This window comes from Bufo bufo, chromosome 2 (assembly GCF_905171765.1).
Source record: "Bufo bufo chromosome 2, aBufBuf1.1, whole genome shotgun sequence".
NCBI lineage: Eukaryota > Metazoa > Chordata > Amphibia > Anura > Bufonidae > Bufo > Bufo bufo.
In genome coordinates this window covers 676167430-676311608 of record NC_053390.1, presented here as the reverse complement: position 1 = coordinate 676311608, position 144179 = coordinate 676167430, and the positions used below count along the sequence as shown (strand labels likewise).

At 44.4% G+C, this 144179-nt stretch overlaps 1 protein-coding gene across 1 annotated transcript; it reads right to left on the bottom strand.

The window, feature by feature from the left end:
* Positions 1-38541: 38541 nt before the first annotated feature.
* On the bottom strand, positions 38542-129862 carry CPE (carboxypeptidase E). The gene is made up of 9 exons (XM_040418633.1): positions 129472-129862; positions 67329-67525; positions 62167-62334; positions 61142-61259; positions 52697-52879; positions 51012-51151; positions 43054-43153; positions 41715-41833; positions 38542-39398 (listed from the first exon to the last, which is right to left on the bottom strand). Exons 1-9 carry the CDS (start codon positions 129800-129802, stop codon positions 39300-39302), a joined length of 1455 nt encoding a protein of 484 aa, XP_040274567.1. The 5' UTR covers positions 129803-129862; the 3' UTR covers positions 38542-39299.
* Positions 129863-144179: the final 14317 nt, after the last annotated feature.

The window sequence follows — 144179 nt, the reverse complement described above, 5'->3', positions numbered from 1 at the left end:
AGGTTTGATCCGCAAACTAATGGAGGAACCCCTGGAGTCTCTCCCAGTTCCATTACGCAGGCTGTGTCAGGTTTTTTCTTTTTGTAAACAAAGGGGTTTCGGGTTCATCAGATACTTGGAGACAGGTCGGGATTACTACGTGAACCGCAGGTCTTTAAAAAGAAAGGATCTCCCCAGCTGGCTCCATAGCTTCTATGCAAATGAGATGGTGGAGTTCAACCCTGCAGAGGGCACTCATGGACCCTATGCCAGGGGAGTCATACGGCCAATTCTGAAAGCAGAGTCCTGGGAGCCCGCAAAAGAATCAAAAACTGAAGAGGAGGAAGAGTCTGTAACGCCCTGTCCCTCCTTGAGGCCGACCGCCAAAAATGTTTCACCCTCCGTTCCAAGTAGAGATGGCCTTGCGGTTCGCCCGGCTGTCGTCTCACGGCAAACTTTGCTCGTTCGTGATTCGCTGAACATGCGAACATATGGCAATGTCCCCCGGCGCCATATTCTTTTGCATTGCGCCGAACTTTGACCCGTGACTAGAGTTGAGCGGACACCTGGATGTCCGGGTTCAACGGGTTCGACCGAACTTCGCAAAAAAATTCGAGTTCGGGATCCGAACTTGACCCGAACTTGACCCCGAACACGAACCCCATTGAAGTCAATAGGGACCCGAACTTTTGAGCACTAAAATGGCTGTAAAAATGTCATGGAAAGGGCTAGAGGGCTGAAAATGTCATCAAAATGTGGTTAAGAGCATGGCAAGTGCTCTGCAAACAAATGTGGATAGGGAAATGACTTTAAATAACATAAAATACGTAAAAATAATCTTGATCTGGGAGGACCAGGTCCATATGGAGTAGGAGGTTGAGGAGGCGGTGGATGTGGCGGTGTAGGTGGAAGTGGCGGTGGAGGAGGAGGAGGTGGCCTACACTGCTTTTTGTTTTAAAATTTATTTTTTTAAATTAGGGCACACCCCAGAACATTGGGAAATATAACCCTCCAGTCGTGCTAAACACACGTTCAGACAATACACCGGCTGCAGGGCAGGCCAGCACCTCCAAGGCGTAAAGGGCAAGCTCAGGCCATGTGCCCAATTTGGAGACCCAGAAGACCCTGTCAGTTAGTTCGTGTAGGCGTGTGCATACTTACTGCCCCACCATGTCGCACGTCCCCGTGATGTTCACGATCCAATTTGATATCTGCTCTATCAACTTTCGATGTTCTTTTATGCGCCTACCATGGTGATTACGGGTGGCGGGGAATCAGGGTTCCAGGCCGGAGAGGCAGCGTGAGAAAAAGAGACCAAATTTAAGGGAGATAAATTTATAAAAAGTTTTTGGGATCGAGAAGAAATGTGGGAAAAGCTATTGAGGCGCAAATGTGGGACAAATTACAGAAGCCCAAATGTGGGCCAAAAGAGTCAATAGGAATTGTGGGAAAAGCTATTGAGGCGCAAATGTTGGCCAAAAGAGTATAGCGGAAATGTGGGGCAAAGTATTGAAGCTTAAATGTGGTACAACTTGTTTAAGCATTGAATCAAAGGAGGTGGCGCGCATCAATTAAGGAAGCATTTCAGAAATTTTATTCCCTGTCACCTATGCAGAGCAGGGGTTTATTCACGTCTAAAATTGTATAATGTCAACCCAAGAATGTAAAATAAAAATTATTGAAATTTATTAAGCTGTCAACTAGGTAGAGGAGGGGTACATTACACCCAAAAATTGGTGAATTTGACCATAAAATGTAAGTGACAAATGTTTTTTTTTTTTACCGGTCTAAAAGGTATAGCAGTGGTACATCACACCAAAAAATTGCTGAATTTCACCAGAAAATGTAACTGCCAATTTTTTTTTTTGTTAACCGGCCTACTAGGTATAGCAGTGGTATATCACACCCAAAAATTGGTGAATTTCACCATAAAATGTAACAGACAAATTGTTTTATTGTTTAACCTGTCTACTAGGTATAGCAGTGGTACTTCACACCCAAAAATTGTTGAATTTCAACTGAAAAAGTAACTGACAAATTTTTATTTTTTTGTTAACGTGCCTACTAGGTATAGCAGTGGTACCATACACCCAAAAATTGGTGAATTTCACCTAAAAATGTTTATGACAATTTTATTTTATTTTTTAAAATGCCTACTAGGTATAGCAGTGGTACTATACACCCAAAAATTGGTTAAATTCACCAGAAAATGTAACTGACAATTTATTTATTTTTAAACGGCCTACTAGGTATAGCAGTGGTACATCACACCCAAAAATTGGTTAATTCCACCAGAAAATGTCAATGACAATTTTTATTTTATTTTTAACCGGCCTACTAGGTATAGCAGAGGTACTATACACCCAAAAATTGGTTAATTTCACCAGAAAATGTTAATGAAATATTATTTTTTTTAACCGGAATACTAGGTATAGCAGTGGTACTATACACCCAAAAATTGGTGAATTTCACCAGAAAATGTTAATGACAATTATTTTTTTTTAACCGGCTTACTAGGTATAGCAGTGGTACGATACACCCAAAAATTGGTTAATTTCACCAGAAAATGTTAATGACCATTTTTATTTTATTTTTAACCGGCCTACTAGGTATAGCAGAGGTACTATACACCCAAAAATTGGTTAATTTCACCAGAAAATGTAAATGACAAAGTAGTAAATTGCTATAAAATAAAACACGTACAATTTTTTTTTATTGATTTATGAGGTGGAGTTCCATATGGAGTAGGAGTTTGAGGAGGCGGTGGACGTAGCGGAGTAGGTGGAAGCGGCGGTGGAGGAGGAAGAGATAGCCAACACAGGTTTTTGGTTTTAATTTAATTTTGTAAAATTAAGGTATACTCCAAGTGTGTGAAATATCCAAAATACAAACATGAGCATTTGCGCTGCAGTATAACAATGGCTGCTTAGTGCCGGTATACATGTGTATTCTGCACAAGGTACGGACAAGTCCTGAGGGATCCATGCCTGGTTCAATTTAATGAACGTGAGCTTGTCTACATTGGCTGTGGACAGGCGACTGCGCTTGTCTGTGATGACGCCCCCTGCTGTGCTAAACACATGTTCAGATAATACACTGGCTGCAGGGCAGGCCAGCACCTCCAAGGCGTAAAGGGCAAGCTCAGGCCATGTGCCCAATTTGGAGACCCATAAGTTGAAGGGGGCAGACCCGTCATTCAGTATGTGTAGGCGTATGCACACAGACTGCTCCACCATGTTGGTGAAATGCTGCCTCCTGCTGAGTTGTTGTGGCGTGCTGACAAATCTTTTTCACATTTCGGCCATGCTAACCCTGCCTTCTGAGGTGCTGGCAATGCCCCAGCTGCGTTGGCGATCTCTTCCTCGTCCTCTGCCTTCGCCTTGTGCTTCCACTGTGCCCCCGCTGTCAGGTGGGAATGCCACCAGCAGCGCGTCTACCAGCGTGCGCTTGTACTCGCGCATCTTACGATCACGCTCCAGTGAGGGAATTAAGGACGGTACGTTGTCCTTGTAACTGGGATCCAGCAGCGTGGCCACCCAGTAATCAGCACAAGTTAGAATTTGGACAACTCGGCGGTCGTTGCGGAAACACTGCAGCATGTAATCGCTCATGTGTGCCAGGCTGCCCAGAGGCAACGAAAAGCTGTCCTCTGTGGGAGGTGTATCGTCTGTGTCCTCTGTATCCCCCCCATCCGCCAGACAAGGGATGTGCGTCAAACCGGCTAGTCCCAGAGCTGCTACGAGATTTCACCCATTATCGCACTCCACCAGGCCGGGCTTGAGGCTGACTGGCACAAACCACTCATCGGTCTGTTGTTCAAGGCCCGTCCACAGCTCCTGCGCGGTGTGGGGTTTGTCCCCCAAACAGATACGTTTTAAAACTGCCTGCTGTCGTTTACACCTGGCCGTGCTGAAGTTTGTGGTAAAGGTGTTACGCTGATCGGATGAGGAGCTGGTAGAGGATGAGGAAGCAGAGTAGGAGGAGGAAGCAACAGGAAGCGCCCTGCAATCCTCAGTGGTGGAAGGACATGCGCCAAACTGCTATCCGCCTCAGGCCCAGCCGCCACTGCATTTACCCAGTGTGCCGTTATGGAGCTATAACGGCCCTGACCGTGCTTACTGGTCCACGTATCCGTAGTCAGGTGCACCTTGCCACAGATGGCGTTGCGCAGTGCACACCTGATTTTGTCCCCTACTTGGTTGTGAAGGGAAGGCATAGCTCGACTTGAAAAGTAGTGGCGGCTGGGCACGACGTACTGTGGGACAGCCACCGCCATAAGACCTTTAAAACTATCTGTCTCCACCAGACGGAATGACAGCATTTCAAAAGCCAGTAATTTAGAAATGCTGCCATTCAGGGCTAGGGATCGCAGGTGGGTAGGGGGGTACTTCCTCTTCCTCTCCAGCGTTTGGGATATGGAGAGCTGAACGCTTCCGTGGGACATTGTGGAGATGCTTGGTGACCCAGGTGTTGGTGTTGCTGGCAGATCCTGTCACTCCAGAGGTGGATGAAGAGGCTGCGACTGCAGCAGAAGAGGAAGCAGGAGGAGCCAGAGACCTTTCTTGGTTTTTGAGAAGTCTACGCCACTGCAGCTCGTGCTTTGCACTTAAATGCCTAGTCATGCAGTTTGTGCTCAGGTTGAGAACGTTTATGCCTCCCTTCAGGCTCTGATTGCACAGCGTGCAAACCACTCGTGTCTTGTCGTCAGCACATTGTCTGAAGAACTGCCACGCCAGGGAACTCCTTGGAGCTGGCTTTGGTGTGCTCGGTCCCTTGCTGCGGTGGGCAGTAGGAGGCGTACTGTCTAGAGGACGGCCGCTCCGCTTTTGCACCCTGCTCCCTCTTCTGCTGTGCTGGTGGCTCTGTGCGACCACCGCCTCTTCCTCCGAACTACATAGGTCACTCGCATGACCTTGATTCCATGTGGGGTCGAGGACCTCATCGTCCTCCACATCATCTTCCACCAAGTCTTCACCGCTGCCTTCCTTGTCGGTCTGCACACTTTCGAAAGCCCCAGCAGTTGGCACCTGTGTTTCGTCATCATCCGAGACATGCTGCGATGGTCCTCCCATGTACTCATCTTGAAAGATAAGTGGTTGGGCATCGGTGCACTCAATCTCTTCCACTTCTGGGGCAGGGCTAGGTGGATGGCCCTGGGAAACCCTGCTAACAGAGTCATCAAAAAGCAGAAGAGACTGCTGCATGACTTGGGGCTCAGACTGCTTGGCTGATTTGCAAGGGGGTGAGGTGAAAGACTGATGGACATCTGCTGCAGGTGCCAACTGTGGTCTTTCAGCAGGAGACTGGGTGGGAGACAATGTGAAGGAACTGGATCCACTGCCAGCAACCCAATCTACTATCGCCTGTACTTGTTCAGGCCTCACCATTCGTAGAGCAGCATTAGGCCCGACCAAATACCGCTGCAGGTTTTGTCGCCTACTCGCACCTGAGGAAGGGGTTTAACTTGTGCGTGTAGTTGGCACAGATCGACCACGTCCTCTCCCTGCAACAGGAGCTCCACCAGCAGCACCACGCCCTGGGTCACGTCCCTTATTTGACGCTCTCCTTGTATTTTTCAAATTTAGGATCTTGCCCTAAACGGGTGTTTAATTAATAATACAATAGAACGACAGCATGTAAAGGGTGTATCTCACACAGCCTTAACCAGACTAGGCCTCAATAAAAGATTTTTTTGCCCAAAATGGCTGTATTTCAAATGGCTGTATTTCAATTGCCTGATTCAAACCCCTGTATGTAGAGGGGGTATCTCACACGGTCTGAACCAGTGTAGGCCTGAAGTAAATATTTCTTTGCCCAAAATGGCTGTATTTCAAATGGCTGTTTTTCAAATGCGTGATTTAAACCCCTATATGTAGAGGAGGTATCTCACACGGTCTGAACCAGTGTAGGCCTGAAGTAAATATTTCTTTGCCCAAAATGGCTGTATTTCAAATGGCTGTATTTCAAGTCCCTGAATCAAACCCCTGTATGTAGAGGGGGTATCTCACACGGTCTGAACTAGTGTAGGCCTGAAGTAAATATTTATTTCCCCAAAATGGCTGTATTTCAAATCCCTGATTTAACCCCTGTATGTAGAGGGGGTATCTCACAGGGCCTGAACCATTGTAGGCCAAAAATTAAATATTTATTTGCATAAAATGGCTGTATTTTTAAATGGCTGTATTTCAAATGCCTGCATCAAACCCCTGTATGTAGAGGGAGTATCTCACAGGGCCTGAACCAGTGTAGGCCTAAATTAAATATTTCTTTGCACAAAATGGCTGTATTTCAAATGGCTGTATTTCAAATGCCTGCATCAAACTCCTGTATGTAGAGGGGGTATCTCACACGGTCTGAACCAGTGTAGGCCTGAAGTAAATATTTAGTGTCCCACTCTGTAAATGTGGGCACTACTCAAGGGTCAATTGGGTCACGTTGTTCTCCACCTCCTGTGGAACATGGTCATTGTATTTTATATTGCATTGTAATGTATATTGTCATGTTATTTATGTTATTTACTGTGTACCAGGCCTGTTAGGGGTGTAGTTCCTTCTCCTAGGCAGTAGAGGGAGCTAGGGAACCCCCTAGTATATATAGTCAGGTCCTGTTCAGGGAGGGGGAGTTGAGTGTTCAGAAGCCAATTGTGCACCTTAGCCAGAGAGTAGCTGAGGAGCAGCTTCTGACATGCAGCTAGATAGCCCAGGCTTCTAGCTTGCCACCAGGAGAAGAGTCTGCCTCCTGAGAAACTAAGTTCCTATAAAAGTACAGTGCAGAGCCAAGTTGATTCCAGCTAAACAAAGAGAGCTGAAGGGCAGAAGGATATATTTACAGCAAGGAGACATATACCAGAGGAAGTTTTCCCTACCCAAGGATAAAGCCAGAAATAGGGCATACGGGCTTTGGAGAAAGCCAGACAGGATTCTGAGAAAGTGCAGCCTGATCTGTAAGTGTTTAACCCTCTGAGTATCTTGCAAGAACATTGCCTGCCGTGTAATATAAAGCCTGCCTGTCACAGCATTTTACATGTGGAACTGACTAAAGACTTTAAATAGTTGAACTGTTCAGTAAAAGGAAGTTTTGGTTCACTGCAACGTGTGTTCCTCAATTATTATTACAAGAAATCGGTGTGCCACCGTTACCGGCACTGGCGTCACGAATAGTGTTGAGCGAACTTCTATTTTAAGTTCGGCTTCCGGTTAGCGGAGAATCCCGATATGGATTCCGAATTTCGTTGTGGTCCGTGGTAGCGGAATCAATAATGGCCGATTATTGATTCCGCTACCACGGACCACAACGGAATTCGGAATCCATATCGGGATTCTCCGCTAACCGGAAGCCGAACTTTAGACGCCGAACTTAAAACAGAAGATCGCTACAACACTAGTCACAAACTTAAAGGGATCTTGCCACCGGCACATTAAACCTGCAACACCCAGGGCACCTCACCTACCACCTGGCCTGGTCCCTATACCCATGTGCCAGCCTCTCCATCACTGCTGTACGCCTGCCCAGGGTATATAAAAACTGTGAGTACCAAGAACAACCCTCAGTTTGTTAACTACCCCTGTGACCTCACATTCGCTCACCCTGCAGGGCTGCGTACTGCAAATCAAACCCCTGTATGTAGAGGGAGTATCTCACAGGGCCTGAACCAGTGTAGGCCTGAATTAAATATTTATTTGCCCAAAATGGCTGTATTTCAAATGGCTGTATTTCAAATGCCTGATTCAAACCCCTGTATGTAGAGGGGTTATCTCACACGGTCTGAACCAATGTAGGCCTGAAGTAAATATTTCTTTGCCCAAAATGGATGTATTTCAAATGGCTGTATTTCAAATCCCTGAGCAAACCCCTGTATGTAGAGGGGGTATCTCACACGGTCTGAACCAGTGTAGGCCTGAAGCAAATATTTATTTGCCCAAAATGGCTGTATTTCGAATGGCTGTATTTCAAATCCCTGAATCAAACCCCTGTATGTAGAGGGAGTATCTCACAGGGCCTGAACCAGTGTAGGCCTGAATTAAATATTTCTTTGCCCAAAATGGCTGTATTTCAAATGGCTGTATTTCAAATGCCTGAATCCAACCCATGTATGTAGAGGGTGTATCTCACACGGCCTGAACCCGTGTAGGCCTGAATTCAATATTGGTGCACCAAATGGCGGTATTTAAAATCTCTGAATGTAACCCAAATGTATTAAGGGTGCATCTCACAATGACATCTGCATCAAAGGCTGCCTACTAAATTCTTTGTGCCCAAACGAGTGTTTGTTTAACAACTGAATTTGACAGCAGTATATAAGCCTGTAATTTTACACGTGCTGATGCTGCAAGGCCTGAAAATAGTGTTTTTTGTCAAAAAAGTGTGTTTTTCAAACCCCATAAAATTATGGGTGTATTTCTAGCTTAAATTGCACACTGACTAATCAAGATGTTGAAAGTAGAAAGGTTCACAGCAGCATATCCGGTGTGACTGTTTATTGGGAACCAAGAGTGCACACAAAAAAAGGATACAACGTTTCGGCTACGCAGTAGCCTTTATCAAGTATACAGATACAAGAAAGTGAGCAATCATATATACACCAGAGTGGCCACTCATGTGACATAGTGAAGCCAATCAGCTAAAAGCTCAATCTCATCAACACATGTGTAATAATTAAAATGGCCTGAGCTCCAATCAGACTAATAATAAATAAAAGCTATGTGTACCTGATCCTCATTGAAAATTATCAAAATGCCTCAGCCATGTCACTTTCACAAGTCGGCGTCTCAACAGACCTGTTGTGCATGTCAGTGACGTCATCGTGTTTTTAATATGGGCGGGCCGCCGTCACGAACATCAGCGACGCGGCCACACCTCTCTCTGTGACTACGGCACATACAACCAATTAGCGCTCATACAGCAAATCACGTGCAGAGTGCATCATCAGCCCACATGATCGTCACCTGACCGGCAAAAGGTCCTAGATCCACCTGGACATAAAGAGAGTAAATCGGTCTTATGAATATCTATTGTATAATACCCCTAACGTATATATGAGCACCAAAATAGTGTCTCACTCATATCCAATCATATGATGGAAGATTGGATAGAATATCTAATAAATTTCAGATATGAGTTATTGCTATATTGCTAACTTATATCTGAAATTTATTAGATATTCTATCCAATCTTCCATCATATGATTGGATATGAGTGAGACACTATTTTGGTACCCATAAATACATTAGTGGTATTATACAATAGATATTCATAAGGCCGATTTACTCTCTTTATGTCCGGGTGGATCTAGGACCTTTTGCCGGTCAGGTGACGATCACGTGGGCTGGTGATGCGCTCTGCACGTGATTTGCTGTATGAGCGCTAATTGGTTGTATGTGCCGTAGTCACAGAGAGAGGTGTGGCCGCGTCGCTGATGTTCGTGACGGCGGTCCGCCCATATTGAAACGCGATGACGTCACTGACATCCGCAACAGGTCTGTTGAGACGCCGACTTGTGAAAGTGACATGGCTGAGGCATTTGGATAATTTTCAATGAGGATCAGGTACACATAGCTTTTATTTATTATTAGTCTGATTGGAGCTCAGGCCATTTTAATTATTACACATGTGTTGATGAGATTGAGCTTTTAGCTGATTGGCTTCACTATGTCACATGAGTGGCCACTCTGGTGTATATATGATTGCTCACTTTCTTGTATCTGTATACTTGATAATGGCTACTGCGTAGCCGAAACGTCGTATCCTTTTTTGTGTGCACTCTTGGTTCCCAATAAACAGTCACACCGGACATGCTGCTGTGAACCTTTCTACTTTCTACTATTGTTCATGGGACTGCTGTGGATCGGTGGTCCTATCGCGGCTGGTGCATTCCGGATTGGTCAGGAGGTCCATTTGTGCTGCTCTGCAACTGTCTTTTATCGTTAATCAAGATGTTGTAGATTTTTGGAAAAAAAAATTGTGTTTTTCAAAGCCCAGAAAATGATGGGTGTATTTCTAGCCTAAATTGCACACTGGCTAATCCAGATGTTGTAGATTGCCAAAAAAGTGTTTTTTTGGTAACAGAATATGAAAGCTGTATATATTAAACTTGAATTTAACACTTGCAGATCTGGAAAATACAGTTTTTTGAAGAAAAAAAAGTGTGTTTTTCAAACCCCAGAAAATGATGGGTGTATTTCTAGCTTAAATTGCACACTGACTAATCAAGATGTTGTAGTTTGCCCAAAAAAATGGGGATTTGCAATGTCCCAAAAGCTCAGATGCACTGGTGCACTGAGCTTGCATAAAATGGCCGCCGCCGCCGACACCTAACTAACAGAAGTTAAGTTGTTCTTTTTTTGGTCAATGGCCTTAGGGCAGGGTAAAACGATTGTGTCCTGCACCCACACAACTATTTCTCTGTAGATCACTGAGTTAGAATCTCTCCTATTCTCTCCCTGAAATCACAAGTCCAACAGCATCCTCTCCCTACACTTGTAACATCAGAGTGACGTGCAGCGCTACGTGACTCAAGCTTATATAGAGCCTGGGTCACATGCTGCTCTGGCCAATCACAGCCATGCTATTAGCAGGCATGGCTGTGATGGCTTCTAAGGTCAGATAGTTAACCGCTTGTTGATTGGCTGCTCTGCAGCCTTTTAAAAAGCGCCAAGAAAGCGGCGAACACCGAACCCGAACCCGAATTTTTACGGAAATGTTCGGGTCCGGGGTTTAAAAATCCTAAAGTTCGGTATGAACCCGAACTTTACAGTTCGGGTTCGCTCAACACTACCCATGACACATCCATCAGGTGGGACAGGACAGCCAATTGAGACGTTTCAGCACATGGACACACCCCCACCTATCACAGAACCCGAGCTGGCAGCTATTTTACATTCTGTGTTTTGCCAGTGTAGGGAGAGGTTGCTTTGTGGAGCAGGGACAGGCTGTTAGGGACACCAAACGCTAGCTAATAGGGTTACAAAAGTCCTTTTAAGGACTGGTATAGGTGTGCCATCGATAGGTGTGATATACTGAGGGATGTGATATACTTATAATATACTTTCTAACATAGAAAGTATATTATAGTGCATTTGTGTTGTGCAGCAGTTGTGTGTGGTTCTGCTGCAATACCGCAGCTATATAGAGGGACAAGCGCTATTGGAACTACTATTTGCAACGGGTGTTATATACCTGTTGCCCTCAAAAAAACTGATTGAGAGGTGTGATATACCTGCTTCCACAAAATACTGATTGACTGCTGCAATATACATGTTGCCCCAAATAAACAGGGTGGTGTGATATAACTGTTGTGGCAAAAAAAATAATTGAGGTGTGTGATATACCTGCTTTCACAAAATACTGATTAAGGGATTCAATATACCTGCTTGCACAAAATACTGATTAAGGGGTTTGATATACCTGCATCCACCAAATATTGATTGAGGCCTGCGATATACCTGCTTCCACAAAATACTGATTAAGGGGATTGATATATCTGCTTCCACAAAATATTGATTGAGGCCTGCGAGATACCTGCTTCCACAAAATACTGATTAAGGAGTTTGATATACCTGCTTCCACCAAATATTGATTGAGGCATACGATATACCTGCTTCCACAAAATACTGATTAAGAGGTTTCATATACCTGTTTATACCCAATATTGATTGAGGCCTGCGATATACCTGCTTCCACAAATACTGCTCTTCTCTAGGGACTTAGGCACACGGTCATTTTGAAAATGACAGGCAGAGGAAGAGGCAGGCCGTTCCGCAGGGGTTATAGGGGTTGGGCAGGTGCACCAGGCTGAAGCCTAAGTGGGAAGTTGAAGAAGGTGCGTGCGATTACTTCAAAGGACGCACCAGAGTTGGTTGAGTGGCTCATTCGGCCTTCCGCTTCTGTACCCTTCTCATCCTCTGTGTCTGCACCCTCCTCACTCTCCGCTGTGTGCACCTCCAAAGACACCACCACCACCTCCATAGACCCTCCACTCAAGTCAGAGGAACTATTTTCCATCCATTCCCAGACCTTACTGATGCGTAGCCATTCTTGACATCGGATGAGGAAGAGGAGGTAGCAACGGCCGCCACCCAGCGGTCTGACGACAGTGCCCAGATCAGCCCAAAGATGGAGGTCCCCGCTGTTGCTGCCTACTCCGAGATCTCAAATGTCAGTGGTGGTGAAGGTGACGATAATGACGTGTCGATGGCCGTCACGTGGGTGCCCACAAGAGAGGAAGAGGAGGGGAGTTCAGAGGGAAAGACGGAGCTGAAGAGAGGGAGGAGAAGGAGGAGAAGCAGGCAGAGCTCGCAGGGCACAGGAGGCAAAAAGCAGACTGCAAATGTATCTGGAGCAAGACATCCACCATGCACGGTCACTTTTAGAGCTCCCAGGATACCAGCACATGGCTCCACAGTGTGGGCTTTTTTTTAACATGTCAGTTGCTGACAATAGTGTTGCCATCTGCAGCCTGTGCTGTCAATGCATAAGTCACGGTAAGCCCAACACTCACCTATGGACGACCGCCTTAAGAAGGCACCTGGCCTCCCATCACCGATCCCAGTAGAAGCCATGCCGTCAGAACCCACAAAGCCACACATTTCAGGGTCTCCACATCCTGCCTCTTCTCCTTCTCCTCTCTCCTCCCATTTGTCCTCCACTCCACCTTCCACCATGTTGTCGTCGCGTTCATCTGGCAGAAGGCAAGCTTCCGTGGCCCAAATGTTCAAGTGTAAAAAGTTGATGATGCCGGATAACCCTCTTGCCCAACGGTTGACCACTGGCTTGTCGGAACTGCTAGCTCGCCAACTACTGCCATATAAACTAGTGGACTCGGAGGCCTTTGGAAAATTTGTGTCCATTGGCACACCGCAATTGAAGGTCCCCGGAATGAAATATTTCTCCCAGAAGGGCATCCCAGAGCTATATGGCCACATTCAGCGGCAAGTGAATATATCTCTGGCACACAGTGTCGGTGCCAAGATACATCTGACCACAGACACATGGTCTAGCAAACACGGGCAGGGAAGGTACATAACTTTTATTATCCACTGGGTGAACCTTATGACAGCTGTCAAGCATGTAACCCGTGGCTTCCGTGTGGATTTGGTGCTACCGCCATGGATTACATGCAGGCCTGCCTCTTCTCCTCCTCCTACTCCATCCTCCGTCTCCTCCTCGGCTGACTCCTCCTTTTCCACTGCTACCGCCTCTTCCGCTGCGCCCCCCAAGCTCCCTAGAACTTATTCGAGGGGCCAGGTGAGACGTTGCCATGGTGTGCTGCAGCTGTTGTGTCTGGAAGCCAAGATCCACACCGGTCCTGCACTGCTTTCAGCTCTGCGATCACAGGCCGATCAGTGGCTAACCCCGCTCAATTTGACAGTTGGTGTGCGACAACGGTGCTAATCTGTTGAGCGTGCTGAAACAGTGCAAAATGACACACGTGCTGTGTATGGCACACGTCCTGAACTTAGTCATGCAGCGATTCATTGCCAAATACTCTGGGGTCCAGGACATCTTGCGGCAGGCCAGGGAAATTTCTGGCCATTTTAGAAGATCTTACACGGCCATGGCTCGCCTTGCTGACACCACCGGCCCGTCAGACGTCTGATTTGTTACGGCCTGACACGCTGGAACTCCACCTTGTATATGCTTGATAGGCTGCTCCAACAGAAACATGCCGTTAATGACTACCTGTACGAAGTCTGCAGAAGGACAGATTCTGGGGAGCTTGGTTTCTTTTCACCGTGCCAGTGGCTGCTCATGCGTGACGCATGCAGACTTCTGCGGCCATTTGATGAGATCACCAAACTGTTCAGTCGCAGCCAGGGCGCCATCAGTGACATCGTACCTTACGCCTTCTTTCTGGAGCGTGCATTGCGTTGTGTCATTGATCAAGCCCTCGAGGAGCAGGAGCTGGAAGATGAGGAAGTCGCAATGCTGAATGAATTCCCAGGGGGGGCTACTCCAGCTGAGACAAGTCAGCAGACGTCTGAAGAGGAGTCAGAGGAGGATGGTGGCTGGGGGAGGAATAGGAGGAGGAGCAAGAAGAGCAGGCTTTGAGGGGGACTTTAAACTTTTTGGGGATCTCTGGGGTTAGGAGACCGAGGACAATATGCTCCTGGGCAATGAGCAGGAGCCAGGGCGCTCCACCGCTTCCAATTTAGTGCAAATGGGGGCCTTCATGCTCCAGTGTTTGAAGAGGAACCCCATATAAAAAGCATAAAGGGAAAGGACCAGTACTGGGTGGCAACGTACTTAGACCTCCGGTAAAAAAAAAAAATGGCGGACATGTTACTAGCATCACAGAGGTCTGGAAGAATGCAGCATTTCCAGGCCTTGCTGCGAGAGATGCTGCATTCTTCTGTTGCGGGGCGCTGGCAGAGGAATTTCTATTCACAGTGAAACAGGTGCGGGTACCAATCCTAACGCGCCAGCAAGAAGAGGGCGGTTTAAAGATGTGTTGGTCACTTCGGATATGAAATCATTCTTTCAGCCAACCCATCGACAGCTGCCCTCCAAATCTTGACTCAGGGAACGCCTAGACCGACAGGTGTCCGACTACATCGGGTTAACGGCCGATGTGGACGCTCTGAGAAGCGAGGAACCCCTGGACTACTAGGTGTGCAGGCTTGACCTGTGGCCAGAGCAAGCACAATTTGCCATGGAACTCTTGGCTTGCAACTCGTCGATTGTCTTGTCTGAAAGGACGTGCAGCGCAGCAGGGGGAATCGATAAGTGCACTCGCCTAGCTCACGACATTGTGGACTACCTCACATTTCTAAAAATGAATGAGGCATGGATCTCTGAGGAATTTAACACCTGTGACGACCACGTGTAATTGAATTTCATCATGCCAGCCCACACATGTCCGCCATCACCCAGAACAAAGAATGGTCCTTGTCTTATGCATATACAGCGGCATAAACGACCTTTTCTGTCAGGTGAATGCCTAATTGTTGGGGTCTGTACTGGCCTACAGTAAAATTTTTAGCCAGTGACCGCCTAATGTACCTCCAGTCACATCATCACAAGTTCTTTTCTGTCTGGTGAATACCTAATTTTTGGGGCCTTTACTGGCCTACAGTAAAATTTGTAGCCAGTGACTGCCTAATGTACCTCCAGCCACATCATCACAAGTTCTTTTCTGTCAGGTGAATGCCTAATTTTTGAGGCCTGTACTCCAGTGGCCTACAGTAAAAACTGTATCCAGTGACCGCCTAATGTACCTCCAGCCACATCATCACAAGTCCTTTTCTGTCAGGTGAATGCCAAATTTTTGGGGCCTGAACTCCAGTGGCCTAAAATAAAAAAAATTCTAGGCTCCAGCAGGGCACATTTTTGAGAGTTTCCCTTTAAGACGTATAAAAATGGCCCCTGAATAAAAAAACATATTTTTTGTGGGACTTTTTGCCAATGATCCCCCTCTGGTATGTCACTGTCCATGTTGTAGGACTATTTGTGCACTTCTAGTAAGTATTTTCAGGTTCACCTGCATCACTAGTTCCAAGTCAGTTTCAATACGCTACTGGAGTCGCAGGCACTAATATCTTGTGGCAACCAGCCATTGCCAACAGGGACCCTAGAGACCGTCCCAAACCCAGGTCCAAGCCAAAACGTCCTTAAGAACCGGCAGAACCTGTTGGTACCAATGAGGCAAGTCAAGAATGTTTGCGGCGCCTACTTCACTTGTCGATTCAGCGCTGTCAGGAGACCCTTGTCAATCCTCCGGCATCAGTACCATCAGGAGCAATGCTTACTGAAAGCTCTCTTCCGGACGTGCCAAAGTCTACTACCATCCCCGTGTCGCAGCAACAGAATTTTTTTTTCCCATTCTCAAACAACCCATAGTTGGGCTTGAGCCTGTTGATTTTAAGATAACATAACATGCCCTTCCAGAATGGTTCCCGGATGAATGGGATTCAGGGAGCCCCCTGGATACGGATGTTCAGTCCTCACTGGATCCATGTCCCTAAATAGGCCGGTTGGCCATTTGATCTAAACCCTCAGAAATAACTATTTATGTGGAGCCACAGTTGCTGTTTTAAGGAGGAGGAACTCTCATCTACCTGTTGTTAAAGTGGCAGTTCCCCAAGTCACGTGAAGAGTCTTTTACCTTTGCTGATAATACAGGGCTTCCTGCTGGACTTACATATTTCTTCTAAAACCTAAGTTGTGCCAAAGTATCCGCCATGTTACCCCTCTTTTTACCGCCTTCTCACGTTGTCTGGGACTTTAACTCAGGTTTCTGCAACGTTCAAGTCAAGTGCCCAGAGGGACATTCTTCTGTGTCTTATATTATCCAACACACTTGTTTTTACAGACCAAAGACTTTTGCACTTTAACCAAATTCCGTGGATTACAAATAGTTATGGACTTTGTCTCAGGACTATGTCATGGACTATATTTCCCCTATCTGAGATCAACTCCCATTTTTGTAACTGTCAAGCACAGAAGTTGCAATGCCCAATGTCACCCTTGCGCCATGAGAACCAAGAAAATGTGTCTAAAGTGTTATTTTAATAATGTGTATTTTCAGGCAAACTCTTTTACGTACTGAAATAACTTAATAATATTATGCAGATGTTGAATTTGGTAGAAGTATATGTGTATCTGGCGCATGTTGGTGTTTTTCAGATGACAGTGTAAAGATCCACAGCCTCCATCAAGACAAACACAGAGGACGGCTTTCAAAGCAGTGGAGAATGCAGTGTCCCACTCAGTGATGGTCGTGGGCACTAAACTTTTGCATTTGTTGATCCAATGTATTTCTGTATATACCTGTAATTCCTATTAACAGGCTGTTGAGAGTCATTACATCTATTCACCCCTAGGTGGTGCTGGCATCACTTACTATTAGCTGGGGTATGCTAATAGGAAATGTGGATTCAGTAAAGAAGTTGAGGAAGTTGAGTTGAGCTGGTTAATGAAGGAGCAGTACAAGGCTAGTCCACCGTGTAGCCGCCAGATTAGCCCCTTGGCTCTGGCCAGGCTAAGGGAGCATACAGATCAAGAACAATATTACAGCAGCACAGCACGGACCAGTAAGTCTACATCTGGGTGTAGAGAAAGTCTAGTAGAGGTTAGAGCTAAGTTAGCCAATGGACTCCATAAGCAACAGTGACCAGGAGGAACCTAAAAGTACCTGGACACAGCCGGATAATTAATGCTCAAAATTATCCTTTACCACATGCCTCTATGGACATATTGGACCACAATTCTTCAGTGAGCATCCTTTCCAAAGAATGGAGCAGAAGACTGATGCCTGCCATTAGGGAGACCGCCCTGTGTATTGCTACTGACAAGTAAGAGTTATTATATCTAGTACCTGAGTGCTAGAGTTTGTACAAAGTATAGGCAAAGATATATAGAAGAAAGGAAAACTCCTCAAGTTACAATTACTAAGCCTGTTATAAGGATTACAACTAAACCAGTCATATCTTTATGCCATGTAAATGAACTGTACTGACTGCCTGAAGACAAACGATTCAAGTAAAATTTCACTGTTTCACTACAACCGACTCCTCATCTTTTCCACCACCAACCTTTGCACCTAACGGTGCTAACCGTGAGTAAAAATACTACCGTAGCTCGATCATTGCCCCTGCAGACCCGGTCGCTGAATATGGAAGATACTCAAGAAAGTCTCCCTGTTGATGACTTGTGTGAGAACAGTCAGCCTTTGGACTGCCATGAAAATGAGTTTCAGAGGAAGGTGGAGGACCCCATGCATAGCTGTGGTGGTGGTAGTGACACCTGTAGACACTGTGGTGGCCATAGCGACAGTGGCAATCAGAGCAAATACAGAGCAGGGAATCGGGAGGGAGGCCAAGGAGCCCACCATGACATATTATATGACATATTACAGTCTGATAAAAATGGCGGGGAGAGTGAGGACTCTGACGATGATTGCGTGTTGGACAGTACCTGGGAGCTGGATGGGAGTGCTGAGTTGGAGCTGACTTTAGAGGAAGAGGGTGTTTGTGGCATTAAAGAGCAGAGGGAACGCACAGCCAAAACCTCCCAGTGCCATGTGCTTGTCATCATCAGTTAATGCTTCTGCTCAGACTCCTCCTCCTCCTACCCTGCTGTGTCATCAGCCATTGATAATGGAGTGTGTGGCCAGGAAAATTCTACTACCTGCCCAGAAATCTGATGGTGTGCAAGCCTAAAGGTGTTCTGAAGCTTTTTTTTTTTTTTACTGCTGATCTATCCTGTGGATAGATCATCAGCATCTGATCAGCAGGAGTCTGACACCCATGACCCCGATCAGCTGTTTGAGAAGGCCACGGCCTTCTCCCTGTTTCCAGCAGGCCCAGTCACATCACTATTAGTATCACTGTCCTGTACACTTGAATAGGGCTTAGCCGGGCCCAGGCCATTGATACTAGTCGTGACGTCACTGGGCCTGAGGTAAAAAGCGAGGCCCCGGCGCTACTGTTCTCAAACAGCTGATCGGCAGGGGTCCCAGGTGTCAGACCCCACGATCAGCTGATGATCTATCCAGAGGATAGATGATCAGTAAAAAAAAAAGCTGCAGAACCCCTTTAACTCCCTGGCCAAGTTACCATGCTGTGTTAAAGTTGATCAGCTTGGGTAAGAGTACCCACACAGCCGATCAACTGCTAAAGTGCATCAAGCAGCAAACTTTCCCTTGGCTGTCTCCCCGCCAACTCCAACTGGGCACGGTGGTCAGCGACAGTGGCAGGAATATCGTGGCTGTGCTGCATTTAGGTGAAATAACACATGCTTTCTGCATGGTGCACGTGATAAATTTAGTGGTGCAATGCTTTTTGAAAAAGTACTGTGGCTTGCAGAGAGTGCTGGCCATATCCCTCTGGCTTGCAGTGACAGAACGGTCTGCCATTGCACTGCTTGATCTGCAATGTTTCAACTCACTGGAATTTCACCTTGCATATGCTGGAGCGTCTGGACGAGTAGCGGTGAATGATTTTCTAATGAACCAGACCGCCTAATGTGTGGTTTTGAGATCAGGCAGTGGTAGCTCATCAAAGCTCAGCTTGCATATCACATACTCAGGACCTTTGAAGAGACCACCAGGTTTGTCAGTAGGGACAACTGCAGCATGAACTACATGATCCCCCTGGTATTTATCTTAGTGAAGATGCTCACACTGATGCAACAAGGGATGGCAGAAGAACAGCTTGTGAATCATGCTGGTTTCCCAGTAGCTGTGGAGATCCACACAAAGTCACATGGAGGAGGATGAGGAGCTGATACTGGAGGAGTCAGAGGTGGAGGAGAGGGAGGCTGATGATGATGATGATGATGACACCAGCTATGACAACCAATCATTGCAGTGGAGGGCGAAGCTAGAAAGAACTGGGTCCTTGGGCACGTTGGTGATCATGGCAAGTTGTGTGCTTGCTTGCTTACCATGTTCCCTGATCCCATGGAATTCTGGACAGCCAGATGAGTACAGGGGCCAGAACTGGCCTAGTTTGCTGTCTCTATGCTGTCATGTTCAACATCCAGTGTTATCTCAGAGGGTTTTCAGTGAGGCAGAGGGTGTCATCACACCCAAACTGATAATTCTCTGCCAGTGTACAAAGCATCACTTTTGTCCAAATGAATGAGGCATAGATCCATGAGGATTTTCACACACCTCCGGCTGAGGCGGATGAATAGATCTGCCAATGCTGATAGTGAGTATGTATTGCTGGCCCCATCATGCCACTGCTGCTGGCTGCCCATCTACCACCATATGGCTGCTGCCACCACCGCTGCTAATCCCCCCACTGCCACTTCTATTATCCCTACTGCCACTACCATTACTCATACACAGCTGACACTACTACCCCAATACAGATGCACACACATCTATTGGCTTGTCTGTTCCATGCTGTGCAGCAACTGCTGCTCCTACTATTGCTGCCACTATCTATTACACCTACACACCTTACCCTTTCCACATCAGCACTGTACTGATGCTGCTCCCAAATAAGGCCAGTTTCACACTAGTGTTAAAGAGCTCTGGCTTTCCGGATCTGGGATTGCTGGACGATACCCGCTGCCCGCAACCTCGATCTCGCCGCAACCTGGATCTCTGCTGGTCCACATTATAGTTAATGGGGCCGAGGGGCATTCAGGCAATGTCTGGCAATGACAGATCCAGTGAGCTCTGGCAGGCAGTTCCCTGCTGGAACAGCCTGCGGATATCTTAAACACTAATGTGAAACCAGCCTTAAAGGCAGCATTTTTCCACCAGGCTTGTTCAACTTCAGAACTAGCCACTGTTTCTTCTGACAATTGTGTGCATAAATACTAGTGCATCTCAATAAATTAGAATATCATTGAAAAGTTTATTTATTTTTGTAATTCAATTCAAAAAGTAAAACTCAGATTTTATATAGATTCATTAAACACAGAGTGATCTATTTAAATTCTTTATTTCTTTTAATGCTGATGATTTTAGCTTACAGCTAAGGAAAGCTTAAAAGTCAATATCTCACAAAATTAGAATATTGTGAAAAAGTCGCCACTCTAATCAGCTAATCAACACAAAACACCTGCAAAAGGTTTCCTGAGCCTTTAAATGGTCCCTCAGTCTGGTTCAGTAGGCTACACAATCATGGGAAACACTGCTGATCATTGACACCCTCCACAAGTCCTGTATCCAAGCATATTAATGGAAAGTTCAGTGGATGGAAAACGTATGGCAGAAAAGGCTACACAAGCAACAGGGAAGCCGCAGCCTTGAAAGGATTGATTCAAGGAGCGATTCGCAAGGAGTGTACTGCAGCTGGTCACTGCTTCAGGAACCATCACACAGAGACATATCCAGGACATGGGCTACAACTGTCACATTCTTGGTGTCATAAGTTCCAGATTTTACCAATTAATCGACTCCAGACACAATAGTGTGAATTAATTTATTTATTTATGGAATAGTATAGGCTGCAATGTTTGCTATTTACTAAAATAACCATTTACCAATTAATCATAACTTACTGTATAATCACACAAATATTTGAGCAACTTACCCCATAGGCCATGTAATTTACATGGCATCCCCCAAACATTGCAGGCCTGATTCTATGATGTTTTAAAATCCTACATTCACAATGTCGTTGCCAATGTCGGACAAATTTAGCAAATTATCTGAGCAGAGGCCTTTTACAAATCCTTCCATTTCGGAATGTCTGTATGTATTTACTCTAAAGTTTTTTCCATAAAACGCAGATCCTTGTGCGACCAGAAAAGCCTGGGAATAATTTCTGAAAAGGTAATCAATGTTTTTGATTTAAATTGATTTAAATTCAAAAATTAAATCTAAAGAATTAATACGTCCTATGTCATTTTCGCCTATATGTATTAACAATAAATCAGGGTAAGGTAAGTTATTGGACATAAGTTTACATTCATACAGTAAATCTTTCAACCTCAAGTCCAATTTTCCATTCCAGTGAATGTTAATCCTGCCATCCAGACCTAATGTAGATGTATATTTACGTTCTGCTGCACGCTTTTTTGTTCCGATAACAATGGCGTTTCCAACGATCCATATTGTAAACGTTATTCCTAAAAAATAAAAAGTACTAAGCTAAACTTAAATGAGGTCTCACGCATAATTTGAATCTATTAGATTTCCATCTACCAATGTTCTTTATTATATTGGAATCAAGGTTGATTTGGGCCGCTAAAGTGGTCGCTCCAATTCGAAATGAATGGGAAGAAAATTTCAGGTTACCATAACCTAAATGGTTAATGCATTTTTTAAGAATATAATTGAACTGGAATTTTGTGACCGGAGAATGATCCAAATGAATAAATAATAAAACATGTATTTTAGGTCTGAGAGTTATCAATTTTTGCATAGTAGAAACTGGGCAAATTAACAAATCTTTGCAAGAATTTAGAACTATCCAGTGACTTTTGTTAAATTTTAATGAAAATTTTTAACTGAGATGAAAGTAGAATTATGTCTGAAATTAGAATAGGCGATGTTTCTTTTTTATTTACAGCAGCTAACTCACTAATACGGAGAGCAGCAAAGAAAGCTGTTATGAAAACCGTTCGGAATCGCTGAGCCTTGAAATTAGAAGAACAAATTAATGGTAAACAGTTGAAAATTTTAAATAATATATCTAAGGAAATTGGTCTAGTTCTTTCTTTACAATAGACATTTTTTTTTAGATCTTTAAAACTTGGTTAAAAAGGAATTCTGTTTCATATCCGTTTATTTTGAGAAAGAAAGAAATACCTGCTAGTATTTTATAAATAGAGTTGATGGAAGAATTATTTTTCATCATCTCTATTATAAATTGAAACATGTCCAGCATGTTGTAATTGAACTTATCTATGTAATAGAGTTCACAAAATTCTGTCCACTTCTTCCAAGCTGTTGAGTATGCTGTCCAGGTGTTAGCAGCTAATGAACTTCTTATAAGATCTTCCAACATTTTTAAATTATGTCCCAAAGATGAGGTGGACATGGCGAATTCTGTGCAGCAGTGTCTGGAACTAATTTTCTGAAGTATTCCATGTTCTGGCGGAATAAAGAATCGGCTATTAAATTAGTCTTACCTTGTAAATATTTGGCTTTGATCCAAATGTTGTTGACCAGGCAAAATAAAACTAACTCTCTAAGTAATGTAATAACCATTTCAGATTTTGAAGCCAAACTATTTAATGCGAATACAACCCCTTTATTGTCGGATGAGAGGAGTATTCTTTTGTTTTTGAAATGAGTTTTCCAAATATGTAAAGAAACCAGAAAAGGGAATAATTCTATAAAAACAATCCATTTGTTAGGCCATAATTCGGCAGACCACATTGAAAGAAATGTAGCTCCGTAACCTACTGAACCGGCTGCGTCAGTAGCTAATTTTAAGGCGTCTGTGTCAATACATTCCTGTTGCCAAATACTATGGCCATTGAAGTCGTTTAGAAATTTTAACCATATTCTAATGTCATCTTTTAGTTGTTTGCCCCTTAGTGACCAAGCACATTTTTTTAAAATTGCATTCCAAGAGCTAGAACTTTTTTTTTTTTTTTTTTTTTAAATGTTCTTGCATGAGGTCTTATTTTTTGCAGGACAAGTTATAGTTTTTAATGCACCATTTTAAGTACATGTAATGATTGATTAAAGCCAGCCGTTTAGCTAAAACCCCCTTTGTTTACATCAGTAAAAACACGTATGGTGGTCACTAAGTTAAACGTATGTGAGAAAATGGGGATGTTTTTCCTTGAGTAGCTCTGTATAAACGCTTTGAATACACTCTACCCATCGGTATCACTCTGGAAATAAAATTTTATGATCCCAGTAATGATTGAAGATCTTTTAGAGTTGTCTTTTTTCTCTTTAAAAGATTGGAAATAGCAATTACTGACTTGTTGATCTTTCGGGGGAATGCGAAATTCCATATTCTTAGTGTCTATATCAATACCTAAAAAAGTGTGTAAGGAAAAATGTATTTTCCTCTGCGAGTGGAATATTAAATTATTTTGATAATGTTATAAATTTATTTAATAGGACAAGACGATCTTCAGTGATTGCTTTTTCCAATGAATAGAAAATCATCTAGATAATGAACATGGAGGTTGTTTTAAAACCACTGTAAAAATGAAAAAAAAAAACGCTTCGAAATATAAGTACGACAGAGTGAAGCCCATGGGTAATGCTTTCTCAAAGAAAAAAGCGCCTTGGAATTGGAATCCTAAAGAATTCAAGCTATTTGGATGAATAGGCAATAATCTGAAAGCAGACTTTATGTCTGTTTTTTGCAAGGAGGGCATTGGACCAATTTTGTTTAAAATTTTCAGAGCAGTCAAATGAGGCATATGACACAGAGGCAGTGTTTTTGTCAATCTCATCGTTTAATGATTTTTTTTTTCAGATAGGAAAGATTGTGAATTAATCGGAAAGAGTTATTTTCTTTCTTTGGAACTATAACCAATTGGGGACAGACGGAAATTAATAAAAGGAGGGGGCCGAAAAAGGGCCAGATACCCTGCCTAGTTCAATTTCTTTATACATTTTTTCTTCTCTTACCATGTTTGGATATAACTTAACAGTTTAAAATTTTCAACCCGTTGACAACAAATTTCTTTGTGTTCTGGCACGAAAAAACCTTTTGAGAATTCAGAATAGAGGAGTTCAGCTATCTGTCTGTCTGGATAGCAGCTTAGCTATGGGATTAATTTTGGTAAACTCACTGGAGTCGTGACTTTTTCTGTGAGAATCCTTTGTAGTGGCATTTCCAGCAAGAGCCATCTTTTTGTAACATTTAAAAATTGGGTGGGAATCATTGCAGAAAGTGCATTCATGTCGATATTTGCAATTGTTTACCCATTTGCATTGGTTCTCATTAAAGGCAAAGCAGATGTCTCTTTTTGTAGATTGTGTGTTGTCCCACGTCCTTAGTATGCCACTGAATGTGCGGGTAAACAGACAATTTTTGTCTGAACATCTCATCATAAGTATTCCATGCGTTACTGCCAAAATTGCAATAATCCTCTAGAATAGAATCCATATGATAGAAAAGGTTACTACATAGTTTGGGTTGATTTTCCCCAGAACTTCTGAATATGTAGCAAAAGCCTGAATTCAGTTAAAAATTTATGTTTTTTGTCTCATCATCAGCTTTTGACTCTTTTTTATAGTTCTTAGAAGTATCTTTTGAAGAAGGAAGTAAAGAATAGATGTCAATAAATCCCCTTTTCCATATTTTAAGGGAAGGTGGTAACCCAAGGGAGAAATAGGACAGATCATGGCTTCTTTCCAGCAAGAATCAGATATACCATATACATTTTGGGGTACTTGTTTTATGGTTGAGTCATCTGACATAACTGTAAAAGGGGGTGAAATGGTATAAACTTTAGAAACAGAAAGTTTTTTTGATTTATCCGAATCTTTAGATTCGTTATTTAAATCCCATATGTTGGATAAAGAAACATCTATTTTATCTTTTGTTTACTTCTTTTATAGGTCTGCCCCGCCTTATCCGTTAAGCTGCCATCCAGTGGTAGTGAAGATGAGGATACTAGCTTCAATTCTGCCGTTAGACTTCGTGGATGACACCTATCACCAGGTAAGATAACTTTATTGATACATATCCAATACAATCAACAGAACCATGACACCATGCGTTCCCTTCATTGTATTACTCAATGAGTTAGGGACCTTTCATTATTTTAGGCCACTCATGACCCAGAAACGTCCTACCTGGGCTAAGGAGAAAAAGGACTGAACGGTTGCTCAGTGGTCCAAAGTCCTGTTTTCAGATGAAAGTAAATTTTGCTTTCATTTGAAAATCAAGGTCCCAGATCCTGGAGGAAGAGTGAAATTTCCACAGTCAGTTATGGTTTGAGGAGCCATGTCGTCTGTTGGTGTTGGTCCACTGTGTTATATCAAGTCCAAATTCATCCCATCCGTCTACCAGGAAATTTTAGAGTACTTCATGTTTACCTCTGCTCACAAGCTTTATAGAGATGCTGATTTCATTTTCCAGCAGGACTTAGTACCTGCCCACACTGCCAAAAGTACCAATACTTGGTTTAATAACCACGGTATCACTGTGCTTGATTGGCCAGCAAACTCTCCTGATCTAAACCCCATAGGGAATCTATGGGGCATTGTCAAGAGGAAGATGAGAGACACTAGACACAACAATGCAGACGAGCTGAAGGCTGCTATCAAAGCAACATGGGATTCCATAACACCTCAGCAGTGCCATAGGGTGATCACTTCCATGTCACGCTGCATTGATGCAGTAATTCAGGCAAAAGGAGCCCCAACCAAGTATTGAGTGCATATACTGTAAGTAATTTTCAGTATTTAAAATATTTTTTTTAATTGGTCTTGTTTAATATTCAAATTTTCTGAGATACTGACTTTTGGGTTTTCATTAGCTGTAAGCCATAATCATAAACATTAAAAGAAATAAAGACTTGAAACATATCACTCTGTGTGTAATGATTCTATATAACATGAGTTTCACTTTTTGAATTGAATTACTGAAATAAATTAAAGGGGTTATCCAATATCTAAACTATCCCCCCCTTCCCCCCCAATGCCCGGGCCCCTTGTATGGATTATACTTACCTGCTCCCTGGCACCTGCGTCGCTCTGGATCCCTGCACGGCCACCACTGCATCTCCCCGTCGCTCGGATCAAAACATCTGAGTGACAGGGGGGAGCAGCCAATAGCAGGCCGCGACGAGGACAGGCCCCCTTAAGGCTAGTCCCCATCCCCAGATGTTTTGACCAGAGTCACAGGGAGATACAGCGGCAACCATGCAGGGATCTGTAGTGACTGGGGAGCAGGTAAGTGCAGGGTGGGCCATTTATATGGATACACCTTAATAAAATGGAAATGGTTGGTGATATTAACTTCCTGTTTGTGGCACATTAGTATATGTGAGGGGGGGAAACTTTTCAAGATGGGTGGTGACCATGGCGGCCATTTGAAGTCGGCCATTTTGAATCCAACTTTTGTTTTTTCAATAGGAAGATGGTCATGTGACACATCAAACTTATTGGGAATTCTACAAGAAAAACAATGGTGTGCTTGGTTTTAAAGTAACTTTATTCTTTCATGAGTTATTTACAAGTTTCTGACCACTTATAAAATGTGTTCAATGTGCTGCCCATTGTGTTGGATTGTCAATGCAACCCTCTTCTCCCACTCTTCACACACTGATAGCAACACCGCAGGAGAAATGCTAGCACAGGCTTCCAGTATCCGTAGTTTCAGGTGCTGCACATCTTGTATCTTCACAGCATAGACAATTGCCTTCAGATGACCCCAAAGATAAAAGTCTAAGGGGGTCAGATCAGGAGACCTTGGGGGACATTCAACTGGCCCACGACGACCAATCCACTTTCCAGGAAACTGTTCATCTAGGAATGCTCGGACCTGACACCCATAATGTGGTGGTGCACCATCTTGCTGGAAAAACTCAGGGAACGTGCCAGCTTCAGTGCATAAAGAGGGAAACACATCATCATGTAGCAATTTCGCATATCAGTGGCCTTGAGGTTTCCATTGATGAAGAATGGCCCCACTATCTTTGTACCCCATATACCACACCATACCATCAATTTTTTTGTTCCAACAGTCTTGGAGGGATCTATCCAATGTGGGTTAGTGTCAGACCAATAGCGGTGGTTTTGTTTGTTAACTTCACCATTCACATAAAAGTTTGCCTCATCATTGAACAAAATCTTCTGCGTAAACTGAGGGTCCTGTTCCAATTTTTGTTTTGCCCATTCTGCAAATTCAGTGCGCCGATCTGGGTCATCCTCGTTGAGATGCTGCAGTAGCTGGAGTTTGTAAGGGTGCCATTTGTGAGTAGCTAATATCCGCCGAAGGGATGTTCGACTAATGCCACTCTCCAGTGACATGCGGCGAGTGCTACGCTGTGGGCTCTTGCTGAATGAAGTTAGGACAGGCACTGATGTTTCTTCATTAGAGACAGATTTCATGCGTCCACATTTTGGCAAATCCAGCACTGAACCAGTTTCACGAAACTTAGCAAGCAGTTTGCTAACTGTAGCATGGGAGATGGGTGGTCTCGTAGGGTGTCTTGCATTGAAATCTGCTGCAATGACCCGGTTACTGCGTACACCAGACATAAACACAATTTCTATCCGCTCCTCACGTATTAACCTCGGCGACATGTCAATGGCTGTAAACAAAGAGAAACTTTTAAATAACTCATGAAAGAATAAAGTTACATTAAAACCAAGCACACCATTGTTTTTCGTGTGAAATTCCCAATGAGTTTGATGTGTCACATGACCCTCTTCCTATTGAGAAAATAAAAGTTGGATTCAAAATGAGTAAATCCCGAGCGCCGTAGCGGTATGACGTAGGCTACCGCGCTCCTCCTCCGGCGGCTCTCTCCTCTCCCTTTGCACCTCGCCTGCCTCGCTTACTGATGTGCTCTCCAAGGAACGCCGTCCCCTGGCCAGGCCTGGCTAATCAAGCTCAGATGGTGCTCTGATTCACTCTGCCCGGCTGCCTGCTGCTAGCTGCATGCTGCGAACCTGTGGACGCTGACCGCTCTGGCCCACTGCCTATTGCCGGCTTCTGAGGTGACCAGCTGAAGGGTGTCCCGCTGCCTCGGAGGGGTTGGGTGAGCTACATGCTATATGCTACACTGGCTCCTGTGAGCTATATGCTTCAAGGGCTCCTGTATTAACTTTCCCTTTGCCGCCTGTTGCCTACGGTTACTACTGATACCGATCTACAGCCAATCTTTGTTCTGTTACCTGAAGCCTGTTTTCTGGCGTGATCCGGTGTGACCTGTGGCTCACTGGGTGCCGGAGCTGGTGGAACATTATGTGAAACGGGCTGGTCCCTCTACGGCTGAGGTGGTCCCAGTTGGCTGGCGGGCGTTCTTTGGGCCAAGTGTCCTGGTCCCTGGGGCAGTTGGGAGGCAGCAGCGGGGTGGTGCCCTTGACCGGCTGTTTCATCTTCGGCCCCGTTTGGAGAGCTAGGCAGTTTGCGGCTTTGGGGCTACAGGATCTGTATGTTTAGTGGAGACTGAGGTTGCAAATGCAGATGAACCCTTTCTCTCTGTATAAAGTACAGGCAAGCAGCTAACCCCATAAAGGCTACTTCTCTGCTCCAGCACCCTGGACCCTGCCTCCTTCTTCTTTGGATGGACTGGCCCTCTGATATTTTCTGTCTCTGTGGGGCATTCCGTTATTGCATCGGTGTGGCTGGGAATCTATATTTTTGGTGTCTGCAGACTGATCCTAAGAATTTGTGCCCTCTGGATATTTTGGATATTTTGCTCCGGCTCTTTTTTGTTTGATCTCATACCACAGTATATTTATTAATCTAATTGAGACTGATTCATCTATGTCCATATGGCCGATATATATATGTCTTTATAGCCAATATTTAACTGCTGGTATATACCCTATTATTGGGGGGGGGGCAATTAGTTAGTTCGCATTAATCCTGTTTTTTTTTGGTCTTTACACTGACTGTGTTTTTTCTCCTCTTTGGGGCATATATTTAACCGGTATTTGTATTTCAACCCTATGTGTATCCATTATTAATGTTTGGTGGTGCTTTCTGCATATATATATATATATATATATATATATATAAGATATTGCTGTGTGGGAACTGTGTATATAGACACAATATATTGACCCACACATAAAAAAATGCCGCCAAAATATCGTAAATCAGGTGGTGTGACCTCTCCAAAAGGTGGATCAGGGGGGAGCCCACAGGCTCGATTAGATAAGTTTTTGAAGTCACCCCCGCACAAGACTAGAGGTGGAGTACAGAGATCTATGCCCCAGGTTGAGACAGGCTTAGATAATACGGACCGGTTAGAACAGGGCACATCAAAGTCTAGCTCTTCCCATAGTGAAGGCTTCGAGAGCATTAACATTAAATTGCAGGATATTCTGGGAGTTGTTAACGCTACTAGTACCTCAGTTACAGAGTTGGCTTCGTCCCTCTCAGCAGTACAAGGGGATGTTAGTATAATAAGGGACGAAATGACGAAGCTAAGATCAAAGGTGAGGGAATTGGAAACTGTAGTTAACTTAGTTAATATAGAGAATGGCGCATTAAAGAACAGATTAGAAGAAGTAGATGAAGATCGGAATTGGTTAAGAAGGAAGGTGGTAGAGTTGGAGGATAGATCACGTCGACAAAATCTGCGGTTAGTGGGATTTATCCAGAAATGGTTGCTAGAAAGTTTGGGTCCAGACTGCGGCGCTTCTTCCTTTTGTGTGGAAAGGGCCCACAGAATCCCTTTTAAAAAACCTCCACCAGGTGCCCCTCCCAGGGCCATATTAGCAAGATTTATTTGCTCAAGGGATCGGGATTGGGTCCTTAGACGCAAAAGAGAAGTATCAGAAATATACTTTGACAGCAATCTGATAGCAATATTCCCTGATTTTTCCCGAGAGACTCAAATTAAAAGAAGATCTTTTTTTGAGGTGAAGAAAAGACTGATTGCCGCTAAGATTAAATATGCAATGTTATATCCGGCTAAACTAAGAGTGGTATACAATGACTCTGTCTGCTTCTTCTCCACACAGGTGGAGGTGACGCAATGGCTGGATTCTAGGGGTTTATGACATTACATAATGAGGTGGTGAGGAGGGAGGTTAATGAGGGGAGGTGCCGGGGGGGAGGTTAGGTGGAAGGAAAGAGGTTGATGGGTATTGTGGAATGCCTTATCAACCAGGTAGGGGGGGGGTTTGGGGGTGGGGCTAAGGGAGGGATTGGCTGCCGTTCTTTATGTCGTGGCTGTGCGTGCTTCTCCGATGAGATTGGGGATACCTTTACTTATAAGACATGCCGTGTAACATTTTATGTTGGAATGTAAGAGGTTTGGGAGACAGAGTGAAAAGGGCGGTTGTATTTGATCTTCCTGCGATTGTGGCACTATTAGAGACCCACGCAACAGTAGATAGGATCTATACATTGAAAAGGAAATGGGCCGCTCTGGAATACCATTCTTGTTTCTCCTCTTATGCAAGAGGTGTTAGTGTTTATATCCACAAAGGGATGGAGTTCCAACCGTTAGATAGCGTTATTGATAAAGAAGGGAGATATGTATTCCTGCATGGGTATTGGAAAGGTCAGGAGACGATATTGGCCTTTATTTATATTCCTCCTCCATTTAAACCAACTGTTATTTCCCATTTAGCCCAGTACATAGCTTCTAAAAATCAATGTCCTTTATTAGTGGCAGGTGATTTTAATGCGGTACTTGACCCTGAACTGGATCGGTTCTCGTCGTCTTCTGGACGCGGGCACAGTGGGTCCCCCTTGATTGCTGTGTGTGAGGAGATGGCGCTGGTGGATATCTGGCGCCACCTCTACGGGGGAAAAAAAATCTTTTCATGCTTTAGCCAGTCATTCGGGTCTATGTCCCGTATTGATCTGGCCTTTGCAAGTCGGGATCTGTGTGGCCGCGTCCTGAGAATGAGGTATGAGCCCCATGGAATATCGGATCATTCCCCAGTTCTGATTACGTTTGCGGAGGCTCCAATTACAGGAAGAAGCTTTAAGTTGAACTCGCATTGGTTTGAGGTGATAGGGGAGCAATCCCGTGTAGATCAGGACATACAGGAATTTTGGGGCCTCAATGTAGGCTCGACTCATATTCATTATGTGTGGGATGCGCTGAAGGCCCATATTAGAGGACTCTACTTTACTAAAATCCATAGATTTAGAATGGAATCACGACATAAGGAAAAACAACTGGCAGATTCAATTAGGAGTTTGCGTGCCGCATTGATTGACTGTCATGAGGAACAACTCATTGGTCAATTAAAGGAGGCTAATTTGCAACTTAAGACACTGTTGTATAAAAAAGCACAACATAAGCTTCTATTTCAAGGCCAGAATCGCTTCTGCGAATCCGGTAAAACGGGCAGGTTTTTAGCTCGTTTGGTGGCTAATCAGAGAGAGGATTCCATTATAAAAGAAATTAGGAACCCACAGGGAATTGGGGTGAGATCCGCAGAGGAGGTTAGAGAGGAGTTTGTGAAATACTATTCTACCCTTTATAAATCTGAGTCTATAATTAGTCGTACTGAGATGGATCAATATCTACAACAATTGGTGCTCCCTCAGTTATCTACTCAAGATAGAGAGATGTTGGAATCCCCCATCCTATTGGAAGAACTTCAGGCGACTCTTCCGTTCCTAAAGTATAGTTCAGCTCCTGGCCCAGATGGGTTGCCGTTTGAAATTTATAGGTATCACGCCAAATCCCTCTTGCCGATTCTTCTCCAAGTTTTTAATGAATCTTGTGCATTTGGCTCTTTACCACCATCATTTAGAGAGGCAGTAATTACCTTGGTCTTGAAAAAGGAGAAGGATCCATGCGATGTGGGGTCATATAGACCCATATCGCTATTAAACACGGACTATAAGATTCTCGCAAAAATTCTGGCTAACCGCTTGAAGAAGGTTATAGCTGACCTGGTTCATCCTGACCAAACAGGCTTTATCCCGGGCCGGCAAATACAGGCCAGTATTTATAGGGTCTATCTGAATGTCAGTTGGGGGCAGTGCGGACCACTCCATCCTGTCATTGGACACCGCAAAGGCGTTTAACAGGATGGAGTGGCCTTTTCTCTGGGCTACGATGTCATGTTTTGGCCTTGGGAACGTATTTTTGGAGATGACCCAAATGTTATACGAACAGCCAGTTGCATATATTAACTTCAATGGCATGAGATCTTCTCCAGTTACGATGCGGAGAGGGATGAGACAGGGTTGCCCCCTTTCTCCTCTCCTCTTCGCTCTTTTTATTGAACCTTTGGCTTGTCGGATTCGTTTGGAGAATCGTATAGCAGGTTTCGGGGTGGTGGGTGTTAGCGATAAAATAAGCCTGTATGCAGATGATGTGATCTTGTTTCTGGATCAGGGGTGGAAAATCCTTCCGTATGTTATACAGTTAATTGAAGATTATGGTAAATTATCAGGCTATATGATCAACTGGACAAAGTCATCGCTCCTCCCGCTGAACCGGGAAGCTGTAGATGTGGGGAATCGAGTTCGCGTCTTGGCCCCCAATGACTCTTTGGATTATTTGGGGGTTAAGATCGGGGTCCCTATAGATAGGTTCTATGAGCTTAATCTGGCCCCGGTGCTGAATAAAGTTAGGACGAAAATTGGCGCTTGGCGGAAACTGACATTGGCACAGACAGACCGAATTGCATTGATTAAGATGATTATTCTCCCTATAGTTTTGTTTCCGATTTGTGCCTGCCCCATTTGGATTGATGATATCTTTTTCCATAGATTGGAAACTTTGATCAATGACCTAATTTGGGGAAGGAAGAGGGTGCGTATTAAGCAGAGATATCTATGGCTCTCGGAGGTAGATGGTGGGTTGTCACTACCTTTTTTTCAGGGTTATTATTTCTGTGCACAGATTCAGCGATGTTGTTATTGGAAAGAGAGTTTACTTTCACGGTATTTGAACATAGTTATTGACACCCCAATAGAGAATATTTTTTCATATCTGGAATCTGGATCTATGGGAATGATGAAGTCCTTACTGGTCCCTTTCTCACTACAGAGGGTGTGGAACAGGCTGAAGGAGATTCTCAAAGTCCCCGGTCCGTTTGTTTTCACCCCTTTGTGGGGGAATGGGGCGCTGGAGGAATTCTCCAAGATTACAGATTTTGGTTATTGGTCACGAAAAGGCATCTATATGGTGTCTCACCTTTTTCATTTGGGTCGCTTTAAGACACTCCAGGAATTTGGTTTTAATGATAGTTCTCCACTAGAGATATTTATGTATGCACGTTTGAAACATGTTTTTGAGGCCGCTAAGAATAGGGGTCGTATTTTTCCACGAGAGAATATATTTTTTGACTATTGTGACGCCCAGAAGTATGAGAAGGCGAAAATATCTAGATTATATGATAAATTCCGAATGGCACTGGTATCGGTAACACCTTTTAAAAGCCCAGGTAAATGGGAGCAAGAACTGAATTGCTCCCCTTTACAGTGGCCCACTATTTATAGGAACGTGAGAAGGGCATCGGTTTCCAGTGCGCATAGATTAATTCAATTTAAGATTCTTCATAGACTGTATTACACGCCTATGGTCCAAGGGAAATTTCTGCAAAATAGGGACCGGGACTGTTGCTGCCCTAAATGTGGATATGTTAATGCGAATTATGTCCACATGTTATGGAGCTGTACTAAATTAAGAAAATATTGGGATGAGGTTTTTTCCGCCCTACAAAGGGAATCCACAATGAACTATAACCCGGGATCTTGATAGTGATTTTTGGAGACTGTGGTTTAGAAACGGAAGTCTCTCCCCGGGTTAGACAGATTTGGATGAAAGGTTTGATGGTAGCGAAAGCTATACTGGTCAAGTACTGGGGCTCTGTCTCCCAGCCCTCTTCAAGGGAGTGGGATCTATACTTTCAACAAATTAAAATCTATGAGGATATCGGAAAGAATCGGAGAGTTGCACGCAGAGCCACGTAGACATATCTTGACATTACTCATTGTTTGTTGTATTTGAATGAATTGAGGGAAACGACAGCCAATGGGTGGGGGGGGGGTGGTGGTATAAGGATGTCTATGATTGTTATATTATATAGCTATGTATTTATATTGAAGTGGTTTATATTGGTTTATGTACTAATTCTACTATTGTTATATTATATTCACTGTTGTATTGGTAATAAAAAAAAATTAAAAAAAAATGTCCGACTTCAAAATGGCCGCCATAGTCACCACCCATCTTGAAAAGTTTCCCCCCTCACATATATTAATGTGCCACAAACAGGAAGTTAATATCACCAACCATTCCCATTTTATTAAGGTGTATCCATATAAATGGCCCACCCTGTATAATCCATACAAGGGGCCCCGGCATTGGGGGGGGGGGTTATATTTTAGATATTGGATAACCCCTTTCACTTTGATTATATTCTATGATATTCTAATTTATTGAGATGCACCTGTGTATGTGTATATATATATATATATATATAAGAAAGGCTCTATGGATGAGCTCAAACATTGCGACCACATGGTTGAATAAAGTAATTTTATTTCCATCCACGCTTTGTGAGTGCTGCCATTTTTCTTTATTTTTTTGCTAATATGTAATAAAAATATTACGCAAGTGTCTCTTTAAAGCTTGTCATTTAAATTTTTTTTTACAAGTCATAGTGTCATATCACTATGGAGGCTTGTTCACACAAAGTCCATGCTGCCATACCTACAGTACTCACATTTCCAGACCGTGTCAAGATGCTGTTTCTGCTTGGACACTGAGGCTACCTGCCTGTGTTGTGGATTATGTGTTGCTTTTCCCCGTGGATTTTCAGGAGTAAAAAACAGCAGCATAATACAATGACAGCAAAGTAAATGAGATTTGACAAATCTCATGTATATTCTGCATGATTTTTCCATCTGGAAAATTACCTGTTGTGTGGATTTTGAAATCCACAGCATGTCAATTGTTTGTCCGATTCTGCACTTTATATACAGTGGTTTTCTCTAAAGACGTCCATGGGGTTGTTAACATGAACAGAAAATCCGCAACCTAATCTGAAACAGAAACTACATAGAAACGTTACCAAAACTGTGGTCCGGATTTCATGTGTATTTTCTGCTTACGAATCCATCATGTGCAGATACCCTAACAGATTACAGCAGGTTTCCGCTTGAGGATTAGCCCCACAGAAGAGGCCAAAGCCACAGGTGGTTCAGACGCATTTAAAACCATTGCAGATACTTAAAGGGGTTCTCCGGGAATTAAGAAAATGAAAACACTTAAATATTACTCTATTATAAATATATTTCCACATACCTTTCATTATTTATAATGGCTTATGTTGTCTAGGGAGCAATCATCAGGGGAAACAAAATGGCTGCCGTCCTGTTAGTACACAAAATCTGTCCTAATCCCACAGTAGGAAAAGTTACTTCACATCACTGAGCTAAAGAGCTTCTCCATCCTCCTCTCTGCTCTACCTGTCAGGGATTATGATGCTGAATACAGATGATAAGATCTTCAGCTGAATCTCTGTAGGAATGGAGTTCATAAGGAGACATGAAGTACAGAGAGGATGGACAGAACAGACTGTGGTTTGTGGTAATGGATATTGCATACAATAGCTGCTGCTCATTATCCACACCCTCCCCTCTGTACTTCATGTCTCCTCATGAACTCCATTCTTACAGAGATTAAGCTGAAGATCTTATGAGCTGTATACTGACACGCAGAGCAGAGAGGAGGATGAGGCAGCTCTTTAGCTCAGTGTTCTGAAGTAACTTGTCCTGTTGTGTGATTAGGACAGGTTTTGTGTGTACTTATAGGACAGCGGCCATTTTATTTCTCCTAATTATTGTTCCCTAGACAAATCGAGCCATTATAACTAATGAAAGGTATTTGGGAATATATTTATCATAAATTACTATTTAAGTATTTTAATTTTCCCGGAGAACCCTTTTAAGGTGGAAATATATGTTAATACCCAGTAGCCATAGGACAGATCTGATTTATACCTGGAATGTTGCAATTAAATGTGGCTAACAATGAGCAAACATTGGTTGGAAATAAAGTGATATTTTATATATATATACAATAACGAAGAAACATACACCGAGAGCAATAAACAACTACACGAACAGGACGATGTGCAGATGAGGAGCCTTAGAAGCCAATATGTCCTAATTTACTGTACACAAGAATATCTGTCAGTTTACACTTAAGACTGGGATATTTTATTCATTAATCTTTCTGGTCAGAGCATCAGTCATTTAACATATTGATGTTCAATGCTTTTTCCTTGTGCTTTGATAAAGGCAATGACGATATTAACATGTACTTTGTAGTAAAATATTACTACTATACAACTTCCATGAATAGTCATTTAATAAATTAAGGAAACATACACATTTACTTATTACACGCAACATCAACTAAAGCCACTCATGATTAATGCTAATTACTGTATTTATTAATCTTGCAGAAGAGTCTGCAATGTCTTCCAATGATACTGGTCTATGTGTTACGCTAGGGCCTCGTTCACATGTTGAGGCAGTACTGCACCGCTACTGCGTGCAAATAAAAATCTCCTTGAAACAGCACCAAACAGGTGTAAGCTCACCATTTACACAGCATTAGGGCTCATGCCAACCAACATAATGGTTCCGTGATGCGGAACGCAAATTGCGGTCCGCAATGCACAGGCAACGACCGTGGGGCAGCCGCATGCGGATCCATTCACTTGAATGGGGTCCACAATCCGTACCGCAAAAAAGTAGTGGATGCGCAACTTTTTTGCGGTGCAGAGGCACGGCCAGAAACACCACAGAAGCACTCCACAGTGCTACCGTGGGGTTCCGATCCGTGCTTCCGCACCGCATATCCGGATTTGCGGACCCATTCAAGTGAATGGGTCTGCATCCGTGATGCTGGGGTGCACACGGCCGATGCCTCGTGTATTGCGGACCTGCCGTATGCCCTTAGGGCTCATGCACATGGCCGTTGTGCCCAATGCACGGGCAACATCTGTACAGATTCCGCACACTTATCCAGAGCCATTCAACTTGAATGGGTCCGTGATCTATCCGCACCGCAAAAAATAGAACATGTTCTTTTTTTTGCGATGCGGAGGCACGGAGAGAAACCCCTCGGAAGCACTCCGTAGTGCTTTCGTGCCTCCGTTCCGCACAGCACCTGCTGGATTGTGGACCCATTTAAGTTAATGGGTTCGCATATGTGATGCGGGTGCACATGGCCGGTGCCCCCATATTGAGGACCCGCTGTTTACGGGCCGCAATACGGGAACGGCCGGGTAATGGCCGTGTGCATGACCCCTTAGGTAGATATAGAGACAGGGTTGGGCCTCCTGGGCCTAGGATTTAATACAATAACGACCATCTACACCATGACCCATGAATTTTATTTTCAGATCACTTGCTTCTGGGGTGCATTACATATTCGGGATGTTCCTGACATGCGTGCATTAACCATGTAATTCAATCTGCACATTCACATGTTATACAGGTGAAACTCGAAAAATTTGAATATCGTGCAAAGTTCATTTATATCAGTAATGCAACTTAAAAGATGAAACTAATATATGAGATGGACTCGTTACATGCAAAGCGAGATATTTCAAGCCTTTATTTGTTATAATTTGGATGATTATGACTTATAGCTTATGAAAACCCCAAAGTCACAATCTCAGGTACCCTTTGCTCAGGGGGTATATGGATTACATAGCTGACTAGAGTGTGACACTAGAATATTGAACCTTTTCACAATATTCTAATTTTAAGCTGCATTAATGCAACTCCTTTTAAATTGCATTACTGAAATAAATGAACTTTTGCCCGATATTCTAATTTTTCGAGTTTCACCTGTAGAAGCTCACTATTATTACCTCAGGTGTGTCAAATCTGCCCCAGTCCACCATTGGTTACGGAACAATTTAAAGGAAAATGTGTCTACTTACTGCCATCGTCAAGTTACTGAAATCACAGTTTCTTAGAGTAGGTAAACCCCCCTTTTAGTGCAGTGGTCTGTTCCATCATCATACAGTCAGTTAGGGAGAGATGTCTTGCTTATTATGGAACAGACCACCGCATATAGATAATAGGGGTGTTTTGAGTAGAGTAAAAAACTCTTAGTGAGTGTGTTTGATACTGGCGATATCACCTTGCCCTGTGTAAAATAATACGCAATAGATGAACTTACTATGGAGACCAGCAAAAATGGAATGACTAAGGCTACTTTCACACTGGCGTTTTTGCTTTCCGTTTGTGAGATCCGTTCATCGGACTCACAAGCGGTCCAAAACAGATCAGTTTTGCCCTAATGCATTCTGAATGGAAAAGGATCAGCACAGAATGCATCAGTTGGCCTCAGTTCCGTCTCCATTCCGCTTTGGAGGTGGACACCAAAACGCTGCTGAAACGGAGCAAAACGGATCCGTTCTGACACACAATGTAAGTCAATGGGGACGGATCCGCTTTCTAAGACACAATCTGGCACAATAGAAAACGGATCCGTCCTCCATTGACTTTCAATGGTGTTCAAAACGGATCTGTTTTGGCTATGTTACAGGTAATACAAACGGATCCGTTCTGAACGGATGCATGCGGTTGTATTATCTGAACAGATCCGTCTGTGCACATCCATGATGGATCCGCACCAAACGTGATTGTGAAAGTAGCCTAAGAGAAGCAATTAATGATATTAAGATGTGCTTGTTTTTTTAACTCGTGTGTTACCGTTGGGAAGCTAATCATCAATGTAGTCTGAAATGATTATGTTCATTTGTGGAGGCAGCGTCAATATGCAAAACACAGTTGTCTACTGAAGAAATTACCTTATAAGCTTAAGAAAATGAAATAATGCCAATATTGTATATCCTCTTCCATGAAACACACTAAGATACATACTGCCAAGATATTTTTGGCAAGAGCTGTGCTATATACTGTTGTGTAAACTAATAAGTACTCTACAACACATGGCTTGAACATAGAATATTGCATTTCAACTTCCACTGCTTCGCTCTTGACTCTTAACATTATGTAAAAAACTAAAAACTGTTGCACTTTTTGTGCCGCGTTCTACGGTTACCCTAGCTGAAAGCCTAGCAATTACAAAGAGTGCAGATCCCTATCCAGATTATCACAGAAACAAAGTAAAGAGGCTGAAAGTTCAAAATGACACACTATCCAATATCTATAGAAACGTGTGTATAGCACATGCATGCAGGGATAGGTATGCATTGTTGTACACACCCGTTCCTATGAATATATAGTCCACATTACTGCATACCAAGTCAACATATAATTTAATTTAATATGAGTGGTAAGTCTTTGTCTTCAAAAATTCAAAGTTTGGGACATCATCTTCCACCATTCCATTAGCTCTTCTTTTTCTTCCTCCTTCCTCTCTGATAATGATTCCAGATCAAAATCAATCTGTTTTAATAGGAAAATGAATGTGAGTAAATACACAGTGATGGCATGATATAAGAAAAATGCACAGAACTCGATTAAGCATTCAATCGGGACAAACAAATTATAATAAAATAGTAAATATAGAAAAGCGGGCCTGCAGAAGTGTGCATCCCATCATCCTCATTAGAGGAAGTGTGTCATCAGAAAATGACCGACGTATTGAATAAATCACAATGGTGATTTGGTAAAGCTCTTTTTAATTTTTCATGAGACGGCACTCGTCTGTTCAAGTGAATAGGATGGAGTCGTCCCATTGAAGTGAATAGAATGGAGTCGTCCCATTGAAGTGAATAGGGACGCCATAGTTGCAATTACACTGATCGCCGTTGCGACGGCGAGCAGGTAAACAGAGAAGAGAAGGCGAGCGCAGCTGATCAGCAGGGGTGTTGGGAGTCGCCCCCACCAGCCAATCTGATATTGATGACTTGAGGATAGGTTCATCAATAGAAAAGATCGGACAACTCCTTTAAGAATTTCTGCTCAAATCACGTTTCAGCAGTCATCTCATTATCATCACAGGCAGGCTTACAATGACAGAATCCACTATTGATAAGTGGTAATGGACACAGCCTGTCTGCTCCCCCTCTCTTCAAAATAACGTCTGAATGAGTCATAGAGGATGTCTAGAAAACTCCCCCATAGAAGTTAATGAGTCCCCTCCAGTCCACTGTGCCTGTGGTCCATATGAGTGCTGTAAAGCATATCTCTAAAGGTTAACAGCAGCTCAGGTGAGGTAGCTGCCCCAAAAATCATGTGGAGAAAAAAAAATTAATATAAATCTATAATCAGAAAATAACAATAGATTAGAAAAAGGCATGTTTTACTATCTGGTTTTAATAGGTAAAAAAATATAAGGAACAATTTCCCTTTACGTAATGTTTTGAAACTGAGAAAAAGACCATAATCGTACAGCTAAAACAACGGGGGAAATTAAGTAAGAGAAATGTGCCAGAATTCAGGATAGTTTTGTGCCAAAAACAGCTATACACGCTTTTCACCACTTTTATAATGTTTTATATATTTTTTGCGCTTCAACTGACAAGGGGTGTAGCTTTGCAGGGAAAAGACATGGCTTAAGTCAGGGATGGCCAACCTAAGGCTCTCCAGATGTTGCAAAACTACAACTCCCAGCATGCCTGGACTGCCAACAGCTATCAGCCTACAGCAGGGCATGGTGGGAATTGTAGTTTTACAACAGCTAGAGAGCCACAGGTTGGCCATGCCTGGCTTAAGTTGTGCCAACGTGCCCCAAAATTAAAGTAACATTTTGCTCAAAGGAAGACAACCAAAAGGTGGTGTAACAATGGACAAATGTAGCTAAAGATGCAGTTATACTCTCTATTAGACAGAATTAGTAAATCTGCCCCCAAATTTTCACAGATCTAAGGGCTTCTGGTTCTCAACACCCCTAACATCTGAATAAAGTGGCGTCTAGAACAGCCCTGCCTTCTGTATAAGTAACTGTAATCTTTTCTCGGTTTTCAGGCTCAAGCGCTTCAGTCGCCATAATGCAGATCTTGTTATATTGCATTAGTTTTGACTGGTCCATGGGAAATTTTTTACAATATATGCTTGTGGTCTTCACATTTCAGATATTACTTTGCGCTATAAGTATAATTTATTTAGTTCTTCATCTTAAAGGGGTTTTTACCATAAATAATATTTACCATATTCTAAAAACATACTGAATATCTAAGGCTGGGTTCCCACATCCCATCTATTGTAGTTTCCGTCCGATGTGATACACCAATGCAGAGGCAATCTAATGCCAGAACTGATCTGGCACATCGGATGTAGCACATAGCATTTTCTTACTGGTGCTTTTAGGCTATGGTGGAAGGACCGGTGAAGAAAGGCTGGAGACACATACAGGTGACACTCAAAGAATTTGAATATCGTGCAAAAGTTCATCTATTTTAGTAATGCAACTTAAAATTAGAATATTGTGAAAGGGTTCAATATTCTAGGCTCAGAGTGTCACACTCTAGTCAGCTAATGAATCCATACCCCCTGAGCAAAGGGTACCTCAAAATTGTGACTTTAGGGTTTCATAGGCTGAAATATCTCGCTTTGCATGTAATGAGTCTATCTCATATGTTAGTTTCACCTTGCGTTACTGAAATAAATGAACTTTGCACGATATTCACATTTTTCCAGTTTCACCTGTACAATAGTTGTGTCCTGCTCCAGCTTAAAACAAGTGGTTGGACATATCCAGCCTAAGGACAGAACTAATGTTAGTACATAATATCTGCAATGTTTCTCCAGGCTACTTACCTTAGTAGCAGGAGTATAAGCAACAGCTACTTTCTTAGTGACGGCAAGGTACCCTGAAGCTGAGGCTGTGACTTTGTAGTTCCCAGGAGAAAGGAGCCTCCAGTAATCACCATCCTTAGCTGGGGTTGAAAGAAAAAGAATGTCATCAGTGGCTATCAGTCATCAGTGGAATGTGTCATCAGAAAATGGCCTGCTGTTTAAATCACTTTTTTATGTTTAACATAAACTACTGCAGTGAACTCATTGTAATCCTGCCTGTAATGGTATCACCTCTGTGTATAGATAAGACAGGATCCACCATTCACAATAGGTGATTGTTAGAACTTGTCTATTCTGTAGAAAAAAAAAAGCACGTGTTACTATCTGATTAGAACTGGCAGAAAAAAAAATTGGCGACACATTTCCTTTCAAATACATTAATGATACCCATCAGTTTGGGCGTTTTCACAAAAAGTCCCCAAAAATCGTCATTGTTTTTTACTAACTCTTTTTTACCCTGTTTCATTTTCTAATGTATTTACTGTATTTAGGCTTAGGCAGGTTGCTGAATGTCGTTAAAGAGATGCAAAGAGGTGGCTCTCAAAAAAAGAGAACCATCTCGCCAGTGCCACCTATTGGAAGTGGCTCCCTATGAGTCAAGATCCGATTTTCCAACAAACCATGGGACATGACAAGGGAAAATAGAAAAGCCAAATATCTGTTTGGGGGTACTTGCCCCTCATCAGTATGGCTGGCTGAGTGCGGCTTAGGCAGGGTACTCGCTCTCCTTAAAGAGGCCAGTCCTGTATGGAGGCTTACTGGAAGTACTCCTGCTTTGCTGCCTCGGGGCCTGGATGCCTTACGATTACTGAGACATCCTTAAGCAGAAGAAATGCTAGGTGATTCAATAAGACAAAGAACCAAAGTAAATCAACTAAAGAATGTTTCAAAAAGAAAATGTGTGTTCTTGAATGGCCAAGTCAGAGTTCTGACCTTTACCCTAATGAGACGCTGACCTGAGAAGGGCTGTGCATGCAAGCCATCCCAGAAACACACTGCAGGGAGGAATTGTCCAAAGTTCCTCCTTAACTCTCTTATTTGCAGCTCCAGGAAGCTTTTGGTGGGAGATCTTCATGTTATTAAATTCAAGGGTTCACTTACTTTTTCTCCTTGCTCTGTGGATGTGTGCTCAATACAAGACATGCATACTACAATTGTTTGAGTGTTATTTGTTTGGTAAGATCATATGTCAGTAATTATGACTGAGATAACAATCACAGCACATTTTATTAGGGTTCACTTACTTTTTCTTGCAACTGTAGCATTGCACCTTGTAAAAAGATTATTTACTAAGACGCACCTGAAGTTATGTCATGGTTGATTCCATCTACAGATATTGTTGCGTTAGCGATTGGATTTCCCTGATGATCTCTGACAAATCCTTTCACCCCACGATGCACCTAAAAAACAAACAATAATGTTTCTTACAGATATGACAGCATCATTCTAATAATAGGCCATGCAATACATAGCTTAAATACGTGTACAAGATTCTGTGATTCCATATGAAAATATATAATTTGTGGCGGTTTTGGTGTCAGTTTTAAGTCTGTCACTGCTTTGTGAGGTTGCGCCAAATTAAAGGGGTTAACCCATCTCATACTTTGGGGGCACATCGATAGGATATGCCCCCAATGTCTGATAGGTGTGGGTTCCACCTCTGGGGAGCCTGCAAAGTGCTGGATGGTGCACCGCACATGCACAGCTGCCAAGCTATTTCCGTCAGCCCCATAGAAATGAGTGGAGTGGTAGCAGCGTTTGCGCGGCGTGCTTCGCATTATTTCAATGGAACTTCCGAAAATAGCCAAGCGAGCTGCTATTTTCAGCACTCCCATAGAAATGAATGGAGGGCGACCACACATGAGCGGGCTCCTTTCTAAAGATAGGAGCGATATGCCCCCAATGTATGAGATGGGCCAACCCCTTTAATGAAATGGTGCACAGTAATAATATCTTTGGCAAAAGTTTGTAAAAGTACATCAGGGGGTTGCCTGGCATGGAGATGCAACTTTTTAGTGACTTATTAAAAAGTTGCACATCATAATTGAGATTTAAAGGTGTTATAAACTGAAATCCTGACCTACTCCACTTATAAAAGTGGTGAGGCTGACCAAATGTCACAAAATCTGACCACGAATGTGTTACTCCACAAAATGGCATAGCAGATTTGATAAATGACCTCGTGTGTTGATTAGATCTTTAGGCTGCTTTCACCCACAGCGTTTTGACGGCAGTGTTTTCGGCCACCCAGCTTTTCTGCCGATGCCAGGCCCTACTGCACTCCACTTACTGCTTCTTTTCCGACATGAAATGGCTGTAAATGTTAACCACCCCCCATGGACTGGTAGACTGACCAAATTTTTAATGAGCCCAAGTAATAAACCAATAAAACACTTAAAACTCCCCTATAAAGGAGGGAATCACCCCCAGCCCACTGTGTTTTTTTCTGTCCTCCCGGACAGGTGGACAAGGCGGTGATCCCCCCCTTTTTTTCTCTTCTAAGGGGGATCTTTTTTTCGTTTCTGCAGGCTGTTGCTCTTTGTTTGTTTGTTAAACAACCTGGCCAGCAGCTTACCTGCTGCTGGCTCTGCTGCTGTGTATTTGGTGGCGTCCTCGGTCCGGTTTCTCGCGACCGCTGGGCGCCGCCATCTTCCGGAAGTGACGTCAGAGTGCTCTGACGTCAGTTCTGGGGATTCCTTGCAACGCGCTTTCGCATAGGATTTTTACATTGCAGTGTTTTCTTGTGGTTTGGGAAATTTTACTTAGTTTTCTGTTGTCTTTGCCTCAGGGGGTGGGGTTTTTGTTCTGGGTCTACCCCCTCCCCTATTTAAGGAAGCATTGTGAACCAGTTCGGTCACTGGCTGCACATGCTTCTCAAGCTAGCTCCCTGAGTTCCTATAAGTTGGTGTTCGTCCACTTATTGGTGCCCTATTATTCGGATCCTCATTTTCAGCCTCCGACGGTCTGCCTTTTTCTTTACCTTTCTCCTTAAACATTTATAAGTCATTTACAAATGTTTTACTTGTCTCTTTTTCCCGCAGTGATGTCTTCTCCGCGGGATTCGGATGGCAGAAAGGCGGGTTCCAAGAGGAAACATTTATCCTGCTACTGCTATTGTAGCGCTCTTTTAGAGGATAGCTGTCCCTATTCTAGGCGCGACAGCTGCCGTCCGAGGGTCCAACCTTCTAGTGAACCTACGATGCAGGATATGTATCAATGGGTGAAGACCTATGTAGATGGATCTATCAAAGGAGTCGTAAGCCTGCTGGACGAGAGGCTTCCTGCTCAGACCCCTATGGAGTCCTCGGATCTGGTAGAGAGACCTTCCGTGGTCTCCTTAGGTTCTTCCTCCTCGGATGAGGAGGAGCTTACTTTGTGTTTCTTTCCTCCAGATAAGATGCAAAAGTTACTTAAGTCCATCAGGTCGAGGGACCATGATGTTGACCCGGGGGAGCCCTCTGATCCTGCTGGTCGGGTCTTTAAAGCGGATGTGACCCTCCTCTCTGTCATGCGTACAGAGTGGAAGAAACCCGAGAAAGGTCCGGTTCTAACCAAGAGATTTAGAACAATGTTTCCGATGGCTATACCCTTGGTGGAATCGTCCGGGTCTAGTCTGCAGGATCCCCTTGACAGGAGAGCGGAGTGCACTCTCAGAAGTTATACGGCAGCTGCAGCTTCCGCTTCTACGGCCATTGCTGCTACAGAAGTCTCTATGTTCCTCCGGTCTCGCCTAAACCAGATCCAGACGGACGTGGATCAGAAGGTGTCTCGGGACGAGAATTCTGGCGGCTTTCAAGAATGTCAACGTGGCGATGGATTTCCTGTGTGATACCATGCAGCAGCAGCTGAAATTGGCTGCCAAATCAATGGCCCTGGTGTCAGCGGCCTTCCCTTTGAGCCCAACCATTTGTTCGGCTCGGAGCTAGATAAGATCATGGAAGGCCTGTCGGATAAGAAGGGGAAGAGTCTTCCCCAGCAGTCCTTTCGAGGGCGGGGCAGACAGAACCCTGGTGGTAGGTCTGTCCAGCAGTCAAGAGCCCGGAGGGACTGGGGAGGTTCGAGGTGCTCTCGCGAAGGAGCCAAGGATAAAATATCCACCTCCTAACTACAGACCTCCTCGAGGCTCTTGGATGACTCCCGTTACTTCTGCCGTCCTGCCAGAAGACTTTCCCACTCCCCTACCTCATCTTCCTGTCGGGAGTCGTCTCTCCCACTTCAAGGTCATTTGGATCCGAGAGATTTCAGATCTCTCAGTCCTGAATGTCATCTCCGAGGGGTATTTAATCAGTTTTATTTCTCTTCCTCCAGACAGGTTCATCAGGACCAAACTTTTACAGGCCGCAAAGCAGTCGGTTCCGGAGAATTACATTCAGGTCTACATCCACAAGGGGGCTCTGGAGGAGGTCTCGGCAGGGGAACGGGGCTTAGGGATCTACTCACCAGTATTTCTGGTTCCCAAGGCGTCAGGGGATCTTCGGATGATTATCGATCTGAGATATTTCAATCGATATATAAAGGAAGGTGAAGTTTCGTATGGAGACCATCAGGTCAGTGGTTCACGTTCTCAATCCTGGAGACGTGATGGCAACCCTGGACCTCATCCTGCTTCCAGGAGATATCTCAGAATTGCGGTCCAGGTTTCGGGAGTCAGACACATTCAGTTTGTTGCCCTTTCTTTTGCCATTTCTTCTGCCCCTCACACTTTCACCAAAGTGGTAGTTTCTGTGGTGGCGGCTCAAGACTTCAAGACCATCATTCCTTATCCGACGATTGGCTTTTAAAAGCCTCTTCCCTAGCGGTCCTGACCCACCATCTTCATGTAGCGATCTCCTTTCTATTCTGCCTACGGTGGATCATCAACTGGCAGAAGTCGAACGTGAGCCCGTCGACTTCAGTAAGATATCTAGGCTTCATAATCGACTCCGTCAGGATGTCTCTCCGGTTGACTCCAGAAAGAAGATCCCGAATATAGAACACGGCAGAATTTCTATCCGCGCCTCTGCGAGTCCCAGTTCGGACTCTCATGAAGATGTTGGGGCTCATGTCAGCGTCTACGGAAGCAGTCCCTTGGGCTCTATGGCACCTCTGGCCGCTGCAGTCAGAGGTCCTCTCCAAATGGAATGGCAGCCCAGCTGGGCTGAACTCTCTGTGCTTCCTTTCTTGACGAACTCAGCATTCCCTCAGATGGTGGTTCCATCTTTTAGACGGGAAGTCTATGACCCAGCCAACCTGGATCATATTGACAACAGATGTGTCTCAAGTAGGCTGGGGCGCTCACCTAGACGACTCTCCAGTTCACAGAACCTGGTCTCCTCAGGAGCGGCTTCTCTCATTCAATCTCCGCAAGATTCGAGCTATCCGGCTAGCCGTCCTTCACTTCGCCCCTTAGATCCGGGGCAAAGCTGTGAAAGTCCAGTCAGACAATATGACTGCGGTACTTTACATCAACAAGCAGTGAGGCACAAGATCACTTCCCCTCCTATCAGAGATCGGGGTGATTCTGGATTGGGCAGAGTTGAACCTTTCCCACTTATCTGCGATCCACATTCGAGGCTCACCTCAATGATAGCGGATCGGCTGAGCCGCGGTCTTCCAACAGTGGAGTGGTCTTTACATCCGGAGATATTCAAGCAGATAGTCCTCAAGTGGGGGATGCCAGAGGTGGATCTTATGACAACAAGGTTCAAGGTGGAGAGGTTTTGCTCCCTTTACAGGGAGGACAACCCCCTGGCGATAGATGCTCTGTCAATATCCTGGAGGTTCAGGCTGACTTACATCTTCCCTCCGTTTTCCATGATTCCGAGGGTATTGATGAAAATCCGTCAAGATCAGGCCTCAGTGATAGCCATCATTACGTTTTGGCCGAAGAGATCCTGGTTTACCCAGCTCACCCAAATGAGTCGAGGGCAATATTGGAGGCTCCCCCCTCAGCAGACCTTGGTGTCGTGGGACACTCACCTCTGCTCAGATCTGTACAGGTTCAGCCTGAAAGCCTGGAGGTTGATCAGTCCCTTCCCAGAATAGAAGGGTTTTCAAAGTCGGTCCTGAGAACGCTGTCTCATTCAAGAGCGGACTCTACCAAGAGAGCCTACTCACAGATTATGAGGATATTCTCATCCCGGTGTACCTCAAAGGAGGTGGCGTCTGCAGATCCGCCCCTCTCCACCATCCTTCAGTTCCTGCAAGACGGCCTTGAGGGTTCAAGATTCAGCCATTTCAGCTTGCCTCAACAAGTCTTTTTCTTAGGACCCGCTCATCAAACGGTTCCTTAAGGGAGCTGAAAGACTAAAGCCTATAGTACTGAGACCCATTCCTCAATGGGATTTAGCAGTAGTTCTCAAGGGGTTAGCATCTCCCCCCTTTAAGCCTTTGGAGGAGGTAGATTTCAAGTTCGTCACTTGGAAACTTGTTTTTCTCCTTGCAGTGACTTCGGCCAAGAGGGTCTCTGAGCTTCAGGCTCTCTCAGCGCACGAGCCCTATACTATCTTTTTGCAAGAACGGGTCCTTCTAAGATTTCTCCCGTACTTTAGGCCTAAGGTTCCTTCGTTCCAGAATATCAACCAGGTGATATCCCTCCCGGTTCTTTCTACACCTTCTACCTCCTCCGAGGAACCTGTTAGACATCCTCTGGATGTCTCGAGATGCCTCCAGATCTATGTGGATAGATCAAAGGAGTTCAGGAGAGATGAAAATCTTCTAATCCTGTTTGCCGGTAAGTTTAAAGGCCGTAAGGCATCTAAGCTATCCATCAGTCGTTGGATTAGGGAGGCTATTAGGGAATCCTTTGTTTCCCAATCTCTAGACCCTCCAGGGTTTGTAAAGGCCCATTCTACCAGGGCCGTAGCTACTTCTTTTGCCGAAAGAAGTCTTCTTCCGCTCGACATGATTTGCAAGTCTGCCTCCTGGAGCTCTGAATCAACAATCATCTCCCATTATAGACTGGATGCTGAATACTCAGCCTTTGGGGAGACTATACTTGGTTCTGCCAGGCATGATGGCCCTTCCTAGGGGTTCTTCTTGCTATCTCCCCATCTGTGCTGCTGGTGGGACGTAAGGGAATCCTTAATTTCTAACAATTTGTTTTTCCTTAGTCCTAACAGCAGCACACAAATATCCCACCCTAGTAAGTCTATTTATTTTCTTGCTATAACACAGTGGGTTGGGGGTGATTCCCTCCTTTATAGGGGAGTTTTAAGTGTTTTATTGGTTTATTACTTGGGCTCATTAAAAATTCCGCCGGTCCTACCAGTCCACGGGGGGTGGTTAACCCCATCTGTGCTGCTGTTAGGACTAAGGGAAAACAAATTATCGTTAGAAATTAACGATTGGCTGAAGTGGGGGATTAGAGAAGTTAGTATTACCTCAGTTGTTTTTTCAGCACTTGCAGCCTGTGGGAAAGATTTTCTATTACCCTAGAATACCCCTTTAAATGGTACCAGTTTTATCACAGTGGATGATGCTGGATGATAAATTTGGTGAACCTCTACACTGTCTAGTCTAAGTTTACACCACCTAATTGTTGGCTTAATGTACACCAAAATATGGGCCACATTTTAAACCATGCACCTTTCCCATGAAGCCAAGCCAGCATGCTCTGGGAATGGCATTTTCTAGGCGTTCTCTCTATACTGCTTCAAAAACAACAGAAAAAAACTGCAAGTACTAAATGTAAAAAAAAGTCGCTAACCTTCTCTACAGCAACGCCAAGAGCCATCTTTGCAGACTCAGTACCTGCCCCACCCACCACCAGAGGGCAGCAGACAGTCGTCCCCGGCAGTCCTATAGAGGTGAATAGTAGTGTGCATGTCGGACCTGCCACTCTGTTCATTTGGGGGGCCCTGCAGCGTACAGGTGATCCCCTGTGGATCCCTTGAAATAACCAGAATATCCCTTTAATGAGTGATCACTCAACTTATCTAACGTGCATGTCCAGTTTTAAAGGGTATTTTTTCAAGACATGAACAGACACTAACTTTAGTGGTCACTAGATGAGACATGTTAGAACTGGTATCATCCCATCTAATTTATTATATATTTTGGTGGCTGTGTTACCAGGGTGCTTTTTGTATTGGGGCGTTCCCCTCTTTTTTCTCTCTAGTTATATTACAATCAGTTTTTTCGATATATGTATTATGCAATAATAAAGCTGTGAATTGAACATTGGACCAGTACTTTCATTTTTTGGGTTGGTTTATATTTATGAGGGTCCTTATATGTTTATGGGCATAAGTAGGTGATACTGTCCGTGTTGCACCTACATATTTTGTGGTCTCATTGACTGTCGGGTCCATGGTTGATATTTTGCAGCCAAGTAGAGGAAATGTTCTTTTTGCGGAACATACATACAGATGCGGAATGTACATGGATCATCTGCGTGCTTCCCACATCTGTATGTCCGTTCTGCTAAAAGATAGAATATGTCTGGAAAATGCAGACCGAGGACTTAATGAAGTCAATGGGTCTGTAAAAAAAAAAAATGCAGACGGCACACAGAAAGAATCTGTATTTTGGGGGTACGGGATTTGCAGACCGCAAAATGGATACGGTTGTGTGAATGGGGCCTAAGTAACAGATTTGATGGGGAGTGTTGCAATTGTTCAGTCGAGTTTCTGACTGCTGATTCCCTAATGAATATTAGGAAAGGGGCTTTATAGGAAAACCGCAACCAAGAAAAAGGAAGGAAGATATTTAGTGATCAGGAAGTCCACTGAATGTAGCTTATAAATCATGTGAAGCTACTCAGTAAATGTCCTGTACTAGTTTCTACTTTCTACCTTAAAGAGCACCTGTCACCAATCCTGACATGCCTGTTAATAGCGTCATGCATTCCCCATGTAATAACAATTCTGGAACATCTATTCTTATGTCTGTATGTTGTGCCATTCCTTTATTATTTCTACTACAAGTTATAAATGAATTGCTAGCAGTCTGCAGTAAGGGTAGAGAGGGGCGGTAACCAGTTGGGGGTGTGTACCTGCACAGTCCGAAAATGGCAGCACTGATTGGATAGAGTAAGACTGTGCAGGTACACACCCCTAACTGGTTACCACCCCTCTGTACCCTTACTGCAGACTTCTAGCAATTTATTCATAACTTCTAGTAGAAATAATAAAGGAATGGTACAACATAGAGCCATAAGAATAGATGCTCCAGAATTGTTATTACAGGGGGAATGCATGACGCTATTAACAGGCATATCAGGAGAGATGACAGGTCCTCTGTAAAGCAATGCTTCAGTGAACTAGGAAAACCTTTTACCTCCTTAATATAATTCACCATGGATTCCTTGTTTTCTTCCCAGTAATTCTTCAGCAATTCCTCGGGTGGAAACTTGTCACAGCTCAGCTCCACAGTTATCTCAAAGCAATTACTGCTCAGGTAATTGAAGTCCTGCATACCTAGAACCATAGCACACTGGTTACCAGCAGGCAAGGCATATCTTGTAGAAATGGATGGGCAGGTTTATGTAGCTTTTCATTTTATTAGAGGAAGGCATATAAAAGTCATCATATTAAAGAAATACACAGTGAGTGAGACAGACCTTGGCACTGGGAGGGGGCACGTGGCTTGTATTCATTGGTAGGGATTGTGGCTGACAGTCAGGAGGCCACTGTGGTATGGCAGCTCTGTGGCTGTCACTCATGGCACTCTGATACCATTATGGGAACACTGTTGTAGCACTGTTATGAGGGCACTATGACTGTTATAGAAGCACTAGAGACTCTGACCCTGGCAATGTTTTATGATCTTTGTGGCTCACAGTGATACAGAGCCCTGTGGCTGTCACTGTTATAGGGGCACTGTGTGGGTGACACCATAGAGGTACTGTTGGGATGGACACTATTTGGCAGGAGTGCCTTGACGTTCCTGTGGAAGACAGGAGAAGCATGAAGGTACTGGTTGGCATACATGTATAGCTGACAGAGGGAAAAGAATACTGATCAGACTGAAAGATACATTTTGGTGGAATTAAAGAGGGAAAACGAATAGATAGATAATTACTTAACTGATGATCGCTCCAGTTCTCCCCGCAAGGCTCTGTTTTCCTGGCTGCAGTGGTGACGTCACGTCGACAACACATGATCGCTGCAACCAATCACTGACCTCAGCAGTGTACTGAAGAGCTCAGTGATTGGCTGCAGTGGTCACATCTTGTCGACCTGACGTCACCAATGCAGCTGCAAGAATAGAACAGGAAAAACAGAGCCCAGTCAGGAGAACTGGAGAGAAGGTGTGGGATCTGTCAGGTAAGTAATCATCTATTCTGTAGTACAGGTTAATGCCGAGTTGTACGGTTTTCTCTAGAACCCGGAAAACCCCTTTTAATGTTTGGGTATAACAAATTAAGATATAGAAAAGGCAATTAAAATGTGCAAGTATATGAACAGACATTATAGTGAACTATGCAATGGTCTTTCTAGGCCTATAAACATTACAGAGGGCATCTAGTTCTTTCACCATCATCATAGATGGGGATTCTTTAATGGAAGTGGTGAGACTATGGTGCACCCTTCCACAAGATGCTGTGATAGTTTATATTATCATAAATAATGGATACTAGATTTCTGGAGATGGGGAAATCTGTATTCTAATTGCCAAAGTCAGGAACCAACTTTTCCACTAGTATGAGATCATTGGTGACCACCTCATAGGGCTTTTAGCCTTCCTCTGAAGTCACTGGCAGTGACCTTCCTCAACTAGTGAATGATTGAGAGGGTCCTTCCTTGCATTAACAGTGTGTTGAGTGGGGACCAGGAAATGTAGAGAAGCAGGGACCAGGGCAGTTTTGGAACGGCAGAGACGGGGGATCACTTATCATGGCTTCTTTTTTATTTTTAACCTACTGTAAGTCATGCATAAAAAAATGAATATTGCTGGACATATTTATATTTTGAGTCTTCATTTAGCGCCATGATTCTTTGTCTGCCATGGGATAAGCTTACCCCCAGGTACACTGTACCAAGCTGCACCATTAGTGGTCCCATCCACAAAGCTGCCTTCCTCATCATTCTTGCGACATGGTGTCCTGTTTGAATCAGACATGGCTGGGTTGGTTGAAGAATATGAACGGGCCAAGCTCTGGAAAATGCTGTCATCGGGGCAAGCACTGTATTCATGGTCATTGCCTGCAAAACAAAAGTATTAATCTGAAAAATTAAAATGAGTAGATAAAACAGACCTGTCGACTGCAATAACTTCTTGATTCCACCTTTGTATTGTCACTGCTGTTTCTATGTATTCTGCACACTTATACGACATTGCACCCTGCAGTTCAAATGATGCCGTATGAAGGCTACAAATGCTCAGTGTGGCTGGAAGAATGCATTTGTTCTCTCTGTAGGAGGTCATCACCGTTTTGTGAGTTAACCCCATACAATGTTTATTTCACTGTTTCATTTTCGTTTATCGTCCCTACTCCCCAATATGAGGGGCTGATATTGCTGGGGGGGGAGGGGGAAAGATCATTATAATCTGATATGAGTGGCCGATAGTGTTTGGGGTCATTACAATATGATATGAGGGGTTGGTATTGCTTGGGGGTCATTATAATCTGATATGAGGGGCTGATATTGCTTGGGGTCAAATAAGGATATTGCTGGTGGTCATTATAATCTAATATTGGGATGATAATGCTGGGGGGGTCATTACAATCTAATAAGAGGGGCTGATAGTGCTGGTGGTCATTATAATATGATATGAGGGGCTGGTATTTCTGGGGGTCATTATAATATCATATGAGGGGCTGGTATTGCTGGGGGTATTTATTATCTAATATCGGGGCTAATATTGCTGGGGGGTCATTGTAATCTGATATGAGGGGCTGGTATTACTGGGGGTCATTATAATCTAATATCGGGGTTGATAATTCTGGGGGGTCATTACAATCTGATAAGAGGGGCTGATAGTGCTGGGGGTCATTATAATATGATATGAGGGGCTGGTATTGCTGGGGGACATTATATTCTGATATGAGTGTCTGGAATCGCTGGGGGTCATTATAATCTAATATCGGGGTTGATAATGCTGGGGGGTCATTACAATCTGATAAAAGGGGCTGGTATTGCTGGGGGACATTATAATCTGATATGAGGGGCTGATATAAATATGAGGCAGGTGTAGGTTTAAATTGATAAAACCACATGCCTCAGATTAAGGGCAAGTAACTCCATCATGTACCTCATGTATTAACCCCCTGTTGCCCATTATGTGAGGAGGTACTTGGTTTTATCAATTTGGACCTCCATGTGCCTCACATAAATAGTAGGTGACCCCATCAAGTATCTCCTCACATAATGGGCAACATGTGGTTAAAGGGATTCTGTAGCTAGCTGACATTAGCGATGTGCTAATGTCAGCTAAACCTAACTAGCCTGTTCCTACTTTTATCTATGCCCCCGTTACGCCAGAAATCTAACTTTTATCATATGCTAATTAGCCTCTAGGAGCAGGGGGGGCGTTGTTCCTGCTCCTAGAGGCTCCGTTCTCCCACCTTTTACTTATTTCCCGTTGATCTGATATCGATGACGTATCCAGAGCATAGGTCATCAGTATAAACCCCCTGTACAACCCCTTTGAGCTTTATTAACATAAAACTCGAAAAATGCTTTCTATGACCTAATGAAAAGTAGCCATTTTTAGACCTTAAATAACTGAAATATTGACTCGATTGTCAGCATGATTCTTTTTTTCACTTTGCTTATGTACGGCACTGTGATGAACTCCACAGGACCTAGGCACAATACACAATGATCTCTTACCCGTGCTATGCAGCTGCCATAAGGCCTGTATGCAGAGGGACACTTACATGCTGCTTCCTTCCAACTCTTTACTAGTTACAGATGTCTCTTGTTCTATTGTTAGTATTTGTGCAGTTTCCTTTCCAGAATCTGTTTAGGAGCACACATGTGTGCAATGGGCAGCGTACTGTTCCTGCCGGCCATGTCTACTGGGATCTTGTAAATTGTATATTCTATAATCCAGCCAATTAGTGAGGGATAGTGTCGAAATCCAGAGGATTTGAACAGTTCATGACGTTAATGAAGAAAGAAATTATAATCCAAATGAATGTAACCTAGAAACAGAACAGAGACGATGCATGCGCTCAGGATAGTGCGCACCCGCAGGGAGGTATACTGGTATTTGCAGTGTGGTGAGTAAAGGGTGAATTTCTAATCTAGACAAGTTAATTTTAATTTATCTACTTCTATGTTTATTAATCCTTCTATGCATCTACCTTTCTATCCATATCTATCTACAGTATCTACAGTATCTATCTATCCAGATCTATCTATCTCCTATCTATCTATCTATCTATCTATCTATCTATCTATCTATCTATCTATCTATCTATCTATCTATCTATCTATCTATCCATCTATATATCCATATCTATCTATTATCTATCTATCTCCTATCTATCTATAGTATCTATCTATCTATCTATCTATCTATCTACCTACCTACCTGTTATCTATCTATCTCATATCTATCTATCTATCTATCTATCTATCTATCTATATCTATCTATCTATCTATATCTATCTATCTATCTATCTATCTATCTATCTATCTATCTATCTATCCAGATCTATCTATCTATCTATCTATCTATCTATCTGTCTGTCTGTCTGTCTATCTATCTATCTGTCTGTCTGTCTATCTATCTATCTATCTATCTAAAGTATCTATCTCATATCTATCTCATATCTATCTACAGTATCTATCTATCTATCTATCTATTATCTATCTATCTATCTATCTATCTATCTATCTATCTCCTATCTATCTATCCAGATCTATCTATCTATCTATCTATCTATCTATCTATCTATCTATCTATCTATCTATCTATCTACAGTATCTATCTACAGTATCTATCTATCTATCTAGGAAAGGAAAAAAAGCCAGCAGCACTCCAGATAATTGAAGAGACCCTGTCGATATCCTGGCTCTTGCCTTGAACACATGCTCACAGAGCTGCAGGATGACTGATTATGGGGCATGAGGGTGCCCTTAGCGACTTCAAGAGGGTGGTTTCCTTGGGGAAAAGGATACTGGCTGGCCTGCTGTCTATCTAGTGCTCTCACTAGAAGTGATTAGGCCCCACAGCAAATTTTTCAACGGGCACCCAACCCAGGAACTTCTTCATAACCCCCTCCTCCCGTGAAACCCTCACTCCTGTGACTAATCAGGATCATTCTCTCAGACGAAGCACAGCAGCTGCTCAGTCCATTTCTTAAACGTATATACTGTATGACATGTCACTGTATGTAATGTCATTGTATAGTGCTGTTGAGGGCAGGGCTGGGACAAGGCCATTTGGTGCCCAGGGCGAAGATGGCAAACTGCGCCCCCCCCCCGTTTTTAAGAAAGAATCAATGTTGTTTCAAAACAAAAATATACTTAAAGCAATAGAACAAAGGACTGTGGGACTTTGAAAGTCACAGACACTATAAAGTTCCCCCCCATCATCATGTGCCAGTATAAAGTCCCCCCCATCATCATGTGCCAGTTTTGTAATAAGCCCCCCCAATGTGCCAGTAACACTATTGTAAAAAAAAACAAAAAAAAAACACTTATACTTACCTAAGTGTCAGCGATGCGATGCAGCCTCTTCCTGTGTCCCACGCTGTAATGTAAGGCTCAGGCGGCACGATGACGTCATTGCGCCGGCCTCTGATAGGCTGCCGGCCTAGTGCCTGCAGCCAGGGGCGTACATAAAAATCACTGGGCCCCATAGCAGGAATCTAAATTGGGCCCCCATTCCCCTTTTATAGCCCCTCCCTTTGTTCCATGAACTATTCTTGCTGCTGCGTTTTATAATTTATGCCATCAGGGCCGGAATGGGATTACAAAACAGCCCTGGCACACAAAAGAGGTATAATAGATGCAGATGTATATTATATACAGCAGTGTACAGTTATGTGAGGTACGCGGTATAATAGATGCAGTGTGTACAGGTATATAGTATATTCCCTAGTGTTCTGATATGTGAGGTACAGGGTATAATGCAGTGTGTACAGGTATATAGTATATACAGCAGTGTACTGATATGTGAGGTACGGGGTATAATATATGCAGTGTATACAGTATATACAGTAGTGTAATATGTGAGGTATGAGGTATAATAGATGCAGTGTGTACAGGTATATAGTAAATACAGCAGTGTATTGACACCTCGTACCTCACATATCAGTACACTGCTGTATATACTATATATCTGTACACACTGCATCTATTATACCTCGTACCTCACATATATAGTATATACAGAAGTGTACTGATATCTGTACACACAGCATCTATTATACCTCATACCTCACATATCAGTGCACTGCGGTATATACTATATATCTGTACATATTGCATGTATAATACTGTGTAATATATGCAGTGTGTGTGCATGTATGTGTGTGTATATATATATATATATATATATATATATACAGAGCAGTGTATTGATGTGACACATAGAAGGTATAATACTGTAGATGCAGTGTTTATAGAAATATGTGGTCAGTTATGCATTATAGTCACTGTGAGGTACATGAGGTAGTGGTAACTGTCTGAAGTAGTATACATGAGTGAGCAATGAGTAAAAACAGGGCATGGAGGGGGGGGGGGGGTAAATGATGAAAAGTGGAGGACCTCCTCTTACCTCTCCATTCCAGTCTGTATGGATCAATACAGAGCTGCTTGTGAACTTTTAATACTTGCTGTTAGGGGTTGAAGGACCTGTGATGATGTCATCACAGGTCCTGGCAGATGTACCTTTGAAACCTAGGAACTACACCATTTTTGGTGCAGTTCCTTTGCTAGATTCTGCAGGACCTGTGATGTTGAAGATGATGTCATCACAGGTCCTGGCAGATGCACTGTTCTAACCTGGGAACTACACTTTACACTGTGCAGTTCCCTTACAGGACCTGTGATGACATCATCAAAGGTCCTTTAGCTTTAGAAAGGTAAACAGGAGTAATTAGGGGGCGGGGCCTCTCCTCCACTTCGGTGCCTGCCTGCAGCCTATCAGAGGAAAGGGAAGGGACACGCCTCTCCCTCCCCTGCACCTCCGCTGGCACAGACAGTTTACAATGGAGATGAGCGCAATGGAAGCGCTCATCTCCCTGTGCCCGGCGGCGGCTGCTCACTTGGGGGGGGGGGGGGGTCATTTTAGTTGGGGGGGCACATGGGGGGGCACAGCATGATGTAGGGGGGGCCGTGGCTGGCACTTCACCTGCGCCCCCCTCCTGTCCGCAAATGGTAGCGCCCAGGGCACCCGCTCCTTCGGCCCCTGCCTTGTACCGGCCCTGGTTGAGGGGGTCCTGACAATAAAATCTTTTAGCCCTTCTCCTGGGTGGGCCCCTTCTGAGTTATAGTCCAGTATTATTCTAGGTCAATAGTGTGACTCCTATGGCTGTCCTCTCCGGCAGGCTGTTATGGCACAGAATGCTGGGAATCGGCCAGACAAAAACTGTTGTGTGCAATGATTTTCCCCGGGATATTTGCCGGGTAGCAGCAAAGTACAAGTTTAAAAGCGTTGTCCCACAAAAATATTTTACAGTTTTCAAACCAGCACCTTGGTCTGAATACTTTTGTAATTGCATGTAATTAAAAAATTTGCATAGCCAGTGAGTTATTCAGTAAAATGTATCTGTATAGCGCCACCTGCTGTTTGCTTTTTCTTCTTATTTCTTTGACCTGCTCACTGTGAAGGCCGCACATGCTCAGTTTCATCCTTTAACTGCCACCTGAGCTGTGATAGGGAGAGCTGAGACACGCCCCCTGAGCTGTAGCAGAGAAGACACTCCCCTTGAGCTGCCAACTTGATATAAATCTAGCAGAGCAATGAATGTGGAGATCTCTGGATCCATGTGAGGTACAGGGCTGGTTCTAGCTTTGTTTGAAAGAGATTGTCATGTACTATATGATGTCTTCATTTTTTACATTATTTATGGGATAACCCCTTTAACCAAAATTTTTGGGAGAAGAGCAACTCCCCATTCGAGGATAAATTAACCCTTGTATCCAAGCCCACAATCTCCTTCGCTAGGGCCAATATTTAAGTAGAACTCCCGGCAAAATGTTTATTCTCTGACCTGCTAGAAAATGATGTCGTGTGACCAGCAATCAGACTTTCCAACTGACACAGAACAGGAAGTCAGTTACTTCTCTATTCATTCCTATGAGACTGACATTCAGGTTCCCATAGGAATACATAGAGAAACTGACTTCCTGTCCTCACATAAGATGCTGTGTCAGTTGGAAAGTCTGATTGCTGGTCACATGACACAGCTGAGAAGCAGAAGGGAGGGGATAGCTCACAAATAGACACTGGTAAGAAGATTACCTTCACTACAGATTACATCATGTACCTTTCTAGCAGGTCAGAGAATAACACTTTTGTCGGCAGTTCTTCTTTAATATTCATTCTCATAGCCTCACATATTTTGCCACTCGCCAGGGGCAAATATTAGTCAGGAGCCGGGCAGGACCATAACATATGCACAACGCCCGCTGACAATTCATGATACCTTCGGCATCGTGCATTGTCTGTCACGACAGAGGGTAGGGATAAGTGCGGTCCTAAACTCCACCCCACCTCTGTCCCTGCCTACTTGCACGGCCCGTCCTAACCGACGGCGTACAACTTGACGGCAGTCCCTCGCTTAGACACATGCAGGGGCCTAAGAAGATAAAGAAGTACCGTAACAGAGTCAGGCAAGCCAAGGTCAAAGCCAGGAGGTCACGCAGGTACACAGGGAGCAATACAATAACAATGTCAAAACACAATCCGGAGTCAGAAGCCAAGAGGTCACGTCAATTCTAGGGAGGTCACAAGGTCGAGGTCAAAAACAGAGCCAAGGTCCAAACACACACAGAAAGGCGCAATACAAAATGCTGGTGAAGGTAGCAAGACCAATCACAGGCAACCTGTGGCCAGCAGGCTGCCTGTTTAAATAACCCCTACACGTGAGTTACGTTTCGTGGCGTCACGTGACTCTGATTGCTCATAACACAGCTGAGCGCCGATTCATCAACATCGACGCTCAGATCCACTGCTGCTCGTTGTCTAGGGGATGGAGGGCATCGGCGACACTGAGGAGGCGTGCGCAGCTGGGTCCTTCCTGCCCCCCTGGAGACAAGGACGCCGACCGCGTCCTCTCTCCGCTGTATGCGCGGGATGCGATGCGAATGAAGAACGCGACGCCGGCTCACCGTGACATTGTCCTTGTCCATTTTCTTCAATCTCTCCGAAATATAAAATAAATGATTGTTCCCGAATTGTGATATACAATGATTGTTACTAAAAGAAACATTTTTAACAGTCTGCAACACAAAACAATGTGTAAAAGGACCGATGAATGCATGTGAACCCCTCAAACAATACATTTTTTGCATTAAAAATGGCCTGTATGAGTGCATGATTTATGTGTTCACTTAAAGGGGTTGTCCCATGAATAATATTCTACAGTTTTCTGGCACCTGTATCTGAATCCTTTTGTAATTGCATGTAATTTAACATTTATTATAGCCACTGAGCTGTTCAGTGAAATCTATCTGTATAGTGGCCAGCTGTCCTTTTTCTAATTTCTCTGTCCACCGCACTGAGATGGCCGCACATGCTCAGTTCCATCCGTTAACTGCCTCCTGAGCTGTGATAGGGAGAGCTGAGACACGCCTCCAGAGCTGTAGTAGAGAAGACACTCCCCTTGAGCTGCCAGCTTGATATAAATCTAGCAGAGCAATACATGGTAAGATCTCTGGATCCATGTGAGGTACAGGGCTGGTTCTAGCTTTGTTAGAAAGGGATTGTCATGTACTATATGATGTCTGATTTACATTTTTGCATTAATCATGGGATAACCCCTTTAAAGAAGAACTCTGGCAATATTTTTTCTCTAATCCTCGACCCTGAAACTTGAATTTAAAAAAATAGCCTAAGCATTGTAAACTTATTCGGCAGCCATTTACCTGCCATCTTGGTTATGTTTTTAGCCCCTTGAAGCTGTGCTCAGTGCTTAGTCACACAGCCTCAGGCTACTACTACATTTCCTTGCCTTTCTCTGTAGACAGAGACATATTACAGCGTGTAGTGCTCTGCGTGTTAAACAAATTGGACGAGTGTGACCTCCCGGGACATGCAGACTGCTGACACTATGAATGTAGAGGTTCACATAAACTACTAACATACTCACATAAAGTACTAACTATCACGCAGTCTGAATATAAGAAAAAAAAATCACCAGGTGCTTTCAAGAGTTCCTTTTTCCCGCAGTATCAGTGCCAGCCTTGCCCATAAACTGTGTTCTGATATTCGGGTGAATGGGGAATGGCAGTAACATACATACATACAGAGCAGAGACACAAGCGTGGCACTCAGTACTTACCAGTTCGGGTCTTGTCATATGGATAATTGGCAACAAGATCACCTCCATGCAGATTGGCAGAGAGTACAAATGGAATATCCATTATCCAGTGAATTACTGCTTTGGTTTCAGGGGCAAGCTGCAAAAGGAATGTCTATAGTTACCATGCAACATACAAGTACAGGACAGGTACTGCCTGACACCTAGAAACTGATGCTAGAATGATAGTACCGGTTTTATCATCTGGTGGAATGTCGCTAGGATTTTTCATTTGAAGTAGACAAGATAATGCTGGTGGTCCGTAATGGCCTGGAAAAGGCTGGAAAAGCGGTTGTGCATGGTCAGGATATGGACGATCCATCCTCAGCATAGATCATCAATATCAGATCGATAGGGTCTGATTTCCAACACCCCCACTAATCTGCTAGTTGAAGAGGAGTGTTTACCTGCACGCTGTCTAATAATAACGTAATGGTAGTGCACTCTAATTACCCCTCCCGCTAACCGTCACTTGAATGAGAGAGGAAGGTGTAGTCACACTGCGCCGCCACTATAATCAAGGCGGCGTGCAGGTAAACACTGAAAGGGACGCAACGCTTGCATGAGTTATGCAGCCTCTTCAATCAGCAGATCAGCGGGGGTGCTGGTAGTCGGACCCCTGCCGATCTGATACTGATGACCTATGCTGGGGATAGATCATAAATATCACAACCTCTACAACCCCTTTAAATCACTACAACTCTACAGTAATACAATAATCATTATTTATATGTGCCATCATATTCCATAGCGCTTTTTAGAGAGATAACACGCGAGTATAATGACAAGTCACCGAATGAAGAAACGATGGGACAACAGGAGAGAAGTCCTTGACAGTAAGAGCTTACAATCTCCGACTGACTTTCCCCAGATCATAAGTACTGATGGAATATTTGGACTTTGTTTCATGAACCTCAGCTAAATACAGAGTAGTTTCCTACCTAATATTCACGCAGTTCACATAACACATGGTATGACCGGACGTCCCTCCACAGCATTGTACATACCTTGGTGTTTTGGTCAACTGACTTCTTCAGGTTCTGCAGCAAGTGATTGTTGTTTCCACCTTCTCGTTCATTAATGTAGACAATACGGTCCAGATCAGGGAAATTTCGGTTCAGGTCTATACCCTGTGCGTTGCTACGTCCAACAAACCAGTCCTTTATATCCCCAGGCTTGTGGAGAACAAAAAACAGCACTAAGTCATACTGCATAGACTTCCGACACTTGGCTAAATACTAGAAGGAATGTTCTTACTTATAGATTCCGCATTTAGGTGATGGCATTTTCTGTTACTGAACATATAAATTCATTCTCTATGAGCGGGTTAAAACCTGACCACCACTAGGGGGTGCAAGTAGACCTCAGATCACAAGAGATCACAAGAGAATTTTACAAGGAAATGCAATTTTCACCATGAGTATAGTGAAAAAAACTGGTTTTATTTTATTTAGTACAGCTATAGAACTAAAATAAAGTACCAGATACGCACATTAAAATATGTGCCATAAATAAGTCACAAACTGTTCTATAGCACGCTGTAAAGGGCTTTTATGAAACTACGACCACATTGACACGACTGTTTGATGCCTGTGCCTGTGTTGTGGACCGTAAACCGCGGACCTGCAAAATATGAGCACCAGCCGTGTGCACTCCGGGGAGCGAGGTAAGTATTACCTGTATGCAGTGCGGGCATTTCGGGGGGCATTATAGGGGTTAGATAACCTAAGGTGTCCTGTGAAATATAATATCAAAGACAAGTAAGTTGGCTCAGTTATTAATTAGTTATTTGCATTTAAAAACTGAAAGATTTGACTGGTAAGAAAGGGGGTAAACACTCCGGTAATGAAGAAGTTAAAGATAATAGTGTGTGTGAGGGAGAAAGAGCTGTCTATGTGTTTGTGTGTATGTATAATGTGCGTACATAATGTGTGCACTGCATACTTCCCAACAGTCCCAGATCCGGTGGGAAAGTCCAGTATTTCAGTGGCTGTCCCAAGGTCCCAGAATAGCTGAGGTATGTCCCGCCATAGGACGCAGTGACAGCTGATTGTAATGGTGAAGCAGGGAGCCGTCCGCTCCCCGCTTCACCATTCAGCTGCCAGCGCTCCATAGCAGCAGCATGATCTACTGTACTGGTCTGTGTAGGAGGAGCATGCCGGCCAGGAATCAGCTGTGCTCTTCCTACACAGCAACGTGATGTGTGACAGTATCCTGCTGCTGGGGATCTCCGGCAGCTGAGCTGTGATCATCTCAGGAAACAGGTGAGCATTTACAGGTTTTTTTATGCACATTTTTTTTAGGCACATATCTGGTCATAACTACTGTGAGGGGGCACCTATCTGGCCATAACTACTGTGAGGGGGCACCTATCTGGCCATAACTACTGTGAGGGGGCACCTATCTGGCCATAACTACTGTGAGGGGGCACCTGTCTGGTCATAACTACTGTGAGGGGGCACCTATCTGGCCATAACTACTGTGAGGGGGCACCTATCTGGCCATAACTACTGTGAGGGGGCACCTATCTGGCCATAACTACTGTGAGGGGGCACATATCTGGTCATAACTACTGTGAGGGGGCACCTATCTGGTCATAACTACTGTGAGGGGGCACCTATCTGGCCATAACTACTGTGAGGGGGCACCTATCTGGCCATAACTACTGTGAGGGGGCACATATCTGGTCATCGCTACTGTGAGGGGGCACATATCTGGGCATCGCTACTGTGAGGGGGCACATATCTGGGCATAACTACTTTGAGGGGGCACATATCTGGTCATAACTACTGTAAGAGGGCACATATCTGGTCATAACTACTGGGGATCGACTGATATTGATTTTTTAGAGCCGATACCGATAATCTGTGAACTTTCAGGCACTGAGGTGGTGGAAATTTGCATTTGGCACTAGTATATTATACATGTAAATTATAAATGAATAAAGCCCTTAGTTGGTATAGTCAATTTATAATTTACATTTATAATACACTAGTGCCAAATGCTAATTCCACACCATTCCCCCCTTCCCCCCCTCCTCACTGACTTTATTAACCCCTATCAGACCTCAGATCAGCCCTTTATTAACTCCTATCAGACCTCAGATCAGACCTTTATTAACCCCTATCAGACCTCAGATCAGACCATTATTAACCCCTATCAGACCTCAGATGAATAAAATAAAAAACTCCTCATCTCTCCTGCGCCACGGCTCCTCTTCATCTCTGGGTCCGGCGTCTCGCTCCCCTGTGTTCTCCGGCCTGCGCTGCACTGTCACCTGACAGCGTGCAGTGTCAGGTCATAGTGCGCGCACTACGTCCTGACGCTGTACAGGGTCAGGACAGTGCAGCGCGGGCCCCATGAAAGAAGACCAGGGAGAGCGAGTATCGGAAGCGCTTGCTGCGCTTCTTCCCCGCTCCCGGCACCCGATGCATGCTAGTGCGCGCTTCCATAATGTAAGCGCTCACTAGTATTCGCTTTATATGCATTATCGGTATATCGGCAAGGTTAGATGCCGATAATGTACAAAATCCTGAATATCGGCCTGATAATATCGGTACTTCCGATAATCAGTCGAACCCTAATAACTACTGTGAGGGGGCAAATATCTGGTCATAACTACTGTAAGGGGGCATATATGGTCATAACTACTGTAAGAGGGCACATATCTGGTCATAACTACTGTGGGGGGCACATAACTGGGCATAACTACTGTGAGAGGGCACATATCTGGGCATAACTACTGTGAAGGGGGCACAATGTGGGCATAAATGCTGTGAAGGGCGCACAATATTGGCGTAACTACTGTGAAGGAGGCAGATCTAGGCATAGCAACTGTGAAGAGGGCACATTTGGGCATAGCTACTGTGAAGGGGGAACATCCGGGCAATACTACTGTGAAGTGGCTTATCTGGGCAAAACTACTGTGAATCAGGCACCTGTAGACATTACTACTGTGAAGGGGACACAGTGTGGACATTACTACTGTAAGGGGGCACATGTGGGCATAAGTACTGTGAAAGGGGCACAATGTGGAAATTACTACAGTGAAGAGCACACAGTGTGGGCATTACTACTGTGAAGGCAACACAGTGTGGGCATTACTACTGTGAAGGCAACACAGTGTGGGCATTACTACTGTGAATGGGGCACAGTGTGGGCATTACTACTGTGAAGGGGACACACTGTGGACATTACTACTGTGAAGGGGGCACAGTGTGGATATTACTACTGTGAAGGGGCACAGTGTGGCCATTACTACTGTGAAGGGGGCACAGTGTGGCCATTACTACTGAGAAGGGGGCACAATGTGGGCATAACTATTGTGAAGGGGGACAATGTAGGCATAACTACTGTGAAGGGGGCATATCTGAGCATAGCAACTGTGAAGGGGGCACATTTGGGCATAGCTACTGTGAAGGGGGAACATCCGGGCATAGCGACTGTAAAGTGGCTTATCTGGGCAAAACTACTGTGAATCGGGCACGTGTAAACATTACTACTGTGAAGGGGACACAATGTGGACATTACAACTGTGAAGGGGGCACAGTGTGGACATTACTACTGTGAAGGGGGCACATGTGGGCATAAGTACTGTGAGGGGGCACATATGGGCATAACTACTGTGAAGGGGACACAGTGTGGGCATTACTACTGTGAAGGCGACACAGTGTGGGCATTACTACTGTAAAGGGGACACAGTGTGGACATTACTACTGTGAAGGGGGCACAGAGTGGGCTTTACTAATGTGAATGGGGCACAGTGTGGGCATTACTACTGTGTAGGTGGCACAGTGTGGACATTACTACTGTGAAGGGGGCACAGTGTGGGCATTACTACTGTGAAGGGGGCACAAATAATTACTATATGGGGCCATTAAGGGGACTGGGTGCTGTAGAGCTGTGTGCGTATGCAGCAAAGCAGTGTGTGTATAATGTGCGTAGTGCAGAGCTGTGTGTGTAAAATGTGCGTACTGCAGAGCTGTGTGTGTATTAGTATAATGCCATGATCATGGAGAGTAAAAAAATAAATAAAAAACTAATACTAAAATACAAAAAAAATTATAATCTAGCATCATAAGCATGGCAGGACACTACAGAGCAATGACAGGAGGCACATTTACCTGGATAGGTACATTTAATGAGGTGACCACATGCACCATTGCTGGTTGTCACAATGGTCATAGTATGACACAGGAGATGACCCAAACTATTACCCCCTCTACATAAGATCCCAATGTTACTGACCTTGACCCCTCCACTTCATTAAACCGCCAGGGAAGGTTGAATAAGTAGAACATATTTTTTCTAATTTTCTGTTGTCTAAGCCTGGGGGGGAGTCGCATAGTCTGAACAATGCGGTAAATAATTAAGTGACTTGGTATTCAATCAGCTTGTCCCTTTGGGTTACACAGGGACACAAGTGATACAAGGCTGGTACAGACAGACGACCTGTCACCTCTCCTGACATGTCTGTTTTGGTAACTACTTGCATTCCCCATATAATAATCATTCTGGGACATCTGTTCTTATGGCTCTATGTTGTACCGTTCCTTTATTATTCCTGCTAGAAGTTGACAAATATGGTAATTTGCCAGCAGTCTACAGTAAAGGTACTGTTGGCTGTTACCAGTAGTGGGTGTGTCTGACTCTATCCAATCAGTGCTGCTGGTGTCAGACTCTGCAGGGACACCCCTCCGACTGGTAACACCCATCTGTACTTTTACTGCAAGCTGCTGGCCACTCATTCATAAACTTTTGGTAAAAATAACAGAGGAAGAACACAACATAGAGTCATAAGAACAGGTGTTCCAGGATTGTTATTACATGGGGAATGCAAGTAGTTACTGAAACAAACATGTCAGGAGAGGCGACGGGTCCTCTTTATATAACTCAGACAAGCCCTTTAAATATGAAAGCTTAGCCCGATGACAGCAAGTTGCAGAAAAACTATAAAAAATCCAATATGTGACCGCTATAACCTAGCGATGGTCTCAGCTGCACAGTGATAGGCTGCAGCGGTCACGTGCCGTACCTCCCGCAAAAAGGACAAGAATAGGACGTGTTCTATTTTTTTTTTGCAGGGCCACGGATGCGGACAGCACACTCATTGAAGTGAATGCATTTCTTGCATCTCGTCACTTTGTAGGTGTTTTAGCCTCTCACTTACCTGCTGGGCAGCCTTTTCAAAGCCGTCGGGGTTCATGGAAGGCATGATGTGTATGCGGGTATTGTGGATCAAATTGATGATTGTTTCGTTGCCTTTCTGATATTCATTACAGAGGTACTGCGCCAAATAAATGAGAAGCTCTCTACCCACAGCTTCGTTCCCGTGCATGTTGCCAACATACTTAAATTCAGGTTCACCTGTAAGACATCACATCAGCGGTTATAACAAATGTTCCTCTTAACACATTCCATATTGAACACATGACACCATACAGCATTTATTTTTTGGATTTATCCCACGAAAAATAGTCTACATTTTTTTAAACCAGCACCTGGGTCTGAATACTTTTGCAATTGCTTGTAATTACAAATTTAGTATAGCCACTGAGTTATTCACTGAAATCTATCTGTACAGCGCCACCTGCTGTCTGATCTTTTTCTCATTTCTCTGTCCTGCTCACTGAGACGGAAGCACATGCTCGGTTCCATCCTTCAACTGCCTCCAGCTGCAGCAGAAAGGACACGTCCCCTAAGCTGACAGCTGGAAATAAATCTAGTGGAGCAATTGGAGAAATGAATGGGCAGATCTCTGGATCCATGTGAGGGACAGGGCTGGTTCTAGCTTTGTTATAAAGAGATTGTCATGTCATTAATCCTGGAATAACCCCTTTAAATATAGCAAAACTGTCACATTTCAACATGAACAGGACAGAGTACGCTGTGACAGTCCCATAATCCCACGGCGTACACAATACATAAAGCGTTGTTACGGCCGCTGTATGTCTTGATTTCTGGGCCGCCTGTAAATGCAGATGGAAGTGCACTTATTTTTTCACATGTGCACCTGGGACAATACTTGATCTTGGAATTACAGCGTTGTAAATGAAAATACTATATAATACTATATGAAATACTGCTTTGCATCATGCCCATGCCACGTGCCCAGTGCATACCAGTGTCCAGCGGTGAACGGGCAGTACGGTTTTTACAGCAGTCAGTGAAACACGGAAAAAAAGGCAACTACCTGAACTAAATTCTGTAAAAATAATTGCCATGGTGTAGTATTTCTGTGGGAGGAAGAAAGCAGACAAACGGATATGGACTATCTGGTTATATCATGGACAGCGTGAAGCTGGGGCTAGCGTGTCGTGTGACATGAAGATGTCACAGGTCGCATGTGATCACAGACCACAATGTAAGTCATGTTCAGCTGCTTGTGGCTTTTGTGAGATATGACTGGATTTTAAAGGGGTTATCCTGGAAAAGATAATGGATAGGTGATCATTGTCACATCAGTGGGGGTCCAAATCCTGGCACCCCCGCCGATCAGTTGTTTCAGGGCGCCGCTGTGCTGACCGAAGCTATGGTGAGTGATTCAGCCTCCCAAGGACACAAGGCCTCTTCTAACAGTTGATCGGCGGGGGTGTCAGGTGTTGCACCCCCGCAGATCTGATACTGATGACCTATACTGAGCATTAGGCCTCATGCACAAGACCGTTGTTGTGTTCCGTTCCGCAAAATGGGGTTCCGTTGTTCCGTGATCTGTTTTTGTTTCCGTGTGTCCTCCTTTATTTTTGGAGGATCACCAGACATGAAGGAAAGTTAAAAAAAATCTGAGTCAAGTTTGCTTTGCAAATGATAGAAAAAAAACGGACGCGGATGACAATCTTGTGTGCCTCGGCTTTTTTTCGCGGACCCATAGACTTGAATAGGTCCGCGAACCGTTATCCGCGAAAAAAATAGGACAGGTCATATTTTTTTGACGGACTGAAACCACGGATCACGGACGCGGATGACAAACGGTGCTTTAGCCGAGTTTTCAACTGACCCATTGAAAGTCAATGGGTCCACAGAAAATCACGGAAAACGGAACAACGGACACGGAACACAACAACGGTCGTGTGCATGAGGCCAGAGTCATAAATACCTTTTCCTGGATAACCCCTTTACATGGAGATTTCTGCTCGTGAGAGGGGTGTCAAAATCAAGACCGCAGGGTAGCCCTAGCCTTACCGCCGAATCACAGCTTGAAAATAGTCGTGTGACGCAAGTTGCCCAAATGTTTTGGGTCGCGTGACTTTTCTGAGACTTGCTGTTGTGTAGCCCCAGTCTAAAAGACTCCCCCATTAATGTGAAGAGACTGTTTGGCTGGCTTTAAATGAATTATGTATGGTGGCCTTAAACTAAGGAACAGAAGAAGAATTGTAAAATGCACTTTGCAGATCTTAGAGAAATAATCATTTTCCATTCGCCCCTCCTTTGACCACTGTTGATTTAAAGGTGTTCTGCAGCTTTTTCTTACTGGATAGGTCATCAGTATTTGATCAGTGGGGGGTCCGACACCTGGGACCCCTGCCAATCATCTGTTTAAGAAGGCAGCAGTGCTTCTCGCTGTTTCCTGCAGGCCCAGTGATGTCATGACTAGTATCAATGGCCTGGGTGCGGCTAAGCCCCGCTCACTTCAAAGGGGCTTAGGGTGGGTTCACATCACGTATTTCCCATCCATTTAACGTATACATAAAATGTATACGTAAAACGGATGCCTCAGACTGATGCCATACAGTGGCATCGTTCACTATAGAGTTCCACTGAAAAAATAATTTAAAATAAGGATATATATTTTTTTCTGATTGTAAATAAGGGTACTTTTACACTAGCGTTTTTCTTTTCCGGCATAGAGTTCCGTCAAAAGGGCTCAATGCCGGAAAAGAACTGATCAGTTTTATCCCCATGCATTCTGAATGGAGAGAAATCCGGTCAGGATGCATCAGGATCAGTGATGGTCAGTTCGCAGTGTTCGCCAGCGAACACATGCGGGCTGCCATCTTTAGTAAGGTAGACTCACCTGTCCGGCGATGCACAGTTAAGCCCTTACCTGTGCCGGTCTGAAATCAAATGCGGTCACCGGGAGCAGGCAGTTCCGAGAACAGCCCGATGAAGGCCCCCGGCGGCTGTTCGCGGAACTGCCTGCTCCCGGTGACTGCATTTGATTTCAGACCGGCTCCCGGCACAGGTAAGGACTTACCTGTGCATCGCCGGACGGGTGAGTCTACCTTACTGAAGATGGCAGCCCGCATGTGTTCGCTGGCAAACACTGCGAACTGACCATCACTGATCAGGATGTCTTCAGTTCAGTCATTTTGACTGATCAGGCCAAAGATAAAACCGCAGCATGCTACAGTTTTATCTCCGGCATTTTTTTCCATAGGAATGTATTAGTGCCGGATCCGGCATTCAAAATACCGGAATGCCGGATTCGTCCTTCCGGTCTGCGCACATGCGCAGATCGAAAAAAAGGTGAAAAAATAAATGCCGGATCCGTTTTGCCGGATGACACTGGAAAGACGGATCCGCCATTTCAATGCATTTTTCTGACTGATCAGGCTTATAAATGCCATCAGTTGGCATACGTTTTGCCGGATCCGGCAGGCAGTTCCGGCGACGGAACTGCTTGCCGGATCACTCTGCTTCAAGTGTGAAAGTAGCCTAAAAAGTATACTTTTTTTACCAGACTGTGCAGGATACAAGAATGTGATGTGGTGCGTTTTTTTTAATCCTTTTTTTTTCTAAGGTATACGTCAAACGGGGGCATAGAACGTGATGTGAACCCACCCTTAGCCATACTCAGGCTAGTTGTGATGTCACTGGGCCTGCAGGAAACGGCGAGAAGGCTGATGTCTTCTCAAACAGCTGATCGGCAGGGGTCCCGTGTGTCGGACCCCCGCCGATCAGATGCTGATGATCTATCCAGAAGAAGATCTACCTCTTTAGATGAAATCAATGCAGTGGCATCAAATTGTGCAATGATTTATGTTTTATCTTATTTTTCTCCCTGGTTTTTAATAGAACTGCTATGGATGCAATATTTTGGTAATACCGGGCTCCTCTCAAACGGGTACAGGGAGATTACACTCATGTTTCCCTTTACATTTTTAGCTAATCAGTGTTTTCTTGTATAAATAAGAACACTGGGTATTGGCGGGAGAGGTAAAACATGGGACAATGAAATAGTTGACTGTCCATGCGACAGGTATCACACTGAATACTGGGGACCATGGGGTGCGTTCTGAAAGGACCGCCCTGGGCACCAGCAGGACTTGTCCGCCATTGACCAAATGCATCTAATCATAAAAAGCATTTGGGTGCATGGCCTCGGTGCTTATTTTAGTATAGCGGCACAACATTGCTGCAGATGGAGGAAGGTAATAGCAGCCAGCCGCAGATGTGGTAAAGCCCGTGCGCGTTCTCAGCGATCCCAGAGCTTTTATTGCTGCAATGGGACATTTAATCCACCAGAATTGTAGCGTCCTCTGACGCCTGAGGTGTACAGTAAAATGACGGCATTTATTAAGGAATAAAGTACATCTGCAGATAAACCTCAAGTCACATTTTCTGCACATTACATTGAAATGTTAAGCTGAGTTCACATCACGGTTAGCTTTCCGTTCTTCGAATCCGTCTGAAGAACAGAAAAATAATTAACAAAAAGGATTCTTTACTTTGAGCATCAGTTTTATGATCAGTTTGTGTTGCTTTCGTGAGAGATCAGCGGGAGAAAAAGTCCTGCATGCAGGTACCACATGGCCTATGACAGAAACCGATGGAAACTGATCATAACACTTGCACATTGTCGCCCCCTATGACTAAAAACTGATGATCCAGGTATTTTATAACTCAGGGATATGATATTTATAACTATGATATGATATACTTTATCTGAAGAAGGGCTTATCCCCGAAACTCAACATGATTGGACCTTTAAAGGGCATCTGTCAGCAGATCTGTACCCATGAATCTCCCTGACCTGTTGCATGTGCTTGGCAGCTGAAGGCATCTGTGTTGGTCCCATGTTTGTATGTGTCCGCATTGCTGAGAAAAATGATGTTTTAATATATGCAAACGAGCCTCTATGAGCAACGGGGGCGTTACCATTACTCCTAAAGGCTCAGCTCTCTGCAACTGTTGCACCCCCTGCACTGGCAGCGTTACATTAGTGGTTACAACCGCACCCACTAAGCAGATCGTAAAGTGTCAAGCATAGAGGAAAGTATTTTCAGACGATGTATCACATGGTTCCACGCTGCCAATTAACATTAAGGGTACGGCTAAACAGTCAGGTTTTTTTGATGCGGTTAGAGCTGATCATAAAAGGAGAGACAGAATTAGGCCTCCTGCAAACTACCGTTTTTTCCTTCCGTTTACGGGCCGTTTTTTGCGTTCCGTATACGGAACCATTCATTACAATGGTTCCGCCAAAAAAATAAACGGAATGTACTCCATATGCATTCCGTTTCCGGATTTCCGTTCCGCTAAAAGATGGAACATGTCCTATTATTGTCGGCAAATCACGTCCCGTAGCTGCGTTCAAGTCAATGGGTCTGCAAAAAAACGGAACACATACGGAATGTATTCCGTATGTCTTCCGTATCCATTCCATTTTTATGGAACCATCTATTGAAAATGTTATGCCCAGCCCAATTTTTTCTATGTAATTACTGTATACTGTATATGCCATATGGAAAAACTAAACAGAAACAAAAAAAAACAAAAAAACGGATCCGTGAAAAACAGACCGCAAAACAGGGATGGCCACAGAAAAGAGTGGAGTTGGGTGCAACAGGATGACCTCATTGCACCAAAGTCCTAATCTGTAAAAGGTAACGGAGCCTCAGATCAATCAGGTGAACCACAGCTATGTGTCTATGCAACCAGTTTGATAGGGATGTCAATGTGTTAGGGTCCATTCACACGTCAGTTGTTTCTTCCCTGATCTGTTCCGTTTTTTGCGGAACAGATCTGGACCACATCTGTACCCATTCATTTTCAATGGGTCCTGAAAAAAAATCAGACATTGAGCTGTCCGATTTTTTTCAGGACCCATTGAAAATGAATAGGTACAGATCTGGTCCAGATCTGTTCCGCAAAAAACGGAACAGATCAGGAAAGAAACAACTGACGTGTGAATGGACCCTTAGATTCCCCTTTAAGTTTTATGCAGAGGGGAAAAAAGAAAAGAAAAAGTTAAAAAAAAATCTTTTTCCTTTTTTTCTCCTAGTATAGCAAATATGTTTACGGACTATTAACCACATCATTGCTGGTTAAAGCATAGGTCAAAAAACTCCTAAATAATTAGAGCCACACAAAGGGACAACACAAGAATACATCTTTATTAAATCATCCAAAAAGGACATCATATACATAATCATAAGCAATAATGATAAAACCTTGCGAAACGTGCTATGAAATGGAAGAAAGCCCTCCCCACATAAACTGGAGTCAATAGGGTAAATATGCTGCCCCCAATGGTGGCTGTAAATAACATGGTTTAACACGGGGTTCCAAATACAGTATATATCAACAGGCTGAATCAGCCGTACATAGAAAAGAACACCCCGATCCACCAATTAAACAGTATATTAAGCAGCCACCAGTAGGGGGAGACAGTAAATATACCACACCGCTAATATGCAATCAGTATATAAATACCATGATGTTATCATATGTTATAACATGTGTTCAATGGGATATATGAAGCTGACATTCCAATAATGGAAGTATCATAAATCCCAAGTGGGAGATACACATGGTGTAAGAACACACCGTATAGTCAGCACAATCACCAATCTACCACTGAAAAACATGCAGCAGTCCTGAAGAAGGGCAAGCAATAGATCAAACCATAACTATACAAACCCGTGTAAGGAGATCCCTCACATGTGGAACCCATCAGCCGTCACAGCATGATGCACACCATGGAAATCACACAATGTCATCCAGGACCTGCCCATGGAACATCACATGACTCCTCCACATGATCTCAATGTGATCTGTGTGTAAGGAAGGTGCTAACCGGGACCTGCCCAAGATGACCAGGAAGAGGCACTCCCTCATCAAACAGCTGATTGGTGGGGATGCCGGGTGTTGGACCTCCTCCGATCAGATATTGATGACTTATTCTAATAGCGGCTGCATAAGCTTACTTTGAGATTTTTAGGCGCTGAATGACACAGGGCAAAGGCATTTTCTGGTGTTCCAGTGACGTACTAGGCTCTCCATAAGGACTGCTAGGCGGAGGCTTCCGCCAGCAGTGTTCCCGGTGACATCACCACCTCTGATGGGCGGGCTTTAGCGCTACCCTAAACTGTAAAACCGCAGCAGTGTGTTATAAACAAATAAAAGCCCTTGCCCTCCGAGATACAGCTCAGGGCATCGGAGCATTTAAAGAGGACCTTTCATTAAAAACCTCCCAGGCTATGAGCTGAGCGCTGCGATTGGCCAGAAGGAGACGCCCAGGAGAACAAGAGCAGGCTCCGAAAATCTGAAGATACCAGAGCCTATACCGGGAGAACGGAGCGGTGCCCAGGGATAATAGTAAGTGCAGGGAGATCCCTGGGCGCCGCTCTCCATGTCTGTATACTTAGTTTAGATTTTTTATCGTAATGAAAGGTCCTCTTTAAATGCTCCAATGCTGATAACAGGGGGGCTGCCTGGGTGAAATTCTGGGTTCAGGTCTGAACCTGGACAACCCTTTTAAATTGGATTTACCGGTGATCCTGTATCTCTACTGCAGTAGTCACCAACCTGTGTCTCCAGCTGCTCCAGTCCTCTGGCAGTTGGACAAGTGCTTGCCTAGTGCATTGCATGTACTACCTTTAGGCCTCATGCACACTAGCTTCTTCATATTTGTGCTATCTAAAAAAATTTGCAGATTGCACACTGACCCATTCATTTCTATGGGGATATGCACACATTTTTTGTGGAAACATGCTATATCTTAGTCTGTTTTATGGATCACAATAGTCCTTTCTATTGATGGGAGTGAGTAAAATGCAGAATGCACATGGAAGGGATCCGTTGTTTGCAGACTGAAATATGGATACGGCTGTGTGAATGAAGCCTAATATTACATTACTACATATTATAGCACATAATAAACTTCTAAGACAAGTCACAGAGAATCGTATTACTAATCTGCAGCTTGATGAAGAGAAAATTAAGAGCCTTTTACAAGATAAACAATGTGATGTCGGGAGCGCCGTCATACAATAGCATTGTTTCCTTGGGACGGGCAGGAACCTGGAGAGCAGGACACTTTATAAACAGTCACTTGATATGTATACTATCAGTGATTACGGTGGGTGCCATGCCAGTCATGGAGAAGAAGGATTAAAGGGGTTGTCTGCCAAAACAAAAGCCGGTATAATGGTATCCAGAGCAGTCATAATGCAGATAATATATAACAGATAATGCACATCGGGGTGCCTGTTTTATGTCTGTCTACTGTATTATTAGGTTTCTTAAAGGGACGTTTAACCCAAGGGTTATCTGATGTTACTCTGCCCGGTAGCCGTCATTAAAACATGTACTACAAATCTGCATAGTTGATAAAATGTTATACACTAGGTGATGTTTTTGGCTATGACACATATTTAAAGACCCCCATACTGTATTTCGGCTGGACCTGCCGTTTTCTGAGAAATCGCCTGACAATTTTTTTGCACAATCCTTTTCTTCTCCTGTGAGAAGCTATGACCAGAGGTGACTGGCAGCTGGTTTCTCCTCTCTGCCCATAGAAAACACACACACATGCTCGACTAAACTACAGGGGAGTCAAGAGAGATAGCAGCCAGCAAACCTTAAAGGGTTTGGACACTTTTGGGGGATGGGGCAATATTTTTACCAGTGGATTTCATTCATTTTGGGCTTAGAATCATTTTTTCAATTGGCCAGTTTTTACTTCTACAGCTTTCAGTTTCAGTGTGTCTACAGGAAGTCTTGATCTGTAGTGCTTACTGCTGAACTCCTGACAGCTCATAGGCCCCTTTCACACGAGCGAGTTTTCCGCGCGGGTGCAATGCGTGACGTGAACGCATAGCACCCGCACTGAATCCTGAACCATTCATTTTCAATGGGTCTGTGTACATGAGCGTTGTTTTTCACGCATCAGTTCTGCATTGTGCGAAAATCACAGCATGTTCTATAATCTGCGGTTTTCACGCAGCCCTGGCCCCATAGAAGTGAATGGGGCTTCAGTGAAAAACGCATTGCATCCGCAAGCAAGTGCGGGTGCGATGCGTTTTTCACTGATGGTTGCTAAGAGATGTTGTTTGTAAACCTTCAGTTTTTTATCACGCGCGTGAAAAACGCATCAAAACACATTGCACCCGCACGGAAAAAACTGAACAACTGAACGCAATCGCAGACAAAACTGACTGAACTTGCTTGCAAAATTGTGCGAGTATCACTGAACGCACCCTGAACGTATCCGGACCTAATCCGTCTCACTCGTGTGAAAGGGGCCTATTGGGCCAGAGTTGCGTGAAAAACGCAGAATATAGAAAATGCTTAGTTTTTCACGCAAAGCAGAACTGATGCAGGAAAAAAACGCTCATGTACACAGACCCATTGAAATGAATGGGTCAGGATTCAATGCGGGTGCTATGCGTTCATGCATTGCACCCGCGCTGAAAACTTGCTCGTGTGAAAGGGGCCTAACTGGTAATGATTAAAACAATGGCCCTGAATTATCAAGGCTCTGTCACAGGAGGCATGTCATTTATGACGAGGGGCAGGCCTCATCACAGCTTACATGATTCCTCCGGCAGTCCATGCATCGGAATGAAATGTATGGCAGCTCTGAGCTGCCGTACATTTCAGTTATTATTTACGTCCCCTTTTCATAAAATTGGAGGGGACAGCAAAAAAAGTCGCAACGACATTGAAAACCAGATTTGCCACTTTTCTACACCAAAAACAGGTGTAGGGGAAATAATAAATTCTCCCAAAGTGTTTATTAAGTGCAAGTTAAAGGGAGTCTGTCACCACTAGGGTTGGGGGATATCAAAAATATTCCCATGATAACGATATACTGTATGGGGCAGCGGCAGCCACAAGGAGACGTTATACTGTATGGGGGCGGCTACAAGGAGACATTATACTGTATGGGGGCAGCCACAAGGAAACATTATACTGTATGGGGGCCACAAGGAGACGTTACTGTATGGGGGCAGGCACAAGGTGACATTATACTGTATGGGGGCAGCCACAAGGAAACATTATACTGTATGGGGGCCACAAGGAGACGTTACTGTATGGGGGCAGGCACAAGGTGACATTATACTGTATGGGGGCAGCCACAAGGAAACATTATACTGTATGGGGGCAGCCACAAGGAGACATTACTGTATGGGGGCCACAAGGAGACGTTACTGTATGGGGGCAGGCACAAGGTGACATTATACTGTATGGGGGCAGCCACAAGGAAACATTATACTGTATGGGGGCCACAAGGAGACATTACTGTATGGGGGCCACAAGGAGACATTACTGTATGGGGGCCACAAGGAGACATTACTGTATGGGGGCCACAAGGAGACGTTACTGTATGGGGGCAGGCACAAGGTGACATTATACTGTATGGGGGCAGCCACAAGGAAACATTATACTGTATGGGGGCCACAAGGAGACATTACTGTATGGGGGCCACAAGGAGACATTACTGTATGGGGGCCACAAGGAGACATTACTGTATGGGGGCCACAAGGAGACGTTACTGTATGGGGGCAGGCACAAGGTGACATTATGAAAAGAAGTGCTGGATGTGGCGCACAGTACTCACTAGGACCAAAACTGAGGTGCACTCAGGAAAGAGGACTCACCCTATCCTCTAAGAATCAGATAGGTAAACAATAAAAAAAACTGGGCACTCTCTAGATATTCGGACCACAAAGATTTTATTACTACACACATAAATTAAAACACAAGTTAAATACAATGTCCACTTCCCATACTATAATATAAACGTTCTAAAAATACTCCTAAAAGACAGGAATATTGCATAACATCGGAAAAAAACTAAAATATTAATAAAATACAAGATAAATAAACTGCAAGATAGATAGCCACATGCACTTAAATACTATTCAGCATAGCAATGTCAATGAGGTGGATGGGTTCCAATTGATAAATATCATCCAAAATATCCTGGAAGAAAAAGCAATGAATGTTCCCGGTATATTGTCACAAATAGTATCCTGTATGCCAAATGGAAACAATGTGTACACACACTCAAAGGTAGCGGCGTCCCGCTATGTAAAATCGCCAGCGGCGTTCCACTGGGGAAAACTTCCTTGTGCTCCTTGTGACAGCCTGCCGAAGAATAAGAACGGTCTTACCGTGTAAACGAATGTCCCACAACTGCTCAGCGAGATGGTCTTATGTTTGTCAGCTACTGAGGAAGGGGTGACCAGATACCCCGAAACGCGTTTAGCCAGGACCCCAAAGTGTATGGCCATCCGATGCAAGTGACTAGCCTGCCGTTTATTCTAAATACCATCCGCCGCGCGAATGGAAGGTTGAATTATTCAGCGCAAGACTAACTATACAAGCCGGAGCTGCACGTGCCAAACAAACCACCAGCGCGGGAGAACGGGGACGAGAGACGCTCGTGAGTACTGGTCTGACAAACATAGGACCATCTCGCTGAGCAGTTGTGGGACATTCGTTTACACGGTAAGACCGTTCTTATTCTTCGGCAGGCTGTCACAAGGAGCACAAGGAAGTTTTCCCCAGTGGGACGCCGCTGGCGATTTTACATAGCGGGACGCCAAAACAACGGTCGTGTGCATGAGGCCAAAACCAGTAGTGAAACTTCTCAGACATAAGGTATAATGGAAAGATCTGCACCTGTTCTGTGTTTTTGGCCTCATGCACACGAACGTATTTTCTTTCCATGTCCGTTCTATTTTTTTTGCAGACCGTATACAGAACCATTCATTTCAATGGATCCGCCAAAAAAAAAAAAAAAAAAACGGAAATTACTATTTGTACATTCCATATGGCCGTATTTCCGTTCCACAAAAAAATGGAACATGTATTATTGTTGTCCGCATTACGGACAAGGATAAGGCTGTTCTATTAGGGGCCAGCTGTTCTGTCCCGAAAAATACGGAATGCACACAGACGTCATCCGTATTTTTTGTGGATTCATTTTTTGCGGACCGGAAAATACATACGGTCATGTGTATGAGGCCTAACTGATAGAAATAACTGATCAAATAACTGACGTGTGAATTCAGCCTACATCCATATGTGACATGACATAAACAATCACAAGATTTTTACATACATTTTTGTCTATTAAAGTCAATGGAAAAGCTGCTAAAAAACCTGCCACAAAATACAGCTACCTGCGAATCTAAATTTCATAAATTCCATTCCTATTAGTTTGGAGATAAAAGGTATTAAACAAAGGCCTAGAAATGGCAACCGCCACTGTGTATACAAACCATGTAACATGTACACCATAATGAGAAATTGTATTTTTAATAGTTTTTTATGTCACATTTATTTTATAATGTATATAAATGAGATCCACCCCATCCCGATATAATGCTGGAAATGCGGCTTCAGTGGCAGCGTGACTAAGTCAATATCATTTAGGGACAGAATAATGCAGGAGACGGAGCTGATGACGCATCTGCTGGATGTGTGTGGGTGGATAATAGGAGCAGGCCTGGCAGACAAAGGTGCCTCATGTACTCCTAATGGGGCATACAAAAGACAGCAGCTGGCCTGTTAATGCAGGAAAATGCTCTTAACACTAGGGCCAGGGCCGTGACGCATGACACGCAGATTTCCGTGTTGTCAGAGGAAAAAAAATAATTTGGAAAATCCCCCAATACGTCTATCTCACTGATAAACAGATTATTTTACGTTATACATAATGCATGTTCAGCAGAAAAAATGACATAATGTATGCATCTCATCCACGTACAGTAAAGTAGCTGCCTGTATAACTAACTAGACAAAATACTGTAGAAATGAGAATACTTGTTATATTAAAGGGGAACTCCACCACCAGGGCTGGCCTCAGTCTATGTGTAAAAATCATCTGCAGATCTTTTTTTTTGCATTTGTTCTTTAGTTGCTTGTAATTCATTATCATTCTAGCTTTGGTGTCATTAAAATTGCCACTCTAAGCACTGGCTACCTGTTGAGCTGCCCAGATGCAACCGTTTTTGCTGTTTTTTGGGGGTAACATTAACTTTGCATAATAATATCTTTTACTTTCCAGTTTTTTCTTTTATCGTGAAAGAAAGTAATAGCTACATTTTTCTGCCATAACTTTTACTTGGAATTGAACCCCAGGCCTGTACAGCAAGCAGCAGGCTTTCCACTACACTACAGAACTGCACTGTTATACAGGTAGGATTTTCTGTCCAGCTATAATATTATATAGTATAACTAGTATTACCATGTTATAGCTTTTTAGGCACAGAAAATCCTCTCTCTATAGTATAATCTTGCTGGGATCTGGGATTCAATTCCCAGCATAAACCTATAAAATCATTTCTTAAGTGAAAGTAATGGTAGAAAAATGTACGTTTTAGGCCTCATGCACGTGACCGTATTTTCGCCCATCATCCAATCAGCAATTTTTCCAGATCACCCGCTGACCCCGTTTTGCAGACAATAGGCATTTTTACAATAGGGCAGGACAGGACCGTGCGTGGCACAAACGGCCAGTAACAGTGTTTTGCAGACCTGCTTTCCTGATACATCCCCACATGTAATCTCCGATCCTCACAGGACCTCCTTCTCCTCCCGTCTGTTCTTTACAGAATAGTCTACAAGATTTTTCATGTGCATCTCCTATGATCTGGAACTCGCTACCTCAGCACATCACGCTCCCACAATATCCAAACCTTCAAAAGCAACCTAAAAACCCACCTCTTCAAGAAAGCCTACCACTAGGGATGAGCAAATCGACTTTGGATGAAATATCCGAAGTCGATTTGCATAAAACTTCATTTGAATACTGTACGGAGGGAGCCAATACATTCTAATACTGTACGGAGCGCTTGCTCCGTACAGTATTCAAACAAAGTATTATGGGAATCGACTTCGGATATCCCTTCTCTTGTAGATTGTAAGCTCTCGCAAGCAGGGTCCTCTGCACCATTTCTTATCAGTTTCATGTTTATCGCATTTGTATTTTTTTTATGTTGATCCACAGCGCCATGGAATTATTAGCACTTTCAAATAGATAATAATAACAATAATAATACTATTTACCCGTTAGTATTCACTGCATTGAAGTGAATATTAAAATTGGTTTTCTGACTCTTTCTAATTAATGACCTATCCTCGACCTGCTTTCTTAGAGCTAACCAAGCACAGCGCCATACATTTCAGCTATGCTTGGTGTCACACCTCAGCCCTATTCACTTCAATGGGACTGAGCTGCTTCTAGGCCATGTGACCGATGAACGTGACGTCACTGGCCTAGGGTAAGCTGCGAGAAGACTGCAGCGTTCTCAGGAACGTTGGTGCCTTCTCAAAGAGCTGATTAGTGGAGTCCCGGGTGTTGGAGGACAGGTCATCAGTTAAAAAGTGTCAGAAAACCCCTTTAACGAGGCTGATGATGTCAGATATCTAAAGTAGTTGGGGCCGGACCAACTAGATTTGCAGGTCCCTGACTGCTGGTGTCACAGTCAAAGCCACTATCAGGGCAGTACAGCAGTCAGGGACCTGCAAATCTAGTTGGTCCGGCCCCAACTACTTTAGATATCTGACATCATTAGCCTCGTTAAAGGGGTTTTCTAACACTTTTTAACTGATGACCTGTCCTCCTGGCCAGGATAAAGCCTCAACTTATCATGTGAACAGGTTTATGTGAGTATAAGTGGGCATTATCACTGAGCACTATGAGGAACATAAAATCGCTGTCACTGTGCAGGGCCTAATGGGGGAGATATTACTGTGAAGAGGCACTAACAGTGTAACTATTATTGTGTGAGGTCTAAAGGGGACATTTTTACTCTGTGAGAGGTCTAAAAGCAGCACTAATTGTGTGTGGGCTACAGAAGACATAAAAGCTACTGTCACACTGTGCAACACAAAGAGGGCCACTGATACTATATGGGGCACTATTACCATATGGGACACTATAGATGGGGAGCTAGTGTAGAAATGGGGAATGTGGTGAAAAAGAGAGGAGCCAAAGATGTCTGTGCAGCAAGTCATGGCTGGAAGAAGTCTTCATTATTGTCTTGGACAGATGGAGAAGGAAAGGTATACAATCAGCAACAATAGTGACTACTAGATGTAACCTGTGAGTCAATGTATTTCACTGTACTGTACAGTCCTGATCTAAAGTTTAAGACCACTTGAAAAATGGCAAAAAATCATATTTAGCATGGCTGGATCTCAACAAGGTTCCAAGTAGAGCTTCAACATGCAACAAGAAGAAATGGGAGTGAGACAAAACATTTTTTGAGCATTCAATTTAATGAAAACAACGAATAAACTGAAACAGGCTGTTTTTCAGCTGATCAAAAGTTTAGGACCACACCTCCCCAAAAAAAAACTAAACCCCCCCAAAACAGAAATCCAACTTCCAAACATGAACTCAGTAATGAGTAGCTCCGCCGTTAAAGTTTATCACTTCAAAAATTCGTTTCGGCATGCATGCACGTTTCCATGAGGTGAGTGAGAACATTTCTCCAAGTGGTGAAGACGGCCGCACGAAGGCCATCTACTGTCTGGAACTGTTGTCCATTTTTGTAAACTTCCCTTGCCATCCATCCCCAAAGGTTCTCAATTGGATTTAGATCAGGGGAACACGCAGGTTGGGCATTGTGTACTGTAGCGTTGTCCTGTTGAAAAACCCAGTCGTTACCACACAGACGAGGGCCCTCAGTCATGAGGAATGCTCTCTGCAACATCTGGACATAGCCAGTGGCCGTTTGACGCCCCTGCACTTCCTGAAGCTCCATTGTTCCACTGAAGGAAAAAGCACCCCAGACCATTATGGCGCCCCCTCCACTGTGGCGTGTAGAAAACATCTCAGGTGGCATCTGCTTGTCATGCCAGTAACATTGGAAACCATCAGGACCATCAAGTAATTTTTTTCTCATCAGAGAATAAAACTTTCTTCCACCTTTGAATGTCCCATGTTTGGTGCTCTTTTGCAAAGTCCAAACGAGCAGTTCTGTGGCGTTCAAGGAGACGAGGTCTTTGAAGACGTTTTTTGTTTTTGAAGCCCTTCAGTCTCAGATGCCGTCTGATAGTTATGGGGCTGCAGTCAGCACCAGTAAGGGCCTTAATTTGGGTCGAGGATTGTCCAGTGTCTTGACGGACAGCCAATTGGATCCTCCAGCTCAGTGCTAATGAAATTTTTTTGGGTCTTCCACTTGACTTTTTTGTTCCATAACCCTCAGGAACATTTAAGAAATTCCAAATGACTGTCTTACTGCGTCCCACCTCAGCAGTGATGGCGTGCTGTGAGAGACCCTGCTTATGCAGTTCAACAACCCGACCACGTTCAAAAAGGGAGAGTTTCTTTGCCTTTGCCATCACAACGTGTGACTACCTGACAGAAAATGACAATGAATCCACATCTTTGCACAGATTTGGCCTTTTAAAGGCATGTGGTCCTAAAATTTGGATCATCTGAAAAACAGCCTGTTTCAGTTTAATCGTTATTTTCAATTAATTGAATGCTCAAAATGTTTTGTCTCACTCTCATTTCTTCTTGTTGCATGTTGAAGCTCTACTTGGAACCTTGTTAAGATCCAACAATGTAAAATATGATTTTTTGCCATTTTTCAAGTGGTCTTAAACTTTTGATCAGGACTGTATTAGCTTACTGTTACAGTGGCGGTTTGAGGTTGCCACTGCTCTGCTCACCTGTCTGGGTCCTCTGGCCGCAGACCTGCCTCCTGCTCTTCTCCTCTTCCGGCAGGCCAGGCCGCAAGGGTAGCCTTGTCCCTCTTTGCAGATTGAGGTCTCCTTCTCAGCCCATAGGGCATGCACACACTCCCTCCAGCTCTTTAGGGACCAGCACGCACACACCTTAATTCACATTAGCCAATGGCTGGTCACTAATGGGTACTTAAAGCACCTTCTCCAATGGGAGGGTGTCTGAGCAAAAGGCAGTCTAACTTGCTAGTTCCCTGCAAATGTGTGCGGTTTGTCTGCACGAGTAACGACTTCTGCCCATATCCTCACCTCTGTTTTGACCCTTCGTTGCTTACCCTGACCTCAGATTGCTCATACTCTGCCTGCCCTGATCTCGCCTTGCCCCTGACGATTTTGCCTGACCTCTTGGTGTCTCACATTAGTGTCTCTGAATCTGAACCCCAGAGGATCAGCTATCTATCACAAAGAGACTTCTCCAGGAGGTAGTGGCCAGATTGCCACATATAGGGGTTAAAGGGTGACTGCCAGAATAATGCTCTTAGGGCTTAGCCCAAAGTCAAATCTGCTGGTTGTGTAGAAGAGGTAATGTGGTGTCATAACTCTTACGCTAGTGTGATGGTTTAGTGGTGTCTTAAGGAATCCTGTGGTCTAGTCTGGGGTAACGTATCAGTGCTGTTTGTTGTGCTATTCCCAGGGCCGTCTTTAATATTGATTGGACCCTAGGCAAAAATTTACTTGGGCCCCCTGGATCCCGCCTTCCAACACCTTAGCAGGCAATCACGCCCTCCACCACAACACACACACAAAAAATCCACACATCTGGTAGAGTACAGTGAATGACTGTAAATACTTCCAGTTCTGAAGACTCCAGTGGCTCAGGATCAGTGCTCTGGGCAGCTGGGCTCAGGCTGGAAGTGGGCAACGCTCTGCAGGAAGGAGACCAGGGCTCAGCTCACCCTAGCGTTACAGTGCACCCCAGCACCCCACAGTATGCAGTATAGCACCCTATAGTATACAGCAACCCACAGTATGCAGTATAGCACCCTATAGTATACAGCATAGCACCCTATAGTATACAGCACCACACAGTATGCAGTATAGCACCCCACACTATACAGTACCCCACAGTATATAATAGAGAGGTATAGCCCCCCACACTATACAGGCCCCCACACAGTATACAGCCCCCCCCACACTATACAGGCCCCCCCACACTATACAGGCCCCCACACTATACAGCCCCCCACACTATACAGGCCCCCCACACTATACAGGCCCGCCCCCCACACAGTATACAGCTCCCCACACAGTATACAGGCCCCCCACACTATACAGGCCCCCACACAGTATACAGGCCCCCCACACTATACAGGCCCCCACACAGTATACAGGCCCCCCACACAGTATACAGCCCCCCACATACTATACAGCCCCCCACAGTATACAGCCCCCCACACAGTATACAGCCCCCCCCCCCACAGTATACAGGCCCCCAACAGTATACAGCCCCACACAGTATACAGGCCCCCACACAGTATACAGCCCCCCACACAGTATACAGGCCCCCACACAGTATACAGCCCCCCACAGTATACAGCCCCCCACAGTATACAGCCCCCCACACAGTATACAGCCCCCCACACAGTATACAGCCCCCCACACTATACAGGCCCCCCACAGTATACAGCCCCCCACAGTATACAGGCCCCCCACAGTATACAGCCCCCCCACAGTACACAGCCCCACACACTATACAAGCCCCCACACAGTATACAGCACCCCACTATACTGTAGTTTACAGTATATTAGCATAACAGCCCCTGTCACCTTTTTCTGATGTAATCTTCACACAAAAAAGCTCCAAACTTCTCCTGCAACACTCCTTGTAGGACCTGTGATGACCTCATAGCCATGTGACCAGTAATATTGCTAGGTTACTGGTCACATGGTGATGATGTCATCTAAGGTCCTAGACTAGATCACAGCTTTCACAGTACGCTGGCTGGACTCAGTGCCGGCAGGCATGGCATGGCAGCACCTCCTGTGTAGCTGACAGCCTGACACCCGGGGCAGTGGCTAGCAGGGCTCAAGAGGCAGCTGCCTTGGGCCCCCCAGGAGCAACTGGGCCCGGGGCAGCTGCCCCTTTTGCCCCTTAGTAAAGACGGCTCTGGCTGTTCCTAGATCTATAAAGATGAGGACATACAGGTGAAACTCGAAAAATTTGAATATCGTGCAAAAGATCATTTATTTCAGTAATGCAACTTAAAAGGTGAAACTAATATATGAGATAGACTCATTACATGCAAAGCGAGATATTTCAAGCCTTTATTTGTTATAATTTGGATGATTATGGCTTACAGCTTATGAAAACCCCAAATTCACAATCTCAGAAAATTAGAATATTACATGAAATCAATAAAAAAAGGATGTTAAATATAAAAATGTAGGCTCTCTGAAAAGTATAATCATGCATATGAACTCAGTACTTGGTTTGGGCCCCTTTTGCATCAATTACTGCCTCAATCAGCCTATGGCACTGCTGAGGTGCTATGGAAGACCAGAATGCTTCAATAGTAGCCTTCAGCTCTTTTGCATTGTTCGGTCTCATGCCTCTCATCTTTCTCTTGGCAATGCCCCATAGATTCTCTATGGGGTTCAGGTCAGGCGAGTTTGCTGGCCAATCAAGCACAGTAATCCCATGGTCATTGAACCAGGTTTTGGTACTTTTGGCAGTGTGGGCAGATGCCAAGTCCTGTTGGAAAATGAAGTCACCATCTCCATAAAGCTTGCCTGGGGAAGGAAGCATGAAGTGCTCCAAAATCTCCTGGTAGACGGATGCGTTGACTCTGGACTTAATGAAGCACAGTGGATTAACACCAGCAGATGACATGGCTCCTCAAATCAACACAGACTGTGAAAACTTCACACTGGACTTCAAGCATATTGCATTGTGTGCCTCTCCATTCTTCCTCCAGACTCTGGGTCCTTGGTTTCCAAATGAGATGCAAAAGTTCTCATCAGAAAAGAGGACTTTGGACCACTGAGCAACAGACCAGTTCTTTTTTCTTTAGCCCAGGTGAGACGCTTCTGACGTTCTTTGTTGTTCAGGAGAGGCTTGACAAGAGGAATACGACATGTCCAGGATCCGTCTGTGTGTGGTGGCTCTTGATGCACTAACTCCAGCCTCAGTCCACTCCTTGTGAAAGTCCCCAACACTTTTGAATGGCCATTTCCTGACAATCCTCTCCAGGCTGCGGTCATCCCTGCTGCTTGTGCACCTTTTTCTTCCACACTTGTCCCTTCCACATAACTTTCTATTAATGTGCTTTGATACAGCACTTTGGGAACATCCAACTTCTTTTGCAATTACCTTTTGAGGCTTTACCTCCTTATGGAGGGTGTCAATGATGGTTTTCTGCACAACTGTCAGGTCAGCAGTCTTTCCCATGGTTGTGATTCCTACTAAACCAGACTGAGAGACAATTTAAAGGCTCAGGAACCCTTTGCAGGTGTTATGGATTCATTAGCTGACTAGAGTGTGACACTTTGAGCCTAGAATTTTGAACCTTTTTACAATATTCAAATTTTCTGAGATTGTGAATTTGGGGTTTTCATAAGCTGTAAGCCATAAAAATCCAAATTATAACCATTAAAGGCTTGAAATATCTCTCTTTGCATGTAATGAGTCTATCTCATATATTAGTTTCACCTTTTAAGTTGCATTACTGAAATAAATGAACTTTTGCCCAATATTCTAATTTTTCGAGTTTCACCTGTAGTTTGTGGCCTAGTTGTACACTGCTCAAAAAAATAAAGGGAACACTTAAACAACACAATGTAACGCCAAGTCAATCACACTTCTGTGAAATCAAACTGTCCACTTAGGAAGCAACACTGAGTGACAATCAATTTCACATGCTGTTGTGCAAATGGGATAGACAACAGGTGGAAATTATAGGCAATTAGCAAGACACCCCCAATAAAGGAGTGGTTCTGCAGGTGGTGACCTGACCACTTCTCAGTTCCTATGCTTCCTGGCTGATGTTTTGGTCACTTTTGAATGCTGCTGGTGCTTTCACTCTAGTGGTAGCATGAGATGGAGTCTACAACCCACACAAGTGGCTCAGGTAGTGCAGCTTATCCAGGATGGCACATCAATGCGAGCTGTGGCAAGAAGGTTTGCTGTGTCTGTCAGCGTAGTGTCCAGAGCATGGAGGCGCTACCAGGAGACAGGCCAGTACATCAGGAGACGTGGAGGAGGCCGTAGGAGGGCAACAACCCAGCAGCAGGACCGCTACCTCCGCCTTTGTGCAAGGAGGAACAGGAGGAGCACTGCCAGAGCCCTGCAAAATGACCTCCAGCAGGCCACAAATGTGAATGTGTCTGCTCAAACGGTCAGAAACAGACTCCATGAGGGTGATATGAGGGCTCGACGTCCACAGGTGGGGGTTGTGCTTACAGCCCAACACCGTGCAGGACGTTTGGCATTTGCCAGAAAACACCAAGATTGGCAAATTCGCCACTGGCGCCCTGTGCTCTTCACAGATGAAAGCAGGTTCACACTGAGCACATGTGACAGAGTCTGGAGACGCCGTGGAGAACGTTCTGCTGCCTGCAACATCCTCCTGCATGACCGGTTTGGCATTGGGTCAGTAATGGTGTGGGGTGGCATTTTTTTGGAGGGCCGCACAGCCCTCCATGTGCTCGCCAGAGGTAGCCTGACTGCCATTAGGTACCGAGATGAGATCCTCAGACCCCTTGTGAGACCATATGCTGGTGCGGTTGGCCCTGGGTTCCTCCTAATGCAAGACAATGCTAGACCTCATGTGGCTGGAGTGCGTCAGCAGTTCCTGCAAGACGAAGGCATTGATGCTATGGACTGGCCCGCCCGTTCCCCAGACCTGAATCCAATTGAGCACATCTGGGACATCACGTCTCGCTCTATCCACCAACGTCACGTTGCACCACAGACTGTCCAGGAGTTGGCAGATGCTTTAGTCCAGGTCTGGGAGGAGATCCCTCAGGAGACCGTCCGCCACCTCATCAGGAGCATGCACAGGCGTTGTAGGGAGGTCATACAGGCACATGGAGGCCACACACACTACTGAGCCTCATTTTGACTTGTTTTAAGGACATTACATCAAAGTTGGATCAGCCTGTAGTGTGTTTTTCCACTTTAATTTTGAGGGTGACTTCAAATCCAGACCTCCATGGGTTAAAAAATTTGATTTCCATTTTTTTTTTTGTGTGATTTTGTTGTCAACACATTCAACTATGTAAAGAACAAAGTATTTCAGAAGAATATCTAATTAATTCAGATCTAGGATGTGTTATTTTTGTGTTCCCTTTATTTTTTTAAGCAGTGTATTTATTTTCAATGCGACTGGGTAGAAAAGTATATGTTTACATGGCGCTGGTACATGTTCATGCTCTTGGCATTTGGAAGTTTGCTATGGGACCCAGTCTTGTTATTCCCCAGGATCTTTCAAAGAAAAGTAAGAACGGTTTCACATGGCCCTCTATGGGGGTTAAAAAGAGCGCCAGAAGATGATAAAACAAGCTGATTGGTTTAATGAGCCTTCACAGCATTACTGCGGGCATTTGTCCCTCGTACACTTTGCACAGGGAGATGTGCTGCTGCTAGTTAAGCATTGAGGATTCAATTAACCTACAGATGAGCGTGTGCTCGTTTGTCAGCTGATCGCTGCCCTGTTTACATTGGGCATTGATTGGAAACGAGTTTCCGACCACTTACCTGCCCATTCATTGATCTGTGTAATTGGTCTGGTATTAATGCTTGTGATTTTTTTTTTTTTATCATGCAGCCTGAGGTTTTTATTACTTTATTTTGTGGCGTTTTTTCAAAACCAATGTTTGAATGGCATTTTATCCCCTAGAGAAGCAGAGGGAAAAAGATTAAAAAAAACTTCAACTTGCTGCATTTTGAAAACATGTCAGAAACAACAGGAAACGGCACCAATACAAAAACAAAATAGCACTGGGCAAACAGGCTTGCCTGCCCTGCATTATGTATTTCCCATTGATTTTCAGCTACTATTTGGAGTTTGCATTTTTACCGCAAAAAGCACACCAAAAACCGCATGTGTGTAAAAAATGCCACTAAAACCGCAAGAGTGCTGAGAAATGCTACAAAATACCTATGTGTGTTTTCAAACTGGGATTGCTAGATATTGCTACATAGTAATGATGGCGATTGCTTTGTGTAAATGAGCTCTAATGGATATATCCAATACGTACAACATCTACATGTTGCTGAACTATACTGGGCTTTTGTCAGTGCTGTACAGAAATCAGTGTCAGCAATTCGGACTAATGAACGGTATCATTTCCTGGTTATAAACCATACAAAATGAACATTTCCTATACTGAGATATCATCTACAAAAGATACCATTTCTTTTCATCAAGGCCGCGGATCTCCTGAGGATAGACTTCTCTATGGCAACAATCTTCAGCTCCAAGATTTCTCCCATAACGGGAGGTTTGAGCCTTCTCTATCCTCTAACCGCAGAAAAGATCTGTGCTGAGAAAACAGGAACTGAAGCATAAGGGTCTAGACAACTACATATACAAAGACAGCAGTAAGAAGGGTACTGTAGATGAAGGGCTGGCTACAAAGGCCTAGAAGAAAAGATTACATTGTTTAATGTGTTTCATCCATCCTTGTATATGTATATCTCATCCCTCGCAAAACTAAAGTGGGTGTTAGAAATATCTGTCTTCAGTGCCGGATCATCATGTCAATGGATTGAAGGAATTCTACTGTCAGTGAATCGGAGAACCGTACATTTTAACATGTTAGTAAGGCTCCATTGTGGTTCCATGTACTGTATGAGCTGCATATTTATAGAATAAAAGACAGATTGGTATCTGACCTAAGAGATCGGGACAGACATTCCCAAAGGATGGCATCTGAGTCATGCAGTGGCTCGTCTGTATCAGTTAGTTTCATAGAGAGGGAATGGATTGGTGGTCACACACGCGTTTTTGAAGCACCATAAGGGATTCAAATGTAGGTTTCTAGTGGTGTTTTTCAGCACTTTCGTTTTTTGTGCCTTTTTTGGTGCATTTGTTGTTGGAAAAACTCCAGCTACATGTTGGCTTAAAGGGGTTGTCTCACCTCCTCACTTCTGCGCTTGATGCCAGGACTTTTGGCTCACTAGGGGATGGTGCATGCAAGTATGACTGGCAGCACAAGGCAAGGGGCACTGAGACACTGTAATCCTGCCCCTTGCTTGTGCGCTTCTAAAGCTGCTAATGATTCAGTAGCAGCCTTTGTCTGCTCAGCAGATCAGTGGCAGCCTCAGAGGACGTACCAGGTGGCCGGGGAGCTCAGCATCTGCTAAAGGAGATATGCAAGTCTATGCGAGCTCGCTCCTGTATGCCATCCACCAGAGAGGCCGAGGTTCATTCTGTTTATTGTGCTTGTGAGGCCACCACTGCTGCATTGGAGTGGTGGCCATAACTCCTAGAAATGAGCATGGTATAAAAAAAAGTAAAACTCAAAGGTCCTTTGCGCCGCAGTCTGTGGCTTCTCCCCACCCTTGCCAGGTCTAAAAAAAAGTGGGCGTGGCGTGGGTGGGGAAGGGCATGGGTCGGCAGGCCCGTCTCATTTACCATTTTCTACGCCTGTTCTAGGTGTATAAAATGGTCTAAATGTACAACAGCTAGAAAGCTGTCTTACATGAACTGGCGCTGGATGCGCCGAAGTTATGTAGAGGGCGGCATCTCCTTATAACTCTGGCGGATGCACCGTCAGTGCAAGGCTTTTTTAAGACCGGTGTCTAAAACTCTGATCTTAACCACCTCCCGTCCGCCCATAGACTATAAACGTCCGGGAGGTGGATCTCTATTTCTGAATGGACGTTCCAGAACGTCCGTTCAGAAACTGCAGCTGCACGCTAATCGTGCAGCTGCTGATCGGGTTGCCCGCTGTCAGTGACAGCAGGGCAGCCCAGAGAGAAGGCAGGGACAGTGCCCAGGTGTCCCTGCCTTCTAGATCACTGCATACACACCGCTCACCGAGCGCTTCCTGTTCCGGCCCGGCGGTCATGTGATCGCCGTGACCGGAGAGTGCAGGAGCTGTGTGAGGTCTTTCAGAGACCTCGATCAGCCCTGCACTGAGGCTGTACAGCGCAGAATTATGCTGTACAGCCTCTCTGGGGGGTGTATGTCAGCCCCAGTTACAGGAGAAATCAACAGTGAAAAAAAAATGAAAAAGTGAAGTAAATGTCCCCCAGAGGTCTTGTATGACCTTATGGGGGACGAAAAGTGTAATATAAAAAATAAATAAATAAATGGTTAAAAAAATAAAATAAAAAAAAGGTTTCACATGTAAAAAAAAAAATTCCCCAAGTAAGGAATAAAAAAAAAAGTTAAAAATAGAAAAAAATAAAATAAAATAGACATATTTGGTATTGCCGCGTCCATAAAAACCAGCTCTATAAAAAATATCACATGAGCTAACCCGTCAGGTGAACACCATAAAAAAAAAACAAAAGAAAACTGTGTCAAAACAAGCAATTTTTGTCACCTTACATCACAAAAGGTGCAACATCAAGTGATCAAAAACGTGTATGTCCCACAAAATGGTACCAATAAAACCGTCACCTCATCCCGCAAAAAATGAGCCCCTACATAAGAAAATCTCTCAAAAAAAAAAAACAATAGCTCTTAGAACATGGGCTAACCCATGTATATTGGGCAGACTAGATGGGCCAAATGGTTCTTATCTGCCAACACATTCTATGAGACACTAAAACATCATTTTTTTGGTTTCAAAAATGCTATTATTGTGTTAAAGTGAAACAAATAAAAAAAAGTATACATATTAGGTATTGCCGCGTCCGTCCGTAAAAACCAGCTCTATAAAAATATCACATGAGCTAACCCCTCAGATGAACACCGTAAAAAAGATAAAAAAAACTGTGTCAAAACAAGCAATTTTTGTCACCTTACATCACAAAAGGTGCAGCACCAAGTGATCAAAAAAGCGTATGTCCTACAAAATGGTACCAATAAAACCGTCACCTCATCCCGCAAAAAATGAGCCCCTACATAAGAAAATCTCTCAAAAAATAAAAAAACTATAGCTCTTAGAACATGGAGACAATAAAACATCATTTTTTTGGTTTCAAAAATGCTATTATTGTGTTAAAGTGAAACAAATAAAAAAAGTATACATATTAGGTATTGCCGCGTCCGTAAAAACCAGCTCTATAAAAATATCACATGAGCTAACCCCTCAGGTGAACACCGTAAAAAAAAAAAAAAACTGTGTCAAAACAAGCAATTTTTGTCACCTTACATCACAAAAGGTGCAACACCAAGTGATCAAAAACGCGTATGTCCCACAAAATGGTACCAATAAAACCGTCACCTCATCCCGCAAAAAATGAGCCCCTACATAAGAAAATCTCTCAAAAAATAAAAAAAACTATAGCTCTCAGAACATGGACACATTAAAACATAATTTTTTTGTTTCAAAAATGCTATTATTGTGTAAAACTTTAATAAATAAGAAAAAGTATACATATTAGGTATCGCCACGTCCGTAACAATCTGCTCTATAAAAATGTCACTTGACTGAACCCCTCAGGTGAACGCTGTAAAAATAAATAAATAGAAACTGTGCTAATACAACCAATTTTTTGGTCACCTTGCCCCATAAAGTGTTATAATGAATGATCAAAAAATCATATGTACCCAAGAATAGTAGCAATTAAACTGGCACCTTATCCCCTAGTTTCCAAAATGGGATCACTTCTTGGGAGTTTCTACTGTAAGGGTGCATCAGGGGGCTTCAAATGGGACATGGCATCTAAAAACCATGTGGAGTTCCTTTTCTTCTGTGCCCTGCCGTGTGCCCATACAGCAGTTTATGACCACATGTGGGGTGTTTCTGTAAACCGCAGAATCTGGGTAATAAATATTGAGTTTTGTTTGGCTGTTAACCATCGATGTGTTAAAGAAAAAAATTGATTAAAATGGAAAATCTGCCAAAAAAGTGAAATTTTTAAATTTGATCTCCATTTTCCTTTAAAGGGCTTCTGTCACCCCACTAAAGTGATTTTTTTTTTTGGGGCTAGTTAAATTAGTTATATAGCGATATATGAAAATATAATTGTGTTCCTTACTTTGATCCAGCAGTTTATTCAAAAAACGAAGTTTTATCATATGCAAATTCGGTCTCTACCAGCAAGTAGGGCGTCTACTTGCTGGTAGCTGCTGCAGAAATCCGCCCCCTCCTCTTGTTGATTGACACGGCCAGCCGGGATCTCCTCCTCCAGCCAGCCCTGTCGGCGTTTCAAAAATCGCGCGCCTGTGTTGAATCGGCGCAGGCGCTCTGAGATGAGGAGGCTCGTCTCCTCAGAACTCCCTCAGTGCGCCTGCACCGATGACGTCTTCTATTTCGGTGATGTCATCGGCGCAGGCGCACTGAGGGAGTTCTGAGGAGACGAGCCTCCTCATCTCAGAGCGCCTGCGCCGATTCAACACAGGCGCGCGATTTTTGAAATGCCGACAGGGCTGGCCGGAGGAGGAGATCCCGGCTGGCCCTGTCAATCAACAAGAGGAGGGGGCGGATTTCTGCAGCAGCTACCAGCAAGTAGCCGCCCTACTTGCTGGTAGAGACCGAATTTGCATATGATAAAACTTCGTTTTTTGAATAAACTGCTGGATCAAAGTAAGGAACACAATTATATTTTCATATATCGCTATATAACTAATTTAACTAGCCCCAAAAAAAAATATCACTTTAGTGGGGTGACAGAAGCCCTTTAATTCTTGTGGAACGCCTGAAGGGTTAACAAAGTTTGTAAAATCGGTTTTGAATACCTTGAGGGGTGTAGTTTCTACAATGGGGTCATTTATGGGGGTATCCACTATGTAGGCCCCACAAAGTGACTTCAGACCTGAACTGGTCCTTAAAAAGTGGGTTTTGGCAATTTTCTTACAAATTTGAAGAATTGCTTCTAAACTTCTAAGCCTTCTAACGTCCTAAAAAAAATAAAATGACATTTCCAAAATGATGCCAACATAAAGTAGACATATGGGGAATGTTAAGTAATAAATATTTTATGAGGTATCACTTTCTGTTTTAAAAGCAGAGAAATTGAAATTTAGAAAATTGCAAATTTTTCAAAATTTTGGGTAAATTTGGGATTTTTTCATAAATAAAGGTGAAATATTTTGACTCAAATTTATGACTGTCATGAAGTACAATGTGTCACGAGAAAACAATCTCTGAATGACTTGGATAAGTAAAGGCGTTCCAAAGTTATTACCACATAAAGTGAGATATGTCAGTTTTGCAAAATTAGGCCTGGTCAGGAAGGGGGCAAATGGCCCAGATGGCAAGTGGTTAATAAATGTATTATATATAGGTATATACTGTGCCCTGAATGCATTATGTATATATCATGTATGTATGTATGTATGTATGTATAGGTATGGATACGGCAATCTGTCACAAATACCAGGATCGTCGAACGGTGTGTTGTCTTCCTGGCGCTCGAGTTCGACACATCGCGGATCGGGTTGACAGATTACTGGAATGGGCTGGAGAAGATCCAGCAGTCATGGTCCATATCGGAACCAATGACAAAGTTAGAGGTAGGTGGAGCGTCCTTAAAAAATTATTTTAGGGATTTAGGTCACAAGCTTAGGGCAAGGACCTCAAAGGTAGTGTTATCCGAAATACTGCCTGTACCACTAGCCACACAATAAAGGCAGAGGGAGATTAGGGAGGTTAACAAGTGGCTCAAGAACTGGTGTAGGAAGGAGGGGGCTTGAGTTCCTGGAGAACTGGGACGACTTCTCTGTCGGCGACAGGCTCTATCGTACGTATGGGCTGCCCCTCAATGGGGAAGGGGCAGCTGTTTTGGGGGAGAAGATGGCTAGAAGGTTGGAGGAGTGATTAAACTAGGGACTGGGGAGGGTAATTATGTTATAGGATGGGAAGACTATTTGCAAATAGTGCTTCATTATCGGCGCAACCCCTTGATATCCTGCAGGTTTTGTTGAAGGAGAGGAGGTTACCTGAGGAAATTGTGTGTTTCCATGTCCGGATGGTGTGAGGAGAGCCTTGGGTGGAGGAAAGGATTCCAAGACACCTTGCAAGAAAGGCCATAGGCCTAACTAAGTCCTCAAAAATAAAAATATAGCCACAAAATGGGATATTTTTAAAACCATCCTAAAATCAAATTGTGAGAGGTACCTAATGGGAATAAGAGGTTAAGAAACAAGAAAAAATGTGGATAAATAGAATTGTAAAGAAAGCAATAAATGAAAAAAAGAAAGCATTTAAATCACTAAAACAGGAGGATAGCGAGGAAACATTGAAAAACTAAGGAAAAAAATAGAATATGTAAAATACAAATAAAAGCAGCCAAACTAGAGACCGAGAGATTAATTGCCAGAGAGTAAAACTAACCCTAAAATGTTCTTCAATTATATAAATGGTAAAAAGTATAAATCGGAAGGTGTCGGAGGGGGGAGTTGCAGAGAGTGATGAGGAGAAAGCAAAGCTATTAAATATTTTTCTCTATTCACTGGAGAAAATAAACTGTCAGATGAAATGCAGAATGTAAAAGTAAGTGACCAATGAATCCGTGAAAAATGGACGCAAAAATACAGAAAAAGCCATACGGTCGTGTGCAAGAGGCCTAAGCTGTAGAAACCAGTGTCAGGCAGCTGCTGCCAAGGCCAATCAGAAAATGGATGGCATCAAACGGGGCATAGATGCCCGTGATGAGAACATAGTCCTGCCACTTTACAAATCACTAGTCACACCACACATGGAGTACTGTGTGCAGTTCTGGGCTCCTGTGAACAAGGCAGACATAGCAGAGCTAGAGAGGGTCCAGAGGAGGGCAACTAAAGTATTAACTGGAATGGGTGGACTACAGTACCCTGAAAGATTATCAAAATTAGGGTTATTCACTTTAGAAAAAAGACGACTGAGGGGAGCTAATAACTATGTATAAATATATCAGGGGCCAGTACAGAGATCTCTCCATTCATCTATTTATCCCCAGGACTGTGACGAGGGGACATCCTCTGTGTCTGGAGGAAAGAAGGTTTGTACACAAACATAGAAGAGCATTTTTTATGGTAAGAGCAGTGAGACTATGGAACTCTCTGCCTGAGGAGGTGGTGATGGTGAGTTAACTAAAAGAGTTTAAGAGGGGCCTGGATGTATTTCTGAAGTGTAATATTACAGGCTATAGCTACTAGAGAGGGGTTGTTGATCCAGGGAGTTATTCTGTTTGCCTGATTGGAGTCGGGAAGGAATTTATTCTCCTAAAGTGAGGAAAATTGGCTTCTACCTCACAGTTTTTTTTTTGCCTTCCTCTGGATCAACTTGCAGGATAACAGGCCGAACTGGATGGACAAATGTCTTTTTTCAGCCTTATATACTATGTTACTATATTTATATACTGTACCTGTATGCATTATGTATATATCATGTATGTATGTATTATGTATAGGTATATACTGTACCTGTGTGAGGAATATGGATTATCGTTTAATGGCAAACATGATTTTCATTTAATTCACCTTGGTCAGTGTACATGCAAAATAAGTTCTCACTTCAACCCTCTGCTTGTCAGATAGATTGTCAGAGGTAGTGAACTCCACAGGGGTCCTGGCTTCAAGCAAGCCGCTTGTTTACAAATTCACATGTCCTCCAGTCAGCCAGGAACCAAGCTGATGTAACAGGAAGAATCTCTCAGCATGAGGTCTAAGCCATTCACCACTTCACTCAGATTATCAGACAGATTGGAACCGGCGGTTCATAAGGAATTATGAATCGCCCGACCATCACAGGCACAAACCGGATACATATTTGTGTCCCTGTGGCCACGATAAACAGGCCCGTGGTCATAGTCTGGCGGTGGGATGCCAGGGAAGGGAGATATACATATCTCCCCACAGAAACAAAATAACGGTACCATGCTTGAACTGTACTTGTAGCCGGAACCCAGACGGGTCTGTTGGTCCCAGAACCATCTCCCTGTCTAGTGAGCCCTTAAGGCGATTAAATATATAATTTAATCTTGTATTGTCTGGTTTCTCAATCACAAATCCCCACGTCCGTGTTTTGGCCTAGCAATACGCTAGTGCGGGTTGGTTTCTTACCCTATATAATCCCGTTAGCGGACCGGGCTTATATTAAACAAGAAACTGGTGGCAGTCTTTCCGGGCAGAGAATGCGCTGTTTCACTGGGGCAGTGAAAAGGCACTCTCAGCTTGTTGCCTCTCTGTGCCCGTGGACAGGAGGAGTCTGTGAAAACTGTACCAAGACTGACCTTACTCGCTCCTCAAGGAGGGCGTAACGTCACGCCTTGGTAACCAGTGACCATACCGTGTCTCGTGAGCTCGACGTAGTTGACGTCAAGCTGGCACGAGGGGGTGGTATTCCTCACAACCTGTATGCATTATGTATATATTATGTATAGGTATATACTGCACCTGTACCCTGTATGTATTATGTATATATTATGTATGTATGTATGTATGTATTATATATAGGTATATACTGTGCCCTGTATGTATTGTGTATAGGCAGGGGTGCACCACCAATGAGGCCAGGTGAGGCGATCGCATCAGGCAGCACCAGGTAGGGGCAAAAGGGGGGCAGTGCTTTTATTGTGGCAAAGGGGTTAGGTTAGGAAATTGGCATTGGGGGGGGGATGCCATTTCAGTTTTCGCCTCAGGCAGCAGAAAGGCTAGGTGCACCCCTGTGTATAGGTATATACTGTACCCTGAAAGTATTATATATATATTATGTATGTATTATGTATATAATGTGCCCTGTATGCATTATGTATTTACTGTACCCTGTAAGTCATATGTATATATTATGTATAGGTATATACTGTACCCTGTAAGTCATATGTATATATTATGTATAGGTATATACTGTGCCCTGTATGCATTATGTATATACTGTACCCTGTAAGTATTATGTATATATCATGTATGTATTATGTATAGGTATATACTGTACCTGTGTGAGGAATATGGATTATCGTTTAATGGCAACTTATGCCTTGCACTATTTTTGAAAAAATCCCCCATAAAATCTACAATTGCTTCTTTATGCATTGTAATCATTAAAGGGTTTCTATCACTTCATATCACATATTTAGGTGTCAGACACTAGCGATCCGCTAGTGTCTGCTCTAACAAACCATCCTAATATGATAGGTTTTGGGGCAGCCGTTTTGCTAAAATAACAACTTATATCTATATGCTAATGAGCCTCTAGGTGCTATGGGGGCGTCATTAGCACCTAGAGGCTCCGTCTACCTTCATAAACTGCCGCCGCCCAGCGCGTCCCTCCAGCCCGCCCATCTCCTGCTGAATGCGATCCTCTCCGTGCGCGTCTCTGTTCTGCGCATGCGCAGTGGAGATGAGACATTCACTGCGCATGCGCAGAACAGAGACGCGCACGGAGAGGATCGCATTCAGCAGGAGATGGGCGGGCTGGAGGGACGCGCTGGGCGGCGGCAGTTTATGAAGGTAGACGGAGCCTCTAGGTGCTAATGACGCCCCCATAGCACCTAGAGGCTCATTAGCATATAGATATAAGTTGTTATTTTAGCAAAACGGCTGCCCCAAAACCTATCATATTAGGATGGTTTGTTAGAGCAGACACTAGCGGATCGCTAGTGTCTGACACCTAAATATGTCATACCAAGTGATAGAAACCCTTTAAAAAGCAATGATTCCTTTCATAAACCAGTAGCATAACATATGAAAATGAATGACCTCAGATAAGGTAATAAGAGGAGTAATAAGAAGGAAATATATTTCTCCGGGTCCCATTAACGATTTCAGTTCTGCGGAGGAACAATGTATGCTGGGAGGCTGAATGGCGGGTGACAGCAGATGGTCAGTGCACACAGAGCAGCAGGAGCAAACATATTAGTGCGCTAAGAACAGTAAGCAGAGCCAGCGGAAGGACCAATGAAATAATCCCCGTCTGCTAATCCTCTGTCGCCATGGCAACATCTCCAGGAGAAATCTTCCATGGCTCAGTCAAATTGGCAGCCAGGAATTTTTCAAGTGTGTATTCTCTCTACACATGACTTGGCCCACGTAAAAAGCAAATATTCTATGAAAAACCCAGCACGTGGGACAAGAAATTGTGCGCTGAGCTAGACATCGGATTATACGCGCCCCGTAAGGAACTACTAGGAGAATATAGACAAACCTATAGAAAGCTTCTCTTTCCCTGGTTTATTATTGGAACTCATTTTTTACTAAAATAAAGCAAAAAATAGTCACATGACCATGCAGTGCTATACGAGATATCAGACGCCGTACCAAACGGTTGGACAACAGTTTTTTTTAAATGGAAATCTATATAAAGGCTTGTTCACATACGCTCTGTTCAGGGCCAGAATGCAGGAGGTTTTTTTAGCTAAAAAAGCAGACATCCAAGTCGATGGGGGTCTGTGTGGCTCCATTAATTTCAGTCATGTGCCAAATCTGTTATTTTCATTGTTGGAGCAGAACAGTGGAAATTGCTGACGCTGATGTGAACATATATGTCATCAAATATTTAAAGGGGTTGTCCTGGAAAAGATAATGATGACTTATCCCCAGGACAGGTCATCATTATCATTAGCAGGAGTCCAATGGGGACAAAACGGAACTGGACGGAACGCACCAGAATGCATCCCGTTCCATTTGGTTGCGTTCCTATCGCTGACAGAGTCAGTCATAGGATGCGGAGCAAGATGGCATGAAACACAATGTAAGTCAATAGTGCCGGATCCGTTTTCTCGGACACAAAAGAAAACGGATCTGTCCCCCACTGACTTACAATGGTTTTAGTGCCGGGATCCATCATGGCAATTTTAGAGATAATACAACCGGATCCATTCATAACGGATGCAGCCGGTTGTATTATCATGACAATAGCGTTTTTGCTGATCCATGACAGATCATGCAGATGTGAAAGTAGCCTTTCAGGTTTTGAGATCCTTTCAGGTTTTTATGGTGTCAAAAGCTAATCAAAATTTTATTATCATGACAACGCTACGCCGATCAGATCGGCGTAGGGTTGTTTCGATACCAAAATTTTGATTAGCTTTTGACACCATAAAAAAGTATTGCGATACTCAATACCACGCGGAAAAAAAAACACCAAAAAAAGAAACATGCATTCCGCAGTTTATGAAACATTCGGCCCAAAATAGAACAGTCCTATCCTATTTTTTGGGGTGACAAGGTGACCAAAAAATGGCGAATCGCGTGGTTTTTATTTATTTATTTCTGTTACGGTGCTCACCGAATAGGAGATATTTTTAAATAATTTAATAGTTTGGACTTTTCGGACGCAGCGCTATGTAATGTTTATTTATTTATTGTTTATATATTTTATATGTAAAATTGGGAAAGGGGGGATTTAAACTTAATATTTTAGTGTTTGTGTATTTTATTTATTTTTTTACTTACTATTAGTCCCTTTAGGGTTTAGGGGCTGAAACCCTTGTCCTATTCACCCTTATAGAGCTCTATCAGGGTGAATAGGACTTTACACTGCCTTGGGCTTTGTGCACACGGCAGCAGGGAGCTTACTATAGCAGCCAGGGCTTCAGGAGCGTTCTGGCTGTCATGGTAAGCGATTACACTGCTGGGGCTCCGATCGGAACTGCCACCAATGACTTTAATACTGAGGGGTTGGGCGGGGCACACTGCGCCACCAATGTTTATTACACTGGTGTTTGGGGGGGGGCGCACTGCGCCACCAATATTTATTATACTGGGGTGTTGGGGGGGCGCACTATGCCACCAATGTTCATTATACTATGTGTTGGGAGGGGGCGCACTGCGCCACCAATGTTTATCATACTGGTGTGTTGGGGGGGGGGGCGCACTGCGCCACCAATGTTTATTATACTGGGGTGTTGGGGGAGGGGCGCACTGCACCACCAATGAAGATAACTGCCCTGTTTATACAAAAACAGGAGGCGGGTGCTGGAATCAAATAGCCGGTACCCGACCTCTATGACAGGGAGCTGCGATCCGCTGCAGTTAACCCCTCAGGTGCGGTTTGTATTAACAGGGCAGTTATCTTCATTGGTGGCGCAGTGGCCACAGCCCCTCCCCTCCTTCTCCCGTCTCTCTTCCTATTGGCGGCGGCAGTAGCACAGGGGGGGGTAGAGACTCCTTTTCCACTGCGCTCCTGAGAAGAACATCGGCGGCCCCGCCGCTGTATTCAACTGCAGAGCTGCGGCGGCCATTTGTAAATTCTAAGTCGCATTGGCGACCATTTTGGTCGCCATCTGGAGCCCTGCACTTGTGTCAAAGTTTTCCGGTATTGAGCCCCTAGGACGGAACTCAATACCGGGAAAAAACTGATCAGTTTTATTCGAATGCATTCTGAATGAAAAGCAATCCGTTCAGGATGCATCAGGATGTCTTCAGTTCAGTTCTTTTACAGTATTTGGACAGAGAAAAAAAACGCAGCATGCTGCATGTCTCTCCGGCCAAAAATCTTGAATGCTTGCCTTCGGCATTGTGACGTCAGGTTTATCTGTCACATGGCCGAGGCGCAGATCAGCTCCATTGAAGGTAATAGGGCTGTGCTGTGATATCAAGCACAGCTGCTATACAATGTACAGCGCTGTGCTTGGTGAGCAGACAGAAGGCCGCAGCGCTACTGTGAGCGCCGGTGCTCTCTCAAACAGTTAATCGACAAGACTTCTGGGTGTTGTCAAAAAATCTCGGAAAACCCCTTTAATTAATTCTGGTTCTTTTCCAATACAAAATGTACCCCAATGTTTTCATCCCCTGAAGAACAATCCCAAGGATCTCATAGACATTTCCATCAGGATGATCTTTGCAGCCAGTGGGAAGGAAACACCTCTCTGCTGAAGCAGAAGGCTCTGTCCACTATTTGTTTCTGGCACCAGCAACTGCCGAAAACATCTGCTCAAATAGGGGTCCTGGTGTCGGAACCCAACCAAGCTGATATTAATGACCTGTCCTGAGGAGAAGGAAGAAGAAGAGGACTCGGGCTCTTTGGAAGATTGGAAACACCCTGCTGAGCACTTTGTGCCTCATTTGCATATAGCAAAATGAATTTCCTTTCAATCAGAAATGCATATGACGATACCAAAGTTATGTTCTAAATGATGTTTGTACTCAACACCTTAGCATTAGTTATATAGGTGACAAATTCCCTATAACATTACTTCAGTAAAATGTGCATTTTATTATGGCGAAGATAAGATAATGTACGTCATTGTGCTGTAAGCTGTGTTACTAGCCAGTCATCTGTATATTTCCCATCCGTTGATATTTTATGACCTATTTCCAGAAACTGCACCCAGGAAAATAAAACTACATTATGATGTGGAGTTAAACACAGGTTTACAATGTACACACAGGTGAAGATGCCTTCTGTCCTGGCTTAGTTCATGTTAATGTAAGGGAGGGACTGTAGTTGTATTGACCTATCTGAGATTTATGGCATATCCTAACAATATGTCATAAATGTCCTAGCTGGGACAAACCCTTAAAATACATAGGACTCTGCAGTCATGTGTGATCCAACATACCATTATAGAAATTAAAGACAGTTGGATACCATTAGTACCATTATTGGGCTGCTATCTCCTAGTACTACTGAGGTAGGCTTGCTATTTTGTGGATGTCATTTCCCAATTACTACAGTCTCCAAAAGACCATCTCTCCCTTATACAGATGAAATTTTGGCTGATGGATTTGCAGTTCTACCATATAGTATGCATATTGGTCAGCTTCGTTGAGAAGAACGCATCCCTAGAAGACCACTTATCAATATCATTTTGGAAGTTTGCCACAAAGAGGTTTTACCGTAGTTACCAATATAGTTTAGATTTTGGATTCATCAATGATTTATGAAAGGTTTATAATTATGTAATAGAATTAGGGGGCCATAGCATTCGTGGCTTGAGGTGTGGTTAGCGCTATTTGCCAGGTCACACCTAGAATGCACCTTATTTTTTATTGGCAAGTCCATGTGAGGCTTGGCAATTGTGGTACCCATGACTCAAGCTGCACATCAGCAGAATCCACTGTGACACAGTGAAGGGTATTGTCTGGGAAAACAGGTATTTTCCTCCAAGTGTGTGCTGCTGGACTAATTGGCGGCCAGGTGGGGTCAAACATTTCCATTACCTGAACAAGCATAACGATGCCAACTGATAGGGGATATCATAACATTTGTCTGCCAGGTTGAATTTGTTCACTTATTCTTGGGTGTTGTAGTTGAAACAGTGTTCATGTCAAACAGATCTCCATCCCATCATTGGAAGCTACAACTAGGCCACACATCACGATAGATTGATTTGTTCTTTTGTCTGAATTGCCATTTTAAATTATAGGACTGTCATCCAAGACTTCAACCTTCACAGATAAACCATGAATGACAAGCTGTTCGGAAAATGGCCAATTGAACTTCCTAATGTACATAGAAACATAGAATGTGTCGGCAGATAAGAACCATTTGGCCCATCTAGTCTGCCCAATATACTAAATACTATGGATAGCCCCTGGCCCTATCTTATATGAAGGATGGCCTTATGCCTATCCCATGCATGCTTAAACTCCTCCACTGTATTTGCAGCTGCCACTTCTGCAGGAAGGCTATTCCATGCATCCACTACTCTCTCAGTAAAGTAATACTTCCTGATATTACTTTTAAACCTTTGCCCCTCTAATTTAAAACTATGTCCTCTTGTAGCAGTTTTTCTTTTTTTAAATATTCTTTCCTCTTTTACCTTGTTAATTCCCTTTATGTATTTAAAAGTTTCTATCATATCCCCTCTGTCTCGTCTTTCTTCCAAGCTATACATGTTAAGGTCCTTTAATCTTTCCTGGTAAGTTTTATCCTGCAATCCATGTACCAGTTTAGTAGCTCTTCTCTGAACTCTCTCCAAAGTATTAATATCCTTCTGGAGATATGGTCTCCAGTACTGAGCACAATACTCCAAATGAGGTCTCACTAGTGCTCTGTAGAGCGGCATGAGCACCTCCCTCTTTCTACTGGTAATGCCTCTCCCTATACCCCCAAGCATTCTGCTAGCATTTCCTGCTGCTCTGTGACATTGTCTGCCTACCTTTAAGTCTTCTGAAATAATGATCCCTAAATCCCTTTCCTCAGATACTGAGGTTAGGACTGTATCACTGATTTTATATTCTGCTCTTGGGTTTTTACGTCCCAGGTGCATTATCTTGCACTTATCAACATTAAATTTTAGTTGCCAGATTTTTGACCATTCCTCTAGTTTTCCTAAGTCCTTTTCCATTTGGTGTATTCCTCCAGGAACGTCAACCCTGTTGCAAATCTTTGTGTCATCAGCAAAAAGACACACCTTACCATTGAGGCCTTCTGCAATTTCGCTGATAAAGATATTAAACAATATGGGTCCCAGAACAGATCCCTGAGGTACCCCACTGGTAACAAGACCTTGGTCTGAATATACTCCATTGACTACAACCCTCTGTTGCCTGTCCCTCAGCCACTGCCTAATCCATTCAACAATATGGGAGTCCAAGCCCAATGACTGCACTTTATTGATAAGCCTTCTATGTGGGACAGTATCAAAAGCCTTACTAAAGTCTAGATAAGCGATGTCTACTGCACCTCCTCCATCTATTATTTTAGTCACCCAATCAAAAAAATCAATAAGATTAGTTTGACATGATCTCCCTGAAGTAAACCCATGCTGTTTTTCATCTTTCAATCCATGGGATTTTAGATGGTCCACAATCCTCTCCTTAAGTATGGTTTCCATTAATTTCCCCACTATTGATGTCAGGCTTACTGGCCTAAAGTTGCCCGATTCCTCCCTACTACCTTTCTTGTGAATGGGCACAACATTTGCTAATTCCCAATCTTCTGGGACGCCTCCTGTTGCCAGTGATTGGTTAAATAAATCTGTTAATGGTTTTGCTAGTTCACCGCTGAGCTCTTTTAATAGCTTTGGGTGTATCCCATCAGGCCCCTGTGACTTATTTGTATTAATTTTAGACAGTTGACTTAGAACCTCTTCCTCTGTAAAGACACATGCGTCAAAAGATTCATTAGTCTTTCCCAACTGAGGTCCTTCTCCTTCATTTTCCTTTGTAAAAACTGAACAGAAGTATTCATTGACGGCTTTAGAGTTGTCAGGCAGCTTTTCCCAGAAGGTCTTCAGCTCCAGGACATACTGTAGCTGTCGTAGATGAAGACTATACTGACCTTCGGTTTCTTCAGAAGGATAACTCTATTAACAGTATAATATTCAGCCCTGTTTAGGTCACATTTTGGCATTGTGCACAGTAGACTGTAAGAACCTATTTTATATCGTAGGCTATGGAAGTTAGTTTGTAACAAACATGTAAATCCACAGAATCTAATTACTGTAAATCAAAAGTCCAAAATATTCAGCGCTCACCATCTCACGCTCTTTTTCTGACAGCTTTTCAGAAGATGGACATATTGTGCACAGAATAATATGCAAAATAAAATTTCTGAAAGTACTGCATGTTACCAAAGACATCAGCAGCAGAAGTACATGAAGCTGCTCATGCATTCTAATTATTTATTTCAGTCATTAGAAAATGATGGGTTAACACATTGGATGAATTATTGCCATGATAGTGCAGTAATTGTTTAATGCTGATTTATTAAAGGGGTTGTCTGAGTGTTTAGTACTGTTGACCTATTCTCAAGTCATCAGTATGTGATTGGTGGGGTTCCGACACCTGGCCCCCACCACGATCAGCTGTTGTCACGGTCCCTCCCATTACAGAGGTGAGAAGATCTGAGAAACTGGAGGCACGTGAGGGTATCTGACAGTCTCTCTGTTTTCATCTTGCAGTGTTGTTGTTTGGTAATGACCTCACCTCTTGTCAGGTGCAGCTTGAGATCATTACATAGAAACATAGAATGTGTCGGCAGATAAGAACCATTTGTCCCATCTAGTCTGCCCAATATACTGAATACTATGAATAGCCCCTGGCCCTATCTTATATGAAGGATGGCCTTATGCCTATCCCATGCATGCTTAAACTCCTCCACTGTATTTGCAGCTACCACTTCTGCAGGAAGGCTATTCCATGCATCCACTACTTCCTGATATTACTTTTAAACCTTTGCCCCTCTAATTTAAAACTATGTCCTCTTGTAGCAGTTTTTCTTCTTTTAAATATTCTCTCCTCTTTTACCTTGTTGATTTCCTTTATGTATTTAAAAGTTTCTATCGTATCCCCTCTGTCTCGTCTTTCTTCCAAGCTATATATGTTAAGGTCCTTTAATCTATCCTGGTAAGTTTTATCCTGCAATCCATGTACCAGCTTAGTAGCTCTTCTCTGAACTCTCTCCAAAGTATCAATATCCTTCTGGAGATATGGACTCCAGTACTGCGCACAATACTCCAAATGAGGTCTCACTAGTGCTCTGTAGAGCGGCATGAGCACCTCCCTCTTTCTACTGGTAATGCCTCTCCCTATACACCCAAGCATTCTGCTAGCATTTCCTGCTGCTCTATGACATTGTCTGCCTACCCTTAAGTCTTCTGAAATAATGACCCCTAAATCCCTTTCCTCAGATACTGAGGTTAGGACTGTATCACTGATTACTGCGGCTCTATTTAGTTCTGACTCACACTGCTTCCCATGCGGTAGATATTTGCTGCTGGAGTTGGTTGAGCTGGTGTGCTTTTCCTTTGGATCTCCTGCTCCTCCATTCTTCTCTAAACTAAATGCATCTTGTTTTGCATTTTGTTGTTCACTTGTGTTTGTTGTTTTTTAGGCCTCAGGGAGACGCTGGTTCCTTCATCTGGGAAGGAACCAGTAGTCTAATTTCCTGCCACCACTTCTAGGGATTTACAGGGTCTCCAGGGCTAAGCTTCCGATGTATGAGTATTTCCACCTTCAGGGTCTACTCATATTGGCAGGAGTCAGAGAGAGGTCTAGGGATTCCTAGGAGGTCACCATCACTTTACCTTAGCTTTGAGGCCTAGACTGCAGTCTATTTCCTTCTCTGTGTTATCTGGTGTTTTCCCCTGCCCATTACCTGTGAAAGCTGTTTGAAGAAGCTGCGGAGCTCCGGCGAGCACCATGGCCTCCTTGAAGCTTACCAAGCACATCCCTGTCCATTGGATAGACCCTGTGCTCTGTATTTCAGCTCAGCCTCATGCACATGAATGGGACTGAGCTGCACTTAGGCCATGTCACCGATGAACATGAGGCTGCTGGCCTAGGAGAAGGCCGCGGCACTAACGGAGTGCTGTGGTCTCTTCAAACCGCTGATCAGCGTGTGTGCAGAAGCATTCTCTATGGGGCAGGAATGGATGCGGACAGCACACAGTGTGCTGTCCGCATCTGCATTTCCGGAGCGTGCCGCTGATCTTCCGGTCCGCGGCTTTGGAAAAAATAGAACATGTTCTATTCTTGTCCACAATTGCGGACAAGAATAGGCAGTTCTATGGGGGTGCCGGCCAGGTGTATTGCGGATCTGCAATTTGGACCCTTAATGTTACCCATAATTTACCCCTGTGTTTCTTTAGCATCAGCTCTAATTTACCTAGCTATTCCTTTAGCTTTCACTCTAATTTACCCTGCTGTTCCTTTAGTTCTAATTTACACCTAGTTCACACTTCAGTGATTTGCTCAGTGATTTCCATCAGTGATTGTGAGCCATAACCAGAAGTGGAGCCTACACAAAGAAGGGGCAAATAGCTAGACCCCGAAACGCGTCTGGTGCGACACCCCCCAAATTTTGTACTGAAAGACCGAAGTACCGGAGACTGACCAATATACAGAAGCAGAAGTGGACCTTTACCGACGAAATTTTCTGTCATTATACCATTGCGCAATTTCGATTTGAAAGCGGAGGTCTATAGGCTTGGATAGCGATTTACAGAGCCGCCTGCAATCTCCTGATTTTACAAGTGCTGCAGAAACCAGAGGCACATTTCGGAGAGTGGTCAAAAGTCAAGGTTTGGTCGATTACAATTTATTTTACTTGCAAGTAATTCACCTGTTTTCGGCGGGACGCCGCTGCTACTAAATACGGGACATTTGATTTCTTGGTCCATATCAACTATACTCAGGTATCTATTTTTAAAGACTGCACATAATATTGGATGAACGTTTAGTTATTTTGATACCATTTTTTTGCTGGTCATACTACTGAGGTCCGCCTTGATGATAATCTATATGTTAGCGGACTTTTGAATAGCATGAATATAGTGATATTATTATAGAAGCATTTATCTATTGTGTATTTTATTGCATTTATTTTATTTGACTTAATCTAAATAAAACTATATATTTGTTAACCACATGGTCACGGTCTCTTGAGTGCCCTGTACCTTATATATTTCTCATAATCCTTCTATTGAGTGAGTGGTCTCAATTTACAGGAGCACCTTTTGGTTTCTATTTCTTCTAGTGCGATATCTTATTTATTTATTTAATAATGGAAAGATCTGCTCCTGTTCTGTGTTTTTTACCCACACTTTATTTTGGCTCACAATCACTGATGGACATCACTGATCAAATCACTAAAGTCTGAACTTGGCCTTACCTTGTTTCATTAGCTTTACCCAAAAAAAAGTCGCCACCTGGAATTAACTAAGCAAATAGCTATGAGCCTCCTATTGGATAATTACTGCATGGGCGATTATCTTTCAGCTGGCAACAAGTTATTTAACCCCAACTGGTGCAATGAGTTGCTTCTCATTTCTTAAACAACCATGTCAAAAGACACATCTCGTGGTCGTGGAAAACATGTTAGTCCGTTTGAGAAGGGTCAAATCATTGGCATGCATCAAGCAGAGAAAACAACTAAGGAGATTGCAGAAAACTACTAAAATTGGGTTAAGAACTGTCTAACGCATTATTAAAAACTGGAAGGATAGTGGGGACCCATCGTATTCGAGGAAGAAATGTGGAGGGAAAAAAATCCAGAATGATCGTGATCGGTGATCACTTAAACGTTTGGTGAAATCAAATCAAAGAAAAACAACAGTAGAACTCAGGGCTATGTTTAATAGTGAAAGTAAGAGCATTTCCACACGCACAATGCGAAGGGAACTCAAGGGATTGGGACTGAACAGCTGTGTAGCCGTAAGAAAACCACTAATCAGTGAGGCAAACCAGAAAAAAAGGCTTCAATTTGCTAGGGAGCATAACGATTGGACTCTGGAGCAATGGAAAAAGGTCATGTGGTCTAATGAGTCAAGATTTACCCTGTTCCAGAGTGATGGGAGCATCAGGGTAAGAAGAAAGGCAGATGTGGGGGCAGTGCTATGATCTGGGACTGGGGTTGCTGCAGTTGGTCAGGTCTAGGTTCAACAACAGTATGTGCTCCAAGAATGAGATCAGCTGACTACCTGAACATACTACATGACCAGGTTATTCCATCAATGGATTTTTTCTTCCCTGATGGCACGGGCATATTCCAAGTTGGGTTGTCAAAACTTTTGTCTCGGTATCGATACGATACCGGGATTTCCATTTTTTCGATACTGGCCTGCGCTCCTGCGCAGTCTAGTATCACAGAACATGAGCTCGCTCCTGTCAGCGCGCTCATATTTCCTCAGCAGCACGGGGGAGAAGGAAGCACTCTCTCGCTCCCCCTGTGCCGCTGCCACCAATGAACGGAGAGAAGGACGGGCGCACTGCGCCACCAATGATAGGACTTTATATGAGTTCGGACTTTCTTAAGCAGCAGGCTACACAGAGCGCCGCCCAGAGATGTCCCAGCACTTACTATTGTTCCTGGGCGCCGCTCCCTTCGCCTGCTGTGCCCCCATTACTGTCTCCTGCTCCATATGCTAATTACTGTCGGAGCAATGGGGAGGAGACATCAGCTTCTCTAGTGGGCGTTCCTTCTCCCTGGCTGTAGTGCTATCCAATCGCAGCGCAAGGAGAAGGAACGCCCACTAGAGAAGCTGATGTCTCCTCCCCATTGCTCCGATAGTAATTAGCATATGGAGTAGGACAGCAGGAGACAGTAATGGGGCACAGGCGCACAGCGGGCGAACGGAGCGGTGCCCAGGAATAATAGTAAGTGCTGGGACATCCCTGGGCGCCGCTCTGTGTGGCCTGCTGCTTAACAAAGTCGGCACCTGAGGGGTTAACTGCAGCAGATCGCAGCTCCCTGTCATAGAGGTCAAGTGCCGGCTATTTGATTCTGGCACCCGCCTCCTGTATTTGTAGTATAATAAACATTGGTGGCGCAGGTTGCCCCCCGCCCAACACCACAGTATAATAAACATTGGTGGTGCAGTGCGCCCCCCCAACATCCCAGTATAATAAACATTGGTGGCGCAGTGCGCCCCCCCAACACCCCATCATAATAAACATTGGTGGCGCAGTGCGCCCCCCCCCAACACCTCAGTATAATAAACATTGGTGGCGCAGTGCGCCCCCCCAACACCCTAGTATAATAAACATTGGTGGCGCAGTGCGCCCCCCAACACCCCAGTATAATAAACATTGGTGGCGCAGTGTGCCCCCCAACACCCCAGTATAATAAACATTGGTGGCACAGTGCCATTGAGGGTTAATTTTTTTAAAAAATAAATTAACTCACCTCCTCCAATTGATCGTGTAGCTGCCATTCTCCTGTTCTTTCTTCAGGACCTGTCAAAGGACCTGTGGTGATGTCACTGAGCTCATCACATGGACCATTACCATGGCGATGGATCGTGTTATGGACCATGTGATGAGCGCAGTGACGTCATCACAGGTCCTTTTCCTCACAGATGAAGACAGAAGAGAAGCCGGGCTGCGCGAACAAGTGGATTAAAGTGAGTTAAATTATTATTATTTTTTTTTTTTTTTAACCCTTCCAGCCCTATTTTACTTAGCATTCTGTTTTAAAAATGCTATTATTTTCCCTTATAACCATGTTATAAGGGAAAATAATTACATCTACACAACCTTGAACCCAAACCTGAAGTTCAGTGAAGAAGTTCGGGTCTGGGTACCACAGTCATTTTTTTATCACGCGCGTGCAAAACACATTGCACCCGCGCGATAAAAATTTAACAACTGAACGCAATCGCAGTCAAAACTGACTGCAATTGTGTACCTACCCGCGCGGATTTGCCGCAATGCACCCGGGATCTGCCGATCTGGATGTGACTGAAAGCATTTGTGAGACGCATCCAGATGCAGATCCATCTCACAAATGCATTGTAAGAACGGATCCGTCTCTCCGCTTGTCATGCGGACAGACGGATCCGTCTTGTACCTTTTTACACATTTTTACCGGTCTGCGCATGCGCAGACCGGAAGGACGGATCCGGCATTCCGGTATTTTGAATGCCGGATCCGGCACTAATACATTCCGGCAAGTCTTCAGTTTTTTCCGCCAGAGATAAAACCGTAGCATGCTACGGTTTTCTCTTTTGCCTGATCAGTCAAAATTACTGAACTGAAGACATCCTGATGCATCCGGAACGGATTACTCTCCATTCAGAATGCATGGGGATATTCCTGATCAGTTCTTTTCCGGTATAGAGCCCCTAGGACAGAACTCTATGCCGGAAAAGAAAAACGCTAGTGTGAAAGTACCCTAAAATATTAAGTTTAAATCCCCCCTTTCCCAATTTTACATATAAAATATATAAACAATAAATAAATAAACCTATTACATAGCGCTGCGTCCGAAAAGTCCAAGTCTATTAAATTATTAAAAAATATCTCCTATGCGGTGAGCGCAGTAACAGAAATAAATAAAAACCATGCGATTCACCATTTTTTAGTCACCTTGTCACCCCAAAAAAATAGGGCAGGACTGTTCTATTATGGGCCAAACGTTTCATAAAATGCGAAATGCACGCGGCTTCAATAGCGTCCTGGCTGCCATGGTAACCGATCGGAGGAGCAGGGGAGAGGGGATCCTGTGGCCACTGCCACCAATGAGTAATACTGGGTGGGGGGGGGGGCGCACTGCGCCACCAATGTTTTTACTATTGGCCGGGATTGGGGTGGGGGCGCACTGCGCCACCAATGAAGATAAGTCTCTCAATCATTCATATACAGGAGGCGGGAGCTGGCTGCAGAATCACATAGCCGGCTCCCTACCTCTATGAGCGGTAGCTGCGATCCGCGGCACCTGAGGAGTTAACTACCGCGGATCGCAGCTATCGCTCATAAAGGTCGGGAGCCGGCTATGTGATTCTGCAGCCAGCTCCCGCCTCCTGTATATGAATGAGTGAAAGGCTTATCTTCATTGGTGGGGCAGCGGCCACAGCCCCTCCCCTCCTCTTGTCTTCTCTTCTGTCATTGGCGGCAGCGGCAGCAGCATCACAGGGGGAGGAGACACTGCTTCCTTCTCCCCTGTGCTGCTGAGGGAACACAGAGAGCGCTGAGAGCAGCGCGTTCTGTGTTCCCCATACGTTATCGGTATATCGGCAAAATAGATGCCGATACCGATAACGTTCAAAATCCTCAATATCGGCCGATAATATCGGCCAAACCGATAATCGGTCGATCCCTAATCGCAATACTTTTTTATGGTATCGAAACCGAATCAAAACATAAGCAGTTTTTTCCTGTGGAAGCCTCAGCGCTCTAATAGCAGCTGAACGGCACCAGCTTCACTGAAGCACACTGTTGTGACTGAGCTTATACATGATCATGCCATTATCTTGCTTCCCATGTGCTACAATGTATGAATTTGGCAATTACTGAAAAAAAAAATTGTGTCTTATGGTTGCAAGCAAGAATCCAATTATTATCAAGCACAGATGTGAGCCCCTCAGCAAAATGTGCAATAGTGTCCCTTCAAATTAACACACATAACTGTCCTGCACGTACAGGTGAAACTCGAAAAATTAGAATATCCTGTAAAAGTTCATTTATTTCAGTAATGCAACTTAAAAGGTGAAACTAACATATGAGATAGACTCATTACATGCAAAGCGAGATATTTCAAGCCTGTATTTGTTAGAATTTGGATGATTATGGCTTACAGCTTGAAACCCCAAATTCACAATCTCAGAAAATGTTAATATTACATGAAATCAATAAATAAAAATACCGTATTTTTCGCCCTATAAGACGCACTTTCCCCCCACCCCCAAAAGTGGGGGCAAAATGGCAGTGCGTCTTAAGGGGCGAATGCTGCAATTTACACTGATACAGCGCCGCTGCGATGCTGCACAGCGCGGCCAGCGGTTCTATCAGCAGGGAGGGAGGAAGGACTGGGGGCCGGCATCTGGTTTTGTAATGGCAGCGGGGCCCGATGCAGTCACTGTATTCAATCACATCGGGCCCCGCTCACTGTAGTAATCATATCTAACCTGTAGGCAATGTTAAACTATAGAAATCATGTGCAAACCAGCCTGTACTTACTACAATCTTCCGTAGCAGGCAGGAGGCCGGGCGGCAGCGTAACTCACTACGTCACACGCCTGCTCCTCCCACTTTATGAATGAAGCAGGCTGCTGCCGCCCGCCTGGCCTCCTGCCTGGGGATCCGCAAAACACATACGGACGTCTGAATGGAGCCTTACAGGGGGGTGATCAATGACAGGGGGGTGATCAGGGAGTCTATATGGGGTGATCACCCCCCTGTCATTGATCACCCCCCTGTAAGGCTCCATTCAGACGTCCGTATGTGTTTTGCGGGTCCGATCCATGGATCCGTGGATCCGCAAAACACATACGGACCTCTGAATGGAGCCAGCCTTACAAGGGGGTGATCAATGACAGGGGGTGATCAGGGAGTCTATATAGGGTGATCACCCCCCTGTAAGGCTCCATTCAGACGTCCGTATGTGTTTTGCGGATCCGATCCATGGATCCGTAATACATATACGGACATCTGAATGGAGCCTTACAGGGGGGTGATCAATGACAGGGGGGTGATCAATGACAGGGGGGTGATCAGTGAGTCTATATGGGGTGATCAGGGGTTAATAAGGGGTTAATAAGTGACAGGGGGGGTGTAGTGTAGTGTGGTGCTTGGTGCTACTTATTACAGAGCTGCCTGTGTCCTCTGGTGGTCGATCCAAGCAAAAGGGACCACCAGAGGACCAGGTAGCAGGTATATTAGACGCTCACAGGCTGTAGATCCACTCGCTTACCTGCAGTTCCTGTGAACGCGCGCTCCTGTGTGCGCGCGTTCACAGGAAATCTCGCGGCTCGCGAGATGACGCACGGATGCGTCCAGGAGGAATGAATCGACCGCCGCCAGGACACATCCGTGCGTTAGGCGGTCGGGAAGCAGTTAATGCCAGATCCGGTATCCACGGACCTTTAAAAATGTGAAAACACTAAATACCGGATTTGTTTTTCCGGATGACACCGGAGAGACGGATCCGGTATTTCAATGCATTTGTCAGACGGATCCGGAAACAATTCAACAATGCTAGTGTTGAAATATCTCGCTTTGCATGTAATGAGTCTATCTCATATGTTAGTTTCACCTTTTAAGTTGCATTACTGAAATAAAGGAACTTTTGCACAATATTAAAATTTTTCCAGTTTCACCTGTATGTACATATACTACAAATATACCATATACATAAACACATAGGGGCCGCTCTAGTGCCGCTTCTAAATGTAAGTCAGATTCTGAGCTTACATTTAGACCTTTTTCAGGCGTTAAAAATGGTAAATGAGACGGGCCTTCCCCGCCCACGCCACACCCACTTTTTTTTAGACCTGGCGCGAGCAGGGAGAAGTTGCAGATTTCTGCGCAAGGAACCACACTGGAAAAAGTTGTCCCCCAGTGGATAAGATGTGAAATCTCATGAATGCAGCAGCAGTCTTATAAACCGTACTGAGCCTTTATGTCCCTATCAGTGACTCATACAGGGCAGCAGAATCTAAATGACACATTGCCATTAAAAGGGTATTCCAGTTGAGACAAGTTATCCCCTATATATAGGATATTACTATTAGTTTGTGGGGGGACCTACTGCCATTGGCCCTGTACCCCTCGGGGCCCCTGAAATGAATGGAGCGAAAGGTCGAGCATGCTCACTGCTGCTCCATTGATCTCTACTGTAGTGCTGTACTTGGCTGTCTCTGGAGCCATACCATAAACTGGCGTGGAAAGTGATGAATGAGACGGGCTGTCTGACCCGCCCATGCCATTACCCCTTTTTCTGCCACCACAGAAATGTGGCGTGAGATGGGAAAAATTGCAGATTTTTCAGCAAAACCCCTTTGTCTCAAAATCTGCGACAAAAATACTCCAAAAAGTGGCGTAAAAACAATAGTAAATGACCCCCATCCCATTCTCCTATACAGCTCAATTTCTCTGACATTTTCCGAAGCCTATTACTCATTCCCAGACAGAGAGCCGATGACACAAATGTAACTATAATAACTGAATGACCAGGCCCTGACCCGGGACAGGAAGTCCTCCAGCTTAGCAGGAAATGGTTACTACAGATATGCTTGAATTCAGGCAGATGTTCCCGAGAATGTCTCAGAAGAGTAAGCAAAGTTCTTAAGATGCTCACTTCTGGGAGACAGCGGGCAACAACAAGAATGCAGACCGAACGGTATGTATATTTTTTCCAATTCAAGTCAATGGATAACTTGTTCCACTGTATGCCTATTCACTGTATACCTTTTGAAGCCTTCCATCGGAGGTATACCCTGGGAAATCTTCCTGATGTATACATCCAATAGAGGGGTTGAACAATTTCGATTTTTAAGCACTGGACTTCTACGTTGAACTATATTTGGTGCTCTATATGTCCAAAAGGAGCTGTGTATCGACTGTATACAGTGACATCCAACGCTCATAGGTTCCCATGGTACACATTTATCCACTGGATGCCTCTGGATGTAATAACACAGCCAACCATGAAAGGTATACCAAAGTAAACCACCCCGAGAGATGCCAAACGGGACACTCTCTTGGACTCTGTCAGGTAAGCGCCTTTGTATACGTTTGACATGGATGGTGCTTCTCGGCGCATATGAAAAATTGCAGCTTAAAAGTAGGCGTTCATGGATGGATTTGATAGGTGACCCTTCAAAGAATTCAATATCTCACAGAATTTTTCAACATGTCCACTAGATTTGTTTTGTGTCCGAATAATCTAATTTTTTAAAAGTTTTCTGATTGGCCTGAAAATTTGTATACAACACTCTGAGGTCTCCTAGGATATTTTAATATCTTGTCCTCTTTATTAATTTTTTAAAAATGTAGCTCTTTCTCTCCAACTCCCCTCCTTTTCAAGCTCTTTAACCACCTCCGGACCGCCTAACGCAGGATCGCGTTCCGGAGGTGGCAGCGCTGCGCACAGTCACGCATATATGCGTCATCTCGCGAGACGCGAGACTTCCTGTGAACGCGCGCACACTGCGCGCGCGCTCACAGGAACGGAAGGTAAGAGAGTTGATCTCCAGCCTGCCAGCGGCGATCGTTCGCTGGCAGGCTGGAGATGTGTTTTTTTTAACCCCTAACAGGTATATTAGACGCTGTTTTGATAACAGCGTCTAATATACCTGCTACCTGGTCCTCTGGTGGTCCCCTTTGTTTGGATCGACCACCAGAGGACACAGGTAGCTCAGTAAAGTAGCACCAAGCACCACTACACTACACTACACACCCCCCCCCCCCCCCGTCACTTATTAACCCCTTATTAGCCCCTGATCACCCCATATAGACTCCCTGATCACCCCCCTGTCATTGATTACCCCCCTGTCATTGATCAACCCCCTGTAAAGCTCCATTCAGACGTCCGCATGATTTTTACGGATCCACTGATAGATGGATCGGATCCGCAAAACGCATCCGGACGTCTGAATGAAGCCTTACAGGGGCATGATCAATGACTGTGGTTATCACCCCATATAGACTCCCTGATCACCCCCCTGTCATTGATTACCCCCCTGTAAAGCTCCATTCAGATGTCCGCATGATTTTTACGGATGCACTGATAGATGGATCGGATCCGCAAAACGCATCCGGATGTCTGAATGAAGCCTTACAGGGGCATGATCAATGACTGTGGTTATCACCCCATATAGACTCCCTGATCACCCCCCTGTCATTGATTACCCCCCTGTAAAGCTCCATTCAGATGTCCGCATGATTTTTACGGATGCACTGATAGATGGATCGGATCCGCAAAACGCATACGGACGTCTGAATGAAGCCTTACAGGGGCGTGATCAATGACTGTGGTTATCACCCCATATAGACTCCCTGATCACCCCCCTGTCATTGATTACACCCCTGTCATTGATCAACCCCCTGTAAAGCTCCATTCAGATGTCCGCATGATTTTTACGGATGCACTGATAGATGGATCGGATCCGCAAAACGCATACGGACGTCTGAATGAAGCCTTACAGGGGCGTGATCAATGACTGTGGTTATCACCCATATAGACTCCCTGATCACCCCCCTGTCATTGATTACACCCCTGTCATTCATCAACCCCCTGTAAAGCTCCATTCAGATGTCCGCATGATTTTTACGGATCCACTGATAGATGGATCGGATCCGCAAAACGCATCCGGACGTCTGAATGAAGCCTTACAGGGGCGTGATCAATGACTGTGGTTATCACCCCATATAGACTCCCTGATCACCCCCCTGTCATTGATTACACCCCTGTCATTGATCAACCCCCTGTAAAGCTCCATTCAGATGTTTGCATGATTTTTACGGATCCACTGATAGATGGATCAGATCCGCAAAACACATACAGGCGTCTCCCTGGAGCCTTCCAGGGGGGGTGATCAATGACTGTGGTGATCACCCCATATAGACTCCCTGATCACCCCCCTGTCATTGATCACCCCCCTGTCATTGATCACTCCCCCTGTCATTGATCACCCCCCTGTCATTGATCACCCTCTGTAAGGCTCCATTCAGACATTTTTTTGGCCCAAGTTAGCGGAATTATTATTTTTTTTTCTTACAAAGTCTCATATTCCACTAACTTGTGTCAAAAAATAAAATACCCCTCACGGAATCCAAATGCGTAAAAATTTTTAGACATTTATATTCCAGACTTCTTCTCACGCTTTAGGGCCCCTAGAATGCCAGGGCAGTATAAATACCCCACATGTGACCCCATTTCGGAAAGAAGACACCCCCAGGTATTCCGTGAGGGGCATATTGAGTCCATGAAAGATTGAAATTTTTGTCCCAAGTTAGCGGAACGGGAGACTTTGTGAGAAAAAAATTAAAAATATCAATTTCCGCTAACTTGTGCCAAAAAAATAAAATTTCTATGAACTCGCCATGCCCCTCATTGAATACCTTGGGGTGTCTTCTTTCCAAAATGGGGTCACATGTGAGGTATTTATACTGCCCTGGCATTCTAGGGGCCCCAAAGCGTGAGAAGAAGTCTGGTATCCAAATGTCTAAAAATGCCCTCCTAAAAGGAATTTGGGCACCTTTGCGCATCTAGGCTGCAAAAAAGTGTCACACATCTGGTATCGCCGTACTCAGGAGAAGTTGGGGAATGTGTTTTGGGGTGTCATTTTACATATACCCATGCTGGGTGAGAGAAATATCTTGGTCAAATGCCAACTTTGTATAAAAAAATGGGAAAAGTTGTCTTTTGCCAAGATATTTCTCTCACCCAGCAAGGGTATATGTAAAATGACACCCCAAAACACATTCCCCAACTTCTCCTGAATACGGCGATACCACATGTGTGACACTTTTTTGCAGCCTAGGTGGGCAAAGGGGCCCATATTCCAAAGAGCACCTTTAGGATTTCACAGGTCATTTACCTACTTACCACACATTAGGGCCCCTGGAAAATGCCAGGGCAGTATAACTACCCCACAAGTGACCCCATTTTGGAAAGAAGACACCCCAAGGTATTCCGTGAGGGGCATGGCGAGTTCCTAGAATTTTTTATTTTTTGTCACAAGTTAGTGGAAAATGCTGATTTTTTTTTTTTTTTTTTTTCATACAAAGTCTCATATTCCACTAACTTGTGACAAAAAATAAAAACTTCCATGAACTCACTATGCCCATTAGCGAATACCTTGGGGTCTCTTCTTTCCAAAATGGGGTCACTTGTGGGGTAGTTATACTGCCCTGGCATTCTAGGGGCCCAAATGTGTGGTAAGGAGTTTGAAATCAAATTCTGTAAAAAATGACCAGTGAAATCCGAAAGGTGCTCTTTGGAATATGGGCCCCTTTGCCCACCTAGGCTGCAAAAAAGTGTCACACATCTGGTATCTCCGTACTCAGGAGAAGTTGGGGAATGTGTTTTGGGGTGTCATTTTACATATACCCATGCTGGGTGAGAGAAATATCTTGGCAAAAGACAACTTTTCCCATTTTTTTATACAAAGTTGGCATTTGACCAAGACATTTATCTCACCCAGCATGGGTATATGTAAAAAGACACCCCAAAACACATTCCTCAACTTCTCCTGAATACAGAGATACCAGATGTGTGACACTTTTTTGCAGCCTAGGTGGGCAAAGGGGCCCATATTCCAAAGAGCGCCTTTCGGATTTCACAGGTCATTTTTTACAGAATTTGATTTCAAACTCCTTACCACACATTTGGGCCCCTAGAATGCCAGGGCAGTATAACTACCCCACAAGTGACCCCATTTTGGAAAGAAGAGACCCCAAGGTATTTCGTGATGGGCATAGTGAGTTCATAGAAGTTTTTATTTTTGTCACAAGTTAGTGGAATATGAGACTTTGTAAGAAAAAAAAAGAAAATCATCATTTTCCGCTAACTTGTGACAAAAAATAAAAAGTTCTATGAACTCACTATGCCCATCAGCGAATACCTTAGGGTGTGTACTTTCCGAAATGGGGTCATTTGTGGGGTGTTTGTACTGTCTGGCCATTGTAGAACCTCAGGAAACATGACAGGTGCTCAGAAAGTCAGAGCTGCTTCAAAAAGCGGAAATTCACATTTTTGTACCATAGTTTGTAAACGCTATAACTTTTACCCAAAGCATTTTTTTTTTACCCAAACATTTTTTTTTTATCAAAGACATGTAGAACAATAAATTTAGAGCAAAATTTATATATGGATCTCGTTTTTTTTGCTAAATTTTACAACTGAAAGTGAAAAATGTCATTTTTTTGCAAAAAAAATCGTTAAATTTCGATTAATAACAAAAAAAAGTAAAAATGTCAGCAGCAATGAAATACCACCAAATGAAAGCTCTATTAGTGAGAAGAAAAGGAGGTAAAATTCATTTGGGTGGTAAGTTGCATGACCGAGCAATAAACGGTGAAAGTAGTGTAGGTCAGAAGTGTAAAAAGTGGCCTGGTCTTTCAGGGTGTTTAAGCACTGGGGGCTGAGGTGGTTAAAAGGACACAGTCACCTGGATTTTAATTACTGAGCTAATAACATCACCACATCAGTCTCCACGATTTACATTAAAATATACTAGTATTACTGCCCTGTGTCTTTTATTTTGTCTATAAAATCGGTTTTATTAATATGCAAAGTACCTCAATAAGGAGCCCAAGGGGACGTCCCTCTGGCAGTTGGAGCCCAGCACTGCCCCACTGCTATTTTATTCACTCCTCTTCGCTGACATAATGTTTGTGTAGCGCCCGTAATCCCGTGTCTGCACCCTGGATACACATGTCAGCGCTCGCCCGATGTCCTGGCGCCACAGAAGTCATTGCACATGCACCATCTTCGTTCGACCCGGAAAGGAAGGAATTGCATGACTTGCAGGGCGGGTGCAGGAGAGGCGAAGCGGGAGCATGCAGAATGACTTCTGTGAGACCGATGCCAGGACACCGCGCGGGCGCTGACATGTGTATCCAGGGCACATGCGCAAGATTACGGGCGCTGCACAAAATAACGTCGGCGAAGAGGAGTGAATAAATTAGCAGTGGGGCAGTGCTGGGCTCCGAAATAATGGGCTCCAACTGCCAGAGGGACGTCCCCTTGGGCTCCTTATTGAGGTACTTTTCATATTAATAAAACCGATTTTATAGACAAAATAAAAGACACAGGACAGTAATACTAGTATATTTTAATGTAAATCGTGGAGACTGATGTGGTGATATTATTAGCTCAGTAAGTAAAATCCAGGTGAAAGTGTCCATTTAATATAATGTCAGCAAAAGCAAATAATGTCAGAGTGACACTGACATATATAACTATGGGTAAACACATGGTTAACAGCATTAAATAGCATGTTTAAAAACGCACGTTTGCTTTTTAACCAAAAATTGTCCCTTATTGAAGGCAGATGGTGTTTAAACACGCACTGTGTTATTGGAAAAGAACAGAGGCTTGTTCTGCACCAGCATCCAATAATTATGAGTGAACAGGGGCAGAATGCCTGCCCGTATATATAGACATGTCAGAAGAAACAGTGGCTTGTTCTGCACCAGCATCCAATAATTATAAGTGAACAGGGGCATAATGCCTGCCCGTATATATAGACATGTTGTCACAAGAAACAGTGGCTTGTTCTGAAGTTGAACAAGCTTAGAAAAATTCTCCCTTCTATTTGGGCGCATCAGCAGTACAGTGTGGATGTGGAAAGGGTAAGGTGTATAGGGGTAATAACTGGCAGCAATAGTTGCACCAGCAGTAGCAGCACAGCACAGAGCAGATATGGCATTACATGTGTTGCGGTAATAGTACTAGTGGTGGCTGTGTAGGGCAAATGGAATTGGAAGTAGGGGGAATAGCAGCACGAAATATCAGCTGCACCAGTGGCAGCAGCCACATGGTATGGAACATGATGGTAAGCAAGCATACCTTGACAGGCGGCATGATGGGGCAGGCAATAAATAGCCACTATCAGCAATGGCAGATCTATTCATCTTCCCCAGTCTGATGTGTGTGACTATCCTCACCGATCCATGTCTTATTCATTTTGACAAAAGTGATGCAGAGGACAATTTTATCTGTTTGGGTATGATAAAGCCACCTGTCGCGCTGAAAACCATCTCTGAGATGACACTGGAGGATGGACAAGACAATACAGAGACAGCAAACTGGACGGGTTTTGGTCACTGTTCCAATCTGTCTACCCAGAAGTCCATGGAGTCAGGGAATGTGGTATGTGCCGGAAAAAAGCCACAGTCTGGGTAAGAACTGGTTGATGATACTGAACTGGCTGTTGTTGCTTTTGCTGCTTGTTGCCTCTTTATTGCTGCCACCACCCTCCTCCTCTGATGTCACTTCCTATTTAGCACCCTGATCCGCCTCCAAGGTCATGATTAACACACAATTATTGTCAGAGTCCTCACTCTCCCACTACTTTTATCAAAGTGTGATATGTTATTATGTGCTTCTTGGCTCCCCTCCCTATTCCCAGCTCTGTATTTGCCCTGAGTTCCACTGTTGCTACCACTGCCTCTACTGACACCACCGTGGCTACAAGCGCCACTACTACTACCACCACCAACACAGCTATGCATGGGGTCCCCCACCTCACTCTGAACCTCCTCCTCATGGAAGTCCTAACACTGACTGGTCTCACAACGTCATCAATAGGGAGACTATCTTGAGTATCTTCCATGGCGTGTGGGGTTTTGTTGCTTCTTCTTAGGAAAAACAAAAGGTGCCCCACTAAAAGGGGGCAGTGAAGACATAGATGATGCAACTGAAAAGCTTTTCTGGGGCTGCACGGAGGAGGAGCAGCAATAATGCTGTGATCCCTGGCTCCAAGGAACAGTATCAGACTCAGAAGTGATCTCCACATCATCCTGCTGTGACTGAGAGGAGGAGCCATCCAGTCCATAATCTCATCCTCTTTTGTCCTCAATAATGGGGCGCCTATTGCACGCCAGGGAGAACTGTGGCCTACAATTACTACTGACCAGATGGCTGGGGGTGCTACTGCTGCTACCCACATTCTGGCTCTCGAATGACAAGGCATGGGTCTTTCATTTTACATTCTTCTGTTTAGCAGACATTTTATTAAGAGGCCTATAAATGAAAAATCGCAGGTGTGGTACACAGATTATTAAACTGTACTATTAAAATTCCAAGTGTTTTTTTTTTTCATTTAAATACAGAGGAGCAATTAAATGTCCCTTTCCTTCTACAAACACACTGAACACTGGTATTGACCATTTATAATGGTAGTAATGCCGTTTTTGCATGTAACTACACAGTATCTTGAAGTAATACATGTTCACTTACGGGTATTATAATAATACATTTTTGCTGTAAAACGCATTCACTAACACGAATATAGTAATGCCGTTTTGCCAGTAAAATGTGCTCATTAACACAGGTATAGTAATGCAATTTTTACAGTAAAACTGGTTCACTAACAGTGGTATATTAATGCAATTTTTGCAGTCAAATGCTTTATCTATAACTACACTGTATCTTGAAGTGATACAAAAGGTTCACTACTGGTATGATCTAGTTTTGAAAGTAAAATGTGCTCACTAACACAAGCATACTAATGGCATTATTGCAGTAAAATTGCTTTAAAAGAGTTTTCCAAGATTTTCTTTTTACTAATGACCTATTCTCAAGGATAGGTCCTCGGTATCTAATTGGTAGGGGTCCAACACCCGGGACCGCTGCCGATCAGCTGTTTTGAGAAGTCAGTGGCACATCTGTGAGCTCTGCTGCCTTTTCACAGCATACCAAGTACAGTGCCATACATTGTATAGCGGGGGTCCCAGGTGTCAGACCGCCACCGATCAGATACTGATGACCTATCCAGAGGATAGGTGATCAGTAAATAAATCTTGAAAACCCCTTTAACTGAATGGAATACAATGTGTTCACTAAGGCTACTTTTACACTTGCGTTCGGGGTTCCGCTTGTGAGTTCCGTTTGAAGGGGCTCACAAGCGGCCCCGAACGCATCCGTATAGCCCCAATGCATTCTGAGTGGATGCGGATCCGCTCAGAATGCCTCAGTCTGGCACCGTTTGGCCTTCGTTCCGCTCAGCAGGCGGACACCCGAACGCAGCTTGCAGCGTTCGGGTGTCCGCCTGGCCGTGGGAGCCAAACGGATCCGTCCAGACTTACAATGTAAGTCAATGGGGACGAATCCGTTTGAAGTTGACACAATATGGTGCAATTTCAAACGGATCCGTCCCCCATTGACTTTCAATGTAAAGTCTGGACGGATCCGTCTGACTAACTTTCACACTTAGATTTTTTTCTAAACTATAATGCAGACGGATCCGTTCTGAACAGATACCATCGTTTGCATTATAGGAGCGGATCCGTCTGTGCAGACACCAGACGGATCCGCTCCGAACGCAAGTGTGAAAGTAGCCTAACATGGGTATATTCAAGCACTGAAATGCACTGAAAATGCCCAGTTACGAAAGGTTCATTGAGGTTTTTAGAAAAAAAAAGCAACTGATCATCGTCTGCAGCAGAATGTATGCTATTGGGGTGCTGGCAATAAGCCTATGAACTGTAGAAACATGAAGTTTTTACAAAAAATCAAAGCTGGCTGGCTGTCCAAATACACAAAAAAGTTCGTTTGTCCCAGGTTTTTTGTTAATGTAGAATTTGCCAACATGCTGTATGAACTATGAAACAACACACGTCAGACTTTCCGGTCTCTCGCTCTCCATGCTATGCTTTCCCTGATAAAACAGACACAGCCAAGACACATGTTCTCAGGTCGCAAGCTGAACACAGAATGTTCAGGCCCCCCAGAGCGTTTCGCTTGGGGGACACATGGGGGCAATGACACCATTAATATGTGTATTTTAGTATGCTTTTGCTCGTTTTTCTCTCCTCCCCCCCACCACCCCTTTTTTCTTGCTTTCCCGCTCTTTTATTTCAGGTTTTCATGAAAGGGTTAAGTTCTGTCAGAATCAGCTGGTTTTAGCCGGTCTCATCTGAGCCTTGGATGTCAAGCAGGGATCCTCTCTGATTGGTGCAGCCGGTTGCTGGGGGAGATTTCTGGACAGCTGATTGGTGTGGATGCCAGCGGCGGGAAAGTATGGTCCTTAAAAAGAGGGTTTTATCAAGACCGGATGGTCGCCCCGCCCTCCCTCCCTATTCTTATGCTTATTAGAGGGGCTGTATTACTCAGCTATTGCTGAGTGGATTTCGGTAATTATCGGAATTTTTAATGGTTATTTATTTAATAAATTTGAAGTTTTAATTATTTATTCATTTATTTCCCCCTAATAAAGCATTGCAGCCATTTTTTTTTTCCAACACAAGGTGTCATGTCATTATTTTATTAATTAATATGGTTTAGTTATTAAAGAGGACCTTTCACCGATTCTTACCCTATGAACTAACTATACAGACATGTGGAGCGGCACCCGGGGATCTCACTGCACTTACTATTATCCCCCGGCGCCGCTCCGTTCTCCCGCTATGCCCTCCGGTATCTCCGCTCACTAAGTTATAGTAGGCAGAGATTCCAGTCCCTAAGTTATGGTAGGCGGAGTCTGCTCTAGCGCTGGCCAATCGCAGCGCAGAGCTCACAGCCTGGGAGGTTATTTTCTCCCAGGCTGTGAGCTCTGCAATGCGATTGGCCAGCGATACAGAAGAACAAGGGCAGACTCCGCCTACCATAACTTAGGGAACGGAGATACCGGAGGACATAGCAGGAGAACGGAGCGGCGCCCGGGGATAATAGTAAGTGCAGTGAGATCCCCGGGCGCCGCTCCACATGTCTGTATAGTTAGTTCATAGGGTAAGAATCGGTGAAAGGTCCTCTTTAAGTCTGAAAGGGGTCATTTGCCTCCATGACATTCTATGGTGTTTCAATCAGGTCACGTGATCATCCATCTTCATCCTTCCTGTCATTTTCCCTGCCAATTTTCACAGTAAAATTTGAATTCGAAATAAATCGGCAAAACTTCAGATTCGTTTGGCAGACAATATTTCGCAAAGAATTGGAGTCGATTTAGTCATCTCTAATGTCGGCTTTTTTTGTAACACTCCCCTTCACGCTGAGAAATTAATCAAATTAATTTGCACATTTTGAGGCTGGTGATTTCATTTTTTGCTGAATTGAAAAATCAAATTTTTAAAAATGTTGGTAAGGTTGCCATTGGGCTGCACACACATATTGATTTTTCCTTCCCCCTGGCTTGGTTCGCTGACCTTTAAACCTGATGTCACGGGCACGTTTCGTACTTAAACACGAAGTGCAGGAAAGTGTGATCCCAGGCCATTTGAAAAGCTGGAGGGCTAGCACGCTGCCGCATGTCTCTGGTAATTGGTTTGTAAGGTTCCGGGGGCCGCGGTGCTCTCTGGCGGCTCACCTTTGCATTTTCTTAAAGGGTTTCTATCACTTGGTATCACATATTTAGGTGTCAGACACTAGCGATCCGCTAGTGTCTGCTCTAACAAACCATCCTAATATAATAGGTTTTGGGGCAGCCGTTTCGCTAAAATAAGAACTTATATCTATATGCTAATGAGCCTCTAGGTGCTATGGGGGCGTCATTAGCACCTAGAGGCTCCGTCTACCTTCCTGAACTGCCGCCGCCCAGCGCGTCCCTCCAGCCCGCCCATCTCCTGCTGAATGCGATCCTCTCCGTGCGCGTCTCTGTTCGGCGCATGCGCAGTGAATGTCTGACCGCTTCCCTGCACAGACATCTCCACTGCGCCTGTTCCTCGGAGCACTATGATGTCATCACAGGGAAGATGTGTGAGCAGGGAAGCGGTCAGACATTCACTGCGCATGCGCCGAACAGAGACGCGCACGGAGAGGATCGCATTCAGCAGGAGATGGGCGGGCTGGAGGGACGCGCTGGGCGGCGGCAGTTCAGGAAGGTAGACGGAGCCTCTAGGTGCTAATGACGCCCCCATAGCACCTAGAGGCTCATTAGCATATAGATATAAGTTCTTATTTTAGCGAAACGGCTGCCCCAAAACCTATCATATTAGGATGGTTTGTTAGAGCAGACACTAGCGGATCGCTAGTGTCTGAGACCTAAATATGTGATACCAAGTGATAGAAACCCTTTAAGGAGTCCTGTTCTGTGTGTCCCCCCATCATGCCGCTGTGCGTGCACAATATAGGAAAAAGCACCAACCTACGTGCACTCCCACGGTCCCGGCCCCCAGAGAGGCTGGTGCTTTTTTCTATAGTGTGCAAGCACGACCACCTCTGCTGGTTTTACAGGGTGGACATAACCATGGAAACAAGCAGTGTATAATGTGATGGAAAAATGAATCCAGCCAGCAAAGGAAGCAATATGGACATTCACAATACATTAGTAAGTGCCTTGTATTAACTTTCTCTATATGATAAAGGCCACTTGCAGAACTGACACAACCCACATTATTGTACTGTGGTCCGAGATGGCGAGCTGAGCTGACAATCTAGGGGAATCTGCGGAATCTCCTGTCTTTCTCCCGACAGATGATGTCGGGGGGGGGGGGGGGGGGGGGGGAGAAGGATCAGGCGAATAAAGGTGTAAATGATGTAACCATTCTCATAGCCGGACACCATCATGTACATAAGGCACTAAACGGAGGAACAGAATAAGAAACGGAATCTGTCAACAGCAGTTACTTGATGGTTTCCAGGCAGCACAGCAGGTAATTCCATCCACATGGCCTAATACTGAATATGGGAATGGGTTTCCTATAGGAAATCTATAAAGCAAATGGCACCCTTCTGCCTAGACACAGGGCACCCTTCTGCATCGACGCAGGGCACCCTTCTGCCTAGACGCAGGGCATCCTTCTGCATCGACGCAGGGCACCCTTCTGCCTAGATGCAGGGCACTTCTGCCTAAAGGAAGGGCATCCTTCTGCCTAGACACAGGGCACCCTTCTGCCTAGACACAGGGCACCCTTCTGCCTAGACACAGGGCACCCTTCTGCCTAGACACAGGGCACCCTTCTGCCTAGACACAGGGCACCCTTCTGCCCAGATGCAGGGCATCCTTCTGCCTAGACATAGGGCACCCCACTGGCTAGCCACTCCATTCCACAGCAGGGCAGCTCCATCCCAGAGATGCCCACTATTTACTGTCCTGGCACCCCCTTCAGTGGTGCCCAGGAAAGACACCAATGATGACAGGTAAGTGGGTGGCTCTTGATGTTACCCAGAGGGCTGCTTCTGGTAGCAGGGGAATGGGCAGGGGTACCCCAGAGATACTGTGCCAAGATCTCAGACTAGGAAAGTACATTTTGTATCACCGCCTCCTAGATTTGCTTTACCTGTCTCCTGCTATTACTGGAGGCTGGGGGGAGGGCAACTCAGGGGCCCTGTAGTTATAAGGGGGGCCACTGTCACCTAAAAGAAGCTTATCATATGGGATAACAAGGAGCCCATCTACTGCTCCTGCAGGGGCCCCTCCTCTGTCTCCATCTGCCCCTGGGCAATCTAATAAGATGACGCTTTCTCCGACCCTCAGCCCATGCCCACCTCCCTGGCTGATGCCAGGCTATATGCTAGGCTCGGCCATGCCACTGCTGCCATCAGCTATTTGCATACAATGCCTGATGGTTCCCGATCGGGTCCGCAGCGTCCACACACACAGCCCTGCTCCACCTGGTGCCACCACTCACCGGGCTCGTGCTCTCCGGGCTTGTCCGACATCTCGATGACCAGCAGCTCCCGGCCCTCGTAGCTCCGTCCCACCGTGTAGATCCTGCTGATGGACGGGCACTGCAGCCACACCGCCACCAGCGCCTCCCGCAGCTCCGGGTACCGGTGATACTCGAACGAGATGTCGCCCGGTTCTCTGCTCAGTCTCCGCCGCCGGCCCTGAGCCTCCTCCTCCGAGGAGGAAGAGCAGCCGAGAAGCAGCAGTATCCCGCAGGCGGCCAGCCACAGCGAGCCCCGCGCCATCTTCTTCTCACCTGTGTGCCCGGAGCTGTCAGCAGCGCCCTGTGCCATTCCCTCGCAGCTGGTGTGTGCCCGGTGTCTTCCCTTTGTCTCCTTATCTCTGTCAGTGCTCCCCAGCCCTCCTCCTCATCCTCCTCCTCCTCCCCCTCCTCTCACCTTCCCATCCTGTGCTGCAGCTGTGCTGGATGCAGCCCCCAGTACTGGCCTGTGGGGGTAGATCATGTCTCCCATCTATCAGGGGTGCAGGCTGTACCCCCTGTGCTAGAATGCCCAGTGTTCTGCCAGGAGAGTGGTTATTGGTACCTGATGGCCCCCTCCAGATGTACTGCACCCACACAGAACATGGATCATTAACCCCTTCCTTGGGGCCAGGGGTGCACCTAGCTTTTCTGCTGCCTGAGGCGAAAACTGAAACGGCGCCCCCTCCCCCCAATCCTAACCCCTTTGCCACAATGAATGCACTCATTGCACATGGCCCCTCCGCTGCCCCCCTCTTTCCCCTACCTGGCCTCATTGATGGTGCACCCCTGCTTGGGGCTCATGCACGCAAACATATTTTTTTCTGCATCTGATCGGCATTTTTAGCGGGTCGGATTCAGACCCATGTCCTTTCTGTGGCCCCACAAATAAATAGAACCTGTCCTAACCTTGTCCTTGTTCTACAGAGGGCAGGACGTTCCAGTCTGCAAAATGCGGAACACAGCGGCGGTATCTGTGTTTTGCAGACCGTAAATAAGGCAATGGCTGTGTGAATAAGCCCTCATAGAGCAATTTTATTGTTTTTTTTCTTCATTTTTTTACTCTCTGCCTTCCCATACTTTTACCATAACTTTTTATTTTTTCGTTCACATGGATGAAGGCGGGCTTGTTCTATTGTCTAATTCCACCATCTAATATTATATTCGATGTAGTCGGAAGTTGGAAAAAAAAATGTGATTCCGCCAGTTTTCCAGGGTTTGTTTTTTACCATGTTCCCTGTGTGCAAAACTGACCTGTGCCCATTACAGAGATAACACATTTTTGTAGTTTTGTCTTGTGTGTAAAAGAGCAGAAACCTGGCGGCTATGGTGTCCGCTCAGCTCCTAAGACCTGCATCCACCGTACATGTATGGCGGTTGTTGGTGAGGGGTTAAAGTAAATTATTCACTTGACACATCAGTTTTTCTGCACGCTCCAATATTTTTCTATCTGAGACTCATATTCTCAGGTGAAAGGGTATGGAAGACTCACGGGTGCACCTGGATGCCAAACCGGCATCTACCTACATCCATGTTTTGTGAACGGTAATCGGAAGAGCAGTCTGAATCCAGCCTTAGGCCTCATGCACACGACCGTTGTGTGCATCCACGTCCGCTCCGTAATTTTTCACAGTTTAGCGGAGGTCCCATTCATTTCTATGGAGGTGTGAAAAAAAACTGATAGTCCACCGTTTTTTCTCCGCGTCCGTGATTTCAGTCCGTCAAAAAAATATAACCTGTCCTATTCTTGTCAGTGGAAAACGGAGGACGGACCCATTCAAGTCAATGGGTCAGTCAAAAAAAAACGGATGCACAACTGGTATGTCATCCATGTCCGCATCCGTGTCTGTTTTTTTCTACAAGACCTTGGTGCAATAAAATTACACTTCCTTTTTTCCCCCCTGTCAGACAAAAAAAAAGGAAGACACAAGGAAACACAACTGAAGCAAAATCGGTCACAGACCCCTGAAGCCAAATCACTGACAGTGAAAAAACACTGTCGTGTGCATGAGGCCTTACATGCAGTTTTACCCAGGTCCAGCTTGAAGTAAATGGTGAAGAACATATCACCAGATAAAGCTTACTGTCTAGTGGAAAATAAATCACAACCCCTAAAAACTTGCGGTTGAATAACATCTGGTCAGAGCTCTACAAGAACAGATCCTGATGAGTCAGAGGCAAACTGATGCCAAGATGAGCACCGGAGCGCGCACCAGAGACGTGAATAGGAATCTGTCAGCAGCTTCTACTCAGGGCTGACAGGAGACATACCAAGAGTGTGCAAAGCTCATCAAGAGAATGCCAAGAGTGTGCAAAGCAGTAATCAAAGCAAAAGGTGGCTACTTTGAAGAACCTAGAATATGACATATTTTCAGTTGTTTCACACTTGTTTGTTATGTATATAATTCCACATGTGTTAATTCATAGTTTTGATGCCTTCAGTGTGAATCTACAATTTTCATAGTCATGAAAATAAAGAAAACTCTTTGAATGAGAAGGTGTGTCTAAACTTTTGGTCTGTACTGTATATGGCCCTGGCACCATGTTATATGAATCATGGGTAGAGTGTCCTGTAGGAGGGTGACCCATGAGTGGTTCTGTATACCGGTTTCCCACTCAAGAATAGCTGAAGAAATCAGTCAGAGTTTTAACAGTGGCTTTCATTGATCTCACATGGGGCTACAAGCTTGGTGGTTGCAATTTAGACAACAGGCTTAGGCCTCTTTCACACGGGCGTTGCGGGAACACCCGCGATTTTTCCGCGCGAGTGCAAAAAATGAGAAAAATCGCGCATGTTTGGTACCCAAACCCGAACTTCTTCACAGAAGTTCGGGCTTGGGATCAGTGTTCTGTAAATAGTATTATTTTCCCTTATAACATGGTTATAAGGGAAAATAATAGCATTCTGAATACAGAATGCATAAGAAAATAGCGCTGGAGGGGTTAAAAAAAAAATAAAAATGTTTAACTCACCTTAGTCCACTTGATAGCGCAGCCGGCATCTGCTTCTGTATTCTTTCTTTAGGACTTGGGTAAAGGACCTTTGATGACGTCACTCCGGTCCTCACATGGTACGTCACATGATCTTTTACCATGGTGATTCACCATGGTAAAAGATCATGTGACGTACCATGTGATGACTGGAGTGACGTCATCAAAGGTCCTGTAACTGTATTTAATGCTCACCATTGGTCCTTCAACAAAGGAGACATAAGGAGATGCCGGGCTACGCGAGCAAGTGGATTAAGGTGAGTTCAAAAAATTTTTTTAACCCCTCCAGCGCTATTTTACTTTGCATTCTGTATTCAGAATGCTATTATTTTCCCTTATAACCATGTTATAAGGGAAAATAATAATGATCGGGTCCCCATCCCGATCGTCTCCTAGCAACCGTGCGTGAAAATCGCACTGCATCAGCACTTGCTTGCGGATGCTTGCAGTTTTCACGCAACCCCATTCACTTCTATGGGGCCTGCGTTGCGTGAAAATCACCGCTCATCTGAACAGCCCCATAGAAATGAATGGGTTGGTATTCAGTGCGAGTGCAATGCGTTCAACTCACACATCGCATCCGCGCAGAATACTCGCCCGTGTGAAAGGGGCCTCAGTGGTTACGGTATTCTCACAAGATGCCCCTGGTTTAGTGGTTACAGTCTCACATGGGGCAACAAGCATTTGGTTACAAGAGTCTCTCAATAAGGTCACAGTCTTACTGGCAATCCCTGTAAGAGGCAACAAACGTACCCTCCCTTGGCAGGTGTTGTACCCAACTTACTTGGTCTCTGACACTCTGGATTTTAGTCTCCTCTGGCTTGGCAGTAGTGAAGGTCAAACAGGTTTTCTTTTGACTATCCTGCAACGCACTGGGCACACTCTGCACTGGCTTCACAAGTCTCTTGACGTACACAAGCTGCCCATAGTATTTCAGACATCTTTCTGGCATTTGAGCAGCGGGCTGGCCACTAGATTACTGACCTGGCTTCTCTAAAGGTCTCTAGTTGCTCCAGAGTCTGGGTGCTAGATAGTCTGTGGCTACCCCTATCCCCTTCTTCTGCTCTATCTAGGCCCAAAGGTGGTGCAGCTATTGTACAGGCCCCCCAGAGCGTTTCACTTGGGGGACACATGGGGGCAATGACACCATATGTTAGTATGTTGTATTGTTTCCTGCTCGCCCCCCCCCCCCCTTTTTGTTTTCCCGCTCTTTTTTGACAGGTTTACCTTAAAGGGGTATTCTCATCTTAATGATCACTGTTAAATCTGTTAATGATTTGACAGTGATCATTTTTCTAAATACATTTTATTACCCAATTCCCACCCTTTTTTAGAAAATATGTCCCCTCTTACCTGATGTTGTCTTTGGTCTCCCCTGGTTACGGCCACCTCTCCTGTCGAATCCCGCCGGGCCGCGCTTGCGCAGAAGACTGAAGATTCTCTCCCGGCCGAGCATGCGCCATGATGACTTCTTCCTGGCCAGTATAGTACAGAGCCGCGCACGCCGGCTCTGTACTATACAGGCCAGGAATAAGTCACCATGACGCATGCGCGGCGGCATGCGCGTTCAGGACATTGCGCTGCCCGGCCGGGAGAAGAATCCAGGAAGTGAACGTCGCGCTCAAGGAAGGTAAGTATGAAAAGGGAAGATGAGGTTCATCCAGCATCAGAGGCTTTGCTGCGTCGGTTGATAGAGAAGGCTGAAAGCGACGGAGGAGAAGATTGGTTTCGAACCTGCCTGGAGATGTCGCCGCGTCAACTACCGCTGCCTTCTCCGCTGTCTTCACCGCTTCACTCTCCGCTGCCGCTGCCCATTCCTGAAGCGCCATTACAGCATGGGAGAGGACCGCAAGAAGATCGCAGCTTTGAGCCGGAAGTTCAAGCAGAGGAGCCTGTGGCCGGTCAGAGCCGGGAGGAGGGGTTGAATATGCGGCCATGCAAAAGAGCTAGAAAAGCTAGGGCAGCTTACACCCCTCCCCCGGTATCTGGTGACAGGAGGAGCGGCTCTCTCGAGATTTCGGCTCCTTCGTCTCGTCCGCAGAGGCAGCGGTCGTCCAGGACCATAGAGAGCCCGGGACAGAGCGGCCGAAAGAAGGAAGTGTCTAGCAGCACGAGAAGGCCCCAGCAAAGAATTCAGGGAGCTGCCTGCCCTTTAGCGTCGGCGCAGAACGGAAACAGCCTGCTGGATGACACAGATTTGGGGCGGCCTGTTGAGGAGCTCCCAAGTGCTGTGGTTGAGCTACCTCCGGGCCCCCATAGAAGATCGAGTCAGCCTCTGAAGAAGAGCAAAAGAGTGGTAAGACAGTCAGTGTTGTCCCTGTGTCTGAGTCTGCTATTTTGTCTGATTTTATTAAGTTAGTGGTAGATTGGGCTGGCAGGCAAAGGGTTAATGCAGCAGGCAGTGTAACGGTTTATGCAGCTGCAGATGTATGGAGCGCAAGCTCCAAATCTCTTAATGCTGATGGGGTACCTATTTTAGAAAAAGGAGTTGGTGTTAAAGAGATTTGTGTTAAAGAGGCTTTGGCATGTGAGGTATCGCCTCTTGGTTTTCATTTAAACATCAGCATTAGGCCTCATGCACACGGGGTTCCGCTATTCCGTGATCCGTTTCCTTTTTTGTTTCCGTGTGTCTTCCTTTATTTTTGGAGGACCACCAGACATAAAGGAATGTAAAAAAAAGTCTAAGACAGGTTTGCCATGCAAATGATAGGAATAAAACGGACGCCGACGCGCTGATGCGGATGACAATCTTGTGTGCCTCCGCGTTTTTTAGCGGTCCCATTGACTTGAATGGGTCCGTGAACCGTTTTCCGCGGAAATAATAGGACAGGTTATATTTTTTTGACGGACTGGAACCACGGATCACGGACACGGATGGCAAACGGTGCATTAGCCGAGTTTTCAACTGACCCATTGAAAATCAATGGGTCCGCAGAAAATCATGAAAAACGGCGCAACGGACACAGAATAAAACAACGGTCGTGTGCATGAGGCCTTAAAGAGGACCTTTCACCAGAATAAAGTATGTAAACGGACTATACAGACGTGTAGAGCGACGTTCTCAGGTTATAGCCTCCGGTATCTTCATAGTTAGGCTCCACCCAGTGGAACCTGCCGGGGTCTCCTTCTCCTATGCTGTAGCGCTGGCCAATCGCAGCGCTCAGCTCATAGCCTGGCTATACCTGAGGCTATAACCGGAGAACGGAGCGTTGCCCGGGGATAACAGTAAGTGCAGGGGGATCCCTGGGCGCCGCTCTACACGTCTGTATAGTCAGTTTACATACTTTATTCTGGTGAAAGGTCTTCTTTAAGGAGAGATTTTGGCGCATGGAGTATGTGGACATTATGTCACTATTGCCATCAGCTAAAGAGCATGTGACTAAGTCGGATAAGAAGGAGGATAAAGGCGAGGACGAAAGAAGACGTGTCATGCCCAGGTCACTAAATAACTGGCTTCAAGCCTTCTGTATATTTTCAGCTGTGCTGGGCGAGAAGCATCCAGAATTCTGTTCTGGCCTATTTCAGCACATGGATATTATCATTGAGGCCTATCGTAATTTTGGAGGCCTGGTTTTTTCAGAAGCTGGCAGTCCATCTCTCTCTTAGATGGGGGTAAAAGACATAGGTTTGTGGGTGAATCTAATTTTACCGCAAAAATCTGTTCCTTTTAAACTCTTCTCAATCTGTTTTAAAAAAAGGGTGTTTGCTTTGCATTTAATGAAACATCATGTCGGTGCGCTGTTTCTAAAGGAACTCTCAGTCTGGTCAGCAGCAACTTGGTACCAAGGAACACGTTCTCAAGACCATTGAGTCCAGTGAAATTTTCGGCAATGCGCCCTTGGCTAGAGCGTTACCCAAATCAGCAGAAAGCTAAATAGATTTTTGACGGCTTTAATGAAGGGTTTGTTGTACCTGAGTTCCTTGGTAAGGGCTGTTGCTGGGTGGACAATTTAAAGTCGGTTTATGTTCATAGTGATGTTGTAAGACTAAAATTACAGAAAGAGTTGGTTTTGGTTACAACTGAAGGTCCATTTAGCAGCCCGCCTTTTGAGAATTTCAGACTTTCTCCTTTTGTATTGTACCAAAAAAGGAGTCAGGTGAATTTAAACTTTTACATCATCTGTCATTTCCAGAGAAGAATTTGTTAAAAAACATGGTGGATAAGTCTTGTGCTACGGTGGAATATTCTTCTTTTGATAGTGCATTATTGTTACTTAGGCAATTCGGTAAAGGGGCTTTGTTGGCTAAGGCTGACACAAAGTCAGCCTTTCTCTTGCTCCCCGTTAATCCTTCTGGGTTTTGTTCGTTAGGTTTCCAGTTTGATGGGTTTTATTATTTTGACAAGTGCCTTCCGATGGGTTTTGCGTTATCGTGTTATTATTTTGAAGCTTTTTCTAGTTTCATTCACTGGGTTTTGTATTCTCTAATTTCTGTTGGCAGTATTTTACATTATCTGGACGATTTTTTGTTTGTAGGTTTCCCTAATTCTAGTCTTTGTAATGATTTACTGTTAGCTTTTGATATCTGTAGTTGCTTTGGTATTCCAGTTGCTGATGAAAAAACAGTTTTTCCGAGTTGTTGTTTAGAATTTTTAGGAATTACTATTGATACAATTAAGATGGAATTTAGATTACCAGAAGCAAAATTAGACAAATTGAGATATCTGTTAGTCGCATTATTGAGGAAGAAGAAATCTACTTTGAAAGAAATGCAATCGGTTTTGGGTTCGCTTAATTTTGCTAGTAGAGTTATCCCCATGGCTCGAGTTTTTTCAAAGCGTCTTTATTTTTCCACCAGGGGTTTTAAATCTCCTAGCTCTCATATTCGGCTTACGAAATGCTTGAAGGAGGATCTTTATATCTGGTTAGAATTTTTACAGAACTTTAATGGCTCTAGTTTTTGGCAAGAGGAATTCTTAGATTCTGATGTCTTGGGTTTATTGACTGATGCTGCCGGGAGTTATGGATACCGGGTTTTTTGGGAAGGTAATTGGTCTGGCCTAAGACATGGTTTAGTCGTGGCGTGACAAAGAATATTGTGTTGTTGGAGTTATTTCCTGTAATTGTGGTGGTAGCAATTTGGGGTTCAGAGTTTAGGAATAAGAGGATTTTGTTTCATACAGACAACAAAGGTGTTCTTTTTGCCATTAACACTTTATCGTCCAAGTCAGAGTTAGTGGTTAGGCTGTTAAGGCACCTGGTGCTTGTTTGTATGCAATGTAATATTTGGATCAAAGCTAAATATGTTGAAGGGTCATCAAATAGCTTAGCCGACTCTTTATCTCGCTTGCAGTTTGGGAAGTTTTGTTCAGTTTAAAAAAAAATGTTTAAATGTATTGGGTCTCAGTTCTTTGAAAATATCGTCCCATTCCTTTAGGATTGGTGCTGCTACAGAAGTGGCCTTTTGTGGTCTGGGTGAATCAGTGATTCGCAGAACCGGGCGTTGGGATGTCAATTTATAGGGCCACTCATTTATATTCTGGGCTCAGAAGCGAGCTAAAAAGAGAGCTTATTCTACAAACCTTTCTTTTGACAGTTCATCATTGCAGATATTTTGGTGGGGTAGTAGAGGACTAGTTTGGAAAAGACTGTTGGTTGAAATACAGAAATTATTTGGTAGATGGCCTTCGCCTAATATGATTATTATTCACGTTGGTGGTAACGATATAGGCAAAGTTAAAACATGTGATCGTTTATGGAAATGAAGAAGGATCTAGCTTTGTTACAATGCATGTTGTGTAACACAAAATTAGTTTTTTTGGAAATCATTCCTCGGTTAAGGTGGTCAGAGGCTGATTGCATCTTCTTTGAGAAAATTAGAAAGCGGGTGAACCGAGTGATGGAGAAATTTCTCGGTGGTTTTAGTTATAGGCATGTGGACTTAGAAGGATATGTCTCAGGTTTATACAGATCCGATAATGTACACCTATCCGAGGTAGGTATTGAGAAATTCAATGTGGGCTTGCAGAATGCTATTGAAAAATGGCTGCAGTGCTTGTGGGGGGCCTCGCCTTTTTAAGGCTTGGCTTGTGGGGCTGTATCACTCAGCTATTGCTGAGTGGATTTCGGTAATTATTGGAATTTTTTATGGTTATTTATTTAATGAAATTGAAGTTTTTAATTATTTATTAATTTATTGGTTCAGTAAAGTGTGTTATTTAAGGTTACCCTTAATGAAGCATTGCAGCCATTTTTTTTACAATAACAAGGTGTTATGTCGTCATTTATTAGATACTAATGAGTCATTTATTAAGTTTGGAGGGGGTCATTTGCCTCCATGTACACGTCCCCCCAGAGCGTTTTGCTTGGGGGACACATGGGGGCAATGACACCATATGTTAGTATGTTGTATGGTTTCCTGCTTCTCCCCCCACCCCCCCCCCCCCCTTTTTTTGTTTTCCCGCTCTTTTTTGACAGGTTTACCTCAAGTTGAAAAGGTTCGTCCAGCATCAGCTGGTTTTAGCCTGTCTTACCTGAGTTTGTTGCTGGGGGAGATTTCCGGACAGCTGACTGGTGTTTATGTCAACGGCGTGAAAAATGTGTCCCTAAATGTGGGGTTCGGCGGCGCTTCTGGGCCAGTTTTAAGAAGACCGGATCGTCGCCTCGCCCTCCCTTCCTCCCTTATTTTTATTTTTCTTGTTTATTTATTTTTTTGTTTTATGACACTTTGCTTTATTAGAGGGGCTGTATCACTTAGCTATTGCTGAGTGGATTTTGGTAATTATTGGAATTTTTAATTTATTTAATGAAATTGAAGTTTTTAATTATTTATTAATTTATTGGTTCATTAAAGTGTGTTATTTAAAAGGAATCTGTCACCTAATCTGAGCCTTTTAGACCGCCCAGATCAGGTTATAGACTCCTGTGCCCACAATACAATGGTACCTGTATTTGTGCTGTCCCTCGCAGAAATCGTCCAAAAAGACTTTTACAACTTATCCTAATGAGGTTTGGCAAGTGCCCAGATCCCTCGGCGATGTGCCCAGAAAACCACATATTTCACCCCTCTGGCCCACCCTCCTTTCCCTCACAAATCTCGCTCCTGCGCCGTTCCACACTTGTCCTGCACACTGCTGTGCCCATTATGGGCAGAGGAACAGGGAGTTGGACTGCGCATGCGCCGGTCCATAGCTCTAAATCCAGCGGGCGGAAGTAACCAGCCGCCGCAGAGGACTGCAGTGAAGCCAAAGAAGGGGCGGGTCAGCGCAGCAGCGTCTTTCCTCTAGCAGGCGCGAGATTTGTGAGGGAGAGGAGGAGGTAATAATAGGAAAGGAGGGCAGGCCAGAGGGGTGAAATAGGTGTGGTTTTCTGCGCACATTGCCGAGGGGCCTGGGCACCTGCTGCAGTAACGCCGCTTCTGGGCACTTTCCGAATCTCATTAGCATACGTTTTAAAAGTTTTTTGGAAGATCTCGACGAGGGACAGCACAAATAAAGGTACCATTGTAATGAGGGCACAGGAGTCTATAACCTGATCTGGGTGGTCTAAAAGGCTCAGATTAGGTGACAGACTCCCTTTAATGTTACTCTTAATAAAGCATTGCGGCCATTTTTATTCCAATAACAAGGTGTTATGTCGTCATTTATTAGATACTATGGGTCATTTATTAGGTTTGGAAGGGGGCATTTGCCTCCATGGCTAGTGCCACTCACCTACACACAAGAGATGGGCTGACTTTCTTAGGCCCCTTTCATGAATGGGTCCGGATTCAGCGCGGGTGCAATGCGTCATGCAGCCGGCATCTCTTCTGTCTTCTTTTGTGAAGAATAGGACCTTTGATGACATCACTATGTTCATCACATGGTCCGTCACATGATCCATCACCATAGTGATGGATCATGTGACGGACCATGCGATGAGCGTAGTGACGTCATCAAAGGTCCAATTCCTCACAGAACAAGACAGAAGAGATGCCGGCTGTGCGAACATGTAGATTAAGGTGAGTTAAATTATTATTTTTTAACCCCTCCAGCCCTATTGTTCTATGCATTCTGTATTCAGAATGCTATTATTTTCCCTTATAACCATGTTATAAGGGAAAATAATACAATCTACAGAACACCTAACCCAAACCTGAACTTCTGTGAAGAAGTTCGGGTCTGGGTACCACAGTCAGTTTTTTATCACGCGCGTGCAAAACACATTGCACCCGCGCGATAAAAACTGAACATCGGAACGCAATCGCAGTCAAAACTGACTGCAATTGCGTACCTACTCGCGCGGGTTTGCCGCAATGCACCGGGACGCATCCGGACCTAATCCGGACACGCTCGTCTGCAAGGGGCCTTAGTCTCCAGCTACAACATCTCTCAGATGTCTCTTCTGTGTCTAACCATGTTACTCTGCAGGTCATTTTCTTTATAGACTCCGGGATGTGTGCCCACTAGCGCGGGGTCACCAGTGGCGTGAACCCTACACTGATGCCAGCTCTTGCCACATAACAGACACTTAATCCTTCACTTCCAAGGTACCATGCATCATACAATAAAGTGCTATTCACATCATAAACAGTGTGGTACATTTCACATTGGCATGCCCATTAACATCCAGCTTTCAATACGCTGTCACAGGCTACCTATACCTCCCGAACGAACAAAAAGGAACACATTGTTTTCCGCACTAGGCCATGCCTCTAACTCCCAGTTATGTGCCCCCAGTAATATGCCCAGCTGTGCCCCAGTAATATGCCCAGCTGTGTCCCCAGTAATATGCCCAGCTGTGCCCAAAGTAATATGCCCTATGTTCCCTCAGTTATATGCCCAGCTGTGCCCACAATAATATGCCCAGTTATGTGCCCCCAGTGATATGCCCAGCTGTGCCCCCAATAATATGCCCTGTTATGTGCCCCCAGTAATATGCCCTGTTATGTGCCCCCAGTAATATGCCCTGTTATGTGCCCCCAGTAATATGCCCTGTTATGTGCCCCCAGTAATATGCCCTGTTATGTGCCCCCAGTAATATGCCCTGTTATGTTCCCCCAGTAATATGCCATGTTTTGTGCCCCTCACAAAAAATAAAATAAAAATTAACACCACATACTTACCTTGTTCCTAGCAGCAGCAGGACATCGGCTGCTCTGGTCTATGGAGGAGAAGGAGCCGAGGCTGACTGCCGGCCGCCCTGTCCCCCTTACAGACTAGAGGTCTGGAGAGCCGTCAGGGGGAGGGATGATGAAGCAGGGAGCTGATGCTGGCTCTCTGCTTCATCATTACAGGCAACTGTCTCTGCTTCCTATGGAAATGGGGACAGCTGGCAAAAAGCGGGACATACCTCCCCCGTAGCGGGACAGCCAGTGCAATCCGGGACTGTCCCGCCGGATCCTGGACAGTTGGGAGGAATGGGACATCATTACAGCCTAAATATACATTTTAACCATGAACTCGGTACATGCAGGGTATTTAGATGCATAATCGTTTCTCAGCGGCATACAGCACATAACATGGCATTTTACACGGTACTTGGCACATATAAAAGCATGCATAAACATAATAAACTGGTGTATACCACAGCAATCACTCACTTAAAGCTCTGGTGGTAGTGCCAAGGTCAATAATAACCAGTAGTACTAGAATACTGAAAGGATATAGTCCTTTTGAAAGAAGGGAAAAGGCTATGTTCAACTCTCTTAAAGGGGTTTTGTCATTTCAGCAAGTGGCATTTACCATGTAGAGAAAGTTAATACAAGCCACTTACTAATGTATTGTGATTGTCCATATTGCCTCCTTTGCTGGCTGGATTAATTTTTCCATCATATTATACACTGTTTGTTTCCATGGTTATGACCACCCTGCAATCCAGCAGCTATGGCTGTGCGTGCACACTATAGGAAAAAGTGCCGGCTTCTCTGGTGGCCGGGACCGTGGGAGCTCAAATAGGCTGGTGATTTTTCCTATAGTGTGCAAGGGTGACCACCGCTGCTGGATTGCAGGGTGGTCGTAACCATGGAAACAAACAGTGCATAATATGATGGAAAATGAATCCAGCCAGCAAAGGACGCAATATGGACAATCATAATACATTAGTGTCTTGCATTAACTTTCTCTACATAATAAATGCTATTTGCTTAAGTTACACAGCCCCTTTTAGAGGAGGGACTAATATTGTAGTATTGTGTTGGATGCAGTGCTGTGACATGGGCACATTACATAATAAAAGAGACTAAGCTCTATTGCCTTCTTAGTAGTTGTGGCCAGGAGTCTTGTATGAAGTGGAGTCCTCAGTGGACTGTCTTGATGCGAGCCCGAGGTCCAGTTGGGACCTGGACTGGCAGAGTGCTGACTACTGCCTCATTCACATGTCAGTGTTTTGGTCAGTGATTTCCATCAGTGATTGTGAGCCCAAACCAGGAGTGAAACCTCCACAGACATAAGGTATAAGGGAAAGATCTGCTCCTTTTCTGTATTTAGAGCTGCACCTGGTTTGGGCTCACAATCACTAATGGAAATCACTAACTTGTGAATACAGAGAGGACCATAGTGACAGGAGTACAGCACCTGAGAGCCTGTGAGGCACTGGAGAGACCCGCTCCTGAATGAGACCTGAGTTGTTTTTGCATTATTTATACAAGAGTAAGTGTAGCATTATACAATACTCACAAAAAGTTAGGGATATTTGGCTTGTGAGTGAAATTTCAGGATTAACCTAAAATGCACTCTAACCTTTACAGGTGAACTTAATGTGACCTTCTCTAAACGTTTAAATCCACCTGTCCAACTGTTCAGTGTTTCAGTACTTTTTGCACAACTTGCTGTTCTCTAACAAGGAGCTTAACGGCAAAATTCACAAGAGGTGTTTGGTCTACGAATCGCCCAATAAATTGGTTCAATTGGAATTGGTATTTGAACAGTCCTCCTCATCATGCTGTTCACATTTTGACATCACGAGACCAAGACGACACCTAACAATTGATCAACAGTACCTCACCATTGCGAGACTTCAAGCAGCATGTTCTCAGATGGAAGTGGCTACTGAGCTTACAGTGTCACAGAGTGTCATCAGCAGGTTGCAACAGAGATAGAGAGACTAGAAGAGTCACAGAAAGGCATAGAAGTGGATGTCTTTTGGCCACATCCCACACTGGTGACTGCTTCATTGTGAACAATGCCCTGTGGAAGTGGATGATGAATCCCACACAACTACAGGCACATTTAAGGGAGGTGAGAGGCACCCAAGTGTCACATCAGACCATTCAAAACCGTCTTCATCAGCGTGGTCTGCGTGCTAGATGACCTGGAAAGGTACCTGACCACAGGCGTCATTTTCTTGCATGGGCCAGGGAGCATTTAAGCTGGACAACGGACCAGTGGGCCTCAGTTCTGTTCAGGTGTGTCTAGTCAATACAGAACTGACCTACACTTTGTGAATGGTACAGTGACAAGCCCACACTACTTGAATAACATCATTAATCCAGTTATTCTGCCTCTGCATGAACAACACAGCTCATCAAGGTCCCATCATTTGGGAAAAGCTGCTGGAGACTGGGGTACCTCAAATGGAGTGGCCTGCACTTTTTCCAGACCTGAATTCCATTGAAAACCTTGTGTGTAGAAATAACTCTGTACCCCAGAACCTCAATGACCTGTGGGCCACCCTTCAGCAAGAGTGGGGTGCCATGCCTCAGCAGACAATATAGAAGCAAAGAAATACATTTTTTGTGTGATCTCAGGAATGTAAAATAAGCAGCAGTCCCAATCTCGTCGG

Coding starts and splice junctions, on each gene's coding strand:
- CPE (XM_040418633.1), bottom strand. CDS start 129,802: ATGGCACAGGGCGCTGCTGACAGCTCCGGGCACACAGGTGAGAAGAAG. Junction 61,260..62,166: donor CAGTTGACCAAAACACCAAG/GTATGTACAATG, acceptor TTCCTTTTGCAG/CTTGCCCCTGAAACCAAAGC. Junction 41,834..43,053: donor CAACCATGACATAACTTCAG/GTGCGTCTTAGT, acceptor TTTCAACCCCAG/CTAAGGATGGTGATTACTGG.